This window comes from Petromyzon marinus, assembly GCF_048934315.1.
Source record: "Petromyzon marinus isolate PM22_M1 ecotype Great Lakes invasive population chromosome 78 unlocalized genomic scaffold, UKy_Petmar_22M1.pri1.0 chr78_unloc.3, whole genome shotgun sequence".
Classification (NCBI taxonomy): domain Eukaryota; kingdom Metazoa; phylum Chordata; class Hyperoartia; order Petromyzontiformes; family Petromyzontidae; genus Petromyzon; species Petromyzon marinus.
In genome coordinates, this window is record NW_027422627.1 from 62623 (window position 1) to 206801 (window position 144179).

General features: G+C 54.9%; 1 protein-coding gene and 4 long non-coding RNA genes across 5 annotated transcripts; 2 read left to right on the forward strand and 3 right to left on the reverse strand.

Annotated features, from left to right (window-relative positions):
• Nucleotides 1-13234: 13234 nt before the first annotated feature.
• On the reverse strand, nucleotides 13235-62324 carry LOC142908314 (uncharacterized). The gene is made up of 3 exons (XM_076058838.1): nucleotides 62315-62324; nucleotides 15821-16542; nucleotides 13235-15161 (listed from the first exon to the last, which is right to left on the reverse strand). Exons 1-3 carry the CDS (start codon nucleotides 62322-62324, stop codon nucleotides 14574-14576), a joined length of 1320 nt encoding a protein of 439 aa, XP_075914953.1. The 3' UTR covers nucleotides 13235-14573.
• Nucleotides 62325-68645: 6321 nt separating this feature from the next.
• LOC142908315 (uncharacterized) lies at nucleotides 68646-80775 on the forward strand. Its single transcript, XR_012931679.1, has 3 exons — nucleotides 68646-68719; nucleotides 71645-71707; nucleotides 80697-80775. It is a non-coding gene; the product is annotated as an uncharacterized LOC142908315 (long non-coding RNA).
• LOC142908318 (uncharacterized) lies at nucleotides 75719-85551 on the reverse strand. Its single transcript, XR_012931682.1, has 2 exons — nucleotides 84368-85551; nucleotides 75719-83460 (listed from the first exon to the last, which is right to left on the reverse strand). It is a non-coding gene; the product is annotated as an uncharacterized LOC142908318 (long non-coding RNA).
• Nucleotides 85552-100795: 15244 nt separating this feature from the next.
• Nucleotides 100796-106319, reverse strand: LOC142908316 (uncharacterized). Its single transcript, XR_012931680.1, has 2 exons — nucleotides 102238-106319; nucleotides 100796-101384 (listed from the first exon to the last, which is right to left on the reverse strand). It is a non-coding gene; the product is annotated as an uncharacterized LOC142908316 (long non-coding RNA).
• Nucleotides 106320-124599: 18280 nt separating this feature from the next.
• On the forward strand, nucleotides 124600-134809 carry LOC142908319 (uncharacterized). The gene is made up of 2 exons (XR_012931683.1): nucleotides 124600-125569; nucleotides 133869-134809. It is a non-coding gene; the product is annotated as an uncharacterized LOC142908319 (long non-coding RNA).
• The last annotated feature ends 9370 nt before the right edge of the window (nucleotides 134810-144179 follow it).

The following is a 144179-nucleotide window of genomic DNA, read 5'->3' on the forward strand; positions in this document are numbered from 1 at the left end:
CCTGATCCTCGCTCCCGAATCCACTCCTGATCCTCGCTCCAGACTCCACTCCTGATCCTCGCTCCAGACTCCACTCCTGATCCTCGCTCCAGACTCCACTCCTGATCCTCGCTCCAGATCCTCGCTCCAGACGCCACTCCACTCCTGATCCTCGCTCCAGACTCCACTCCACTCCTGATCCTCACACCAGACTCCACTCCACTCCTGATCCTCGCTCCAGATTCCACTCCTGATCCTCGCTCCAGACTCGCACTCCTGATCCTCGCTCCAGACTCCACTCCTGATCCTCGCTCCAGACTCCACTCCAGATCCTCGCTCCAGACTCCACTCCTGATCCTCGCTCCAGACTCCACTCCTGATCCTCACTCCAGACTCCACTCCAGATCCTCGCTCCAGACTCCACTCCTGATCCTCGCTCCAGACTCCACTCCTGATCCTCGCTCCAGACTCCACTCCAGGTCCTCAATCCAGATCCTCACTCTAGATTCCACTCCGGAACTTCGCTCCAGACTCCACTCCAGATCCTCGCTCCAGACTCCACTCCTGATCCTCGCTCTAGACTCCACTCCTGATCCTCGCTCCAGACGCAACTCCACTCCTGATCCTCGCTCCAGACTCCACTCCACTCCTGATCCTTGCTCCAGACTCCACTCCTGATCCTCGCTCCAGACTCCACTCCTGATCCTCGCTCCAGACTCCACTCCAGGTCCTCAATCCAGATCCTCACTCTAGATTCCACTCCGGAACTTCGCTCCAGACTCCACTCCAGATCCTCGCTCCAGACTCCACTCCTGATCCTCGCTCTAGACTCCACTCCTGATCCTCGCTCCAGACGCAACTCCACTCCTGATCCTCGCTCCAGACTCCACTCCACTCCTGATCCTTGCTCCAGACTCCACTCCTGATCCTCGCTCTAGACTCCACTCCTGATCCTCGCTCCAGACGCCACTCCACTCCTGATCCTCGCTCCAGACTCCACTCCACACCTGATCCTTGCTCCAGACTCCACTCCTGATCCTCGCTCCAGGCTCCACTCCTGATGCTCACTCCAGACTCCACTCCTGATCCTCGCTCCAGACTCCACTCCTCTCCTGATCCTCGCTCCAGACTCCACTCCACTCCTGATCCTCGCTCCAGACTCCACTCCTGATTCTCGCTCCAGACTCCACTCCACATCCTCGCTCCAGACTCCACTCCTGATCCTCGCTCCAGACTCCACTCCTGATCCTCGCTCCAGACTCCACTCCTGATCCTCGCTCCAGACTCCACTCCTGATCCTCGCTCCAGACTCCACTCCTGATCCTCGCTCCAGACTCCACTCCTCTCCTGATCCTCGCTCCAGACTCCACTCCACATCCTCGCTCCAGACTCCACTCCTGATCCTCGCTCCAGACTCCACTCCTGATCCTCGCTCCAGACTCCACTCCTGATGCTCGCTCCAGACTCCACTCCTGATGCTCGCTCCAGACTCCACTCCTGATGCTCGCTCCAGACTCCACTCCTGATGCTCGCTCCAGACTCCACTCCTGATCCTCGCTCCAGACTCCACTCCTGATCTTCGCTCCAGACTCCACTCCTGATCCTCGCTCCAGACTCCACTCCTGATCTTCGCTCCAGACTCCACTCCTGATCCTCGCTCCAGACTCCACTCCTGATCCTCGCTCCAGACTAAACTCCTGATCCTCGCTCCAGACTCCACTCCTGATCCTCGCTCCAGACTCCACTCCTGATCCTCGCTCCAGACTCCACTCCTGATCCTCGCTCCAGACTCCACTCCTGATCCTCGCTCCAGACTCCACTCCTGATCCTCGCTCCAGACTCCACTCCTGATCTTCGCTCCAGACTCCACTCCTGATCCTCGCTCCAGACTCCACTCCTGATCCTCACTCCAGACTCCACTCCACTCCTGATCCTCGCTCCAGACTCCACTCCTGATCCTCACTCCAGACTCCACTCCACTCCTGATCCTCGCTCCAGACTCCACTCCACTTCTGATCCTCGCTCCAGAATCCACTCCTGATCCTCGCTCCAGACTCCACTCCTGATGCTCCCTCCAGACTCCACTCCTGATCCTCGCTCCAGACTCCACTCCACTCCAGATCCTCGCTCCACACTCCACTCCACTCCTGATCCACGATCCAGACTCCACTCCTGATCCTCGCTCCAGACTCCACTCCCTCAATCCAGATTCCACTCCAGATTCCACTCCTGATCCTCACTCCAGACTCCACTCCTGATCCTCGCTCCAGACTCCACTCCCTCAATCCAGATTCCACTCCGGAACCTCGCTCCATACTCCACTCCCTCAATCCAGATTCCACTCCAGATTCCACTCCTGATCCTCACTCCAGACTCCACTCCTGATCCTCGCTTCAGACTCTACTCCCTCAATCCAGATTCCACTCCGGAACCTCGCTCCAGACTCCACTCCTGATCCTCGCTCCAGACTCCACTCCTGATCCTCGCTCCAGACTCCACTCCACTCCTGATCCTCGCTCCAGACTCCACTCCACTCCTGATCCTCGCTCCAGACTCCACTCCACTCCTGATCCTCGCTCCAGACTCCACTCCACTCCTGATCCTCGCTCCAGACTCCACTCCACTCCTGATCCTCGCTCCAGACTCCACTCCTGATCCTCGCTCCAGACTCCACTCCTGATCCTCGCTCCAGACTCCACTCCTGATCCTCGCTCCAGACTCCACTCCTGATCCTCGCTCCAGACTCCACTCCTGATCCTCGCTCCAGATCCTCGCTCCAGACGCCACTCCACTCCTGATCCTCGCTCCAGACTCCACTCCACTCCTGATCCTCACACCAGACTCCACTCCTGATCCTCGCTCCAGATTCCACTCCTGATCCTCGCTCCAGACTCGCACTCCTGATCCTCGCTCCAGACTCCACTCCTGATCCTCGCTCCAGACTCCACTCCAGATCCTCGCTCCAGACTCCACTCCTGATCCTCGCTCCAGACTCCACTCCTGATCCTCACTCCAGACTCCACTCCAGATCCTCGCTCCAGACTCCACTCCTGATCCTCGCTCCAGACTCCACTCCTGATCCTCGCTCCAGACTCCACTCCAGGTCCTCAATCCAGATCCTCACTCTAGATTCCACTCCGGAACTTCGCTCCAGACTCCACTCCAGATCCTCGCTCCAGACTCCACTCCTGATCCTCGCTCTAGACTCCACTCCTGATCCTCGCTCCAGACGCAACTCCACTCCTGATCCTCGCTCCAGACTCCACTCCACTCCTGATCCTTGCTCCAGACTCCACTCCTGATCCTCGCTCCAGACTCCACTCCTGATCCTCGCTCCAGACTCCACTCCAGGTCCTCAATCCAGATCCTCACTCTAGATTCCACTCCGGAACTTCGCTCCAGACTCCACTCCAGATCCTCACTCCAGACTCCACTCCTGATCCTCGCTCTAGACTCCGCTCCTGATCCTCGCTCCAGACGCAACTCCACTCCTGATCCTCGCTCCAGACTCCACTCCACTCCTGATCCTTGCTCCAGACTCCACTCCTGATCCTCGCTCTAGACTCCACTCCTGATCCTCGCTCCAGACGCCACTCCACTCCTGATCCTCGCTCCAGACTCCACTCCACTCCTGATCCTTGCTCCAGACTCCACTCCTGATCCTCGCTCCAGACTCCACTCCTGATGCTCACTCCAGACTCCACTCCTGATCCTCGCTCCAGACTCCACTCCTCTCCTGATCCTCGCTCCAGACTCCACTCCACTCCTGATCCTCGCTCCAGACTCCACTCCTGATCCTCGCTCCAGACTCCACTCCACATCCTCGCTCCAGACTCCACTCCTGATCCTCGCTCCAGACTCCACTCCTGATCCTCGCTCCAGACTCCACTCCTGATCCTCGCTCCAGACTCCACTCCTGATCCTCGCTCCAGACTCCACTCCTGATCCTCGCTCCAGACTCCACTCCTCTCCTGATCCTCGCTCCAGACTCCACTCCACTCCTGATCCTCGCTCCAGACTCCACTCCTGATCCTCGCTCCAGACTCCACTCCACATCCTCGCTCCAGACTCCACTCCTGATCCTCGCTCCAGACTCCACTCCTGATCCTCACTCCAGACTCCACTCCTGATCCTCGCTCCAGACTCCACTCCTGATGCTCGCTCCAGACTCCACTCCTGATGCTCGCTCCAGACTCCACTCCTGATGCTCGCTCCAGACTCCACTCCTGATGCTCGCTCCAGACTCCACTCCTGATCCTCGCTCCAGACTCCACTCCTGATCTTCGCTCCAGACTCCACTCCTGATCTTCGCTCCAGACTCCACTCCTGATCCTCGCTCCAGACTCCACTCCTGATCTTCGCTCCAGACTCCACTCCTGATCCTCGCTCCAGACTCCACTCCTGATCCTCGCTCCAGACTAAACTCCTGATCCTCGCTCCAGACTCCACTCCTGATCCTCGCTCCAGACTCCACTCCTGATCCTCGCTCCAGACTCCACTCCTGATCCTCGCTCCAGACTCCACTCCTGATCCTCGCTCCAGACTCCACTCCTGATCCTCGCTCCAGACTCCACTCCTGATCTTCGCTCCAGACTCCACTCCTGATCCTCGCTCCAGACTCCACTCCTGATCCTCACTCCAGACTCCACTCCACTCCTGATCCTCGCTCCAGACTCCACTCCTGATCCTCACTCCAGACTCCACTCCACTCCTGATCCTCGCTCCAGACTCCACTCCACTCCTGATCCTCGCTCCAGAATCCACTCCTGATCCTCGCTCCAGACTCCACTCCTGATGCTCCCTCCAGACTCCACTCCTGATCCTCGCTCCAGACTCCACTCCACTCCAGATCCTCGCTCCACACTCCACTCCACTCCTGATCCACGCTCCAGACTCCACTCCTGATCCTCGCTCCAGACTCCACTCCCTCAATCCAGATTCCACTCCAGATTCCACTCCTGATCCTCACTCCAGACTCCACTCCTGATCCTCGCTCCAGACTCCACTCCCTCAATCCAGATTCCACTCCGGAACCTCGCTCCATACTCCACTCCCTCAATCCAGATTCCACTCCAGATTCCACTCCTGATCCTCACTCCAGACTCCACTCCTGATCCTCGCTTCAGACTCCACTCCCTCAATCCAGATTCCACTCCGGAACCTCGCTCCAGACTCCACTCCTGATCCTCGCTCCAGACTCCACTCCTGATCCTCGCTCCAGACTCCACTCCACTCCTGATCCTCGCTCCAGACTCCACTCCACTCCTGATCCTCGCTCCAGACTCCACTCCACTCCTGATCCTCGCTCCAGACTCCACTCCACTCCTGATCCTCGCTCCAGACTCCACTCCACTCCTGATCCTCGCTCCAGACTCCACTCCACTCCTGATCCTCGCTCCAGACTCCACTCCTGATCCTCGCTCCAGACTCCACTCCTGATCCTCGCTCCAGACTCCACTCCTGATCCTCGCTCCAGACTCCACTCCTGATCCTCGCTCCAGATCCTCGCTCCAGACGCCACTCCACTCCTGATCCTCGCTCCAGACTCCACTCCACTCCTGATCCTCACACCAGACTCCACTCCTGATCCTCGCTCCAGATTCCACTCCTGATCCTCGCTCCAGACTCGCACTCCTGATCCTCGCTCCAGACTCCACTCCTGATCCTCGCTCCAGACTCCACTCCAGATCCTCGCTCCAGACTCCACTCCTGATCCTCGCTCCAGACTCCACTCCTGATCCTCACTCCAGACTCCACTCCAGATCCTCGCTCCAGACTCCACTCCTGATCCTCGCTCCAGACTCCACTCCTGATCCTCGCTCCAGACTCCACTCCAGGTCCTCAATCCAGATCCTCACTCTAGATTCCACTCCGGAACTTCGCTCCAGACTCCACTCCAGATCCTCGCTCCAGACTCCACTCCTGATCCTCGCTCTAGACTCCACTCCTGATCCTCGCTCCAGACGCAACTCCACTCCTGATCCTCGCTCCAGACTCCACTCCACTCCTGATCCTTGCTCCAGACTCCACTCCTGATCCTCGCTCCAGACTCCACTCCTGATCCTCGCTCCAGACTCCACTCCAGGTCCTCAATCCAGATCCTCACTCTAGATTCCACTCCGGAACGTCGCTCCAGACTCCACTCCAGATCCTCGCTCCAGACTCCACTCCTGATCCTCGCTCTAGACTCCACTCCTGATCCTCGCTCCAGACGCCACTCCACTCCTGATCCTCGCTCCAGACTCCACTCCACTCCTGATCCTTGCTCCAGACTCCACTCCTGATCCTCGCTCCAGACTCCACTCCTGATGCTCACTCCAGACTCCACCCCTGATCCTCGCTCCAGACTCCACTCCTCTCCTGATCCTCGCTCCAGACTTCACTCCACTCCTGATCCTCGCTCCAGACTCCACTCCTGATCCTCGCTCCAGACTCCACTCCACATCCTCGCTCCAGACTCCACTCCTGATCCTCGCTCCAGACTCCACTCCTGATCCTCGCTCCAGACTCCACTCCTGATGCTCGCTCCAGACTCCACTCCTGATGCTCGCTCCAGACTCCACTCCTGATGCTCGCTCCAGACTCCACTCCTGATGCTCGCTCCAGACTCCACTCCTGATGCTCGCTCCAGACTCCACTCCTGATCCTCGCTCCAGACTCCACTCCTGATCTTTGCTCCAGACTCCACTCCTGATCTTTGCTCCAGACTCCACTCCTGATCCTCGCTCCAGACTCCACTCCTGATCTTCGCTCCAGACTCCACTCCTGATCCTCGCTCCAGACTCCACTCCTGATCCTCGCTCCAGACTAAACTCCTGATCCTCGCTCCAGACTCCACTCCTGATCCTCGCTCCAGACTCCACTCCTGATCCTCGCTCCAGACTCCACTCCTGATCCTCGCTCCAGACTCCACTCCTGATCCTCGCTCTAGACTCCACTCCTGATCCTCGCTCCAGACTCCACTCCTGATCTTCGCTCCAGACTCCACTCCTGATCCTCACTCCAGACTCCACTCCTGATCCTCACTCCAGACTCCACTCCACTCCTGATCCTCGCTCCAGACTCCACTCCTGATCCTCACTCCAGACTCCACTCCACTCCTGATCCTCGCTCCAGACTCCACTCCACTCCTGATCCTCGCTCCAGAATCCACTCCTGATCCTCGCTCCAGACTCCACTCCTGATGCTCCCTCCAGACTCCACTCCTGATCCTCGCTCCAGACTCCACTCCACTCCTGATCCTCACTCCAGACTCCACTCCTGATCCTCACTCCAGACTCCACTCCACTCCTGATCCTCGCTCCAGACTCCACTCCTGATCCTCACTCCAGACTCCACTCCACTCCTGATCCTCGCTCCAGACTCCACTCCACTCCTGATCCTCGCTCCAGAATCCACTCCTGATCCTCGCTCCAGACTCCACTCTTGATGCTCCCTCCAGACTCCACTCCTGATCCTCGCTCCAGACTCCACTCCACTCCAGATCCTCGCTCCACACTCCACTCCACTCCTGATCCACGCTCCAGACTCCACTCCTGATCCTCGCTCCAGACTCCACTCCCTCAATCCAAATTCCACTCCAGATTCCACTCCTGATCCTCACTCCAGACTCCACTCCTGATCCTCGCTCCAGACTCCACTCCCTCAATCCAGATTCCACTCCGGAACCTCGCTCCATACTCCACTCCCTCAATCCAGATTCCACTCCAGATTCCACTCCTGATCCTCACTCCAGACTCCACTCCTGATCCTCGCTTCAGACTCCACTCCCTCAATCCAGATTCCACTCCGGAACCTCGCTCCAGACTCCACTCCTGATCCTCGCTCCAGACTCCACTCCTGATCCTCGCTCCAGACTCCACTCCACTCCTGATCCTCGCTCCAGACTCCACTCCACTCCTGATCCTCGCTCCAGACTCCACTCCACTCCTGATACTCGCTCCAGACTCCACTCCACTCCTGATCCTCGCTCCAGACTCCACTCCACTCCTGATCCTCGCTCCAGACTCCACTCCACTCCTGATCCTCGCTCCAGACTCCACTCCTGATCCTCGCTCCAGACTCCACTCCTGATCCTCGCTCCAGACTCCACTCCTGATCCTCGCTCCAGACTCCACTCCTGATCCTCGCTCCAGATCCTCGCTCCAGACGCCACTCCACTCCTGATCCTCGCTCCAGACTCCACTCCACTCCTGATCCTCACACCAGACTCCACTCCACTCCTGATCCTCGCTCCAGATTCCACTCCTGATCCTCGCTCCAGACTCCACTCCTGATGCTCCCTCCAGACTCCACTCCTGATCCTCGCTCCAGACTCCACTCCACTCCTGATCCTCACTCCAGACTCCACTCCTGATCCTCACTCCAGACTCCACTCCACTCCTGATCCTCGCTCCAGACTCCACTCCTGATCCTCACTCCAGACTCCACTCCACTCCTGATCCTCGCTCCAGACTCCACTCCACTCCTGATCCTCGCTCCAGAATCCACTCCTGATCCTCGCTCCAGACTCCACTCCTGATGCTCCCTCCAGACTCCACTCCTGATCCTCGCTCCAGACTCCACTCCACTCCAGATCCTCGCTCCACACTCCACTCCACTCCTGATCCACGCTCCAGACTCCACTCCTGATCCTCGCTCCAGACTCCACTCCCTCAATCCAGATTCCACTCCAGATTCCACTCCTGATCCTCACTCCAGACTCCACTCCTGATCCTCGCTCCAGACTCCACTCCCTCAATCCAGATTCCACTCCGGAACCTCGCTCCATACTCCACTCCCTCAATCCAGATTCCACTCCAGATTCCACTACTGATCCTCACTCCAGACTCCACTCCTGATCCTCGCTTCAGACTCCACTCCCTCAATCCAGATTCCACTCCGGAACCTCGCTCCAGACTCCACTCCTGATCCTCGCTCCAGACTCCACTCCTGATCCTCGCTCCAGACTCCACTCCACTCCTGATCCTCGCTCCAGACTCCACTCCACTCCTGATCCTCGCTCCAGACTCCACTCCACTCCTGATCCTCGCTCCAGACTCCACTCCACTCCTGATCCTCGCTCCAGACTCCACTCCACTCCTGATCCTCGCTCCAGACTCCACTCCTGATCCTCGCTCCAGACTCCACTCCTGATCCTCGCTCCAGACTCCACTCCTGATCCTCGCTCCAGACTCCACTCCTGATCCTCGCTCCAGATCCTCGCTCCAGACGCCACTCCACTCCTGATCCTCGCTCCAGACTCCACTCCACTCCTGATCCTCACACCAGACTCCACTCCACTCCTGATCCTCGCTCCAGATTCCACTCCTGATCCTCGCTCCAGACTCGCACTCCTGATCCTCGCTCCAGACTCCACTCCTGATCCTCGCTCCAGACTCCACTCCAGATCCTCGCTCCAGACTCCACTCCAGATCCTCGCTCCAGACTCCACTCCTGATCCTCGCTCCAGACTCCACTCCTGATCCTCACTCCAGACTCCACTCCAGATCCTCGCTCCAGACTCCACTCCTGATCCTCGCTCCAGACTCCACTCCTGATCCTCGCTCCAGACTCCACTCCAGGTCCTCAATCCAGATCCTCACTCTAGATTCCACTCCGGAACTTCGCTCCAGACTCCACTCCAGATCCTCGCTCCAGACTCCACTCCTGATCCTCGCTCTAGACTCCACTCCTGATCCTCGCTCTAGACTCCACTCCTGATCCTCGCTCCAGACGCAACTCCACTCCTGATCCTCGCTCCAGACTCCACTCCACTCCTGATCCTTGCTCCAGACTCCACTCCTGATCCTCGCTCCAGACTCCACTCCTGATCCTCGCTCCAGACTCCACTCCAGGTCCTCAATCCAGATCCTCACTCTAGATTCCACTCCGGAACTTCGCTCCAGACTCCACTCCAGATCCTCGCTCCAGACTCCACTCCTGATCCTCGCTCTAGACTCCACTCCTGATCCTCGCTCCAGACGCCACTCCACTCCTGATCCTCGCTCCAGACTCCACTCCTGATCCTTGCTCCAGACTCCACTCCTGATCCTCGCTCCAGACTCCACTCCTGATGCTCACTCCAGACTCCACTCCTGATCCTCGCTCCAGACTCCACTCCTCTCCTGATCCTCGCTCCAGACTCCACTCCACTCCTGATCCTCGCTCCAGACTCCACTCCTGATCCTCGCTCCAGACTCCACTCCACATCCTCGCTCCAGACTCCACTCCTGATCCTCGCTCCAGACGCCACTCCTGATCCTCGCTCCAGACTCCACTCCTGATGCTCGCTCCAGACTCCACTCCTGATGCTCGCTCCAGACTCCACTCCTGATGCTCGCTCCAGACTCCACTCCTGATGCTCGCTCCAGACTCCACTCCTGATCCTCGCTCCAGACTCCACTCCTGATCTTCGCTCCAGACTCCACTCCTGATCCTCGCTCCAGACTCCACTCCTGATCTTCGCTCCAGACTCCACTCCTGATCCTCGCTCCAGACTCCACTCCTGATCCTCGCTCCAGACTAAACTCCTGATCCTCGCTCCAGACTCCACTCCTGATCCTCGCTCCAGACTCCACTCCTGATCCTCGCTCCAGACTCCACTCCTGATCCTCGCTCCAGACTCCACTCCTGATCCTCGCTCCAGACTCCACTCCTGATCCTCGCTCCAGACTCCACTCCTGATCTTCGCTCCAGACTCCACTCCTGATCCTCGCTCCAGACTCCACTCCTGATCCTCACTCCAGACTCCACTCCACTCCTGATCCTCGCTCCAGACTCCACTCCTGATCCTCACTCCAGACTCCACTCCACTCCTGATCCTCGCTCCAGACTCCACTCCACTCCTGATCCTCGCTCCAGAATCCACTCCTGATCCTCGCTCCAGACTCCACTCCTGATGCTCCCTCCAGACTCCACTCCTGATCCTCGCTCCAGACTCCACTCCACTCCTGATCCTCACTCCAGACTCCACTCCTGATCCTCACTCCAGACTCCACTCCACTCCTGATCCTCGCTCCAGACTCCACTCCTGATCCTCACTCCAGACTCCACTCCACTCCTGATCCTCGCTCCAGACTCCACTCCACTCCTGATCCTCGCTCCAGAATCCACTCCTGATCCTCGCTCCAGACTCCACTCCTGATGCTCCCTCCAGACTCCACTCCTGATCCTCGCTCCAGACTCCACTCCACTCCAGATCCTCGCTCCACACTCCACTCCACTCCTGATCCACGCTCCAGACTCCACTCCTGATCCTCGCTCCAGACTCCACTCCCTCAATCCAGATTCCACTCCAGATTCCACTCCTGATCCTCACTCCAGACTCCACTCCTGATCCTCGCTCCAGACTCCACTCCCTCAATCCAGATTCCACTCCGGAACCTCGCTCCATACTCCACTCCCTCAATCCAGATTCCACTCCAGATTCCACTCCTGATCCTCACTCCAGACTCCACTCCTGATCCTCGCTTCAGACTCCACTCCCTCAATCCAGATTCCACTCCGGAACCTCGCTCCAGACTCCACTCCTGATCCTCGCTCCAGACTCCACTCCTGATCCTCGCTCCAGACTCCACTCCATTCCTGATCCTCGCTCCAGACTCCACTCCACTCCTGATCCTCGCTCCAGACTCCACTCCACTCCTGATCCTCGCTCCAGACTCCACTCCACTCCTGATCCTCGCTCCAGACTCCACTCCACTCCTGATCCTCGCTCCAGACTCCACTCCACTCCTGATCCTCGCTCCAGACTCCACTCCTGATCCTCGCTCCAGACTCCACTCCTGATCCTCGCTCCAGACTCCACTCCTGATCCTCGCTCCAGACTCCACTCCTGATCCTTGCTCCAGATCCTCGCTCCAGACGCCACTCCACTCCTGATCCTCGCTCCAGACTCCACTCCACTCCTGATCCTCGCTCCAGACTCCACTCCACTCCAGATCCTCGCTCCACACTCCACTCCACTCCTGATCCACGCTCCAGACTCCACTCCTGATCCTCGCTCCAGACTCCACTCCCTCAATCCAGATTCCACTCCAGATTCCACTCCTGATCCTCACTCCAGACTCCACTCCTGATCCTCGCTCCAGACTCCACTCCCTCAATCCAGATTCCACTCCGGAACCTCGCTCCATACTCCACTCCCTCAATCCAGATTCCACTCCAGATTCCACTCCTGATCCTCACTCCAGACTCCACTCCTGATCCTCGCTTCAGACTCCACTCCCTCAATCCAGATTCCACTCCGGAACCTCGCTCCAGACTCCACTCCTGATCCTCGCTCCAGACTCCACTCCTGATCCTTGCTCCAGACTCCACTCCATTCCTGATCCTCGCTCCAGACTCCACTCCACTCCTGATCCTCGCTCCAGACTCCACTCCACTCCTGATCCTCGCTCCAGACTCCACTCCACTCCTGATCCTCGCTCAGACTCCACTCCACTCCTGATCCTCGCTCCAGACTCCACTCCACTCCTGATCCTCGCTCCAGACTCCACTCCTGATCCTCGCTCCAGACTCCACTCCTGATCCTCGCTCCAGACTCCACTCCTGATCCTCGCTCCAGACTCCACTCCTGATCCTTGCTCCAGATCCTCACTCCAGACGCCACTCCACTCCTGATCCTCGCTCCAGACTCCACTCCACTCCTGATCCTCACACCAGACTCCACTCCACTCCTGATCCTCGCTCCAGATTCCACTCCTGATCCTCGCTCCAGACTCGCACTCCTGATCCTCGCTCCAGACTCCACTCCTGATCCTCGCTCCAGACTCCACTCCAGATCCTCGCTCCAGACTCCACTCCTGATCCTCGCTCCAGACTCCACTCCTGATCCTCACTCCAGACTCCACTCCAGATCCTCGCTCCAGACTCCAATCCTGATCCTCGCTCCAGACTCCACTCCTGATCCTCGCTCCAGACTCCACTCCACTCCTGATCCTCGCTCCAGACTCCACTCCACTCCTGATCCTCGCTCCAGACTCCACTCCACTCCTGATACTCGCTCCAGACTCCACTCCACTCCTGATCCTCGCTCCAGACTCCACTCCACTCCTGATCCTCGCTCCAGACTCCACTCCACTCCTGATCCTCGCTCCAGACTCCACTCCACTCCTGATCCTCGCTCCAGACTCCACTCCTGATCCTCGCTCCAGACTCCACTCCTGATCCTCGCTCCAGACTCCACTCCTGATCCTCGCTCCAGATCCTCGCTCCAGACGCCACTCCACTCCTGATCCTCGCTCCAGATTCCACTCCTGATCCTCGCTCCAGACTCACACTCCTGATCCTCGCTCCAGACTCCACTCCTGATCCTCGCTCCAGACTCCACTCCAGATCCTCGCTCCAGACTCCACTCCTGATCCTCGCTCCAGACTCCACTCCTGATCCTCACTCCAGACTCCACTCCAGATCCTCGCTCCAGACTCCACTCCTGATCCTCGCTCCAGACTCCACTCCTGATCCTCGCTCCAGACTCCACTCCAGATCCTCGCTCCAGACTACACTCCTGATCCTCGCTCTAGACTCCACTCCTGATCCTCGCTCCAGACGCAACTCCACTCCTGATCCTCGCTCCAGACTCCACTCCACTCCTGATCCTTGCTCCAGACTCCACTCCTGATCCTCGCTCCAGACTCCACTCCTGATCCTCGCTCCAGACTCCACTCCAGGTCCTCAATCCAGATCCTCACTCTAGATTCCACTCCGGAACTTCGCTCCAGACTCCACTCCAGATCCTCGCTCCAGACTCCACTCCTGATCCTCGCTCTAGACTCCACTCCTGATCCTCGCTCCAGACGCCACTCCACTCCTGATCCTCGCTCCAGACTCCACTCCACTCCTGATCCTTGCTCCAGACTCCACTCCTGATCCTCGCTCCAGACTCCACTCCTGATGCTCACTCCAGACTCCACTCCTGATCCTCGCTCCAGACTCCACTCCTCTCCTGATCCTCGCTCCAGACTCCACTCCACTCCTGATCCTCGCTCCAGACTCCACTCCTGATCCTCGCTCCAGACTCCACTCCACATCCTCGCTCCAGACTCCACTCCTGATCCTCGCTCCAGACTCCACTCCTGATCCTCGCTCCAGACTCCACTCCTGATGCTCGCTCCAGACTCCACTCCTGATGCTCGCTCCAGACTCCACTCCTGATGCTCGCTCCAGACTCCACTCCTGATGCTCGCTCCAGACTCCACTCCTGATCCTCGCTCCAGACTCCACTCCTGATCTTCGCTCCAGACTCCACTCCTGATCCTCGCTCCAGACTCCACTCCTGATCTTCGCTCCAGACTCCACTCCTGATCCTCGCTCCAGACTCCACTCCTGATCCTCGCTCCAGACTAAACTCCTGATCCTCGCTCCAGACTCCACTCCTGATCCTCGCTCCAGACTCCACTCCTGATCCTCGCTCCAGACTCCACTCCTGATCCTCGCTCCAGACTCCACTCCTGATCCTCGCTCCAGACTCCACTCCTGATCCTCGCTCCAGACTCCACTCCTGATCCTCGCTCCAGAATCCACTCCTGATCCTCGCTCCAGACTCCACTCCTGATGCTCCCTCCAGACTCCACTCCTGATCCTCGCTCCAGACTCCACTCCACTCCTGATCCTCACTCCAGACTCCACTCCTGATCCTCACTCCAGACTCCACTCCACTCCTGATCCTCGCTCCAGACTCCACTCCACTCCTGATCCTCGCTCCAGACTCCACTCCTGATCCTCGCTCCAGACACCACTCCTGATCCTCCCTCCAGACTCCACTCCTGATCCTCGCTCCAGACTCCACTCCACTCCAGATCCTCGCTCCACACTCCACTCCACTCCTGATCCACGCTCCAGACTCCACTCCTGATCCTCGCTCCAGACTCCACTCCCTCAATCCAGATTCCACTCCAGATTCCACTCCTGATCCTCACTCCAGACTCCACTCCTGATCCTCGCTCCAGACTCCACTCCCTCAATCCAGATTCCACTCCGGAACCTCGCTCCAGACTCCACTCCTGATCCTCGCTCCAGACTCCACTCCTGATCCTCGCTCCAGACTCCACTCCACTCCTGATCCTCGCTCCAGACTCCACTCCACTCCTGATCCTCGCTCCAGACTCCACTCCCTCAATCCAGATTCCACTCCAGATTCCACTCCTGATCCTCACTCCAGACTCCACTCCTGATCCTCGCTCCAGACTCCACTCCTGATCCTCGCTCCAGAATCCACTCCTGATCCTCGCTCCAGACTCCACTCCTGATGCTCCCTCCAGACTCCACTCCTGATCCTCGCTCCAGACTCCACTCCACTCCTGATCCTCACTCCAGACTCCACTCCTGATCCTCACTCCAGACTCCACTCCACTCCTGATCCTCGCTCCAGACTCCACTCCTGATCCTCACTCCAGACTCCACTCCACTCCTGATCCTCGCTCCAGACTCCACTCCACTCCTGATCCTCGCTCCAGAATCCACTCCTGATCCTCGCTCCAGACTCCACTCCTGATGCTCCCTCCAGACTCCACTCCTGATCCTCGCTCCAGTCTCCACTCCACTCCAGATCCTCGCTCCACACTCCACTCCACTCCTGATCCACGCTCCAGACTCCACTCCTGATCCTCGCTCCAGACTCCACTCCCTCAATCCAGATTCCACTCCAGATTCCACTCCTAATCCTCACTCCAGACTCCACTCCTGATCCTCGCTCCAGACTCCACTCCCTCAATCCAGATTCCACTCCGGAACCTCGCTCCATACTCCACTCCCTCAATCCAGATTCCACTCCAGATTCCACTCCTGATCCTCACTCCAGACTCCACTCCTGATCCTCGCTTCAGACTCCACTCCCTCAATCCAGATTCCACTCCGGAACCTCGCTCCAGACTCCACTCCTGATCCTCGCTCCAGACTCCACTCCTGATCCTCGCTCCAGACTCCACTCCACTCCTGATCCTCGCTCCAGACTCCACTCCACTCCTGATCCTCGCTCCAGACTCCACTCCACTCCTGATCCTCGCTCCAGACTCCACTCCACTCCTGATCCTCGCTCCAGACTCCACTCCACTCCTGATCCTCGCTCCAGACTCCACTCCACTCCTGATCCTCGCTCCAGACTCCACTCCTGATCCTCGCTCCAGACTCCACTCCTGATCCTCGCTCCAGACTCCACTCCTGATCCTCGCTCCAGACTCCACTCCTGATCCTCGCTCCAGATCCTCGCTCCAGACGCCACTCCACTCCTGATCCTCGCTCCAGACTCCACTCCACTCCTGATCCTCACACCAGACTCCACTCCACTCCTGATCCTCGCTCCAGATTCCACTCCTGATCCTCGCTCCAGACTCGCACTCCTGATCCTCGCTCCAGACTCCACTCCTGATCCTCGCTCCAGACTCCACTCCAGATCCTCGCTCCAGACTCCACTCCAGATCCTCGCTCCAGACTCCACTCCTGATCCTCGCTCCAGACTCCACTCCTGATCCTCACTCCAGACTCCACTCCAGATCCTCGCTCCAGACTCCACTCCTGATCCTGGCTCCAGACTCCACTCCTGATCCTCGCTCCAGACTCCACTCCAGGTCCTCAATCCAGATCCTCACTCTAGATTCCACTCCGGAACTTCGCTCCAGACTCCACTCCAGATCCTCGCTCCAGACTCCACTCCTGATCCTCGCTCTAGACTCCACTCCTGATCCTCGCTCCAGACGCAACTCCACTCCTGATCCTCGCTCCAGACTCCACTCCACTCCTGATCCTTGCTCCAGACTCCACTCCTGATCCTCGCTCCAGACTCCACTCCTGATGCTCACTCCAGACTCCACTCCTGATCCTCGCTCCAGACTCCACTCCTCTCCTGATCCTCGCTCCAGACTCCACTCCACTCCTGATCCTCGCTCCAGACTCCACTCCTGATCTTCGCTCCAGACTCCACTCCACATCCTCGCTCCAGACTCCACTCCACATCCTCGCTCCAGACTCCACTCCTGATCCTCGCTCCAGACTCCACTCCTGATCCTCGCTCCAGACTCCACTCCTGATGCTCGCTCCAGACTCCACTCCTGATGCTCGCTCCAGACTCCACTCCTGATGCTCGCTCCAGACTCCACTCCTTATGCTCGCTCCAGACTCCACTCCTGATCCTCGCTCCAGACTCCACTCCTGATCTTTGCTATAGACTCCACTCCTGATCCTCGCTCCAGAATCCACTCCTGATCTTCGCTCCAGACTCCACTCCTGATCCTCGCTCCAGACTCCACTCCTGATCCTCGCTCCAGACTAAACTCCTGATCCTCGCTCCAGACTCCACTCCTGATCCTCGCTCCAGACTCCACTCCTGATCCTCGCTCCAGACTCCACTCCTGATCCTCGCTCCAGACTCCACTCCTGATCCTCGCTCCAGACTCCACTCCTGATCCTCGCTCCAGACTCCACTCCTGATCTTCGCTCCAGACTCCACTCCTGATCCTCGCTCCAGACTCCACTCCTGATCCTCACTCCAGACTCCACTCCACTCCTGATCCTCGCTCCAGACTCCACTCCTGATCCTCACTCCAGACTCCACTCCACTCCTGATCCTCACTCCAGACTCCACTCCACTCCTGATCCTCGCTCCAGAATCCACTCCTGATCCTCGCTCCAGACTCCACTCCTGATGCTCCCTCCAGACTCCACTCCTGATCCTCGCTCCAGACTCCACTCCACTCCTGATCCTTGCTCCAGACTCCACTCCTGATCCTCACTCCAGACTCCACTCCACTCCTGATCCTCGCTCCAGACTCCACTCCTGATCCTCACTCCAGACTCCACTCCACTCCTGATCCTCGCTCCAGACTCCACTCCACTCCTGATCCTCGCTCCAGAATCCACTCCTGATCCTCGCTCCAGACTCCACTCCTGATGCTCCCTCCAGACTCCACTCCTGATCCTCGCTCCAGACTCCACTCCACTCCAGATCCTCGCTCCACACTCCACTCCACTCCTGATCCACGCTCCAGACTCCACTCCTGATCCTCGCTCCAGACTCCACTCCCTCAATCCAGATTCCACTCCAGATTCCACTCCTGATCCTCACTCCAGACTCCACTCCTGATCCTCGCTCCAGACTCCACTCCCTCAATCCAGATTCCACTCCGGAACCTCGCTCCAGACTCCACTCCTGATCCTCGCTCCAGACTCCACTCCTGATCCTCGCTCCAGACTCCACTCCACTCCTGATCCTCGCTCCAGACTCCACTCCACTCCTGATCCTCGCTCCAGACTCCACTCCACTCCTGATCCTCGCTCCAGACTCCACTCCGCTCCTGATCCTCGCTCCAGACTCCACTCCACTCCTGATCCTCGCTCCAGACTCCACTCCACTCCTGATCCTCGCTCCAGACTCCACTCCACTCCTGATCCTCGCTCCAGACTCCACTCCTGATCCTCGCTCCAGACTCCACTCCTGATCCTCGCTCCAGACTCCACTCCTGATCCTCGCTCCAGACTCCACTCCTGATCCTCGCTCCAGACTCCACTCCTGATCCTCGCTCCAGATCCTCGCTCCAGACGCCACTCCACTCCTGATCCTCGCTCCAGACTCCACTCCACTCCTGATCCTCACACCAGACTCCACTCCACTCCTGATCCTCGCTCCAGACTCCACTCCACTCCTGATCCTCGCACCAGACTCCACTCCTGATCCTCGCTCCAGACTCCACTCCTGATCCTCGCTCCAGACTCCACTCCACTCCTGATCCTCGCTCCAGACTCCACTCCACTCCTGATCCTCGCTCCAGACTCCACTCCACTCCTGATCCTCGCTCCAGACTCCACTCCACTCCTGATCCTCGCTCCAGACTCCACTCCACTCCTGATCCTCGCTCCAGACTCCACTCCTGATCCTCGCTCCAGACTCCACTCCTGATCCTCGCTCCAGACTCCACTCCTGATCCTCGCTCCAGACTCCACTCCTGATCCTCGCTCCAGATCCTCGCTCCAGACGCCACTCCACTCCTGATCCTCGCTCCAGACTCCACTCCACTCCTGATCCTCGCTCCAGACTCCACTCCACTCCTGATCCTCGCTCCAGACTCCACTCCACTCCTGATCCTCGCTCCAGACTCCACTCCGCTCCTGATCCTCGCTCCAGACTCCACTCCACTCCTGATCCTCGCTCCAGACTCCACTCCACTCCTGATCCTCGCTCCAGACTCCACTCCACTCCTGATCCTCGCTCCAGACTCCACTCCTGATCCTCGCTCCAGACTCCACTCCTGATCCTCGCTCCAGACTCCACTCCTGATCCTCGCTCCAGACTCCACTCCTGATCCTCGCTCCAGACTCCACTCCTGATCCTCGCTCCAGATCCTCGCTCCAGACGCCACTCCACTCCTGATCCTCGCTCAGACTCCACTCCACTCCTGATCCTCACACCAGACTCCACTCCACTCCTGATCCTCGCTCCAGACTCCACTCCACTCCTGATCCTCGCACCAGACTCCACTCCTGATCCTCGCTCCAGACTCCACTCCTGATCCTCGCTCCAGACTCCACTCCACTCCTGATCCTCGCTCCAGACTCCACTCCACTCCTGATCCTCGCTCCAGACTCCACTCCACTCCTGATCCTCGCTCCAGACTCCACTCCACTCCTGATCCTCGCTCCAGACTCCACTCCACTCCTGATCCTCGCTCCAGACTCCACTCCTGATCCTCGCTCCAGACTCCACTCCTGATCCTCGCTCCAGACTCCACTCCTGATCCTCGCTCCAGACTCCACTCCTGATCCTCGCTCCAGATCCTCGCTCCAGACGCCACTCCACTCCTGATCCTCGCTCCAGACTCCACTCCACTCCTGATCCTCACACCAGACTCCACTCCACTCCTGATCCTCGCTCCAGATTCCACTCCTGATCCTCGCTCCAGACTCGCACTCCTGATCCTCGCTCCAGACTCCACTCCTGATCCTCGCTCCAGACTCCACTCCAGATCCTCGCTCCAGACTCCACTCCAGATCCTCGCTCCAGACTCCACTCCTGATCCTCGCTCCAGACTCCACTCCTGATCCTCACTCCAGACTCCACTCCAGATCCTCGCTCCAGACTCCACTCCTGATCCTGGCTCCAGACTCCACTCCTGATCCTCGCTCCAGACTCCACTCCAGGTCCTCAATCCAGATCCTCACTCTAGATTCCACTCCGGAACTTCGCTCCAGACTCCACTCCAGATCCTCGCTCCAGACTCCACTCCTGATCCTCGCTCTAGACTCCACTCCTGATCCTCGCTCCAGACGCAACTCGACTCCTGATCCTCGCTCCAGACTCCACTCCACTCCTGATCCTTGCTCCAGACTCCACTCCTGATCCTCGCTCCAGACTCCACTCCTGATGCTCACTCCAGACTCCACTCCTGATCCTCGCTCCAGACTCCACTCCTCTCCTGATCCTCGCTCCAGACTCCACTCCACTCCTGATCCTCGCTCCAGACTCCACTCCTGATCTTCGCTCCAGACTCCACTCCACATCCTCGCTCCAGACTCCACTCCACATCCTCGCTCCAGACTCCACTCCTGATCCTCGCTCCAGACTCCACTCCTGATCCTCGCTCCAGACTCCACTCCTGATGCTCGCTCCAGACTCCACTCCTGATGCTCGCTCCAGACTCCACTCCTGATGCTCGCTCCAGACTCCACTCCTTATGCTCGCTCCAGACTCCACTCCTGATCCTCGCTCCAGACTCCACTCCTGATCTTTGCTATAGACTCCACTCCTGATCCTCGCTCCAGAATCCACTCCTGATCTTCGCTCCAGACTCCACTCCTGATCCTCGCTCCAGACTCCACTCCTGATCCTCGCTCCAGACTAAACTCCTGATCCTCGCTCCAGACTCCACTCCTGATCCTCGCTCCAGACTCCACTCCTGATCCTCGCTCCAGACTCCACTCCTGATCCTCGCTCCAGACTCCACTCCTGATCCTCGCTCCAGACTCCACTCCTGATCCTCGCTCCAGACTCCACTCCTGATCTTCGCTCCAGACTCCACTCCTGATCCTCGCTCCAGACTCCACTCCTGATCCTCACTCCAGACTCCACTCCACTCCTGATCCTCGCTCCAGACTCCACTCCTGATCCTCACTCCAGACTCCACTCCACTCCTGATCCTCGCTCCAGACTCCACTCCACTCCTGATCCTCGCTCCAGAATCCACTCCTGATCCTCGCTCCAGACTCCACTCCTGATGCTCCCTCCAGACTCCACTCCTGATCCTCGCTCCAGACTCCACTCCACTCCTGATCCTTGCTCCAGACTCCACTCCTGATCCTCACTCCAGACTCCACTCCACTCCTGATCCTCGCTCCAGACTCCACTCCTGATCCTCACTCCAGACTCCACTCCACTCCTGATCCTCGCTCCAGACTCCACTCCACTCCTGATCCTCGCTCCAGAATCCACTCCTGATCCTCGCTCCAGACTCCACTCCTGATCCTCCCTCCAGACTCCACTCCTGATCCTCGCTCCAGACTCCACTCCACTCCAGATCCTCGCTCCACACTCCACTCCACTCCTGATCCACGCTCCAGACTCCACTCCTGATCCTCGCTCCAGACTCCACTCCCTCAATCCAGATTCCACTCCAGATTCCACTCCTGATCCTCACTCCAGACTCCACTCCTGATCCTCGCTCCAGACTCCACTCCCTCAATCCAGATTCCACTCCGGAACCTCGCTCCAGACTCCACTCCTGATCCTCGCTCCAGACTCCACTCCTGATCCTCGCTCCAGACTCCACTCCACTCCTGATCCTCGCTCCAGACTCCACTCCACTCCTGATCCTCGCTCCAGACTCCACTCCACTCCTGATCCTCGCTCCAGACTCCACTCCGCTCCTGATCCTCGCTCCAGACTCCACTCCACTCCTGATCCTCGCTCCAGACTCCACTCCACTCCTGATCCTCGCTCCAGACTCCACTCCACTCCTGATCCTCGCTCCAGACTCCACTCCTGATCCTCGCTCCAGACTCCACTCCTGATCCTCGCTCCAGACTCCACTCCTGATCCTCGCTCCAGACTCCACTCCTGATCCTCGCTCCAGACTCCACTCCTGATCCTCGCTCCAGATCCTCGCTCCAGACGCCACTCCACTCCTGATCCTCGCTCCAGACTCCACTCCACTCCTGATCCTCACACCAGACTCCACTCCACTCCTGATCCTCGCTCCAGACTCCACTCCACTCCTGATCCTCGCACCAGACTCCACTCCTGATCCTCGCTCCAGACTCCACTCCTGATCCTCGCTCCAGACTCCACTCCACTCCTGATCCTCGCTCCAGACTCCACTCCACTCCTGATCCTCGCTCCAGACTCCACTCCACTCCTGATCCTCGCTCCAGACTCCACTCCACTCCTGATCCTCGCTCCAGACTCCACTCCACTCCTGATCCTCGCTCCAGACTCCACTCCTGATCCTCGCTCCAGACTCCACTCCTGATCCTCGCTCCAGACTCCACTCCTGATCCTCGCTCCAGACTCCACTCCTGATCCTCGCTCCAGATCCTCGCTCCAGACGCCACTCCACTCCTGATCCTCGCTCCAGACTCCACTCCACTCCTGATCCTCGCTCCAGACTCCACTCCACTCCTGATCCTCGCTCCAGACTCCACTCCACTCCTGATCCTCGCTCCAGACTCCACTCCGCTCCTGATCCTCGCTCCAGACTCCACTCCACTCCTGATCCTCGCTCCAGACTCCACTCCACTCCTGATCCTCGCTCCAGACTCCACTCCACTCCTGATCCTCGCTCCAGACTCCACTCCTGATCCTCGCTCCAGACTCCACTCCTGATCCTCGCTCCAGACTCCACTCCTGATCCTCGCTCCAGACTCCACTCCTGATCCTCGCTCCAGACTCCACTCCTGATCCTCGCTCCAGATCCTCGCTCCAGACGCCACTCCACTCCTGATCCTCGCTCAGACTCCACTCCACTCCTGATCCTCACACCAGACTCCACTCCACTCCTGATCCTCGCTCCAGACTCCACTCCACTCCTGATCCTCGCACCAGACTCCACTCCTGATCCTCGCTCCAGACTCCACTCCTGATCCTCGCTCCAGACTCCACTCCACTCCTGATCCTCGCTCCAGACTCCACTCCACTCCTGATCCTCGCTCCAGACTCCACTCCACTCCTGATCCTCGCTCCAGACTCCACTCCACTCCTGATCCTCGCTCCAGACTCCACTCCACTCCTGATCCTCGCTCCAGACTCCACTCCTGATCCTCGCTCCAGACTCCACTCCTGATCCTCGCTCCAGACTCCACTCCTGATCCTCGCTCCAGACTCCACTCCTGATCCTCGCTCCAGATCCTCGCTCCAGACGCCACTCCACTCCTGATCCTCGCTCCAGACTCCACTCCACTCCTGATCCTCACACCAGACTCCACTCCACTCCTGATCCTCGCTCCAGATTCCACTCCTGATCCTCGCTCCAGACTCGCACTCCTGATCCTCGCTCCAGACTCCACTCCTGATCCTCGCTCCAGACTCCACTCCAGATCCTCGCTCCAGACTCCACTCCAGATCCTCGCTCCAGACTCCACTCCTGATCCTCGCTCCAGACTCCACTCCTGATCCTCACTCCAGACTCTACTCCAGATCCTCGCTCCAGACTCCACTCCTGATCCTCGCTCCAGACTCCACTCCTGATCCTCGCTCCAGACTCCACTCCAGGTCCTCAATCCAGATCCTCACTCTAGATTCCACTCCGGAACTTCGCTCCAGACTCCACTCCAGATCCTCGCTCCAGACTCCACTCCTGATCCTCGCTCTAGACTCCACTCCTGATCCTCGCTCCAGACGCAACTCCACTCCTGATCCTCGCTCCAGACTCCACTCCACTCCTGATCCTTGCTCCAGACTCCACTCCTGATCCTCGCTCCAGACTCCACTCCTGATGCTCACTCCAGACTCCACTCCTGATCCTCGCTCCAGACTCCACTCCTCTCCTGATCCTCGCTCCAGACTCCACTCCACTCCTGTTCCTCGCTCCAGACTCCACTCCTGATCTTCGCTCCAGACTCCACTCCACATCCTCGCTCCAGACTCCACTCCACATCCTCGCTCCAGACTCCACTCCTGATCCTCGCTCCAGACTCCACTCCTGATCCTCGCTCCAGACTCCACTCCTGATGCTCGCTCCAGACTCCACTCCTGATGCTCGCTCCAGACTCCACTCCTGATGCTCGCTCCAGACTCCACTCCTTATGCTCGCTCCAGACTCCACTCCTGATCCTCGCTCCAGACTCCACTCCTGATCTTCGCTATAGACTCCACTCCTGATCCTCGCTCCAGAATCCACTCCTGATCTTCGCTCCAGACTCCACTCCTGATCCTCGCTCCAGACTCCACTCCTGATCCTCGCTCCAGACTCCACTCCTGATCCTCGCTCCAGACTCCACTCCTGATCCTCGCTCCAGACTCCACTCCTGATCCTCGCTCCAGACTCCACTCCTGATCCTCGCTCCAGACTCCACTCCTGATCCTCGCTCCAGACTCCACTCCTGATCTTCGCTCCAGACTCCACTCCTGATCCTCGCTCCAGACTCCACTCCTGATCCTCACTCCAGACTCCACTCCACTCCTGATCCTCGCTCCAGACTCCTCTCCTGATCCTCACTCCAGACTCCACTCCACTCCTGATCCTCGCTCCAGACTCCACTCCACACCTGATCCTCGCTCCAGAATCCACTCCTGATCCTCGCTCCAGACTCCACTCCTGATGCTCCCTCCAGACTCCACTCCTGATCCTCGCTCCAGACTCCACTCCACTCCTGATCCTTGCTCCAGACTCCACTCCTGATCCTCACTCCAGACTCCACTCCACTCCTGATCCTCGCTCCAGACTCCACTCCTGATCCTCACTCCAGGCTCCACTCCACTCCTGATCCTCGCTCCAGACTCCACTCCACTCCTGATCCTCGCTCCAGAATCCACTCCTGATCCTCGCTCCAGACTCCACTCCTGATGCTCCCTCCAGACTCCACTCCTGATCCTCGCTCCAGACTCCACTCCACTCCAGATCCTCGCTCCACACTCCACTCCACTCCTGATCCACGCTCCAGACTCCACTCCTGATCCTCGCTCCAGACTCCACTCCCTCAATCCAGATTCCACTCCAGATTCCACTCCTGATCCTCACTCCAGACTCCACTCCTGATCCTCGCTCCAGACTCCACTCCCTCAATCCAGATTCTACTCCGGAACCTCGCTCCAGACTCCACTCCTGATCCTCGCTCCAGACTCCACTCCTGATCCTCGCTCCAGACTCCATTCCACTCCTGATCCTCGCTCCAGACTCCACTCCACTCCTGATCCTCGCTCCAGACTCCACTCCACTCCTGATCCTCGCTCCAGACTCCACTCCACTCCTGATCCTCGCTCCAGACTCCACTCCACTCCTGATCCTCGCTCCAGACTCCACTCCACTCCTGATCCTCGCTCCAGACTCCACTCCACTCCTGATCCTCGCTCCAGACTCCACTCCTGATCCTCGCTCCAGACTCCACTCCTGATCCTCGCTCCAGACTCCACTCCTGATCCTCGCTCCAGACTCCACTCCTGATCCTCGCTCCAGACTCCACTCCTGATCCTCGCTCCAGATCCTCGCTCCAGACGCCACTCCACTCCTGATCCTCGCTCCAGACTCCACTCCACTCCTGATCCTCACACCAGACTCCACTCCACTCCTGATCCTCGCTCCAGACTCCACTCCACTCCTGATCCTCGCACCAGACTCCACTCCTGATCCTCGCTCCAGACTCCACTCCTGATCCTCGCTCCAGACTCCACTCCTGATCCTCGCTCCAGACTCCACTCCTGATCCTCGCTCCAGACTCCACTCCTGATCCTCGCTCCAGACTCCACTCCTGATCCTCGCTCCAGACTCCACTCCTGATCCTCGCTCCAGACTCCACTCCTGATCCTCGCTCCAGACTCCAGACTCCACTCCTGATCCTCGCTCCAGACTCCACTCCTGATCCTCGCTCCAGACTCGCACTCCTGATCCTCGCTCCAGACTCCACTCCTGATCCTCGCTCCAGACTCCACTCCAGATCCTCGCTCCAGACTCCACTCCTGATCCTCGCTCCAGACTCCACTCCTGATCCTCACTCCAGACTCCACTCCAGATCCTCGCTCCAGACTCCACTCCTGATCCTCGCTCCAGACTCCACTCCTGATCCTCGCTCCAGACTCCACTCCAGGTCCTCAATCCAGATCCTCACTCTAGATTCCACTCCGGAACTTCGCTCCAGACTCCACTCCAGATCCTCGCTCCAGACTCCACTCCTGATCCTCGCTCTAGACTCCACTCCTGATCCTCGCTCCAGACGCCACTCCACTCCTGATCCTCGCTCCAGACTCCACTCCACTCCTGATCCTCGCTCCAGACTCCACTCCACTCCTGATCCTCGCTCCAGACTCCACTCCACTCCTGATCCACGCTCCAGACTCCACTCCTGATCCTCGCTCCAGACTCCACTCCCTCAATCCAGATTCCACTCCAGATTCCACTCCTGATCCTCACTCCAGACTCCACTCCTGATCCTCGCTCCAGACTCCACTCCCTCAATCCAGATTCCACTCCGGAACCTCGCTCCAAACTCCACTCCTGATCCTCGCTCCAGACTCCACTCCTGATCCTCGCTCCAGACTCCACTCCACTCCTGATCCTCGCTCCAGACTCCACTCCACTCCTGATCCTCGCTCCAGACTCCACTCCACTCCTGATCCTCGCTCCAGACTCCACTCCACTCCTGATCCTCGCTCCAGACTCCACTCCACTCCTGATCCTCGCTCCAGACTCCACTCCACTCCTGATCCTCGCTCCAGACTCCACTCCACTCCTGATCCTCGCTCCAGACTCCACTCCTGATCCTCGCTCCAGACTCCACTCCTGATCCTCGCTCCAGACTCCACTCCTGATCCTCGCTCCAGACTCCACTCCTGATCCTCGCTCCAGACTCCACTCCTGATCCTCGCTCCAGATCCTCGCTCCAGACGCCACTCCACTCCTGATCCTCGCTCCAGACTCCACTCCACTCCTGATCCTCACACCAGACTCCACTCCACTCCTGATCCTCGCTCCAGACTCCACTCCACTCCTGATCCTCGCACCAGACTCCACTCCTGATCCTCGCTCCAGACTCCACTCCTGATCCTCGCTCCAGACTCCACTCCTGATCCTCGCTCCAGACTCCACTCCTGATCCTCGCTCCAGACTCCACTCCTGATCCTCGCTCCAGACTCCACTCCTGATCCTCGCTCCAGACTCCACTCCTGATCCTCGCTCCAGACTCCACTCCTGATCCTCGCTCCAGACTCCAGACTCCACTCCTGATCCTCGCTCCAGACTCCACTCCTGATCCTCGCTCCAGACTCGCACTCCTGATCCTCGCTCCAGACTCCACTCCTGATCCTCGCTCCAGACTCCACTCCAGATCCTCGCTCCAGACTCCACTCCTGATCCTCGCTCCAGACTCCACTCCTGATCCTCACTCCAGACTCCACTCCAGATCCTCGCTCCAGACTCCACTCCTGATCCTCGCTCCAGACTCCACTCCTGATCCTCGCTCCAGACTCCACTCCAGGTCCTCAATCCAGATCCTCACTCTAGATTCCACTCCGGAACTTCGCTCCAGACTCCACTCCAGATCCTCGCTCCAGACTCCACTCCTGATCCTCGCTCTAGACTCCACTCCTGATCCTCGCTCCAGACGCCACTCCACTCCTGATCCTCGCTCCAGACTCCACTCCACTCCTGATCCTCGCACCAGACTCCACTCCTGATCCTCGCTCCAGACTCCACTCCTGATCCTCGCTCCAGACTCCACTCCTGATCCTCGCTCCAGACTCCACTCCTGATCCTCGCTCCAGACTCCACTCCTGATCCTCGCTCCAGACTCCACTCCTGATCCTCGCTCCAGACTCCACTCCTGATCCTCGCTCCAGACTCCACTCCTGATCCTCGCTCCAGACTCCAGACTCCACTCCTGATCCTCGCTCCAGACTCCACTCCTGATCCTCGCTCCAGACTCGCACTCCTGATCCTCGCTCCAGACTCCACTCCTGATCCTCGCTCCAGACTCCACTCCAGATCCTCGCTCCAGACTCCACTCCTGATCCTCGCTCCAGACTCCACTCCTGATCCTCACTCCAGACTCCACTCCAGATCCTCGCTCCAGACTCCACTCCTGATCCTCGCTCCAGACTCCACTCCTGATCCTCGCTCCAGACTCCACTCCAGGTCCTCAATCCAGATCCTCACTCTAGATTCCACTCCGGAACTTCGCTCCAGACTCCACTCCAGATCCTCGCTCCAGACTCCACTCCTGATCCTCGCTCTAGACTCCACTCCTGATCCTCGCTCCAGACGCCACTCCACTCCTGATCCTCGCTCCAGACTCCACTCCACTCCTGATCCTTGCTCCAGACTCCACTCCTGATCCTCGCTCCAGACTCCACTCCTGATGCTCACTCCAGACTCCACTCCTGATCCTCGCTCCAGACTCCACTCCTCTCCTGATCCTCGCTCCAGACTCCACTCCACTCCTGATCCTCGCTCCAGACTCCACTCCTGATCTTCGCTCCAGACTCCACTCCACATCCTCGCTCCAGACTCCACTCCACATCCTCGCTCCAGACTCCACTCCTGATCCTCGCTCCAGACTCCACTCCTGATCCTCGCTCCAGACTCCACTCCTGATGCTCGCTCCAGACTCCACTCCTGATGCTCGCTCCAGACTCCACTCCTGATGCTCGCTCCAGACTCCACTCCTTATGCTCGCTCCAGACTCCACTCCTGATCCTCGCTCCAGACTCCACTCCTGATCTTCGCTATAGACTCCACTCCTGATCCTCGCTCCAGACTCCACTCCTGATCCTCGCTCCAGACTCCACTCCTGATCTTCGCTCCAGACTCCACTCCTGATCCTCGCTCCAGACTCCACTCCTGATCCTCACTCCAGACTCCACTCCACTCCTGATCCTCGCTCCAGACTCCACTCCTGATCCTCACTCCAGACTCCACTCCACTCCTGATCCTCGCTCCAGACTCCACTCCACTCCTGATCCTCGCTCCAGAATCCACTCCTGATCCTCGCTCCAGACTCCACTCCTGATGCTCCCTCCAGACTCCACTCCTGATCCTCGCTCCAGACTCCACTCCACTCCTGATCCTTGCTCCAGACTCCACTCCTGATCCTCACTCCAGACTCCACTCCACTCCTGATCCTCGCTCCAGACTCCACTCCTGATCCTCACTCCAGACTCCACTCCACTCCTGATCCTCGCTCCAGACTCCACTCCACTCCTGATCCTCGCTCCAGAATCCACTCCTGATCCTCGCTCCAGACTCCACTCCTGATGCTCCCTCCAGACTCCACTCCTGATCCTCGCTCCAGACTCCACTCCACTCCAGATCCTCGCTCCACACTCCACTCCACTCCTGATCCACGCTCCAGACTCCACTCCTGATCCTCGCTCCAGACTCCACTCCCTCAATCCAGATTCCACTCCAGATTCCACTCCTGATCCTCACTCCAGACTCCACTCCTGATCCTCGCTCCAGATTCCACTCCCTCAATCCAGATTCCACTCCGGAACCTCGCTCCAGACTCCACTCCTGATCCTCGCTCCAGACTCCACTCCTGATCCTCGCTCCAGACTCCACTCCACTCCTGATCCTCGCTCCAGACTCCACTCCACTCCTGATCCTCGCTCCAGACTCCACTCCACTCCTGATCCTCGCTCCAGACTCCACTCCACTCCTGATCCTCGCTCCAGACTCCACTCCACTCCTGATCCTCCCTCCAGACTCCACTCCACTCCTGATCCTCGCTCCAGACTCCACTCCTGATCCTCGCTCCAGACTCCACTCCTGATCCTCGCTCCAGACTCCACTCCTGATCCTCGCTCCAGACTCCACTCCTGATCCTCGCTCCAGACTCCACTCCTGATCCTCGCTCCAGATCCTCGCTCCAGACGCCACTCCACTCCTGATCCTCGCTCCAGACTCCACTCCACTCCTGATCCTCACACCAGACTCCACTCCACTCCTGATCCTCGCTCCAGACTCCACTCCACTCCTGATCCTCGCACCAGACTCCACTCCTGATCCTCGCTCCAGACTCCACTCCTGATCCTCGCTCCAGACTCCACTCCTGATCCTCGCTCCAGACTCCACTCCTGATCCTCGCTCCAGACTCCATTCCTGATCCTCGCTCCAGACTCCACTCCTGATCTTCGCTCCAGACTCCACTCCTGATCCTCGCTCCAGACTCCACTCCTGATCCTCGCTCCAGACTCCAGACTCCACTCCTGATCCTCGCTCCAGACTCCACTCCTGATCCTCGCTCCAGACTCGCACTCCTGATCCTCGCTCCAGACTCCACTCCTGATCCTCGCTCCAGACTCCACTCCAGATCCTCGCTCCAGACTCCACTCCTGATCTTCGCTCCAGACTCCACTCCTGATCCTCACTCCAGACTCCACTCCAGATCCTCGCTCCAGACTCCACTCCTGATCCTCGCTCCAGACTCCACTCCTGATCCTCGCTCCAGACTCCACTCCAGGTCCTCAATCCAGATCCTCACTCTAGACTCCACTCCTGATCTTCGCTATAGACTCCACTCCTGATCCTCGCTCCAGAATCCACTCCTGATCTTCGCTCCAGACTCCACTCCTGATCCTCGCTCCAGACTCCACTCCTGATCCTCGCTCCAGACTAAACTCCTGATCCTCGCTCCAGACTCCACTCCTGATCCTCGCTCCAGACTCAACTCCTGATCCTCGCTCCAGACTCCACTCCTGATCCTCGCTCCAGACTCCACTCCTGATCCTCGCTCCAGACTCCACTCCTGATCCTCGCTCCAGACTCCACTCCTGATCTTCGCTCCAGACTCCACTCCTGATCCTCGCTCCAGACTCCACTCCTGATCCTCACTCCAGACTCCACTCCACTCCTGATCCTCGCTCCAGACTCCACTCCTGATCCTCACTCCAGACTCCACTCCACTCCTGATCCTCGCTCCAGACTCCACTCCACTCCTGATCCTCGCTCCAGAATCCACTCCTGATCCTCGCTCCAGACTCCACTCCTGATGCTCCCTCCAGACTCCACTCCTGATCCTCGCTCCAGACTCCACTCCACTCCTGATCCTTGCTCCAGACTCCACTCCTGATCCTCACTCCAGACTCCACTCCACTCCTGATCCTCGCTCCAGACTCCACTCCTGATCCTCACTCCAGACTCCACTCCACTCCTGATCCTCGCTCCAGACTCCACTCCACTCCTGATCCTCGCTCCAGAATCCACTCCTGATCCTCGCTCCAGACTCCACTCCTGATGCTCCCTCCAGACTCCACTCCTGATCCTCGCTCCAGACTCCACTCCACTCCAGATCCTCGCTCCACACTCCACTCCACTCCTGATCCACGCTCCAGACTCCACTCCTGATCCTCGCTCCAGACTCCACTCCCTCAATCCAGATTCCACTCCAGATTCCACTCCTGATCCTCACTCCAGACTCCACTCCTGATCCTCGCTCCAGACTCCACTCCCTCAATCCAGATTCCACTCCGGAACCTCGCTCCAGACTCCACTCCTGATCCTCGCTCCAGACTCCACTCCTGATCCTCGCTCCAGACTCCACTCCACTCCTGATCCTCGCTCCAGACTCCACTCCACTCCTGATCCTCGCTCCAGACTCCACTCCTGATCCTCGCTCCAGACTCCACTCCACTCCTGATCCTCGCTCCAGACTCCACTCCACTCCTGATCCTCGCTCCAGACTCCACTCCACTCCTGATCCTCGCTCCAGACTCCACTCCTGATCCTCGCTCCAGACTCCACTCCTGATCCTCGCTCCAGACTCCACTCCTGATCCTCGCTCCAGACTCCACTCCTGATCCTCGCTCCAGACTCCACTCCTGATCCTCGCTCCAGATCCTCGCTCCAGACGCCACTCCACTCCTGATCCTCGCTCCAGACTCCACTCCACTCCTGATCCTCACACCAGACTCCACTCCACTCCTGATCCTCGCTCCAGACTCCACTCCACTCCTGATCCTCGCACCAGACTCCACTCCTGATCCTCGCTCCAGACTCCACTCCTGATCCTCGCTCCAGACTCCACTCCTGATCCTCGCTCCAGACTCCACTCCTGATCCTCGCTCCAGACTCCACTCCTGATCCTCGCTCCAGACTCCACTCCTGATCCTCGCTCCAGACTCCACTCCTGATCCTCGCTCCAGACTCCACTCCACTCCTGATCCTCGCTCCAGACTCCACTCCTGATCCTCGCTCCAGACTCCAGACTCCACTCCTGATCCTCGCTCCAGACTCCACTCCTGATCCTCACTCCAGACTCGCACTCCTGATCCTCGCTCCAGACTCCACTCCTGATCCTCGCTCCAGACTCCACTCCAGATCCTCGCTCCAGACTCCACTCCTGATCCTCGCTCCAGACTCCACTCCTGATCCTCACTCCAGACTCCACTCCAGATCCTCGCTCCAGACTCCACTCCTGATCCTCGCTCCAGACTCCACTCCAGGTCCTCAATCCAGATCCTCACTCTAGATTCCACTCCGGAACTTCGCTCCAGACTCCACTCCAGATCCTCGCTCCAGACTCCACTCCTGATCCTCGCTCTAGACTCCACTCCTGATCCTCGCTCCAGACGCCACTCCACTCCTGATCCTCGCTCCAGACTCCACTCCACTCCTGATCCTTGCTCCAGACTCCACTCCTGATCCTCGCTCCAGACTCCACTCCTGATGCTCACTCCAGACTCCACTCCTGATCCTCGCTCCAGACTCCACTCCTCTCCTGATCCTCGCTCCAGACTCCACTCCACTCCTGATCCTCGCTCCAGACTCCACTCCTGATCTTCGCTCCAGACTCCACTCCACATCCTCGCTCCAGACTCCACTCCACATCCTCGCTCCAGACTCCACTCCTGATCCTCGCTCCAGACTCCACTCCTGATCCTCGCTCCAGACTCCACTCCTGATGCTCGCTCCAGACTCCACTCCTGATGCTCGCTCCAGACTCCACTCCTGATGCTCGCTCCAGACTCCACTCCTTATGCTCGCTCCAGACTCCACTCCTGATCCTCGCTCCAGACTCCACTCCTGATCTTCGCTATAGACTCCACTCCTGATCCTCGCTCCAGACTCCACTCCTGATCTCCGCTCCAGACTCCACTCCTGATCCTCGCTCCAGACTCCACTCCTGATCCTCGCTCCAGACTAAACTCCTGATCCTCGCTCCAGACTCCATTCCTGATCCTCGCTCCAGACTCCACTCCTGATCCTCGCTCCAGACTCCACTCCTGATCCTCGCTCCAGACTCCACTCCTGATCCTCGCTCCAGACTCCACTCCTGATCCTCGCTCCAGACTCCACTCCTGATCTTCGCTCCAGACTCCACTCCTGATCCTCGCTCCAGACTCCACTCCTGATCCTCACTCCAGACTCCACTCCACTCCTGATCCTCGCTCCAGACTCCACTCCTGATCCTCACTCCAGACTCCACTCCACTCCTGATCCTCGCTCCAGACTCCACTCCACTCCTGATCCTCGCTCCAGAATCCACTCCTGATCCTCGCTCCAGACTCCACTCCTGATGCTCCCTCCAGACTCCACTCCTGATCCTCGCTCCAGACTCCACTCCACTCCTGATCCTTGCTCCAGACTCCACTCCTGATCCTCACTCCAGACTCCACTCCACTCCTGATCCTCGCTCCAGACTCCACTCCTGATCCTCACTCCAGACTCCACTCCACTCCTGATCCTCGCTCCAGACTCCACTCCACTCCTGATCCTCGCTCCAGAATCCACTCCTGATCCTCGCTCCAGACTCCACTCCTGATGCTCCCTCCAGACTCCACTCCTGATCCTCGCTCCAGACTCCACTCCACTCCAGATCCTCGCTCCACACTCCACTCCACTCCTGATCCACGCTCCAGACTCCACTCCTGATCCTCGCTACAGACTCCACTCCCTCAATCCAGATTCCACTCCAGATTCCACTCCTGATCCTCACTCCAGACTCCACTCCTGATCCTCGCTCCAGACTCCACTCCCTCAATCCAGATTCCACTCCGGAACCTCGCTCCAGACTCCACTCCTGATCCTCGCTCCAGACTCCACTCCTGATCCTCGCTCCAGACTCCACTCCACTCCTGATCCTCGCTCCAGACTCCACTCCACTCCTGATCCTCGCTCCAGACTCCACTCCACTCCTGATCCTCGCTCCAGACTCCACTCCACTCCTGATCCTCGCTCCAGACTCCACTCCACTCCTGATCCTCGCTCCAGACTCCACTCCACTCCTGATCCTCGCTCCAGACTCCACTCCTGATCCTCGCTCCAGACTCCACTCCTGATCCTCGCTCCAGACTCCACTCCTGATCCTCGCTCCAGACTCCACTCCTGATCCTCGCTCCAGACTCCACTCCTGATCCTCGCTCCAGATCCTCGCTCCAGACGCCACTCCACTCCTGATCCTCGCTCCAGACTCCACTCCACTCCTGATCCTCGCTCCAGACTCCACTCCTGATCCTCACTCCAGACTCCACTCCACTCCTGATCCTCGCTCCAGACTCCACTCCACTCCTGATCCTCGCTCCAGAATCCACTCCTGATCCTCGCTCCAGACTCCACTCCTGATGCTCCCTCCAGACTCCACTCCTGATCCTCGCTCCAGACTCCACTCCACTCCTGATCCTTGCTCCAGACTCCACTCCTGATCCTCACTCCAGACTCCACTCCACTCCTGATCCTCGCTCCAGACTCCACTCCTGATCCTCACTCCAGACTCCACTCCACTCCTGATCCTCGCTCCAGACTCCACTCCACTCCTGATCCTCGCTCCAGAATCCACTCCTGATCCTCGCTCCAGACTCCACTCCTGATGCTCCCTCCAGACTCCACTCCTGATCCTCGCTCCAGACTCCACTCCACTCCAGATCCTCGCTCCACACTCCACTCCACTCCTGATCCACGCTCCAGACTCCACTCCTGATCCTCGCTCCAGACTCCACTCCCTCAATCCAGATTCCACTCCAGATTCCACTCCTGATCCTCACTCCAGACTCCACTCCTGATCCTCGCTCCAGACTCCACTCCCTCAATCCAGATTCCACTCCGGAACCTCGCTCCAGACTCCACTCCTGATCCTCGCTCCAGACTCCACTCCTGATCCTCGCTCCAGACTCCACTCCACTCCTGATCCTCGCTCCAGACTCCACTCCACTCCTGATCCTCGCTCCAGACTCCACTCCTGATCCTCGCTCCAGACTCCACTCCACTCCTGATCCTCGCTCCAGACTCCACTCCACTCCTGATCCTCGCTCCAGACTCCACTCCACTCCTGATCCTCGCTCCAGACTCCACTCCTGATCCTCGCTCCAGACTCCACTCCTGATCCTCGCTCCAGACTCCACTCCTGATCCTCGCTCCAGACTCCACTCCTGATCCTCGCTCCAGACTCCACTCCTGATCCTCGCTCCAGATCCTCGCTCCAGACGCCACTCCACTCCTGATCCTCGCTCCAGACTCCACTCCACTCCTGATCCTCACACCAGACTCCACTCCACTCCTGATCCTCGCTCCAGACTCCACTCCACTCCTGATCCTCGCACCAGACTCCACTCCTGATCCTCGCTCCAGACTCCACTCCTGATCCTCGCTCCAGACTCCACTCCTGATCCTCGCTCCAGACTCCACTCCTGATCCTCGCTCCAGACTCCACTCCTGATCCTCGCTCCAGACTCCACTCCTGATCCTCGCTCCAGACTCCACTCCTGATCCTCGCTCCAGACTCCAGACTCCACTCCTGATCCTCGCTCCAGACTCCACTCCTGATCCTCGCTCCAGACTCGCACTCCTGATCCTCGCTCCAGACTCCACTCCTGATCCTCGCTCCAGACTCCACTCCAGATCCTCGCTCCAGACTCCACTCCTGATCCTCGCTCCAGACTCCACTCCTGATCCTCACTCCAGACTCCACTCCAGATCCTCGCTCCAGACTCCACTCCTGATCCTCGCTCCAGACTCCACTCCAGGTCCTCAATCCAGATCCTCACTCTAGATTCCACTCCGGAACTTCGCTCCAGACTCCACTCCAGATCCTCGCTCCAGACTCCACTCCTGATCCTCGCTCTAGACTCCACTCCTGATCCTCGCTCCAGACGCCACTCCACTCCTGATCCTCGCTCCAGACTCCACTCCACTCCTGATCCTTGCTCCAGACTCCACTCCTGATCCTCGCTCCAGACTCCACTCCTGATGCTCACTCCAGACTCCACTCCTGATCCTCGCTCCAGACTCCACTCCTCTCCTGATCCTCGCTCCAGACTCCACTCCACTCCTGATCCTCGCTCCAGACTCCACTCCTGATCTTCGCTCCAGACTCCACTCCACATCCTCGCTCCAGACTCCACTCCACATCCTCGCTCCAGACTCCACTCCTGATCCTCGCTCCAGACTCCACTCCTGATCCTCGCTCCAGACTCCACTCCTGATGCTCGCTCCAGACTCCACTCCTGATGCTCGCTCCAGACTCCACTCCTGATGCTCGCTCCAGACTCCACTCCTTATGCTCGCTCCAGACTCCACTCCTGATCCTCGCTCCAGACTCCACTCCTGATCTTCGCTATAGACTCCACTCCTGATCCTCGCTCCAGACTCCACTCCTGATCTCCGCTCCAGACTCCACTCCTGATCCTCGCTCCAGACTCCACTCCTGATCCTCGCTCCAGACTAAACTCCTGATCCTCGCTCCAGACTCCATTCCTGATCCTCGCTCCAGACTCCACTCCTGATCCTCGCTCCAGACTCCACTCCTGATCCTCGCTCCAGACTCCACTCCTGATCCTCGCTCCAGACTCCACTCCTGATCCTCGCTCCAGACTCCACTCCTGATCTTCGCTCCAGACTCCACTCCTGATCCTCGCTCCAGACTCCACTCCTGATCCTCACTCCAGACTCCACTCCACTCCTGATCCTCGCTCCAGACTCCACTCCTGATCCTCACTCCAGACTCCACTCCACTCCTGATCCTCGCTCCAGACTCCACTCCACTCCTGATCCTCGCTCCAGAATCCACTCCTGATCCTCGCTCCAGACTCCACTCCTGATGCTCCCTCCAGACTCCACTCCTGATCCTCGCTCCAGACTCCACTCCACTCCTGATCCTTGCTCCAGACTCCACTCCTGATCCTCACTCCAGACTCCACTCCACTCCTGATCCTCGCTCCAGACTCCACTCCTGATCCTCACTCCAGACTCCACTCCACTCCTGATCCTCGCTCCAGACTCCACTCCACTCCTGATCCTCGCTCCAGAATCCACTCCTGATCCTCGCTCCAGACTCCACTCCTGATGCTCCCTCCAGACTCCACTCCTGATCCTCGCTCCAGACTCCACTCCACTCCAGATCCTCGCTCCACACTCCACTCCACTCCTGATCCACGCTCCAGACTCCACTCCTGATCCTCGCTCCAGACTCCACTCCTGATCCTCGCTCCAGACTCCACTCCTGATCCTCGCTCCAGACTCCACTCCTGATCTTCGCTCCAGACTCCACTCCTGATCCTCGCTCCAGACTCCACTCCTGATCCTCACTCCAGACTCCACTCCACTCCTGATCCTCGCTCCAGACTCCACTCCTGATCCTCACTCCAGACTCCACTCCACTCCTGATCCTCGCTCCAGACTCCACTCCACTCCTGATCCTCGCTCCAGAATCCACTCCTGATCCTCGCTCCAGACTCCACTCCTGATGCTCCCTCCAGACTCCACTCCTGATCCTCGCTCCAGACTCCACTCCACTCCTGATCCTTGCTCCAGACTCCACTCCTGATCCTCACTCCAGACTCCACTCCACTCCTGATCCTCGCTCCAGACTCCACTCCTGATCCTCACTCCAGACTCCACTCCACTCCTGATCCTCGCTCCAGACTCCACTCCACTCCTGATCCTCGCTCCAGAATCCACTCCTGATCCTCGCTCCAGACTCCACTCCTGATGCTCCCTCCAGACTCCACTCCTGATCCTCGCTCCAGACTCCACTCCACTCCAGATCCTCGCTCCACACTCCACTCCACTCCTGATCCACGCTCCAGACTCCACTCCTGATCCTCGCTCCAGACTCCACTCCCTCAATCCAGATTCCACTCCAGATTCCACTCCTGATCCTCACTCCAGACTCCACTCCTGATCCTCGCTCCAGACTCCACTCCCTCAATCCAGATTCCACTCCGGAACCTCGCTCCAGACTCCACTCCTGATCCTCGCTCCAGACTCCACTCCTGATCCTCGCTCCAGACTCCACTCCACTCCTGATCCTCGCTCCAGACTCCACTCCACTCCTGATCCTCGCTCCAGACTCCACTCCACTCCTGATCCTCGCTCCAGACTCCACTCCACTCCTGATCCTCGCTCCAGACTCCACTCCACTCCTGATCCTCGCTCCAGACTCCACTCCACTCCTGATCCTCGCTCCAGACTCCACTCCTGATCCTCGCTCCAGACTCCACTCCTGATCCTCGCTCCAGACTCCACTCCTGATCCTCGCTCCAGACTCCACTCCTGATCCTCGCTCCAGACTCCACTCCTGATCCTCGCTCCAGATCCTCGCTCCAGACGCCACTCCACTCCTGATCCTCGCTCCAGACTCCACTCCACTCCTGATCCTCACACCAGACTCCACTCCACTCCTGATTCTCGCTCCAGACTCCACTCCACTCCTGATCCTCGCACCAGACTCCACTCCTGATCCTCGCTCCAGACTCCACTCCTGATCCTCGCTCCAGACTCCACTCCTGATCCTCGCTCCAGACTCCACTCCTGATCCTCGCTCCAGACTCCACTCCTGATCCTCGCTCCAGACTCCACTCCTGATCTTCGCTCCAGACTCCACTCCTGATCCTCGCTCCAGACTCCACTCCTGATCCTCGCTCCAGACTCCAGACTCCACTCCTGATCCTCGCTCCAGACTCCACTCCTGATCCTCGCTCCAGACTCGCACTCCTGATCCTCGCTCCAGACTCCACTCCTGATCCTCGCTCCAGACTCCACTCCAGATCCTCGCTCCAGACTCCACTCCTGATCTTCGCTCCAGACTCCACTCCTGATCCTCACTCCAGACTCCACTCCAGATCCTCGCTCCAGACTCCACTCCTGATCCTCGCTCCAGACTCCACTCCTGATCCTCGCTCCAGACTCCACTCCAGGTCCTCAATCCAGATCCTCACTCTAGATTCCACTCCGGAACTTCGCTCCAGACTCCACTCCAGATCCTCGCTCCAGACTCCACTCCTGATCCTCGCTCTAGACTCCACTCCTGATCCTCGCTCCAGACGCCACTCCACTCCTGATCCTCGCTCCAGACTCCACTCCACTCCTGATCCTTGCTCCAGACTCCACTCCTGATCCTCGCTCCAGACTCCACTCCTGATGCTCACTCCAGACTCCACTCCTGATCCTCGCTCCAGACTCCACTCCTCTCCTGATCCTCGCTCCAGACTCCACTCCACTCCTGATCCTCGCTCCAGACTCCACTCCTGATCCTCGCTCCAGACTCCACTCCACATCCTCGCTCCAGACTCCACTCCACATCCTCGCTCCAGACTCCACTCCTGATCCTCGCTCCAGACTCCACTCCTGATCCTCGCTCCAGACTCCACTCCTGATGCTCGCTCCAGACTCCACTCCTGATGCTCGCTCCAGACTCCACTCCTGATGCTCGCTCCAGACTCCACTCCTGATGCTCGCTCCAGACTCCACTCCTGATCCTCGCTCCAGACTCCACTCCTGATCTTCGCTCCAGACTCCACTCCTGATCCTCGCTCCAGACTCCACTCCTGATCTTCGCTCCAGACTCCACTCCTGATCCTCGCTCCAGACTCCACTCCTGATCCTCGCTCCAGACTAAACTCCTGATCCTCGCTCCAGACTCCACTCCTGATCCTCGCTCCAGACTCCACTCCTGATCCTCGCTCCAGACTCCACTCCTGATCCTCGCTCCAGACTCCACTCCTGATCTTCGCTCCAGACTCCACTCCTGATCCTCGCTCCAGACTCCACTCCTGATCCTCACTCCAGACTCCACTCCACTCCTGATCCTCGCTCCAGACTCCACTCCTGATCCTCACTCCAGACTCCACTCCACTCCTGATCCTCGCTCCAGACTCCACTCCACTCCTGATCCTCGCTCCAGACTCCACTCCTGATCCTCACTCCAGACTCCACTCCACTCCTGATCCTCGCTCCAGACTCCACTCCACTCCTGATCCTCGCTCCAGAATCCACTCCTGATCCTCGCTCCAGACTCCACTCCTGATGCTCCCTCCAGACTCCACTCCTGAGCCTCGCTCCAGACTCCACTCAACTCCTGATCCTCGCTCCAGACTCCACTCCACGCCTGATCCTCGCTCCAGACTCCACTCCTGATCCTCGCTCCAGACTCCACTCCTGATCCTCACACCAGACTCCACTCCACTCCACTCCTGATCCTCGCTCCAGACTCCACTCCACTCCTGATCCTCGCTCCAGACTCCACTCCACTCCTGATCCTCGCTCTAGACTCCACTCCTGATCCTCGCTCCAGACTCCACTCCACTCCTGATCCTCGCACCAGACTCCACTCCTGATCCTCGCTCCAGACTCCACTCCTGATCCTCGCTCCAGACTCCACTCCTCTCCTGATCCTCGCTCCAGACTCCACTCCACTCCTGATCCTCGCTCCAGACTCCACTCCTGATCCTCGCTCCAGACTCCACTCCACATCCTCGCTCCAGACTCCACTCCACATCCTCGCTCCAGACTCCACTCCTGATCCTCGCTCCAGACTCCACTCCTGATCCTCGCTCCAGACTCCACTCCTGATGCTCGCTCCAGACTCCACTCCTGATGCTCGCTCCAGACTCCACTCCTGATGCTCGCTCCAGACTCCACTCCTGATGCTCGCTCCAGACTCCACTCCTGATCCTCGCTCCAGACTCCACTCCTGATCTTCGCTCCAGACTCCACTCCTGATCCTCGCTCCAGACTCCACTCCTGATCTTCGCTCCAGACTCCACTCCTGATCCTCGCTCCAGACTCCACTCCTGATCCTCGCTCCAGACTAAACTCCTGATCCTCACTCCAGACTCCACTCCTGATCCTCGCTCCAGACTCCACTCCTGATCCTCGCTCCAGACTCCACTCCTGATCCTCGCTCCAGACTCCACTCCTGATCTTCGCTCCAGACTCCACTCCTGATCCTCGCTCCAGACTCCACTCCTGATCCTCACTCCAGACTCCACTCCACTCCTGATCCTCGCTCCAGACTCCACTCCTGATCCTCACTCCAGACTCCACTCCACTCCTGATCCTCGCTCCAGACTCCACTCCACTCCTGATCCTCGCTCCAGACTCCACTCCTGATCCTCGCTCCAGACTCCACTCCTGATCTTCGCTCCAGACTCCACTCCTGATCCTCGCTCCAGACTCCACTCCTGATCTTCGCTCCAGACTCCACTCCTGATCCTCGCTCCAGACTCCACTCCTGATCCTCGCTCCAGACTAAACTCCTGATCCTCGCTCCAGACTCCACTCCTGATCCTCGCTCCAGACTCCACTCCTGATCCTCGCTCCAGACTCCACTCCTGATCCTCGCTCCAGACTCCACTCCTGATCTTCGCTCCAGACTCCACTCCTGATCCTCGCTCCAGACTCCACTCCTGATCCTCACTCCAGACTCCACTCCACTCCTGATCCTCGCTCCAGACTCCACTCCTGATCCTCGCTCCAGACTCGCACTCCTGATCCTCGCTCCAGACTCCACTCCTGATCCTCGCTCCAGACTCCACTCCTGATCCTCGCTCCAGACTCCACTCCTGATCCTCACTCCAGACTCCACTCCAGATCCTCGCTCCAGACTCCACTCCTGATCCTCGCTCCAGACTCCACTCCAGGTCCTCAATCCAGATCCTCACTCTAGATTCCACTCCGGAACTTCGCTCCAGACTCCACTCCAGATCCTCGCTCCAGACTCCACTCCTGATCCTCGCTCTAGACTCCACTCCTGATCCTCGCTCCAGACGCCACTCCACTCCTGATCCTCGCTCCAGACTCCACTCCACTCCTGATCCTTGCTCCAGACTCCACTCCTGATCCTCGCTCCAGACTCCACTCCTGATGCTCACTCCAGACTCCACTCCTGATCCTCGCTCCAGACTCCACTCCTCTCCTGATCCTCGCTCCAGACTCCACTCCACTCCTGATCCTCGCTCCAGACTCCACTCCTGATCTTCGCTCCAGACTCCACTCCACATCCTCGCTCCAGACTCCACTCCACATCCTCGCTCCAGACTCCACTCCTGATCCTCGCTCCAGACTCCACTCCTGATCCTCGCTCCAGACTCCACTCCTGATGCTCGCTCCAGACTCCACTCCTGATGCTCGCTCCAGACTCCACTCCTGATGCTCGCTCCAGACTCCACTCCTTATGCTCGCTCCAGACTCCACTCCTGATCCTCGCTCCAGACTCCACTCCTGATCTTCGCTATAGACTCCACTCCTGATCCTCGCTCCAGACTCCACTCCTGATCTTCGCTCCAGACTCCACTCCTGATCCTCGCTCCAGACTCCACTCCTGATCCTCGCTCCAGACTAAACTCCTGATCCTCGCTCCAGACTCCATTCCTGATCCTCGCTCCAGACTCCACTCCTGATCCTCGCTCCAGACTCCACTCCTGATCCTCGCTCCAGACTCCACTCCTGATCCTCGCTCCAGACTCCACTCCTGATCCTCGCTCCAGACTCCACTCCTGATCTTCGCTCCAGACTCCACTCCTGATCCTCGCTCCAGACTCCACTCCTGATCCTCACTCCAGACTCCACTCCACTCCTGATCCTCGCTCCAGACTCCACTCCTGATCCTCACTCCAGACTCCACTCCACTCCTGATCCTCGCTCCAGACTCCACTCCACTCCTGATCCTCGCTCCAGAATCCACTCCTGATCCTCGCTCCAGACTCCACTCCTGATGCTCCCTCCAGACTCCACTCCTGATCCTCGCTCCAGACTCCACTCCACTCCTGATCCTTGCTCCAGACTCCACTCCTGATCCTCACTCCAGACTCCACTCCACTCCTGATCCTCGCTCCAGACTCCACTCCTGATCCTCACTCCAGACTCCACTCCACTCCTGATCCTCGCTCCAGACTCCACTCCACTCCTGATCCTCGCTCCAGAATCCACTCCTGATCCTCGCTCCAGACTCCACTCCTGATGCTCCCTCCAGACTCCACTCCTGATCCTCGCTCCAGACTCCACTCCACTCCAGATCCTCGCTCCACACTCCACTCCACTCCTGATCCACGCTCCAGACTCCACTCCTGATCCTCGCTCCAGACTCCACTCCCTCAATCCAGATTCCACTCCAGATTCCACTCCTGATCCTCACTCCAGACTCCACTCCTGATCCTCGCTCCAGACTCCACTCCCTCAATCCAGATTCCACTCCGGAACCTCGCTCCAGACTCCACTCCTGATCCTCGCTCCAGACTCCACTCCTGATCCTCGCTCCAGACTCCACTCCACTCCTGATCCTCGCTCCAGACTCCACTCCACTCCTGATCCTCGCTCCAGACTCCACTCCACTCCTGATCCTCGCTCCAGACTCCACTCCACTCCTGATCCTCGCTCCAGACTCCACTCCACTCCTGATCCTCGCTACAGACTCCACTCCTGATCCTCGCTCCAGACTCCACTCCTGATCCTCGCTCCAGACTCCACTCCTGATCCTCGCTCCAGACTCCACTCCTGATCCTCGCTCCAGACTCCACTCCTGATCCTCGCTCCAGATCCTCGCTCCAGACGCCACTCCACTCCTGATCCTCGCTCCAGACTCCACTCCACTCCTGATCCTCACACCAGACTCCACTCCACTCCTGATTCTCGCTCCAGACTCCACTCCACTCCTGATCCTCGCACCAGACTCCACTCCTGATCCTCGCTCCAGACTCCACTCCTGATCCTCGCTCCAGACTCCACTCCTGATCCTCGCTCCAGACTCCACTCCTGATCCTCGCTCCAGACTCCACTCCTGATCCTCGCTCCAGACTCCACTCCTGATCTTCGCTCCAGACTCCACTCCTGATCCTCGCTCCAGACTCCACTCCTGATCCTCGCTCCAGACTCCAGACTCCACTCCTGATCCTCGCTCCAGACTCCACTCCTGATCCTCGCTCCAGACTCGCACTCCTGATCCTCGCTCCAGACTCCACTCCTGATCCTCGCTCCAGACTCCACTCCAGATCCTCGCTCCAGACTCCACTCCTGATCTTCGCTCCAGACTCCACTCCTGATCCTCACTCCAGACTCCACTCCAGATCCTCGCTCCAGACTCCACTCCTGATCCTCGCTCCAGACTCCACTCCTGATCCTCGCTCCAGACTCCACTCCAGGTCCTCAATCCAGATCCTCACTCTAGATTCCACTCCGGAACTTCGCTCCAGACTCCACTCCAGATCCTCGCTCCAGACTCCACTCCTGATCCTCGCTCTAGACTCCACTCCTGATCCTCGCTCCAGACGCCACTCCACTCCTGATCCTCGCTCCAGACTCCACTCCACTCCTGATCCTTGCTCCAGACTCCACTCCTGATCCTCGCTCCAGACTCCACTCCTGATGCTCACTCCAGACTCCACTCCTGATCCTCGCTCCAGACTCCACTCCTCTCCTGATCCTCGCTCCAGACTCCACTCCACTCCTGATCCTCGCTCCAGACTCCACTCCTGATCCTCGCTCCAGACTCCACTCCACATCCTCGCTCCAGACTCCACTCCACATCCTCGCTCCAGACTCCACTCCTGATCCTCGCTCCAGACTCCACTCCTGATCCTCGCTCCAGACTCCACTCCTGATCCTCGCTCCAGACTCCACTCCTGATCCTCGCTCCAGACTCCACTCCTGATCTTCGCTCCAGACTCCACTCCTGATCCTCGCTCCAGACTCCACTCCTGATCCTCACTCCAGACTCCACTCCACTCCTGATCCTCGCTCCAGACTCCACTCCTGATCCTCACTCCAGACTATACTCCACTCCTGATCCTCGCTCCAGACTCCACTCCACTCCTGATCCTCGCTCCAGACTCCACTCCTGATCCTCACTCCAGACTCCACTCCACTCCTGATCCTCGCTCCAGACTCCACTCCACTCCTGATCCTCGCTCCAGAATCCACTCCTGATCCTCGCTCCAGACTCCACTCCTGATGCTCCCTCCAGACTCCACTCCTGAGCCTCGCTCCAGACTCCACTCCACTCCTGATCCTCGCTCCAGACTCCACTCCACGCCTGATCCTCGCTCCAGACTCCACTCCTGATCCTCGCTCCAGACTCCACTCCTGATCCTCACACCAGACTCCACTCCACTCCACTCCTGATCCTCGCTCCAGACTCCACTCCACTCCTGATCCTCGCTCCAGACTCCACTCCACTCCTGATCCTCGCTCTAGACTCCACTCCTGATCCTCGCTCCAGACTCCACTCCACTCCTGATCCTCGCACCAGACTCCACTCCTGATCCTCGCTCCAGACTCCACTCCTGATCCTCGCTCCAGACTCCACTCCTCTCCTGATCCTCGCTCCAGACTCCACTCCACTCCTGATCCTCGCTCCAGACTCCACTCCTGATCCTCGCTCCAGACTCCACTCCACATCCTCGCTCCAGACTCCACTCCACATCCTCGCTCCAGACTCCACTCCTGATCCTCGCTCCAGACTCCACTCCTGATCCTCGCTCCAGACTCCACTCCTGATGCTCGCTCCAGACTCCACTCCTGATGCTCGCTCCAGACTCCACTCCTGATGCTCGCTCCAGACTCCACTCCTGATGCTCGCTCCAGACTCCACTCCTGATCCTCGCTCCAGACTCCACTCCTGATCTTCGCTCCAGACTCCACTCCTGATCCTCGCTCCAGACTCCACTCCTGATCTTCGCTCCAGACTCCACTCCTGATCCTCGCTCCAGACTCCACTCCTGATCCTCGCTCCAGACTAAACTCCTGATCCTCACTCCAGACTCCACTCCTGATCCTCGCTCCAGACTCCACTCCTGATCCTCGCTCCAGACTCCACTCCTGATCCTCGCTCCAGACTCCACTCCTGATCTTCGCTCCAGACTCCACTCCTGATCCTCGCTCCAGACTCCACTCCTGATCCTCACTCCAGACTCCACTCCACTCCTGATCCTCGCTCCAGACTCCACTCCTGATCCTCACTCCAGACTCCACTCCACTCCTGATCCTCGGTCCAGACTCCACTCCACTCCTGATCCTCGCTCCAGACTCCACTCCTGATCCTCGCTCCAGACTCCACTCCTGATCCTCGCTCCAGACTCCACTCCTGATCCTCGCTCCAGACTAAACTCCTGATCCTCGCTCCAGACTCCACTCCTGATCCTCGCTCCAGACTCCACTCCTGATCCTCGCTCCAGACTCCACTCCTGATCCTCGCTCCAGACTCCACTCCTGATCTTCGCTCCAGACTCCACTCCTGATCCTCGCTCCAGACTCCACTCCTGATCCTCACTCCAGACTCCACTCCACTCCTGATCCTCGCTCCAGACTCCACTCCTGATCCTCGCTCCAGACTCGCACTCCTGATCCTCGCTCCAGACTCCACTCCTGATCCTCGCTCCAGACTCCACTCCTGATCCTCGCTCCAGACTCCACTCCTGATCCTCACTCCAGACTCCACTCCAGATCCTCGCTCCAGACTCCACTCCTGATCCTCGCTCCAGACTCCACTCCAGGTCCTCAATCCAGATCCTCACTCTAGATTCCACTCCGGAACTTCGCTCCAGACTCCACTCCAGATCCTCGCTCCAGACTCCACTCCTGATCCTCGCTCTAGACTCCACTCCTGATCCTCGCTCCAGACGCCACTCCACTCCTGATCCTCGCTCCAGACTCCACTCCACTCCTGATCCTTGCTCCAGACTCCACTCCTGATCCTCGCTCCAGACTCCACTCCTGATGCTCACTCCAGACTCCACTCCTGATCCTCGCTCCAGACTCCACTCCTCTCCTGATCCTCGCTCCAGACTCCACTCCACTCCTGATCCTCGCTCCAGACTCCACTCCTGATCTTCGCTCCAGACTCCACTCCACATCCTCGCTCCAGACTCCACTCCACATCCTCGCTCCAGACTCCACTCCTGATCCTCGCTCCAGACTCCACTCCTGATCCTCGCTCCAGACTCCACTCCTGATGCTCGCTCCAGACTCCACTCCTGATGCTCGCTCCAGACTCCACTCCTGATGCTCGCTCCAGACTCCACTCCTTATGCTCGCTCCAGACTCCACTCCTGATCCTCGCTCCAGACTCCACTCCTGATCTTCGCTATAGACTCCACTCCTGATCCTCGCTCCAGACTCCACTCCTGATCTTCGCTCCAGACTCCACTCCTGATCCTCGCTCCAGACTCCACTCCTGATCCTCGCTCCAGACTAAACTCCTGATCCTCGCTCCAGACTCCATTCCTGATCCTCGCTCCAGACTCCACTCCTGATCCTCGCTCCAGACTCCACTCCTGATCCTCGCTCCAGACTCCACTCCTGATCCTCGCTCCAGACTCCACTCCTGATCCTCGCTCCAGACTCCACTCCTGATCTTCGCTCCAGACTCCACTCCTGATCCTCGCTCCAGACTCCACTCCTGATCCTCACTCCAGACTCCACTCCACTCCTGATCCTCGCTCCAGACTCCACTCCTGATCCTCACTCCAGACTCCACTCCACTCCTGATCCTCGCTCCAGACTCCACTCCACTCCTGATCCTCGCTCCAGAATCCACTCCTGATCCTCGCTCCAGACTCCACTCCTGATGCTCCCTCCAGACTCCACTCCTGATCCTCGCTCCAGACTCCACTCCACTCCTGATCCTTGCTCCAGACTCCACTCCTGATCCTCACTCCAGACTCCACTCCACTCCTGATCCTCGCTCCAGACTCCACTCCTGATCCTCACTCCAGACTCCACTCCACTCCTGATCCTCGCTCCAGACTCCACTCCACTCCTGATCCTCGCTCCAGAATCCACTCCTGATCCTCGCTCCAGACTCCACTCCTGATGCTCCCTCCAGACTCCACTCCTGATCCTCGCTCCAGACTCCACTCCACTCCAGATCCTCGCTCCACACTCCACTCCACTCCTGATCCACGCTCCAGACTCCACTCCTGATCCTCGCTCCAGACTCCACTCCCTCAATCCAGATTCCACTCCAGATTCCACTCCTGATCCTCACTCCAGACTCCACTCCTGATCCTCGCTCCAGACTCCACTCCCTCAATCCAGATTCCACTCCGGAACCTCGCTCCAGACTCCACTCCTGATCCTCGCTCCAGACTCCACTCCTGATCCTCGCTCCAGACTCCACTCCACTCCTGATCCTCGCTCCAGACTCCACTCCACTCCTGATCCTCGCTCCAGACTCCACTCCACTCCTGATCCTCGCTCCAGACTCCACTCCACTCCTGATCCTCGCTCCAGACTCCACTCCACTCCTGATCCTCGCTACAGACTCCACTCCTGATCCTCGCTCCAGACTCCACTCCTGATCCTCGCTCCAGACTCCACTCCTGATCCTCGCTCCAGACTCCACTCCTGATCCTCGCTCCAGACTCCACTCCTGATCCTCGCTCCAGATCCTCGCTCCAGACGCCACTCCACTCCTGATCCTCGCTCCAGACTCCACTCCACTCCTGATCCTCACACCAGACTCCACTCCACTCCTGATTCTCGCTCCAGACTCCACTCCACTCCTGATCCTCGCACCAGACTCCACTCCTGATCCTCGCTCCAGACTCCACTCCTGATCCTCGCTCCAGACTCCACTCCTGATCCTCGCTCCAGACTCCACTCCTGATCCTCGCTCCAGACTCCACTCCTGATCCTCGCTCCAGACTCCACTCCTGATCTTCGCTCCAGACTCCACTCCTGATCCTCGCTCCAGACTCCACTCCTGATCCTCGCTCCAGACTCCAGACTCCACTCCTGATCCTCGCTCCAGACTCCACTCCTGATCCTCGCTCCAGACTCGCACTCCTGATCCTCGCTCCAGACTCCACTCCTGATCCTCGCTCCAGACTCCACTCCAGATCCTCGCTCCAGACTCCACTCCTGATCTTCGCTCCAGACTCCACTCCTGATCCTCACTCCAGACTCCACTCCAGATCCTCGCTCCAGACTCCACTCCTGATCCTCGCTCCAGACTCCACTCCTGATCCTCGCTCCAGACTCCACTCCAGGTCCTCAATCCAGATCCTCACTCTAGATTCCACTCCGGAACTTCGCTCCAGACTCCACTCCAGATCCTCGCTCCAGACTCCACTCCTGATCCTCGCTCTAGACTCCACTCCTGATCCTCGCTCCAGACGCCACTCCACTCCTGATCCTCGCTCCAGACTCCACTCCACTCCTGATCCTTGCTCCAGACTCCACTCCTGATCCTCGCTCCAGACTCCACTCCTGATGCTCACTCCAGACTCCACTCCTGATCCTCGCTCCAGACTCCACTCCTCTCCTGATCCTCGCTCCAGACTCCACTCCACTCCTGATCCTCGCTCCAGACTCCACTCCTGATCCTCGCTCCAGACTCCACTCCACATCCTCGCTCCAGACTCCACTCCACATCCTCGCTCCAGACTCCACTCCTGATCCTCGCTCCAGACTCCACTCCTGATCCTCGCTCCAGACTCCACTCCTGCTGCTCGCTCCAGACTCCACTCCTGATGCTCGCTCCAGACTCCACTCCTGATGCTCGCTCCAGACTCCACTCCTGATGCTCGCTCCAGACTCCACTCCTGATCCTCGCTCCAGACTCCACTCCTGATCTTCGCTCCAGACTCCACTCCTGATCCTCGCTCCAGACTCCACTCCTGATCTTCGCTCCAGACTCCACTCCTGATCCTCGCTCCAGACTCCACTCCTGATCCTCGCTCCAGACTAAACTCCTGATCCTCGCTCCAGACTCCACTCCTGATCCTCGCTCCAGACTCCACTCCTGATCCTCGCTCCAGACTCCACTCCTGATCCTCGCTCCAGACTCCACTCCTGATCTTCGCTCCAGACTCCACTCCTGATCCTCGCTCCAGACTCCACTCCTGATCCTCACTCCAGACTCCACTCCACTCCTGATCCTCGCTCCAGACTCCACTCCTGATCCTCACTCCAGACTCCACTCCACTCCTGATCCTCGCTCCAGACTCCACTCCACTCCTGATCCTCGCTCCAGACTCCACTCCTGATCCTCACTCCAGACTCCACTCCACTCCTGATCCTCGCTCCAGACTCCACTCCACTCCTGATCCTCGCTCCAGAATCCACTCCTGATCCTCGCTCCAGACTCCACTCCTGATGCTCCCTCCAGACTCCACTCCTGAGCCTCGCTCCAGACTCCACTCCACTCCTGATCCTCGCTCCAGACTCCACTCCACGCCTGATCCTCGCTCCAGACTCCACTCCTGATCCTCGCTCCAGACTCCACTCCTGATCCTCACACCAGACTCCACTCCACTCCACTCCTGATCCTCGCTCCAGACTCCACTCCACTCCTGATCCTCGCTCCAGACTCCACTCCACTCCTGATCCTCGCTCTAGACTCCACTCCTGATCCTCGCTCCAGACTCCACTCCACTCCTGATCCTCGCACCAGACTCCACTCCTGATCCTCGCTCCAGACTCCACTCCTGATCCTCGCTCCAGACTCCACTCCTCTCCTGATCCTCGCTCCAGACTCCACTCCACTCCTGATCCTCGCTCCAGACTCCACTCCTGATCCTCGCTCCAGACTCCACTCCACATCCTCGCTCCAGACTCCACTCCTGATCCTCGCTCCAGACTCCACTCCTGATCCTCGCTCCAGACTCCACTCCTGATGCTCGCTCCAGACTCCACTCCTGATGCTCGCTCCAGACTCCACTCCTGATGCTCGCTCCAGACTCCACTCCTGATGCTCGCTCCAGACTCCACTCCTGATCCTCGCTCCAGACTCCACTCCTGATCTTCGCTCCAGACTCCACTCCTGATCCTCGCTCCAGACTCCACTCCTGATCTTCGCTCCAGACTCCACTCCTGATCCTCGCTCCAGACTCCACTCCTGATCCTCGCTCCAGACTAAACTCCTGATCCTCGCTCCAGACTCCACTCCTGATCCTCGCTCCAGACTCCACTCCTGATCCTCGCTCCAGACTCCACTCCTGATCCTCGCTCCAGACTCCACTCCTGATCTTCGCTCCAGACTCCACTCCTGATCCTCGCTCCAGACTCCACTCCTGATCCTCACTCCAGACTCCACTCCACTCCTGATCCTCGCTCCAGACTCCACTCCTGATCCTCACTCCAGACTCCACTCCACTCCTGATCCTCGCTCCAGACTCCACTCCACTCCTGATCCTCGCTCCAGACTCCACTCCTGATCCTCGCTCCAGACTCCACTCCTGATCTTCGCTCCAGACTCCACTCCTGATCCTCGCTCCAGACTCCACTCCTGATCTTCGCTCCAGACTCCACTCCTGATCCTCGCTCCAGACTCCACTCCTGATCCTCGCTCCAGACTAAACTCCTGATCCTCGCTCCAGACTCCACTCCTGATCCTCGCTCCAGACTCCACTCCTGATCCTCGCTCCAGACTCCACTCCTGATCCTCGCTCCAGACTCCACTCCTGATCTTCGCTCCAGACTCCACTCCTGATCCTCGCTCCAGACTCCACTCCTGATCCTCACTCCAGACTCCACTCCACTCCTGATCCTCGCTCCAGACTCCACTCCTGATCCTCACTCCAGACACCACTCCACTCCTGATCCTCGCTCCAGACTCCACTCCACTCCTGATCCTCGCTCCAGAATCCACTCCTGATCCTCGCTCCATACTCCACTCCACTCCTGATCCTCGCTCCAGACTCCACTCCTGATCCTCACTCCAGACTCCACTCCACTCCTGATCCTTGCTCCAGACTCCACTCCTGATCCTCGCTCCAGACTCCACTCCTGATGCTCACTCCAGACTCCACTCCTGATCCTCGCTCCAGACTCCACTCCTCTCCTGATCCTCGCTCCAGACTCCACTCCACTCCTGATCCTCGCTCCAGACTCCACTCCTGATCCTCGCTCCAGACTCCACTCCACATCCTCGCTCCAGACTCCACTCCACATCCTCGCTCCAGACTCCACTCCTGATCCTCGCTCCAGACTCCACTCCTGATCCTCGCTCCAGACTCCACTCCTGATGCTCGCTCCAGACTCCACTCCTGATGCTCGCTCCAGACTCCACTCCTGATGCTCGCTCCAGACTCCACTCCTGATGCTCGCTCCAGACTCCACTCCTGATCCTCGCTCCAGACTCCACTCCTGATCTTCGCTCCAGACTCCACTCCTGATCCTCGCTCCAGACTCCACTCCTGATCTTCGCTCCAGACTCCACTCCTGATCCTCGCTCCAGACTCCACTCCTGATCCTCGCTCCAGACTAAACTCCTGATCCTCGCTCCAGACTCCACTCCTGATCCTCGCTCCAGACTCCACTCCTGATCCTCGCTCCAGACTCCACTCCTGATCCTCGCTCCAGACTCCACTCCTGATCTTCGCTCCAGACTCCACTCCTGATCCTCGCTCCAGACTCCACTCCTGATCCTCACTCCAGACTCCACTCCACTCCTGATCCTCGCTCCAGACTCCACTCCTGATCCTCACTCCAGACTCCACTCCTGATCCTCGCTCCAGACTCCACTCCACTCCTGATCCTCGTTCCAGACTCCACTCCTGATCTTCGCTCCAGACTCCACTCCTGATCCTCGCTCCAGACTCCACTGCTGATCCTCGCTCCAGACTCCACTCCTGATCTTCGCTCCAGACTCCACTCCTGATCCTCGCTCCAGACTCCACTCCTGATCCTCACTCCAGACTCCACTCCACTCCTGATCCTCGCTCCAGACTCCACTCCTGATCCTCACTCCAGACTCCACTCCACTCCTGATCCTCGCTCCAGACTCCACTCCACTCCTGATCCTCGCTCCAGAATCCACTCCTGATCCTCGCTCCAGACTCCACTCCACTCCTGATCCTCGCTCCAGACTCCACTCCACTCCTGATCCTCGCTCCAGACTCCACTCCTGATCCTCACTCCAGACTCCACTCCACTCCTGATCCTCGCTCCAGACTCCACTCCACTCCTGATCCTCGCTCCAGAATCCACTCCTGATCCTCGCTCCAGACTCCACTCCTGATGCTCCCTCCAGACTCCACTCCTGAGCCTCGCTCCAGACTCCACTCCACTCCTGATCCTCGCTCCAGACTCCACTCCACGCCTGATCCTCGCTCCAGACTCCACTCCTGATCCTCGCTCCAGACTCCACTCCTGATCCTCACACCAGACTCCACTCCACTCCACTCCTGATCCTCGCTCCAGACTCCACTCCACTCCTGATCCTCGCTCCAGACTCCACTCCACTCCTGATCCTCGCTCTAGACTCCACTCCTGATCCTCGCTCCAGACTCCACTGCACTCCTGATCCTCGCACCAGACTCCACTCCTGATCCTCGCTCCAGACTCCACTCCTGATCCTCGCTCCAGACTCCACTCCTCTCCTGATCCTCGCTCCAGACTCCACTCCACTCCTGATCCTCGCTCCAGACTCCACTCCTGATCCTCGCTCCAGACTCCACTCCACATCCTCGCTCCAGACTCCACTCCACATCCTCGCTCCAGACTCCACTCCTGATCCTCGCTCCAGACTCCACTCCTGATCCTCGCTCCAGACTCCACTCCTGATGCTCGCTCCAGACTCCACTCCTGATGCTCGCTCCAGACTCCACTCCTGATGCTCGCTCCAGACTCCACTCCTGATGCTCGCTCCAGACTCCACTCCTGATCCTCGCTCCAGACTCCACTCCTGATCTTCGCTCCAGACTCCACTCCTGATCCTCGCTCCAGACTCCACTCCTGATCTTCGCTCCAGACTCCACTCCTGATCCTCGCTCCAGACTCCACTCCTGATCCTCGCTCCAGACTAAACTCCTGATCCTCGCTCCAGACTCCACTCCTGATCCTCGCTCCAGACTCCACTCCTGATCCTCGCTCCAGACTCCACTCCTGATCCTCGCTCCAGACTCCACTCCTGATCTTCGCTCCAGACTCCACTCCTGATCCTCGCTCCAGACTCCACTCCTGATCCTCACTCCAGACTCCACTCCACTCCTGATCCTCGCTCCAGACTCCACTCCTGATCCTCACTCCAGACTCCACTCCACTCCTGATCCTCGCTCCAGACTCCACTCCACTCCTGATCCTCGCTCCAGACTCCACTCCTGATCCTCGCTCCAGACTCCACTCCTGATCTTCGCTCCAGACTCCACTCCTGATCCTCGCTCCAGACTCCACTCCTGATCTTCGCTCCAGACTCCACTCCTGATCCTCGCTCCAGACTCCACTCCTGATCCTCGCTCCAGACTAAACTCCTGATCCTCGCTCCAGACTCCACTCCTGATCCTCGCTCCAGACTCCACTCCTGATCCTCGCTCCAGACTCCACACCTGATCCTCGCTCCAGACTCCACTCCTGATCTTCGCTCCAGACTCCACTCCTGATCCTCGCTCCAGACTCCACTCCTGATCCTCACTCCAGACTCCACTCCACTCCTGATCCTCGCTCCAGACTCCACTCCTGATCCTCACTCCAGACTCCACTCCACTCCTGATCCTCGCTCCAGACTCCACTCCACTCCTGATCCTCGCTCCAGAATCCACTCCTGATCCTCGCTCCAGACTCCACTCCACTCCTGATCCTCGCTCCAGACTCCACTCCTGATCCTCACTCCAGACTCCACTCCACTCCTGATCCTCGCTCCAGACTCCACTCCTGATCCTCACTCCAGACTCCACTCCACTCCTGATCCTCGCTCCAGACTCCACTCCACTCCTGATCCTCGCTCCAGAATCCACTCCTGATCCTCGCTCCAGACTCCACTCCTGATGCTCCCTCCAGACTCCACTCCTGAGCCTCGCTCCAGACTCCACTCCACTCCTGATCCTCGCTCCAGACTCCACTCCTCGCCTGATCCTCGCTCCAGACTCCACTCCTGATCCTCGCTCCAGACTCCACTCCTGATCCTCACACCAGACTCCACTCCACTCCACTCCTGATCCTCGCTCCAGACTCCACTCCACTCCTGATCCTCGCTCCAGACTCCACTCCACTCCTGATCCTCGCTCTAGACTCCACTCCTGATCCTCGCTCCAGACTCCACTCCACTCCTGATCCTCGCACCAGACTCCACTCCTGATCCTCGCTCCAGACTCCACTCCTGATCCTCGCTCCAGACTCCACTCCTGAACCTCGCTCCAGACTCCACTCCTGATCCTCGCTCCAGACTCCATTCCTGATCCTCGCTCCAGACTCCACTCCAGGTCCTCAATCCAGATCCTCGCTCCAGAATCCACTCCGGAACTTCGCTCCAGACTCCACTCCAGATCCTCGCTCCAGACTCCACTCATGATCCTCGCTCCAGACTCCACTCCTGATCCTCGCTCCAGACTCCACTCCTGATCCTCGCTCCAGACTCCACTCCACTCCTGATCCTCGTTCCAGACTCCACTCCTGATCTTCGCTCCAGACTCCACTCCTGATCCTCGCTCCAGACTCCACTGCTGATCCTCGCTCCAGACTCCACTCCTGATCTTCGCTCCAGACTCCACTCCTGATCCTCGCTCCAGACTCCACTCCTGATCCTCACTCCAGACTCCACTCCACTCCTGATCCTCGCTCCAGACTCCACTCCTGATCCTCACTCCAGACTCCACTCCACTCCTGATCCTCGCTCCAGACTCCACTCCACTCCTGATCCTCGCTCCAGAATCCACTCCTGATCCTCGCTCCAGACTCCACTCCACTCCTGATCCTCGCTCCAGACTCCACTCCTGATCCTCACTCCAGACTCCACTCCACTCCTGATCCTCGCTCCAGACTCCACTCCTGATCCTCACTCCAGACTCCACTCCACTCCTGATCCTCGCTCCAGACTCCACTCCACTCCTGATCCTCGCTCCAGAATCCACTCCTGATCCTCGCTCCAGACTCCACTCCTGATGCTCCCTCCAGACTCCACTCCTGATCCTCGCTCCAGACTCCACTCCACTCCTGATCCTCGCTCCAGACTCCACTCCACGCCTGATCCTCGCTCCAGACTCCACTCCTGATCCTCGCTCCAGACTCCACTCCTGATCCTCACACCAGACTCCACTCCACTCCACTCCTGATCCTCGCTCCAGACTCCACTCCACTCCTGATCCTCGCTCCAGACTCCACTCCACTCCTGATCCTCGCTCTAGACTCCACTCCTGATCCTCGCTCCAGACTCCACTCCACTCCTGATCCTCGCTCCAGACTCCACTCCAGATCCTCGCTCCAGACTCCACTCATGATCCTCGCTCCAGACTCCACTCCTGATCCTCGCTCCAGACTCCACTCCTGATCCTCGCTCCAGACTCCACTCCACTCCTGATCCTCGTTCCAGACTCCACTCCTGATCTTCGCTCCAGACTCCACTCCTGATCCTCGCTCCAGACTCCACTGCTGATCCTCGCTCCAGACTCCACTCCTGATCTTCGCTCCAGACTCCACTCCTGATCCTCGCTCCAGACTCCACTCCTGATCCTCACTCCAGACTCCACTCCACTCCTGATCCTCGCTCCAGACTCCACTCCTGATCCTCACTCCAGACTCCACTCCACTCCTGATCCTCGCTCCAGACTCCACTCCACTCCTGATCCTCGCTCCAGAATCCACTCCTGATCCTCGCTCCAGACTCCACTCCACTCCTGATCCTCGCTCCAGACTCCACTCCTGATCCTCACTCCAGACTCCACTCCACTCCTGATCCTCGCTCCAGACTCCACTCCTGATCCTCACTCCAGACTCCACTCCACTCCTGATCCTCGCTCCAGACTCCACTCCACTCCTGATCCTCGCTCCAGAATCCACTCCTGATCCTCGCTCCAGACTCCACTCCTGATGCTCCCTCCAGACTCCACTCCTGATCCTCGCTCCAGACTCCACTCCACTCCTGATCCTCGCTCCAGACTCCACTCCACGCCTGATCCTCGCTCCAGACTCCACTCCTGATCCTCGCTCCAGACTCCACTCCTGATCCTCACACCAGACTCCACTCCACTCCACTCCTGATCCTCGCTCCAGACTCCACTCCACTCCTGATCCTCGCTCCAGACTCCACTCCACTCCTGATCCTCGCTCTAGACTCCACTCCTGATCCTCGCTCCAGACTCCACTCCACTCCTGATCCTCGCACCAGACTCCACTCCTGATCCTCGCTCCAGACTCCACTCCTGATCCTCGCTCCAGACTCCACTCCTGATCCTCGCTCCAGACTCCACTCCAGGTCCTCAATCCAGATCCTCGCTCCAGAATCCACTCCGGAACTTCGCTCCAGACTCCACTCCAGATCCTCGCTCCAGACTCCACTCCTGATCCTCGCTCCAGACTCCACTCCTGATCCTCGCTCCAGACTCCACTCCTGATCCTCGTTCCAGACTCCACTCCACTCCTGATCCTCGTTCCAGACTCCACTCCTGATCCCCGCTCCAGACGCCACTCCACTCCTGATCCTCGCTCCAGACTCCACTCCACTCCTGATCCTCGCTCCAGACTCCACTCCACTCCTGATCCTCGCTCCAGACTCCACTCCTGATCCTCGCTCCAGACGCCACTCTACTCTTGATCCTCGCTCCAGACTCCACTCCACTCCTGATCCTTGCTCCAGACTCCACTCCTGATCCTCACTCCAGACTCCACTCCAGATCCTCGCTCCAGACTCCACTCCTGATCCTCGCTCCAGACTCCACTCCTGATCCTCGCTCCAGACTCCACTCCTGATCTTCGCTCCAGACTCCACTCCTGATCCTCGCTCCAGACTCCCCTCCTGATCTTCGCTCCAGACTCCACTCCTGATCCTCGCTCCAGACTCCACTCCTGATCCTCGCTCCAGACTAAACTCCTGATCCTCGCTCCAGACTCCACTCCTGATCCTCGCTCCAGACTCCACTCCTGATCCTCGCTCCAGACTCCACTCCTGATCCTCGCTCCAGACTCCACTCCTGATCCTCGCTCCAGACTCCACTCCTGATCCTCGCTCCAGACTCCACTCCTGATCTTCGCTCCAGACTCCACTCCTGATCCTCACTCCAGACTCCACTCCTGATCCTCACTCCAGACTCCACTCCACTCCTGATCCTCGCTCCAGACTCCACTCCTGATCCTCACTCCAGACTCCACTCCACTCCTGATCCTCGCTCCAGACTCCACTCCACTCCTGATCCTCGCTCCAGAATCCACTCCTGATCCTCGCTCCAGACTCCACTCCACTCCTGATCCTCGCTCCAGACTCCACTCCTGATCCTCACTCCAGACTCCACTCCACTCCTGATCCTCGCTCCAGACTCCACTCCTGATCCTCACTCCAGACTCCACTCCACTCCTGATCCTCGCTCCAGACTCCACTCCACTCCTGATCCTCGCTCCAGAATCCACTCCTGATCCTCGCTCCAGACTCCACTCCTGATGCTCCCTCCAGACTCCACTCCTGATCCTCGCTCCAGACTCCACTCCACTCCTGATCCTCGCTCCAGACTCCACTCCACGCCTGATCCTCGCTCCAGACTCCACTCCTGATCCTCGCTCCAGACTCCACTCCTGATCCTCACACCAGACTCCACTCCACTCCACTCCTGATCCTCGCTCCAGACTCCACTCCACTCCTGATCCTCGCTCCAGACTCCACTCCACTCCTGATCCTCGCTCTAGACTCCACTCCTGATCCTCGCTCCAGACTCCACTCCACTCCTGATCCTCGCACCAGACTCCACTCCTGATCCTCGCTCCAGACTCCACTCCTGATCCTCGCTCCAGACTCCACTCCTGATCCTCGCTCCAGACTCCACTCCTGATCCTCGCTCCAGACTCCACTCCTGATCCTCGCTCCAGACTCCACTCCAGGTCCTCAATCCAGATCCTCGCTCCAGAATCCACTCCGGAACTTCGCTCCAGACTCCACTTCAGATCCTCGCTCCAGACTCCACTCCTGATCCTCGCTCCAGACTCCACTCCTGATCCTCGCTCCAGACTCCACTCCTGATCCTCGCTCCAGACTCCACTCCACTCCTGATCCTCGTTCCAGACTCCACTCCTGATCCCCGCTCCAGACGCCACTCCACTCCTGATCCTCGCTCCAGACTCCACTCCACTCCTGATCCTCGCTCCAGACTCCACTCCACTCCTGATCCTCGCTCCAGACTCCACTCCTGATCCTCACTCCAGACGCCACTCCACTCTTGATCCTCGCTCCAGACTCCACTCCACTCCTGATCCTTGCTCCAGACTCCACTCCTGATCCTCACTCCAGACTCCACTCCAGATCCTCGCTCCAGACTCCACTCCTGATCCTCGCTCCAGACTCCACTCCTGATCCTCGCTCCAGACTCCACTCCTGATCTTCGCTCCAGACTCCACTCCTGATCCTCGCTCCAGACTCCACTCCTGATCTTCGCTCCAGACTCCACTCCTGATCCTCGCTCCAGACTCCACTCCTGATCCTCGCTCCAGACTAAACTCCTGATCCTCGCTCCAGACTCCACTCCTGATCCTCGCTCCAGACTCCACTCCTGATCCTCGCTCCAGACTCCACTCCTGATCCTCGCTCCAGACTCCACTCCTGATCCTCGCTCCAGACTCCACTCCTGATCCTCGCTCCAGACTCCACTCCTGATCTTCGCTCCAGACTCCACTCCTGATCCTCGCTCCAGACTCCACTCCTGATCCTCACTCCAGACTCCACTCCACTCCTGATCCTCGCTCCAGACTCCACTCCTGATCCTCACTCCAAACTCCACTCCACTCCTGATCCTCGCTCCAGACTCTACTCCACTCCTGATCCTCGCTCCAGAATCCACTCCTGATCCTCGCTCCAGACTCCACTCCACTCCTGATCCTCGCTCCAGACTCCACTCCTGATCCTCACTCCAGACTCCACTCCACTCCTGATCCTCGCTCCAGACTCCACTCCTGATCCTCACTCCAGACTCCACTCCACTCCTGATCCTCGCTCCAGACTCCACTCCTGATCCTCGCTCCAGAATCCACTCCTGATCCTCGCTCCAGACTCCACTCCTGATGCTCCCTCCAGACTCCACTCCTGATCCTCGCTCCAGACTCCACTCCACTCCTGATCCTCGCTCCAGACTCCACTCCACGCCTGATCCTCGCTCCAGACTCCACTCCTGATCCTCGCTCCAGACTCCACTCCTGATCCTCACACCAGACTCCACTCCACTCCACTCCTGATCCTCGCTCCAGACTCCACTCCACTCCTGATCCTCGCTCCAGACTCCACTCCACTCCTGATCCTCGCTCTAGACTCCACTCCTGATCCTCGCTCCAGACTCCACTCCACTCCTGATCCTCGCACTAGACTCCACTCCTGATCCTCGCTCCAGACTCCACTCCTGATCCTCGCTCCAGACTCCACTCCTGAACCTAGCTCCAGACTCCACTCCTGATCCTCGCTCCAGACTCCACTCCTGATCCTCGCTCCAGACTCCACTCCAGGTCCTCAATCCAGATCCTCGCTCCAGAATCCACTCCGGAACTTCGCTCCAGACTCCACTCCAGATCCTCGCTCCAGACTCCACTCCTGATCCTCGCTCCAGACTCCACTCCTGATCCTCGCTCCAGACTCCACTCCTGATCCTCGCTCCAGACTCCACTCCACTCCTGATCCTCGTTCCAGACTCCACTCCTGATCCCCGCTCCAGACGCCACTCCACTCCTGATCCTCGCTCCAGACTCCACTCCACTCCTGATCCTCGCTCCAGACTCCACTCCACTCCTGATCCTCGCTCCAGACTCCACTCCTGATCCTCGCTCCAGACGCCACTCCACTCCTGATCCTCGCTCCAGACTCCACTCCACTCCTGATCCTCGCTCCAGACTCCACTCCTGATCCTCGCTCCAGACTCCACTCCTGATCCTCGCTCCAGACTCCACTCCACTCCTGATCCTCGTTCCAGACTCCACTCCTGATCCCCGCTCCAGACGCCACTCCACTCCTGATCCTCGCTCCAGACTCCACTCCACTCCTGATCCTCGCTCCAGACTCCACTCCACTCCTGATCCTCGCTCCAGACTCCACTCCTGATCCTCGCTCCAGACGCCACTCCACTCCTGATCCTCGCTCCAGACTCCACTCCACTCCTGATCCTCGCTCCAGACTCCACTCCTGATCCTCACTCCAGACTCCACTCCAGATCCTCGCTCCAGACTCCACTCCTGATCCTCGCTCCAGACTCCACTCCTGATCCTTGCTCCAGACTCCACTCCAGATTCTCGCTCCAGACTCCACTCCAGATCCTCGCTCCAGATCCTCACTCCATACTCCACTCCTGATCCTCCCTCCAGACTCCACTTCTGATCCTCGCTCCAGACTCCACTCCACTCCTGATCCTCGCTCCAGACTCCACTCCTGATCCTCGCTCCAGACTCCACTCCTGATCCTCGCTCCAGACTCCACTCCTGATCCTCACTCCAGACTCCACTCCTGATCCTCACTCCAGACTCCACTCCACTCCTGATCCTCGCTTCAGACTCCACTCCACTCCTGATCCTCGCTCCAGACTCCACACCTGGCTTAGGTAAATATGCAGGATAGTCGTAAGAAAACATTGATTTCAATCTTCAGGTCACATGATCTAAACTTCATGCTGTGGTTATTCTCTAACTAGGCTTCAAGTCTTGACTCGATAAAAACTTTCAAAGTCCTCCTGACAACTTTTCCCCGCGTTTCCAATTACGATAACTAATCGCTCATTTGGTGAGCAAGGCCGAGGATCGGGCCGGAGACTCGGACGGTTACCTGGGTTGAGAACTCGCCCAGACATCTTTCTCAAAGTTGGGGGTGGCAGGAACGGATGCCAGCGTGTCCGATTCCCCATCACCACCACCACCACCCGCTCAGCCTTGACAATAATAAAACACAACCTCCATGATGCTCACGCGTGGCTACAGAGCACGGCTCATTGCCATTGATAATAAAGAATGCTGCTGCTGTGGGTAGCGAGAGACATTGACACTCCCTGATGGACGCTGTTGGTCGTCTCTGGCCTCTCCTGTCCAGGACTGGGTTGTAACAGCGGTAGGGGGTTGCGTGTCTCCCATTCCGCCCATCGCCACCATCGTCCGCTCAGCCTTGACAACAATAAACACAACCTCCGTATGTCCACGTGTGGGCATCACAGCCAAGGCTCACTGCCATTGATAAATAATGTTGCCGTGTGGGAAGTACAAGAGTCATTGACACTCCCTGATGGACGGTGTTGACGTTGCATCAAAGTTGCGTTGAGTAGCACCGAGGCTCTGTGGAGTTCCCGTAAGGAATTGCGTGGAGTTGAACAGAGACGTCTGCGCTAGGCACAACTGCTGGGGTCCTGTAACACAGAACGTTAGGAGCCCCTCCCCCCTCCCCGATACGAACAAATCCTGTAGTAGTAGCAGCGGGGCAAATTCAAAGGAGTTGCGGTGTTACCAGGAGGTCCGCTAACTGCCCGTATCCACCGCTGATTCGACCGTTTGCACTTCCTTCCTCTGCACTTGAACCGAGACATCGAGACGCAGACCTGGCTCCCTGTCCCGTCACTGCCTGGGATCTCTGCCCCGCTGAGACTTCCTTGGTTTGGAGCTGTACCGAGGTATTTCAGAGTAGACAAGGGAGAGGATTCTGGAAGACAGAACGTTAGAGACCCCCCCCCCCACTCCCTCCGATACAAACACAAGGCCTGTAGTAGTAGCAGCAAGGCAAATGTGAACGTCAAAGTATTTATGGTGTTACCGGGTCCCGTTAAATGCCTGGAATGGCCGATGATAGAGGAGCAATTTGCGCTTCCTTCCCTCTTGCTGTCCCCTTGTACGATGTCGCGAGGTTGCTTGGGAGTTGCACAGAGAACGCGTGGAGTTGCACTGAAGTTGTGAGGAGTTGGAGCAAGGTTGAATGAAATTGTTCCGAGGTTACGTAATGTTGCACCGAGGTAACGTGGAGTTGCACCGAGGTTGTGTGGAAGAGTTGCAGCGAGGTTGTGTGGAGGAGTTGCAACTGAGGAAGTTGCGTAGAGTTGAACAGAGACGTCTGCGCTAGGCACAACTGCTGGGGTCCTGTAACATAGAACGTTAGGAGCCCCTCCCCCACCCACCACCCCAGAGCCACAATGGCCAACACTGCACACCGCTTGCTAGCAATGTCACCATCAACGCCCTTTCCTGGCTTAGAGAAATATTCAGGACAGCCATAAGAAAACATTGATTTCAATCTTGAGGTCACATTACGTAAACTTCACGCTGTGGTCATTTGCTAATTAAGTTTCAAGTTTTGCCTCGAATAAAACTTTCACAAAGTACTGCCGACAACTTTTCCCCGCGTGGCCAATCACGAAAACCAAAACGTCAAACTTCAAATAGGCATCCACATCGCTCGTTTGGTGAGCAAGGCTGAGGATCGGGCCGGAGACTCGCACGGTTACCTGGGTTGAGAACTCGCCCAGACATCTTTCTCAAAGTTTGGGGTGGCAGGAACGGATGCCAGCGTGTCCGATTCCCCATCATCATCACCACCACCACCACCTGCTGAGCCTTGACAATGATGAACACAACCTCCGTGTTCACACTCGTGGCTACCTAGCAGCACTGCTCATGACCATTGCATAGTAATAATGTTGCTGTGGGTAGCAAGAGACATTGACACTCCCTGATGGACAGTGTTGACGTTCTCTGGCCCCTCTTGTCCAGGACTGGGTTGTAACAGTAGTAGGAGGCTGCAGACCTGGCTCCCTGTCCCGTCACTGCCTGGGATCTCTGCCCCGTTGGGGCTTCCTTGGTTTGGAGCTGTACCGAGATGTTTGATGTTTGAGCGAGAGTAGACCAGGGAGAGGATTCTGGAAGACAGAACGTTAGAGACCCCCCCCCCCCACTCCACCTGATACAAACACAAGGCCTGTAGTAGTAGTAGCAGCAAGGCAAATGTGAATGTCAAAGTATTTACGGTGTTACCGGGTCCCGTTAACTGCCTGGAATGGCCGATGATAGAGGAGCAATTTGCGCTTCCTTCCCTCTTGCTGTCCCCTTGTACGATGTCGCGAGGTTGCTTGGGAGTTGCACAGAGAACGTGGAGTTGCACTAAAGTTGTGAGGAGTTGGAGCAAGGTTGTGTGAAGGTTTTGAGGTTACATCGAGTTGGACCGAGTTTGTGTGGAGTTGAACAGAGACGTCTGCGCTAGGCACAACTGCTGGGGTCCTGTAACACAGAACGTTAGGAGCCCCTCCCCCCACCCACCACCCCAGAGCCACAATGGCCAACACTGCACACCGCTCGCTAGCAATGTCACCATCAACGCCCTTTCCTGGCTTTGGGAAATATTCAGGATAGCCGTAAGAAAACATTGATTTCAATCTTCAGGTCACATTACGGAAACTTCATGCTGTGGTCATTTGCAAATAAAGGTTTCAAGTTTTGCCTCGATTAAAACTTTCACAAAGTCCTGCCGACAACATTTCCGCGTTTCCAATTACGAAAACTAATTGCTGGTTTGGTGAGTAAGGCCGAAGATCGGGCCGGAGACTCAGACGGTTACCTGGGTTGAGAACTCGCCCAGACATCTTTCTCAAAGTTGGGGGGGCAGGAACGGATGCCAGCGTGTCCGATTCCCCATCACCACCACCACCCGCTCAGCCTTGACAATAATAAAACACAACCTCCATGATGCTCACGCGTGGCTACACAGCACGGCTCATTGCCATTGATAATAAAGAATGCTGCTGCTGTGGGTAGCGAGAGACATTGACACTCCCTGATGGACGCTGTTGGTCGTCTCTGGCCTCTCCTGTCCAGGACTGGGTTGTAACAGCGGTAGGGGGTTGCGTTTCTCCCATTCCGCCCATCGCCTCCACCACCTGCTGGGCCTTGACAATGATAAACACGACCTCCGTGTTCACACTCGTGGCTACCTAGCAGCACTGCTCATGACCATTGCATAGTAATAATGTTGCTGTGGGTAGCAAGAGACATTGACACTCCCTGATGGACGGTGTTGACATTGCATCAAGGTTGCGTTGAGTAGCACCGAGGCTGTGTGGAGTTCCAGTAAGGAATTGCAGAGACGTCTGCGCTAGGCACAACTGCTGGGGTCCTGTAACACAGAACGTTAGGAGCCCCCCCCCTCCCGATACAAACAAATCCTGTAGTAGTAGCAGCAGCGAGGCAAATTCAAACGCACAGCCAAAGGAGTTGCGGTGTTACCAGGAGGTCCGCTAACTGCCCGTATCCACCGCCAATTCGAACGTTTGCACTTCCTTCCTCTGCACTTGAACCGAGACATCGAGACGCAGACCTGGCTCCCTGTCCCGTCACTGCCTGGGATCTCTGCCCCGCTGAGACTTCCTTGGTTTGGAGCTGTACCGAGGTATTTCAGAGTAGACAAGGGAGAGGATTCTGGAAGACAGAACGTTAGAGACCCCCCCCCCCAACTCCCCCTTGATACAAACACAAGGCCTGTAGTAGTAGTAGCAGCAAGGCAAATGTGAATGTCAAAGTATTTACGGTGTTACCGGGTCACGTTAACTGCCTGGAATGGCCGATGATAGAGGAGCAATTTGCGATTCCTTCCCTCTTGCTGTCCCCTTGTACGATGTCGCGAGGTTGCTTGGGAGGTGCACAGAGAACGTGTGGAGTTGCACTGAAGTTGTGAGGAGTTGGAGCAAGGTTGAGTGAAATTGTTCTGAGGTTACGTAGAGTTGCACTGAGGCTGTGTGGAGTTGTAACTGAGGCCGTGTGGATTTGCACTGAAGTTGCACTGAAGTTGCGAGGAGTTGGAGCAAGGTTGCTGTGAAGGTGTTCTTAAGTTACGTAAAGTTGCACCGAGGTTGTATGGAAGAGTTGCACTGAGGCCGTGTGAGTTGCAACTGAGGAAGTTGCGTGGAGTTGAACAGAGACGTCTGCGCTAGGCACAACTGCTGGGGTCCTGTAACAGAACGTTAGGAGCCCCTCCCCCCACCCACCACCCCAAAGGCCAACACTGCACACCACTTGCTAGCAATGTCACCATCAACGCCCTTTCCTGGCTTACTCAACTATTTCGGGACAGCCGTAAGAAAACATTAATTTCAATCTTCAGGTCACATTACATAAACTTAACGTTGTGGTTTACTAATGAGGTTTCAGATTATGCCACGTTTAAAATTTTAACAATCTTGCCGACATTTCCCCGCGTGGCCAATTACGAAAACCAAAACGTCAAACAATCCTCAAATAGACATCCACATCGCTCGTTAGGCGAGCAAGGCCGAGGATCGGGGCGGACACTCGCACGGTTACCTGGGTTGAGAACTCGCCCAGAGACATCTTTCTCAAAGTTGGGGGTGGCAGGAACGGATGCCAGCGTGTCTGATTCCCCATCACCACCACCACCCGCTCAGCCTTGACAATAATAAAACACAACCTCCGTGATGCTCACGCGTGGCTACAGATCACGGCTCATTGCCATTGATAATAAAGAATGCTGCTGCTGTGGGTAGCGAGAGACATTGACACTCCCTGATGAACGCCGTTGGTCATCTCTGGCCTCTCCTGTCCAGGACTGGGTTGTAACAGCAGCAGGGGATTGCGTTTCCCCCATTCCGCCCATCACCACCATCGTCCGCTCAGCCTTGACAACGATAAACACAACCTCCGTGTTCACACTCGTGGCTACCTAGCAGCACTGCTCATGACCATTGCATATTAAAAATGTTGCTGCTGTGGTTAGCAAGAGACATTGACACTCCCTGATGGACGGTGTTGACGTTGCATCAAAGTTGCGTTGAGTAGCACCGAGGCTGTGTGGAGTTCCAGTAAGGAATTGCGTGGAGTTGAACAGAGACGTCTGCGCTAGGCACAACTGCTGGGGTCCTGTAACACAGAACGTTAGGAGCCCCTCCCCCCTCCCCGATACAAACAAATCCTGTAGTAGTAGCAGCAGCGAGGCAAATTCAAATGCACGGCCAAAGGAGTTGCGGTGTTACCAGGAGGTCCGCTAACTGCCCGTATCCACCGCCGATTCCACCGTTTGCACTTCCTTCCTCTGCACTTGAACCGAGACATCAAAGACGCAGACCTGGCTCCCTGTCCTGTCACTGCCTGGGATCTCTGCCCCGTTGGGGCTTCCTTGGTTTGGAGCTGTACCGAGATGTTGAGATGATGTTCAAAGCGAAAAGGAGAGTAGACCCAGGGAGGATTCTGGAAGACAGAAGGTTAGAGTACCCCCCCCCCACTCCCCCCTGATACAAACACAAAGCCTGTAGTAGTAGTAGCAGCAAGGCAAATGTGAATGTCAAAGTATTTACGGTGTTACCGGGTCCCGTTAACTGCCTGGAATGGCCGATGATAGAGGAGCAATTTGCGCTTCCTTCCCTCTTGCTGTCCCCTTGTACGATGTCGCGAGGTTGCTTGGGAGGTGCACAGGGAACGCGTGGAGTTGCACTGAAGTTGTGAGGATTTGGAGCAAGGTTGCGTGAAGGTGTTCTGAAGTTACGTAGAGTTGCACCGAGGAAACGTGGAGTTGCACCGAGGTTGTGTGGAGGAGTTGCACTGAGGCCGTGTGAGTTGCAACTGAGGAAGTTGCGTGGAGTTGAACCAAGAAATCTGCGCTAGGCACAACTGCTGGGGTCCTGTAACAGAACGTTAGGAGCCCTTCCCCCCACCCACCACCCCAGAGCCACAATGGCCAACACTGCACACCGCTCGCTAGCAATGTCACCATCAACGCCCTTTCCTGGCTTAGGGAAATATTCAGGATAGCCGTAAGAAAACATTGATTTCAATCTTCAGGTCACATTACATAAACTTCATGCTGTGTTCATTTGCAAATAAAGGTTTCAAGTTTTGCCTCGTTTAAAACTTTCACAAAGTCCTACCGACAACTTTTCCCCGCGTGGCCAATTACGAAAACCAAAACGTCAAACTTCAAATAGACATCCACATCGCTCGTTTGGTAAGGCCGAGGATCGGGCCGGAGACTCTCACGGTTACCTGGTTGAGAACTCGCCCAGACATCTTTCTCAAAGTTGGGGGTGGCAGGAACGGATGCCAGCGTGTCCGATTCCCCATCACCATCACCCGCTCAGCCTTGACAATGATAAACACAACCTCCGTGTTCACACTTGTGGCTACCTAGCAGCACTGCTCATGACCATTTCACAGTAATAATGTTGCTGCTGTGGGTAGCAAGAGACATTGACACTCCCTGACGGTGTTGGTTTTCTCAAGCCTCCCCTGTCCAGGACTTGGCTGTGACCGCGTGAGAGACTGTTGCTTGGAGGAGCTCTGGCGGGAATGTTCTGAGTCAAGAGACGCTGGATGGGAATTCTAGAAGACAGCGAATTAGAGACCCCCCCACCCTCCCCCAAGTCCCAGTCCCAAACTTGAAAGCAACGGATGGCACTGGAGCTGCAAGGGGTTGGAGCAAGGTTGAATGAAATTGTTCTGAGGTTACGTGGAGTTGCACCGAGGTTGTGTGGAGCAGTTGCAGCGAGGTTGTGTGGAGTTGTAACTGAGGCCGTGTGGAGTTGCACTGAAGTTGCACTGAAGTTGCGAGGAGTTGGAGCAAGGTTGCGTGAAGGTGTTGAGGTTACGTTGAGTTGGACCGAGTTTGTGTGCAGTTGCAGCGAGGTTGTGTGGAGTTGCAGAGACCGTGTGGCGTTGCACCGAGGAAGTTGCAGAGTTGAACAGAGACGTCTGCGCTAGGCACAACTGCTGGGGTCCTGTAACATAGAACGTTAGGAGCCCCTGCCCCCACCCACCACCCCAGAGCCACAATGGCCAACACTGAACACCGCTCGCTAGCAATGTCACCATCAAAGGCCTTTCCTGGCTTAGGGAAATATTCAGGATAGCCGTAAGAAAACATTGATTTCAATCTTCAGGTCACATTACGTAAACAACATGCAGTGGTTATTCTATAATTAGGCTTCAAGTATTGACTCGTTCAAAACTTTCAAAGTTCTCCTGACAAACTTTTCCCCGCGTGGCCAATTATGAAAACTAATCGCTCGATTGGCGAGCAAGGCCGAGGATCGGGCCGGAGACTCGCACGGTTACCTGGGTTGAGAAGTCGCCCAGAGACATCTTTCTCAAAGTTGGGGGTGGCAGGAACGGATGCCAGCGTGTCCGATTCCCCATCACCACCACCACCCGCTCAGCCTTGACAATAATAAAACACAATCTCCATGATGCTCACGCGTGGCTACAGAGCACGGCTCATTGCCATTGATAATAAAGAATGCTGCTGCTGTGGGTAGCGAGAGACATTGACACTCCCTGATGGACGCTGTTGGTCGTCTCTGGCCTCTCCTGTCCAGGACTGGGTTGTAACAGCAGTAGGGGGTTGCGTTTCTCCCATTCCGCCCATCGCCATCATCACCCACTCAGCCTTGACAATGATAACCACAACCTCCGTGTTCACACTCGTGGCTACATAGCAGCACTGCTCATGACCATTGCATAGTATAAATGTTGCTGCTGTGGGTAGCAAGAGACATTGACACTCCCTGATGGACGGTGTTGACGTTGCATCAAGGTTGCGTTGAGTAGCACCGAGGCTGCGTGGAGTTCCAGTAGGGAATTGCGCGGAGTTGAACAGAGACGTCTGCGCTAGGCACAACCTCTGGTGTCCTGTAACACAGAACGTTAGGAGCCCCTCCCCCCACCCACCACCCCAGAGCCACAATGGCCAACACTGCACACCGCTCGCTAGCAATGTCACCATCAACGCTCTTTCCTGGCTCAGGGAAATATTCAGGATAGCCGTAAGAAAACATTGATTTCAATCTTCAGGTCACATTACGTAAACTTCATGCTGTGGTTATTCTATAACTAGGCTTCAAGTATTGACTGGTTAAAAAGTTTCAAAGTCCTCCTGACAACTTTTCCACGCGTGGCCAATTACAAAAACTAATCGCTCGTTTGGTGAGCAAGGCCGAGGACCGGGCCGAAGACTCGCACCGTTACCTGGGTTGAGAACTCGCCCAGTCATCTTTCTCAAAGTTGGGGGTGGCAGGAACGGATGCCAGCGTGTCCGATTCCCCATCATCACCACCACCGCTCAGCCTTGACAATAATAAAACACAACCTCCGTGTTTACACTCGTGGCTACCTAGCAGCACTGCTCATGACCATTTCATAGTAATGTTGCCGCTGTGGGTCGCAAGAGACATTGACACTCCCTGATGGACGGTGTTGGCGTTCTCTGGCCCCTCCTGTCCAGGACTGAGTTGTAACAGTGGTAGGAGGCTGGAGACCTGGCTCCCTGTCCCGTCACTGCCTGGGATCTCTGCCCCGTTGGGGCTTCCTTGGTTTGGAGCTGTACCGAGATGTTGAGATGATGTTCAAAGCGAGTAGGAGAGTAGACCCGGGGAGGATTCTGGAAGACAGGTTAGAGTACCCCCCCCCCCCCCCCCCCCCGCCTTCTGCCGATACAAACACAACTCCGGTAGTAGCTAGGCCAATTAAAACAGGCGCCAAAGTATTTGTGGTGTCGCCAGGTACCGGTACAACCGCCTGGAATCGCCGACGGACGAAGACCTTGGGCCTCCTCCTCCTCCGCGAGTGGACGGGTGGAGGAGTCTGCAGGTTGCAGCGTTAAAGGAACCCCCCCCTCCCCCAACTGCCACAGTCAACAAACTTGAAAGCAACGGATGGCCCAGGAGCTGCGGTTTTACCAGGAGGTCCGTTAACTGCCTGGGTTTTCCCGACGACGCCCCAGACATCCGCACTTCCTTTACGGGACGCACGAGAGGGTTTGTGTGGAGCTCGAAGCGTGAGAGACGTCTGTGTAAATCAGACTTGAGCTCTTGCCACTGCCTGGATTCACCGATGATCTCTTCCCCCTCTTTGCTGGCGTCGCGAGGACGCAGGAGACGCGAGGGTTTCTGGAAGACACGGTGTTAAGACGACCCCCCCCCCTCCCCAACTCCGATAGGAACGCAAAGCCTGAAGTAGTCGTTGATAATGCGAATGGCAACGGCGTTTTAACTTTACCAGGTGTCCCGTTAACGGCCTGGATTCTCCCAACAACGCCACAGACATCTGCACGCCCTCCACTCCGCTTGCACAACACGAAGCCGCGTGGAGTTGAACCGAGACATCAAAGACGCAGACCTGGCTCCCTGTCCCGTCACTGCCTGGGATCTCTGCCCCGTTGGGGCTTCCTTGGTTTGGAGCTGTACCGAGATGTTTGATGATTGAGCGAGAGTTGACCAGGGAGAGGATTCTGGAAGACAGAACGTTAGAGACCCCCCCCACTCCCCCTGATACAAACACAAGGCCTGTAGCAGTAGTAGCAACAAGGCAAATGTGAATGTCAAAGTATTTACGGTGTTACCGGGTCCCGTTAACTGCCTGGGATGGCCGATGATAGAGGAGCAATTTGCGCTTCCTTCCCTCTTGCTGTCCCCTTGTACGATGTCGCGAGGTTGCTTGGGAGGTGAACAGAGAACGTGTGGAGTTGCACTGAAGTTGCGAGGAGTAGGAGCAAGGTTGCGTGAAGGTGTTCTGAGGTTACGTAAAGTTGCACCGAGGTAACGTGGAGTTGCACCGAGGTCGTATGGAGTTGCAACTGAGGAAGTTGCGTGGAGTTGAACAGTCGTCTGCACTAGGCACAATTGCTGGCGTCCTGTAACACAGAACGTTAGGAGCCCCTCCCCCCACCCACCACCCCAGAGCCACAATGGCCAACACTGCACACCGCTCGCGAGCAATGTCACCATCAACGCCCTTTCCTGACATAGGGAAATATTCAGGATAGTCGTAAGAAAACATTGATTTCAATCTTCAGCTCACATGACGTAAACTTCATGCTGTGTTCATTTGCAAATAAAGGTTTCAAGTTTTGCCTCGATTAAAACTTTCACAAAGTCCTGCCGACAACTTTTCCCCGCGTGTTCAATTATGAACGCCAAAAGTTCAATTCATCAAACCTCGGTCTAACACGTCGCACGCTTTCGCGACCACGATGATTCACGGTGAAGGCGTTTTTGTGTCAGATCGCGTTATTTATAAATGTGTCGCAACCCTCCACCACCCGACACGGCCAATCAGTAAAAAGATGTGTCACGTTGACAAGAGACAAAATAGTTCACCACTTTAGCCCGCCGGTGTGTTGTAGAGCGGATCCACAACATTGACAATCTGGTTAGCGTGACGTTTCACTGCAAATCACATCCCGCACCTTCGGGCAAATTTGCCAGAATAGTGAAACCATCCACCTGCGTCTGGTCTTAAATAGTGCAGGATGACCGTGCCATTGTTGTTGAACCCCATCAGGATTCTAGATCAGAGGCGGGGGTCTATGCAATCAAGTAATAGATCAGTAAATTAGCCGCTTAGCACGCGACTCACCTGAAAGCAATTGCAAAGTGCGTTGAGTATTACTTAATAATACGCTTCCATATTCTTTGGGTCTTTCAGTAAAGTCACGTGGCTTTACCGAATGACCCAAAGAATATTAATTCCTGCAGTCACGAAAGGTCGAGATTTAAGACGCTTCCAGGCTGCGCCGAGTCTGTTATTCTCGAACTAATCTTGGCCAGTAATAATTAGTTCCGCGTAACACTTCAACGGTATCAAAATCAATTGAATCTCCTTGTTGGCAAGCGAGCTCAGCCACTGCCGACAGCTGCGTTTGAGAGACTTTAATGTTCCTTTGGTGTTCAAGTAGACATCCACATCGCTCGATTGATGAGCAAGGCCGAGGATCGGGCCGGAGACTCGCACAGTTACCTGGGTTGAGAACTCGCCCAGAGACATCTTTCTCAAAGTTGGGGGTGGCAGGAACGGATGCCAGCGTGTCCGATTCCCCATCACCACCACCACCACCACCCGCTCAGCCTTGACAATAATAAAACACAACCTCCATGATGCTCCCGCGTGGCTACACAGCACGGCTCATTGCCATTGATAATAAAGAATGCTGCTGCTGTGGGTACCAAGAGACATTGACACTCCCTGATCGACGGTGTTGACGTTGCATCAAGGTTGCGTTGAGTGGCACCGAGGCTGTGTGGAGTTCCAGTAAGGAATTGCGTGGAGTTGAACAGAGACGTCTGCGCTAGGCACAACTGCTGGGGTCCTGTAACACAGAACGTTAGGAGCCCCTCCCCCCACCCCGATACAAACAAATCCTGTAGTAGCAGCAGCAGCGAGGCAAATTCAAACGCACGGCCAAAGGAGTTGCGGTCTTACCAGGAGGTCTGCTAACTGCCCGTATCCACCGCCGATTCGACCGTTTGCAGTTCCTTCCTCTGCACTTGAACCGAGACATCAAAGACGCAGACCTGGCTCCCTGTCCCGTCACTGCCTGGGATCTCTGCCCCGTTGAGACTTCCTCGGTTTTGAGCTCTATCGAGATGTTTGATGTTTGAGCGAGAGTAGACCAGGGAGAGGATTCTGGAAGACAGAACGTTAGAGACCCCCCCCCTCCCCCTGATACAAACACAAGGCCTGTAGTAGTAGTAGTAGCAGCAAGGCAAATGTGAATGTCAAAGTATTTACGGTGTTACCGGGTTCCGTTAACTGCCTGGAATGGCGATGATAGAGGAGCAATTTGCGCCTCCTTCCCTCATGCTGTCCCCTTGTACGATGTCGCGAGGTTGCTTTGGAGTTGCACTGAAGTTGCGAGGAGTTGGAGCAAGGTTGCGTGAAGGTGTTCTGAAGTTACGTAGAGTTGCACCGAGGTTGTATGTAAGAGATGCACTGAGGAAGTTGCGTAGAGTTGAACAGAGACGTCTGCGCTAGGCACAACTGCTGGGGTCCTGTAACATAGAACGTTAGGAACCCCTCCCCCCCACCCACCACCCCAGAGCCACAATATCCAACACTGCACACCGCTCGCTAGCAATGTAACCATCAACGCCCTTTCCTGGCTTAGGGAAATATTCAGGATAGCCGTAAGAAAACATAGATTTCAATCTTCAGGTCACCATAAGTAAACTTCATGCTGTGGTTATTTGTAAATGAAGGTTTCAAGTTTTGCCTCCATTAAAACTTTCAACTTCCTCCTGACAACTTTTCCCCGTGTTTCCACTTAAGAAAATTAATCGCTCGTTTGGCGAGCAAGGCCGAGGATCGGGCCGGAGACTCGCACGGTTACCTGGGTTGAGAACTCGCCCAGAGACATGGTTCTCAAAGTTGGGGGTGGCAGGAACGGATGCCAGCGAGTCCGATTCCCCATTGCCACCACCACCCGCTCAGCCTTGACAATAATAAAACACAACCTCGTGATGCTCATGCGTGGCTACAGAGCACGGCTCATTGCTATTGATAATAAAGAATGCTGCTGCTGTGGGTAGCAAGAGACATTGACACTCCCTGATGGATGGTGTTGACGTTGCATCAAGGTTGCGTTGAGTAGCACCGAGGCTGTGTGGAGTTCCAGTAAGGAAGTTGCGTGGAGTTGAACAGAGACGTCTGCGCTAGGCACAACTGCTGGGGTCCTGTAACACAGAACGTTAGGAGCCCCTCCCCCCTCCCCGATACAAACAAATCCTGTAGTAGTAGCAGCAGCGAGGCAAATTCAAACGCACGGCCAAAGGAGTTGCGGTGTTACCAGGAGGTCCGCTAACTGCCCGTATCCACCGCCGATTCCACCGTTTGCACTTCCTTCCTCTGCACTTGAACCGAGACATCAAAGACGCAGACCTGGCTCCCTGTCCCGTCACTGCCTGGGATCTCTGCCCCGTTGGGGCTTCCTTGGTTTGGAGCTGTACCGAGATGTTTGATGTTTGAGCGAGAGTAGACGAGGGAGAGGATTCTGGAAGACAGAACGTTATAGTACCCCCCCCCCCCCCACTAGCCCCTGATACAAACACAAGGCCTGTAGTAGTAGTAGCAGCAAGGCAAATGTGAATGTCAAAGTATTTACGGTGTTACCGGGTCCCGTTAACTGCCTGGAATGGCCGATGATAGAGGAGCAATTTGCGCTTCCTTCCCTCTTGCTGTCCCCTTGTACGATGTCGCGAGGTTGCTTGGGAGTTGCACAGAGAATGCGTGAAGTTGCACTGAAGTTGCGAGGAGTTGGAGCAAGGTTGCGTGAAGGTGTTCTGAGGTTACGTAGAGTTGCACCGAGGTTGTATGGAAGAGTTGCACTGAGGTTGTGTGGAGTTGCACTGAGGAAGTTGCGTGGAGTTGAACAGAGAAGTCTGCGCTAGGCACAACTGCTGGGGTCCTGTAACATAGAACGTTAGGAGCCCCTCCCCCCACCCACCACCCCAGAGCCACAATGGCCAACACTGCACACCGCTCGCTAGCAATGTCACCATCAACGCCCTTTCCTGGCTTAGGGAAATATTCAGGATATTCGAAAGAAAACAACGATTTCAATTTCAGGTCACATTGCTTTATCTTCATGCTGTGGTCATTTGCAAATAAAGGTTTCAAGTTTTGCCTCGATTAAAACCTTAACAAAGTCCTGCCGACAGCTTTTCCCCGCGTGTTCAATTATGAATGCCAAAAGTTAAATTCATCAAACCTCGGTCTAACACGTCGCACGCTTTCGCGACCACGATGATTCACGGTGAAGGTGTTTTTGTGTCAGATCGCGTTATTTATAAATGTGTCGCAACCCTCCACCACCCGACACGGCCAATCAGTAAAAAGATGTGTCACGTTGACAAGAGACAAAATAGTTCACCACTTTAGCCCGCCGGTGTGTTGCAGAGCGGATCCACAACATTTACCAAATCTGGGTAGCATGACGTTTCGCTGCAAATCACATCTGGCACCTTCGGGCAAATTTGCCAGAATAGTGAAACCATCCACCTGCGTCTGGTCTTAAATAGTGAAAGGATGACCGTGCCATCGTTGTTGAACCCCATCAGGATTCGAGATCAGAGGCGGGGGTATATGCAATCAAGTAATAGATCAGTAATCAGCAACTTAGCATGTCACCGACCTGTAAGCAATTGCAAAGTGTGTTGAGTGTTACTTAATAATACGCTTCCATATTCTTTGGGTCTTTCGGTAAACTCATGTGGCTTTACCGAATGACCCAAAGAATATTAATTCCTGCAGTCACGAAAGCTTCAAGTCGAGATTTAAGACGCTTCCAGGCTGCGCCGAGCCTGTTGCGATCACAGCGGGTTGAAATTATTTGAATTGTTCTCAATTCAAAATTATTCTCCAACTTATCTCGGCCAGTAATAATTAGTTCCGCGTAACACTTCAACGGTATCAAAATCAATTGAATGTCCTTGTCGGCAAGCGAGCTCAGCCACTACCGACAGCTGTGTTTGGGAGAATTTAATGTTCCTCTGGTGTTCAAGTAGACATCCACATCGCTCGTTTGGCGAGCAAGGCCGAGGATCGGGCCGGAGACTCGCACGGTTACCTGGGTTGAGAACTCGCCCAGACATCTTTCTCAAAGTTGGGGGTGGCAGGAACGGATGCCAGCGTGTCCGATTCCCCATCACCACCACCACCCGCTCAGCCTTGACAATAATAAAACACAACCTCCGTGATGCTCACGCGTGGCAACAGAGCACGGCTCATTGCCATTGATAATAAATAATGCTGCTGCTGTGGGTAGCGAGACACATTGACACTCCCTGATGGACGGTGTTGACGGTGCATCAAGATTGTGTTGAGTAGCACCGAGGCTGTGTGGAGTTCCAGTAAGGAATTGCGTGGAGTTGAACAGAGACGTCTGCGCTAGGCACAACTGCTGGGGTCCTGTAACACAGAACGTTAGGAGCCCCTCCCCCCTCCCCGATACAAACAAATCCTGTAGTAGTAGCAGCAGCGAGGCAAATTCAAACGCACGGCCAAAGGAGTTGCGGTGTTACCGGGAGGTCCGCTAACTGCCCGTATCCACCGCCGATTCCACCATTTGCACTTCCTTCCTCTGCACTTGAACGGAGACATCGAGACGCAGACCTGGCTCCCTGTCCTGTCACTGCCTGGGATCTCTGCCCCGTTGGGGTTCCAACTCAAGAGACATTTGCGTGAGCCAGACTTGGGGCTCCTGTAACCGCCCTGGGTTCACCAATGATCTCTCTCTCCCCCTTTGCTGCTGCTGCTGTTGTTGTTGTTGCGAGCACGCAGGAGACGCGAGGGAGTCTGTAGGAGGCGGCGTGAACACAACAACCCCTCCCCCTTCCTCATACCCAGCCCACAACTCCCGACGTGAGAACACGAATTCTAGTAGCAACGCAACCGTTTGTAAAAGCGGAACAGAGTTGTTGTGTTTGGGGTTTGATCGCGTAAACATATTAAAAGTCTCCTTTGGTTCTTTCAGTCAAGTCACGTAGAATGAGAGTAAAATAATAAAATTAGACGATAAAATTCTCACAACGTTTTGGCCACAACACAAGTAGCCTTCTTCAGGTGAAAGAACAGAACTGTCATCCCAAAACGTAGTGAGAATTGTATCGTCTTATTTTATTCTCATTCTACATGGCGGTGACTTTACCGAAAGAACCAAAGACGATGAATCCTTGCAGTCGCAAAAGCTTTAAATCGAAATTTATATTAAATGTGTCGTTAAAACCCGCCACCACCCGACACGGCCAATTGGGGTAAGGTTTGTCGCGTGAACAAAACGTGCCAATTCGTCACTGGTTCCAGCACACGCACAAAAACCAACTTCTGTTATGTACATCGCTCGTGAAACGTTAGGAACCCCCCCGCCCCAAACTACGATAGGAACGCAAAGCCTGAAGTAGTCGTTGATGATTCGGGGCTGCTGCCACTTTGATCCAGACTCCACTCCTGATCCTCGCTCCAGACTCCACTCCTGATCCTCGCTCCAGACTCCACTCCACATCCTCGCTCCAGACTCCACTCCTGATCCTCGCTTTAGACTCCACTCCTGATCCTCGCTCCAGACTCCACTCCTGATCCTCGCTCCAGACTCCACTCCTGATCCTCGCTCCAGACTCCACTCCACTCCTGATCCTCGCTCCAGACTCCACTCCTGATCCTCACTCCAGACTCCACTCCACTCCTGATCCTCGCTCCAGACTCCACTCCTGATCCTCACTCCAGACTCCACTCCTGATCCTCACTCCAGACTCCACTCCTGATCCTCGCTCCAGACTCCACTCCACTCCTGATCCTCACTCCAGACTCCACTCCTGATCCTCGCTCCAGACTCCACTCGAGATCCTCGCTCCAGACTCCACTCCTGATCCTCGCTTTAGACTCCACTCCTGATCCTCGCTCCAGACTCCACTCCTGATCCTCGCTCCAGACTCCACTCCTGATCCTCGCTCCAGACTCCACTCCACTCCTGATCCTCGCTCCAGACTCCACTCCTGATCCTCACTCCAGACTCCACTCCACTCCTGATCCTCGCTCCAGACTCCACTCCTGATCCTCACTCCAGACTCCACTCCTGATCCTCACTCCAGACTCCACTCCACTCCTGATCCTCGCTCCAGACTCCACTCCTGATCCTCACTCCAGACTCCACTCCTGATCCTCACTCCAGACTCCACTCCTGATCCTCGCTCCAGACTCCACTCCACTCCTGATCCTCACTCCAGACTCCACTCCAGATCCTCGCTCCAGACTCCACTCCTGATCCTCGCTCCAGACTCCACTCCACTGCTGATCCTCGCTCCAGACTCCACTCCTGATCCTCACTCCAGACTCCACTCCACTCATGATCCTCGCTCCAGACTCCACTCCTGATCCTCACTCCAGACTCCACTCCTGATCCTCGCGCCACACTCCACTCCAGGTCCTCGCTCCAGACTCCACTCCACTCCTGATCCTCGCTCCAGACTCCACTCCTGATCCTCGCTCCAGACTCCACTCCTGATCCTCGCGCCACACTCCACTCCAGGTCCTCGCTCCAGACTCCACTCCACTCCTGATCCTCGCTCCAGACTCCACTCCTGATCCTCGCGCCACACTCCACTCAAGGTCCTCGCGCCACACTCCACTCCACTCCTGATCCTCGCTCCAGACTCCACTCCTGATCCTCGCTCCAGACTCCACTCCAGGTCCTCGCTCCAGGCTCCACTCCTGATCCTCGCTCCAGACTCCACTCCTGATCCTCGCTCCAGACTCCACTCCACTCCTGATCCTCGCTCCAGACTCGACTCCTGATCCTCGCTCCAGACTCCACTCCTGATCCTCGTTCCAGACTCCACTCCTGATCCTCGCTCCAGACTCCAGACTCCACTCCTGACCCTAGCTCAAGACTCCACTCCGGATCCCTGCTCCAGACTCCACTCCTGATCCTCGCTCCAGACTCCACTCCGGATCCCTGCTCCAGACTCCACTCCTGATCCTCGCTCCAGACTATACTCCTGATCCTCACTCCAGACTCCACTCCTGATCCTCGCTCCAGATCCTCGCTCCAGACTCCACTCCTGATCCTCGCTCCAGACTCCACTCCTGATCCTCGCTCCAGACTCCACTCCTGATCCTCCCTCCAGACTCCACTTCTGATCCTCGCTCCAGACTCCACTCCTGATCCTCACTTCAGACTCCACTCCTGATCCTCGGTCCAGATCCTCGCTCCAGACTCCACTTCTGATTCTCGCTCCAGACTCCACTCCTGATCCTCGCTCCAGACTCCACTCCTGATCCTCGCTCCAGATCCTCACTCCATACTCCACTCCTGATCCTCCCTCCAGACTCCACTTCTGATCCTCGCTCCAGACTCCAATCCTGATCCTCGCTCCAGACTCCACTCCTGATCCTCGCTCCAGATCCTCACTCCATACTCCACTCCTGATCCTCCCTCCAGACTCCACTTCTGATCCTCGCTCCAGACTCCACTCCACTCCTGATCCTCGCTCCAGACTCCACTCCACTCCTGATCCTCGCTCCAGACTCCACTCCTGGCTTAGGTAAATATGCAGGATAGTCGTAAGAAAACATTGATTTCAATCTTCAGGTCACATGATCTAAACTTCATGCTGTGGTTATTCTCTAACTAGGCTTCAAGTTTTGACTCGTTAAAAACGTTCAAAGTCCTCCTGACAACTTTTCCCCGCGTTTCCAATTACGAAAACTAATCACTCGTTTGGTGAGCAAGGCCGAGGATCGGGCCGGAGACTCGCACGGTTACCTGGGTTGAGAACTCGCCCAGAGACATCTTTCTCAAAGTTGGGGGTGGCAGGAACGGATGCCAGCGTGTCCGATTCCCCATCACCACCACCACCACCCGCTCAGCCTTGACAATGATAAACACAACCTCCGTGTTCACACTCGTGGCTACCTAGCAGCACTGCTCATGACCATTTCACAGTAATAATGTTGCTGCTGTGGGTAGGAAGAGACATTGACACTCCCTGACGGTGTTGGTTTTCTCAAGCCTCCCCTGTCCAGGACTTGGCTGTGACCACGTGAGAGACTGTTGCTTCGAGGAGCTCTGGCGGGAATGTTCTGAGTCAAGAGATGCTGGATGGGAATTCTAGAAGACAGCGAATTAGAGACCCCCCCACCCTCCCCCAAGTCCCAGTCCCAAACTTGAAAGCAACGAATGGCACTGGAGCTGCGAGGGGTTGGAGCAAGGTTGAATGAAATTGTTCCGAGGTTACGTGGAGTTGCACCGAGGTTGTGTGGAGGAGTTGCACCGAGGTTGTGTGGAGGAGTTGCACTGAGGTTGTGTGGAGTTGTAACTGAGGCCGTGTGGAGTTGCACTGAAGTTGCGAGGAGTTGGAGTAAGGTTGCGTGAAGGTGTTCTTAAGTTACGTAAAGATGCACCGAGGTTGTATGGAAGAGTTGCACTGAGGCCGTGTGAGTTGCAACTGAGGAAGTTGGAGTTGAACAGAGACGTCTGCGCTAGGCACAACTGCTGGTGTCCTGTAACATAGAACGTTAGGAGCCCCTCCCCCCACCCACCACCCCAGAGCCACAATGGCCAACACTGCACACCGCTTGCTAGCAATGTCACCATCAACGCCCTTTCCGGGCTTAGGGAAATATTTAGGATAGCCGAAAGAAAACATTGATTTTAATCTTCAGGTCACATTACGTAAACTTCATTCTGTGGTTATTCTCGAATTAGGCTTCAAGTTTTGCCTAGATTAAAACTTTCAAAGTCCTGCCGGACAACTTTTCCCCGCGTTTCCAATTAGGAAAACTAATCGCTCGATTGATGAGCAAGGCCGAGGATCGGGCCGGAGACTCGCACGGTTACCTGGGTTGAGAACTCGCCCAGACATCTTTCTCAAAGTTGGGGGTGGCAGGAACGGATGCCAGCGTGTCTGATTCCCCATCACCACGACCACCACCCGCTCAGCCTTGACAATAATAAAACACAACCTCCGTGATGCTCACGCGTGGCTACAGAGCACGGCTCATTGCCATTGATAATAAAGAATGCTTCTGCTGTGGGTAGCGAGAGACATTGACACTCCCTGGTGGCGTTGAGTAGCACTGAGGCTGTGGAGTTCCAGTAAGGAATTGCGTGGAGGTGAACAGAGACGTCTGTGCTAGGCACAACTGCTGGGGTCCTGTAACACAGAACGTTAGGAGCCCCTCCCCCCTCCCCGATACAAACAAATCCTGTAGTAGTAGCAGCGAGGCAAATTCAAAGGAGTTGCGGTGTTACCAGGAGGTCCGCTAACTGCCCGTATCCACCACCGATTCGACCGTTTGCACTTCCTTCCTCTGCACTTGAACCGAGACATCAAAGACGCAGAACTGGCTCCCTGTCCCGTCACTGCCTGAGATCTCTGCCCCGTTGGGGCTTCCTTGGTTTGGAGCTGTACCGAGATGTTTGATGTTTGAGCGAGAGTAGACCAGGGAGAGGATTCTGGAAAACAGAACGTTAGAGACCCCCCCCCTCCCGCTGATACAAACACAAGGCCTGTAGCAGTAGTAGCAGCAAGGCAAATGTGAATGTCAAAGTATTTACGGTGTTACCGGGTTCCGTTAACTGCCTGAAATGGCCGATGATAGAGGAGCAATTTGCGCTTCCTTCCCTCTTGCTGTCCCCTTGTACGATGTCGCGAGGTTGCTTGGGAGGTGCACAGAGAACGCGTGGAGTTGCACTGAAGTTGCGAGGAGTTGGAGCAAGGTTGAATGAAATTGTTCTGAGGTTACGTAGAGTTGCACCGAGGTAACGTGGAGTTGCACCGAGGTTGTGTGGAGGGGTTGCAGCGAGGTTGTGTGGAGTTGCAACTGAGGAAGTTGCGTGGAGTTGAACAGAGACGTCTGCGCTAGGCACAACTGCTGGGGTCCTGTAACACAGAACGTTAGGAGCACCCCCCCCCACCCACCACCCCAGAGCCACAATGGCCAACACTGCACACCGCTCGCTAGCAATGTCACCATCAACGCCCTTTCCTGGCTTAGGGAAATATTCAGGATAGCCGTAAGAAAACATTGATTTCAATCTTCAGGTCACGTGACGTAAAAATAATGCCGTGTTTATTCGCTAATTAGGTTTCAAGTTTTGCCTCGATTAAAACTCACAAAGTCCTGCCGAAAACTTTTTCCTGCGTGTTCAATTATGAACGCCAAAAGTTCAATTCATCAAACCTCAGTCTAACACGTCGCATGCTTTCGCGACCACGATGATTCACGGTGAAGGCGTTTTTGTGTTAGATCGCGTTATTTATAAATGTGTCGCAACCCTCCACCACCCGACACGGCCAATCAGTAAAAAGATGTGTCACGTTGACAAGAGACAAAATAGTTCACCACTTTAGCCCGCCAGTGTGTTGAAGAGTGGATCCACAACATTGACAATCTGGTTAGCGTGACGTTTCACTGCAAATCACATCCGGCACCTTCGGGCAAATTTGGCAGAATAGTGAAACCGTCCACCTGCGTCTGGTCTTAAATAGTGAAAGGATGACCGTGCCATCGTTGTTGAACCCCATCAGGATTCGAGATCAGAGGTGGGGGTAAATGCAATCAAGTAACAGATCAATAATCAGCAACTTAGCATGTCACTGACCTGTAAGCAATTGCAAAGTGTGTTGAGCGTTACTTAATAATACGCTTCCATATTTTTTGGGTCTTTCGGTAAAGTCACGTGGCTTTACCGAATGACCCGAAGAATATGAATTCCTGCAGTTACGAAAGCTTTAAGTCGAGATTTAAGACGCTTCCAGGCTGCGCCGAGCCTTTTGCGATCACAGTGGGTTGAAATTATTTGAATTCTTCTCAATTCAAAATAATTCTCCAAATTATCTCGGCCAGTAATAATTAGTTCCGCGTAACACTTCAACGGTATCAAAATCAATTGAATGTCCTTGTCGGCAAGCGAGCTCAGCCACTACCGACAGCTGTGTTTGGGAGAATTTAATGTTCCTCTGGTGTTCAAGTAGACATCCACATCGCTTGTTTGGCGAGCAAGGCCGAGGATCGGGCCGGAGACTCGCACGGTTACCTGGGTTGAGAACTCGCCCAGACATCTTTCTCAAAGTTGGGGGTGGCGGGAACGGATGCCAGCGTGTCCAATTCCCCATCACCACCACCACCCGCTCAGCATTGACAATAATAAAACACAACCTCCGTGATGCTCACGCGTGGCTACAGGGCACGGCTCATTGCCATTGATAATAAAGAATGCTGCTGCTGTGGGTAGCGAGAGACATTGACACTCCCTGATGGACGCTGTTGGTCGTCTCTGGCCTCTCCTGTCCAGGACTGGGTTGTAACAGCAGTAGGGGGTTGCGTTTCTCCCATTCCGCCCATCGCCATCATCGCCCGCTCAGCCTTGACAATGATAACCACAACCTCCGTGTTCACACTCGTGGCTACATAGCAGCACTGCTCATGACCATTGCATAGTATAAATGTTGCTGCTGTGGGTAGCAAGAGACATTGACACTCCCTGATGGACGGTGTTGACGTTGCATCAAGGTTGCGTTGAGTAGCACCGAGGCTGTGTGGAGTTCCAGTAGGGAATTGCGTGGAGTTGAACAAAGACGTCTGCGCTAGGCACAACCTCTGGGGTCCTGTAACATAGAACGTTAGGAGCCCCTCCCCCCACCCACCACCCCAGAGCCACAATGGCCAACACTGCACACCGCTCGCTAGCAATGTCACCATCAACGCCCTTTCCTGGCTCAGGGAAATATTCAGGATAGCCGTAAGAAAACATTGATTTCAATCTTCAGGTCACATTACGTAAACTTCATGCTGTGGTTATTCTATAACTAGGCTTCAAGTATTGACTCGTTAAAAAGTTTCAAAGTCCTCCTGACAACTTTTCCACGCGTGGCCAATTACAAAAACTAATCGCTCGTTTGGTGAGCAAGGCCGAGGACCGGGCCGGAGACTCGCAACGTTACCTGGGTTGAGAACTCGCCCAGACATCTTTCTCAAAGTTGGGGGTGGCAGGAACGGATGCCAGCGTGTCCGATTCCCCATCACCACCACCCGCTCAGCCTTGACAATAATAAAACACAACCTCCATGATGCTCACGCGTGGCTACAGAGCACGGCTCATTGCCATTGATAATAAAGTATGCTGCTGCTGTGGGTAGCGAGAGACATTGACACTCCCTGATGGACGCTGTTGGTCGTCTCTGGCCTCTCCTGTCCAGGACTGGGTTGTAACAGCGGTAGGAGGTTGCGTTTCTCCCATTCCGCCCATCGCCACCATCGCCCGCTCGGCCTTGACAATTATAAACACGACCTCCGTGTTCACACTCGTGGCTACCTAGCGGCACTGCTCATGACCATTGCATAGTAATAATGTTGCCGCTGTGGGTCGCAAGAGACATTGACACTCCCTGATGGACGGTGTTGGCGTTCTCTGGCCCATGTCCAGGACTGAGTTGTAACAGCGGTAGGAGGCTGGAGACCTGGCTCCCTGTCCCGTCACTGCCTGGGATCTCTGCCCCGTTGGGGCTTCCTTGGTTTGGAGCTGTACCGAGATGTTGAGATGATGTTCAAAGCGAGTAGGAGAGTAGACCCGGGGAGGATTCTGGAAGACAGAAGGTTAGAGTACCCCCCCCCCCGCCTTCTGCCGATACAAACACAACTCCGGTAGTAGCTAGGCCAATTAAAACAGGCGCCAAAGTATGTGTGGTGTCGCCAGGTACCGGTACAACCGCCTGGAATCGCCGACGGACGCAGACCTTGGGCCTCCTCCTCCTCCGCGAGTAGCCAGGTGGAGGAGTCTGCAGGTTGCAGCGTTAAAGGAACCCCCCCCCCTCCCCCAACTGCCACAGTCAACAAACTTGAAAGCAACGGATGGCCCAGGAGCTGCGGTTTTACCAGGAGGTCCGTTAACTGCCTGGGTTTTCCCGATGACGCCCCAGACATCCGCACTTCCTTCACGGGACGCACAAGAGGGTTTGTGTGGAGCTCGAAGCGTGAGAGCTGTCTGTGTAAATCAGACTTGGGGATCTTGCCACTGCCTGGATTCACCGATGATCTCTCTTCCCCCTCTTTGCTGGCGTCGCGAGGACGCAGGAGACGCGAGGGATTCTGGAAGACACGGTGTTAAGACGACCCCCCCCCCCAATCCGATACGTTCGCAAAGCCTGAAGTAGTCGTTGATAATGCGAATGGCAACGGCGTTTTAACTTTACCAGGTGTCCCGTTAACGGCCTGGATTCTCCCGACGATGCCCCAGACATCTGCACGCCCGCCACTCCGCTTGCAACAACACGAAGCCACGTGGAGTTGAACCGAGACATCAAAGACGCAGACCTGGCTCCCTGTCCCGTCACTGCCTGGGATCTCTGCCCCGTTGGGGCTTCCTCGGTTTGGAGCTGTACCGATATGTTTGATGTACGAGCGAGAGTAGACCAGGGAGAGGATTCTGGAAGACATAACGTTAGAGACCCCCCCCACTCCCCCTGATACAAACACAAGGCCTGTAGTAGTAGTAGCAGCAAGGCAAATGTGAATGTCAAAGTATTTACGGTGTTACCAGGTCCCGTTAACTGCCTGGAATGGCCGATGATAGAGGAGCAATTTGCGATTCCTTCCCTCTTGCTGTCCCCTTGTACGATGTTGCTTGGGAGTTGTAACTGAGGCCGTGTGGAGTTGCACTGAAGTTGCGAGGAGTTGGAGCAAGGTTGCGTTAACGTGTTCTTAAGTTACGTAAAGTTGCACCGAGGTAACGTGGAGTTGCACCGAGGTTGTATGGAGGAGTTGCACTGAGGCCGTGTGAGTTGCAACTGAGGAAGTTGCGTGGAGTTGAACAGAGACGTCTGCGCTAGGCACAACTGCTGGGGTCCTGTAACATAGAACGTTAGGAGCCCCTCCCCCCACCCACCACCCCAGAGCCACAATGGCCAACACTGCACACCGCTCGCTATCAATGTCACCATCAACGCCCTTTCCTGGCTTACTCAACTATTCAGGACAGCCGTAAGAAAACATTAATTTCAATCTTCAGGTCACATATCGTAAACTTCATGCCGTGGTTCTTTACTAATGAGGTTTCAGATTTTGCCAAGTTTAAAACTTTCACAAAGTCTTGCCGACATTTCCCTGCGTGGCCAATTAAGAAAACCAAAACGTCAACAAACCTCAAATAGACATCCACATCGCTCGTTTGGTGAGTAAGGCCGAGGATCGGGCCGGAGACTGGCACGGTTACCTGGGTTGAGAACTCGCCCAGACATCTTTCTCATAGTTGGGGGTGGCAGGAACGGATGCCAGCGTGTCCGATTCCCCATCACCACCACCACCACCCGCTCAGCCTTGACAATAATAAAACAGAACCTCCGTGATGCTCACGCGTGGCTACAGAGCACGGCTCATTGCCATTGATAATAATGAATGCTGCTGCTGTGGGTAGCGAGAGACATTTGTGGCACATTAAGAAGGGACCACTCTTTTAATTATATCCTTGTGCAGCAAGGGAGTAAAAGTGTCGTTCTATGAACGTCCTGATGTGCTGTGCGGTGCATTAGTGCGTGTCTCTACAGCAGCATGTGATGACTGAATTGGGCCTGTAGGTGGCTGGCAGGGTTAATGATTAACCGCGCTTGTAAACCCGCCACATGGTTAATGGCGACTCGGAAGAAATGCTGTATGTGACACACGTGTTGGTGCATTTTACAGGTAAAGGACCCAACGGTTGTTTTTGATCGTTATATAAATGTTCTAGACTTGTTCTAGACGTTAAGCTTGGCTTTGAATTGTTCGTTTGTGATATGCAATTAGAGGGGTTTTAGCACTGTGCATTGTAAAGGGATGATGCACTGTAATTACCTACTGTCATTGTAAATCTTTAACTCTAATACTGTTTAGTCTATAACCATGCCCATGTACCCAGAGTATGACTACTTGCAATGCTATTGAGAATAGAACACATGTAAATAGTAAGATGTACAATGGTGATATACAGTACGTATACTGTACACATACAGTACATATAATGGGTGTAAGACACCGAGATAAGTGGATGGTATAGATAGACATACAGCTTAGGATTAACGTAATATTCGAATAGTGATGTGCAAATGTGATTGTCAAAGACAAAGATGGTTTATCAGTAGTAGAATTGGGTGTAAGAGAAAACTGTGAATGATTAACCGCGCTTGTAAACCCGCCACATGGTTAATGGCGACTCGGAAGAAATGCTGTATGTGACACACGTGTTGGTGCATTTTACAGAGTGACGGTGCTGTTCTTCACAAGATTACAGATTCACCACAATAAATGTGCTTGCCCTCGATTTGGAGCACTTGCCCTCGATTTGGAGCACTTGCCCATGCCCTTCATTTCGAGTGTGCAACACATTGACACCCCCTGATGGACGCTGTTGGTCGTCTCTGGCCTCTCCTGTCCAGGACTGGGTTGTAACAGCAGTAGGGGGTTGTGTTTCTCCCATTCCGCCCAACGCCACCATCATCCGCTCAGCCTTGACAATGATAAACACAACCTCCGTGTTCACACTCGTGGCTACCTAGCGGCACTGCTCATGACCATTTCATAGCAATAATGTTGCCGCTGTGGGTAGCAAGAGACATTGACACTCCCTGATGGACGGTGTTGGCGTTCTCTGGCCCCTCCTGTCCAGGACTGGGTTGTAACAGCGGTAGGAGGCTGCAGACCTGGCTCCCTGTCCCATCACTGCCTGGGATCTCTGCCCCGCTGGGGCATCCTTGGTTTGGAGCTGTACCGAGATGTTGAGATGATGTTCAAAGCGAGTAGGAGAGTAGACCCGGGGAGGATTCTGGAAGACAGAACATTAGAGTACCCCCCCCCCCCCACCTACTCCCGATACAAACACAACTCTGGTAGTAGCTAGGCCAATTAAAACAGACGCCAAAGTATTTGTGGTGTCGTCAGGTACCGGTAAAACCGCCTGGAATCGCCGGACGGATGCAGACCTTGGGCCTCCTCCTCCTCTGCGAGTAGACGGGTGGAGGAATCTGCAGGTTGCAGTGTTAAAGGAACCCCCCCCCCTCCCGCAACTGCCACAGTCAACAAACTTGAAAGCAACGGATGGCCCAGGAGCTGCGGTTTTACCAGGAGGTCCGTTAACTGCCTGGGTTTTCCCGACGACGCCCCAGACATCCGCACTTCCTTCACGGGACGCACGAGAGGCTTTGTGTGGAGCTCGAAGCGAGAGAGACGTCTGTGTAAATCAGACTTGAGCTCTTGCGACTGCCTGGATTCACCGATGATCTCTCTTCCCCTTCTTTGCTGGCATTGCGAGGACGCAGAAGCGAGGGATTCTGGAAGATAAAACGTTAAGACCACCCTCCCCCCTCCCAACTCGATACGAACGCAAAGCCTGAAGTAGTCGTTGATAATGCGAATGGCAACGGCGTTTTAACTTTACCAGGTGTCCCGTTAACGGCCTGGATTCTCCCGACGACGCCCCAGACATCTGCACGCCCTCCACTCCGCTTGCACAACACGAAGCCGCGTGGAGTTGAACCGAGACATCAAAGACACAGACCTGGCTCCCTGTCCCGTCACTGCCTGGGATCTCTGCCCCGTTGGGGCTTCCTTGGTTTGGAGCTGTGCCGAGATGTTTGATGTTTGAGCGAGAGTAGACCAGGGAGAGGATTCTGGAAGACAGAACGTTAGAGACCCCCCCCACTCCCCCTGATACAAACACAAGGCCTGTAGTAGTAGTAGCAGCAAGGCAAATGTGAATGTCAAAGTATTTACGGTGTTACCGGGTCCCGTTAACTGCCTGGAATGGCCGATGATAGAGGAGCAATTTGCGCTTCCTTCCCTCTTGCTGTCCCCTTGTACGATGTCGCGAGGTTGCTTGGGAGGTGCACAGAAAACGTGTGGAGTTGCACTGAAGTTGAGGAGCTGGAGCAAGGTTGCGTGAAGGTGTTCTGAAGTTGAGTTGCACCGAGGTAACGTGGAGTTGCAGCGAGGTTGTGTGGAGGATTTGCAGCGAGGTTGTGTGGAGTTGTAACTGAGGCCGTGTGGAGTTGCACTGAAGTTGCACTGAAGTTGTGAGGAGTTGGAGCAAGGTTGCGTGAAGGTGTTCTTAAGTTACGTAAAGTTGCACCGAGGTTGTATGGAAGAGTTGCACTGAGGCCGTGTGAGTTGCAACTGAGGAAGTTGCGTAGAGTTGAACAGAGACGTCTGCGCTAGGCACAACTGCTGGGGTCCTGTAACATAGAACGTTAGGAGCCCCTCCCCCCACCCACCACCCCAGAGCCACAATGGCCAACACTGCACACCGCTCGTTAGCAATGTCACCATCAACGCCCTTTCCTGGCTAAGGGAAATATTCAGGATAGTCGTAAGAAAACATTGATTTCAATCTTCAGCTCACATGACGTAAACTTCTTGCTGTGTTCATTTGCAAATAAAGGTTTCAAGTTTTGCCTCGATTAAAACTTTAACAAAGTCCTGCCGACAACTTTTCCCCGCGTGTTCAATTATGAACGCCAAAAGTTCAATTCATCAAACCTCGGTCTAACACGTCGCACGCTTTCGCGACCACGATGATTCACGGTGAAGGTGTTTTTGCGTCAGATCGCGTTATTTATAAATGTGTCGCAACCCTCCACCACCCGACACGGCCAATCAGTAAAAAGATGTGTCACGTTGACAAGAGACAAAATAGTTCACCACTTTAGCCCGCCGGTGTATTGCAGAGTGGATCCACAACATTGACAATCTGGTTAGCGCGACGTTTCACTGCAAATCACATCCGGCACCTTCGGGCAAATTTGCCAGAATAGTGAAACCGTCCACCTGCTTCTGGTCTTAAATCGTGCAGGATGACCGTGCCATTGTTGTTGAACCCCATCAGGATTCGAGATCAGAGGCGGGGGTCTTGCAATCAAGTAATAGATCAGTAATCAGCAACTTAGCATGTCACTGACCTGTAAGCAATTGCAAAGTGTGTTGAGTGTTACTTAATAATACGCTTCCATATTCTTTGGGTCTTTCGGTAAAGTCACGTGGCTTTACCGAATGACCCAAAGAATATTAATTCCTGCAGTTAGGAAAGCTTTAAGTCGAGATTTAAGACGCTTCCAGGCTGCGCCGAGTCTTTTGCGATCACAGCGGGTTGAAATTATTTGAATTCTTCTCAATTCAAAATTATTCTCCAACTTATCTCGGCCAGTAATAATTAGTTCCGCGTAACACTTCAACGGTATCAAAATCAATTGAATGTCCTTGTCGGCAAGCGAGCTCAGCCACTACCGACAGCTGTGTTTGGGAGAATTTAATGTTCCTCTGGTGTTCAAGTAGACATCCACATCGCGCGTTTGGCGAGCAAGGCCGAGGATCGGGCCGGAGACTCGCACGGTTACCTGGGTTGAGAACTCGCCCAGAGACATCTTTCTCAAAGTTTGGGGTGGCAGGAACGGATGCCAGCGTGTCCGATTCCCCATCACCACCACCACCCGCTCAGCCTTGACAATAATAACACACAACCTCCGTGATGCTCACGCGTGGCTACAGAGCACGGCTCATTGCCATTGATAATAATGAATGCTGCTGCTGTGGGTAGCGAGAGACATTGACACTCCCTGATGGACGCTGTTGGTCGTCTCTGGCCTCTCCTGTCCAGGACTTGGTTGTAACAGCGGTAGGGGGTTGCGTTTCTCCCATTCCGCCCATCGCCACCATCACCCGCTCAGCCTTGACAATGATAACCACAACCTCCGTGTTCACACTCGTAGCTACCTAGCAGCACTGCTCATGACCATTTGCATAGTAATGTTGCCGCTGTGGGTAGCAAGAGACATTGAAACTCCCTGATGGACGGTGTTGACGTTCTCTGGCCCCTCCTGTCCAGGACTGGGTTGTAACAGCGGTAGGAGGCTGCAGACCTGGCTCCCTGTCCCGTCACTGCCTGGGATCTCTGCCCCGTTGGGGCTTCCTTGGTTTGGAGCTGTACCGAGATGTTTGATGTTTGAGCGAGAGTAGACCAGGGAGAGGATTCTGGAAGACAGAACGTTAGAGACCCCCCCCACTCCCCCTGATACAAACACAAGGCCTGTAGCAGTAGTAGCAGCAAGGCAAATGTGAATGTCAAAGTATTTACGGTGTTACCGGTCCCGTTAACTGCCTGGAATGGCCGATGATAGAGGGGCAATTGGCGCTTCCTTCCCTCTTGCTGTCCCCTTGTACGATGTCGCGAGGTTGCTTGGGAGTTGCACAGAGAACGTGTGGAGTTGCACTGAAGTTGTGAGGAGTTGGAGCAAGGTTGCGTGAAGGTGTTCTGAGGTTACGTCAAGTTGCACCGAGGTTGTGTGGAAGAGTTGCACTGAGGCCGTGTGAGTTGCAACTGAGGAAGTTGCGTGGAGTTGAACAGAGACGTCTGCGCTAGGCACCACTGCTGGGGTCCTGTAACACAGAACATTAGGAGCCCCTCCCCCCCCACCCACCACCCCAGAGTCACAATGGCCAACACTGCACACCGCTCGCTAGCAATGTCACCATCAACGCCCTTTCCTGGCTTAGCGAAATATTCAGGATAACCGTAAGAAAACATTGATTTCAATCTTCAGGTCACATTAAGTAAACTTCATGCTGTGGTCATTTGTAAACGAAGGTTTCAAGTTTTTCCTCGATTAAAACTGTCACAAAGTCCTGCCGACATATCCCCGCGTGGCCAATTACGAAAACAAATTGCTGATTTGGTGAGTAAGGCCGAGGATCGGGCCGGAGACTCACACGGTTACCTGGGTTGAGAACTCGCCCAGACATCTTTCTCAAAGTTGGGGGTCGCAGGAAAGGATGCCAGCGTGTCCGATTCCCCATCACCACCACCACCCGCTCAGCCTTGACAATAATAAAACACAACCTCCATGATGCTCACGCGTGGCTACACAGCACGGCTCATTGCCATTGATAATAAAGAATGCTGCTGCTGTGGGTAGCGAGAGACATTGACACTCCCTGATGGACGCTGTTGGTCGTCTCTGGCCTCCCCTGTCCAGGACTGGGTTGTAACAGCGGTAGGGGGTTGCGTTTCTCCCATTCCGCCCATCGACACCATCGTCCGCTCAGCCTTGACAACGATAAACACGACCTCCGTGTTCACACTCGTGGCTATCTAGCGGCACTGCTCATGACCATTGCATAGTGATAATGTTGCCGCTGTGGGTAGCAAGAGACATTGACACTCCCTGATGGACGGTGTTGACGTTGCATCAAGGTTGCGTTGAGTGGCACCGAGGCTGTGTGGAGTTCCAGTAAGGAATTGCGTGAAGTTGAACAGAGACGTCTGCACTAGGCACAACTGCTGGGGTCCTGTAACACAGAACGTTAGGAGCCCCTCCCCCCACCCCGATACAAATAAATCCTGTAGTAGTAGCAGCGAGGCAAATTCAAACGCACGGCCAAAGGAGTTGCGGTGTTACCGGGAGGTCCGCTAACTGCCCGTATCCACCGCCAATTCGACCGTTTGCACTTCCTTCCTCTGCACTTGAACCGAGACATCGAGACGCAGACCTGGCTCCTTGTCCCGTCACTGCCTGGGATCTCTGCCCCGTTGGGGCTTCCTTGGTTTGGAGCTGTACCGAGATGTTTGATGTTTGAGCGAGAGTAGACCAGGGAGAGGATTCTGGAAGACAGAACGTTAGAGACCCCCCCCCCCCCACTGATACAAACATAAGGCCTGTAGTAGTAGCAGTAGCAGCAAGGCAAATGTGAATGTCAAAGTATTTACGGTGTTACCGGGTCCCGTTAACTGCCTGGAATGGCCGATGATAGAGGAGCAATTTGCGCTTGCTTCCCTCTTGCTGTCCCCTTGTACGATGTCGCGAGGTTGCTTGGGAAGTGCACAGAGAACGTGGAGTTGCACTGAAGTTGCGAGGAGTTGGAGAGCAAGGCTGCGTGAAGATGTTCTGAGGTTATGTAGAGTTGCACCGAGGTTTTGTGGAGGATTGGCAACTGAGGCCGTATGGAGTTGCACTGAGGAAGTTGCGAGGAGTTGGAGCAAGGTTGCGTGAAATTGTTCTGAGGTTACGTAGAGTTGCACCAAGGTAACGTGGAGTTGCACCGAGGTTGTGTGGAGTTCCAGTAAGGAAGTTGCGTGGAGTTGAACAGAGACGTCTGCGCTAGGCACAACTGCTAGGGTCCTGTAACACAGAACGTTAGGAGCCCCTCCCCCCTCCCTGATACAAACAAATCCTGTAGTAGCATCAGCGAGGAAAATTCAAACGCACGGCCAAAGGAGTTGCACTGTTACCAGGAGGTCCGTTAACTGCCTGGGTTTTCCCGACGACGCCCCAGACATCCGCACTTCCTTCACGGGACGCACGAGAGGGTTTGTGTGGAGTTCGAAGCGTGAGAGACGTCTGTGTAAATCAGACTTGAGCTCTTGCAACTGCCTGGATTCACCGATGATCTCACATCCCCCTCTTTGCTGGCGTCGCGAGGACGCAGAAGACGGGATTCTGGAAGACACGGTGTTAAGACGACCCCCCCCCCTCCCCAACTCCGATAGGAACGCAAAGCCTGAAGTAGTCGTTGATAATGCGAATGGCAACGGCGTTTTAACTTTACCAGGTGTCCCGTTAACGGCCTGGATTCTCCCGACGACGCCCCAGACATCTGCACGCCCTCCACTCCGCTTGCAACAACACGAAGCCGCGTGGAGTTGAACCGAGACATCAAAGACGCAGACCTGGCTCCCTGTCCCGTCACTGCCTGGGATCTCTGCCCCGTTGAGACTTCCTTGGTTTGGAGCTGTACCGAGATGTTTGAGCAAGAGTAAACCAGGGAGAGGATTCTGGAAGACAGAACGTTAGAGACCCCCCTCACTCCCCCCTGATACAAACACAAGGCCTGTAGTAGTAGCAGCAAGGCAAATGTGAATGTCAAAGTATTTACGGTGTTACCGGGTCCCGTTAACTGCCTGGAATGGCCGATGATAGAGGAGCAATTTGCGCTTCCTTCCCTCTTGCTGTCCCATTGTACGATGTCGCGAGGTTGCTTGGGAGTTGTAACTGAGGCCGTGTGGAGTTGCACCTGAGGAAGTTGCGTAGAGTTGAACAGAGACGTCTGCGCTAGACACAACTGCTGGGGTCCTGTAACATAGAACGTTAGGAGCCCCTCCCCCCACCCACCACCCCAGAGGCACAATGGCCAACACTGCACACTGCTCGCTAGCAAAGTCACCATCAACGCCCTTTCCTGGCTTAGGGAAATATTCAGGATAGCCGTAAGAAAACATTGATTTCAATCTTCAGGTCACATTACGGAAACTTCATGCTATGGTCATTTGCAAATAAAGGTTTCAAGTTTTGCCTCGATTATAACTTTCACAAAGTCCTGCCGACAACATTTCCCTGCGTTTCCAATTACGAAAACTAATTGCTGGTTTTGTGAGCAAGGCCGAGGATCGGACCGGAGACTCGCACGGTTACCTGGGTTGAGAACTCGCCCAGGCATCTTTCTCAAAGTTGGGGGTGGCAGGAACGGATGCCATCGTGTCCGATTCCCTATCACCACCACCCGCTCAGCCTTGAAAATAATAAAACACAACCTCCGTGATGCTCACGCGTGGCTACAGAGCACGGCTCATTGCCATTGATAATAAAGAATGCTGCTGCTGTGGGTAGCAAGAGACAATGACACTCCCTGGTGGCGTTGAGTAGCACCGAAGCTGTGTGGAGTTCCAGTAAGGAATTGCGTGGAGTTGAACAGAGACGTCTGCGCTAGGCACAACTGCTGGGGTCCTGTAACATAGAACGTTAGGAGCCCCTCCCCCCTCCCCGATACAAACAAATCCTGTAGTCGCAGCAGCGAGGCAAATTCAAAGGAGTTGCGGTGTTACCAGGAGGTCCGCTAACAGCCCGTATCCACCGTCGATTCGACCGTTTGCACTTCCTTCCTCTGCACTTGAACCGAGACATCGAGACGCAGAGCTGGCTCCGTGTCCCGTCACTGCCTGGGATCTCTGCCCCGTTGGGGCTTCCTTGGTTTGGAGCTGTACCGAGATGTTTGATGTTTGAGCGAGAGTACACCAGGGAGAGGATTCTGGAAGACAGAACGTTAGAGACCCCCCCCACTCCCCCCGATACAAACACAAGGCCTGTAGTAGTAGCAGCAAGGCAAATGTGAAAGTCAAAGTATTTACGGTGTTACCGGGTCTCGTTAACTGCCTGGAATGGCCGATGATAGAGGAGCAATTTGCGCTTCCTTCCCTCTTGCTGTCCCCTTGTACGATGTCGCGAGGTTGCTTGGGAGGTGCACAGAGAACGTGTGGAGTTGCACTGAAGTTGTGAGGAGTTGGAGCAAGGCTGCGTGAAGGTGTTCTGAGGTAACGTGGAGTTGCACCGAGTTTGTGTGGAGTTGCAGCGAGGTTGTGTGGAGTTGCAGAGACCGTGTGGCGTTGCAACTGAGGAAGTTGCGTGGAGTTGAACAGAGACGTCTGCGCTAGGCACAACTGCTGGGGTCCTGTAACAGAACGTTAGGAGCCCCACCCCCCACCCACCACCCCAGAGCCACAATGGCCAACACTGCACACCGCTTGCTAAAAATGTCTTGGCTTAGGGAAATATTCAGGACAGTCGTAAGAAAACATTGATTTCAATCTTCAGGTCACATGATGTAAACTTCATGCTGTGGTCATTTGCAAACAAAGGTTTAAAGTTTTGCCTCGATTAAAACTTTCACAAAGTCCTGCCGACAACTTTTCCCCGCGTGGCCAATCACGAAAACCAAAACGTCAACAAACCTCAAATAGACATCCACATCGCGCGTTTGGTGAGCAAGGCCGAGGATCGGGCCGGAGACTCGCACGGTTACCAGGGTTGAGAACTCGCCCAGACATCTTTCTCAAAGTTGGGGGTGGCAGGAACGGATGCCAGCGTGTCCTATTCCCCATCACCACCACCACCTGCTGAGCCTTGACAATGATAAACACGACCTCCGTGTTCACACTCGTGGCTACCTAGCAGCACTGCTCATGAACATTGCATAGTAATAATGTTGCTGCTGTGGGTAGCAAGAGACATTGACACTCCCTGATGGCGTTGAGTAGCACCGAAGCTGTGTGGAGTTCCAGTAAGGAATTGCGTGGAGTTGAACAGAGACGTCTGCGCTAGGCACAACTGCTGGGGTCCTGTAACATAGAACGTTAGGAGCCCCTCCCCCCTCCCCGATACAAACAAATCCTGTAGTCGCAGCAGCGAGGCAAATTCAAAGGAGTTGCGGTGTTACCAGGAGGTCCGCTAACAGCCCGTATCCACCGTCGATTCGACCGTTTGCACTTCCTTCCTCTGCACTTGAACCGAGACATCGAGACGCAGAGCTGGCTCCGTGTCCCGTCACTGCCTGGGATCTCTGCCCCGTTGGGGCTTCCTTGGTTTGGAGCTGTACCGAGATGTTTGATGTTTGAGCGAGAGTACACCAGGGAGAGGATTCTGGAAGACAGAACGTTAGAGACCCCCCCCACTCCCCCCGATACAAACACAAGGCCTGTAGTAGTAGCAGCAAGGCAAATGTGAAAGTCAAAGTATTTACGGTGTTACCGGGTCTCGTTAACTGCCTGGAATGGCCGATGATAGAGGAGCAATTTGCGCTTCCTTCCCTCTTGCTGTCCCCTTGTACGATGTCGCGAGGTTGCTTGGGAGGTGCACAGAGAACGTGTGGAGTTGCACTGAAGTTGTGAGGAGTTGGAGCAAGGCTGCGTGAAGGTGTTCTGAGGTAACGTGGAGTTGCACCGAGTTTGTGTGGAGTTGCAGCGAGGTTGTGTGGAGTTGCAGAGACCGTGTGGCGTTGCAACTGAGGAAGTTGCGTGGAGTTGAACAGAGACGTCTGCGCTAGGCACAACTGCTGGGGTCCTGTAACAGAACGTTAGGAGCCCCACCCCCCACCCACCACCCCAGAGCCACAATGGCCAACACTGCACACCGCTTGCTAAAAATGTCTTGGCTTAGGGAAATATTCAGGACAGTCGTAAGAAAACATTGATTTCAATCTTCAGGTCACATGATGTAAACTTCATGCTGTGGTCATTTGCAAACAAAGGTTTAAAGTTTTGCCTCGATTAAAACTTTCACAAAGTCCTGCCGACAACTTTTCCCCGCGTGGCCAATCACGAAAACCAAAACGTCAACAAACCTCAAATAGACATCCACATCGCGCGTTTGGTGAGCAAGGCCGAGGATCGGGCCGGAGACTCGCACGGTTACCAGGGTTGAGAACTCGCCCAGACATCTTTCTCAAAGTTGGGGGTGGCAGGAACGGATGCCAGCGTGTCCTATTCCCCATCACCACCACCACCTGCTGAGCCTTGACAATGATAAACACGACCTCCGTGTTCACACTCGTGGCTACCTAGCAGCACTGCTCATGAACATTGCATAGTAATAATGTTGCTGCTGTGGGTAGCAAGAGACATTGACACTCCCTGATGGCGTTGAGTAGCACCGAGGCTGTGTGGAGTTCCAGTAAGGAATTGCGTAGAGTTGAACAGAGACGTCTGCGCTAGGCACAACTGCTGGGGTCCTGTAACACAGAACGTGAGGAGCCCCTCCCCCCTCCCCGATACAAACAAATCCTGTAGTCGTAACAGCAGCGAGGCAAATTCAAACGCACGGCCAAAGGAGTTGCGGTGTTACCAGGAGGTCCGCTAACTGCCCGTATCCACCGCCAATTCCACCGTTTGCACTCCCTTCCTCTGCACTTGAACCGAGACATCGAGACGCAGACCTGGCTCCCTGTCCCGTCACTGCCTGGGATCTCTGCCCCGTTGGGGCTTCCTTGGTTTGGAGCTGTACCGAGATGTTGAGATGATGTTCAAAGCGAGTCGGAGAGTAGACCCGGGGAGGATTCTGGAAGACAGAACGTTAGAGTACCCCCCCCCCCGCCTACACAAACACAACTCTTGTAGTAGCTAGGGCAATTAAAACAGACGCCAAAGTATTTGTGATGTCGCCAGGTACCGGTACAACCGCCTGGAATCGCCGACGGACGCAGACCTTGGGCCTCCTCCTCCTCCGCGAGTAGACGGGTGGAGGAGTCTGCAGCGTTAAAGGAACCCCCCCTCCCCCAACTGCCACAGTCAACAAACTTGAAAGCAACGGATGGCCCAGGAGCTGCGGTTTTACCAGGAGGTCCGTTAACTGCCTGGGTTTTCCCGACGACGCCCCAGACATCCGCACTTCCTTCACGGGATGCACGAGAGGCTTTGTGTGGAGCTCGAACCGAGAGAGACGTCTGTGTAAATCAGACTTGAGCTCTTGCCACTGCCTGGATTCACCGATGATCTCTCTTCCCCCTCTTTGCTGGCATTGCAAGGACGCGGGAGACGCGAGGGATTCTGGAAGACACGGTGTCAAGACGACCCCCCCCCCAACTACAATACGAAAGCAAAGCCTGAAGTAGTCGTTGATAATGCGAATGGCAACGGCGTTTTAACTTTACCAGGTGTCCCGTTAACGGCCTGGATTCTCCCGACGACGCCCCAGACATCTGCACGCCCTCCACTCCGCTTGCAACAACACGAAGCCGCTTGGAGTTGAACCGAGACATCAAAGACACAGACCTGGCTCCCTGTCCCGTCACTGCCTGGGATCTCTGCCCCGTTGGCGCTTCCTTGGTTTGGAGCTGTACCGAGATGTTTGAGCGAGAGTAGACCAGGGAGAGGATTCTGGAAGACAGAACGTTAAAGACCCCCCCCACTCCCCCCTGATACAAAAACAAGGCCTGTAGTAGTAGCAGCAGCAGCAGCAAGGCAAATGTGAATGTCAAAGTATTTACGGTGTTACCGGGTCCCGTTAACTGCCTGAAATGGCCGATAGAGGAGCAATTTGCGCTTCCTTCCCTCTTGCTGTCCCCTTGTACGATGTCGCGAGGTTGCTTGGGAGTTGCACAGAGAACGTGTGGAGTTGCACTGAAGTTGTGAGGAGTTGGAGAAAGGTTGCGTGAAGGTGTTCTTAAGTTACGTAGAGTTGCAACGAGGTAACGTGGAGTTGCACTGAAGTTGTGAGTTGGAGCAAGGTTGAATGAAATTGTTCCGAGGCTACGTAAAGTTGCACCGAGGTAACGTGGAGTTGCACCGAGGTTGTATGGAGGAGTTGCACTGAGGAAGTTGCGTAGAGTTGAACAGAGACGTCTGCGCTAGGCACAACTGCTGGGGTCCTGTAACAGAACGTTAGGAGCCCCTCCCCCCACCCACCACCCCAAATGCCAACACTGCACACCACTTGCTAGCAATGTCACCATCAACGCCCTTTCCTGGTTATGCAACTATTCAGGACAGCCGTAAGAAAACATTAATTTCAATCTTCAGGTCACATTACATGAACTTCACGCTGTTGTTTACTAATGAGGTTTCAGATTTATCCACGTTTAAAACTTTCACAAAGTCTTGCCGACATTTCCCTGCGTGGCCAATTAAGAAAACCAAAACGTCAACAAACCTCAAGTAGACATCCACATCGCTCGTTTGGTGAGCAAGGCCGAGGATCGGGCCGGAGACTCGCACGGTTACCTGGGTTGAGAACTCGCCCAGACATCTTTCTCAAAGTTGGGGGTGGCAGGAACGGATGCCAGCGTGTCCGATTCCCCATCACCACCACCACCACCCGCTCAGCCTTGACAATAATAAAACAGAACCTCCGTGATGCTCATGCGTGGCTACAGAGCACGGCTCATTGCCATTGATAATAATGAATGCTGCTGCTGTGGGTAGCGAGAGACATTTGTGGCACATTAAGAAGGGACCACTCTTTTAATTATATCCTTGTGCAGCAAGGGAGTAAAAGTGTCGTTCTATGAACGTCCTGATGTGCTGTGCGGTGCATTAGTGCGTGTCTGTACAGCAGCATGTGATGACTGAGTTGGGCCTGTAGGTGGCTGGCAGGGTTAATGATTAACCGCGCTTGTAAACCCGCCACATGGTTAATGGCGACTCGGAAGAACTGCTGTGTGACACACGTGTTGGTGCATTTTACAGGTAAAGGACCCAAAGTTTGTTTTTGATCGTTATATAAATGTTCTAGACTTGTTCTAGACGTTTAGCTTGGCTTTGAATTGTTCGTTTGTGATATATGCAATTAGAGGGGTTTTAGCACTGTGCATTGTAAAGGGATGATGCACTGTAATTACCTACTGTCATTGTAAATCTTTAACTCTAATACTGTTTAGTCTATAACCATGCCCATGTACCCAGAGTATGACTACTTGCAATGCTATTGAGAATAGAACACATGTAAATAGTAAGATGTACAATGGTGATATACAGTACGTATACTGTACACATACAGTACATATAATGGGTGTAAGACACCGAGATAAGTGGATGGTATAGATAGACATACAGCTTAGGATTAACGTAATATTCGAATAGTGATGTGCAAATGTGATTGTCAAAGACAAAGATGGTTTATCAGTAGTAGAATTGGGTGTAAGAGAAAACTGTGAATGATTAACCGCGCTTGTAAACCCGCCACATGGTTAATGGCGACTCGGAAGAAATGCTGTGTGACACACGTGTTGGTGCATTTTACAGAGTGACGGTGCTGTTCTTCACAAGATTACAGATTCACCACAATAAATGTGCTTGCCCTCGATTTGGAGCACTTGCCCTCGATTTGGAGCACTTGCCCATGCCCTTCATTTCGAGTGTGCAACACATTGACACCCCCTGATGGACGCTGTTGGTCGTCTCTGGCCTCTCCTGTCCAGGACTGGGTTGTAACAGCAGTAGGGGGTTGTGTTTCTCCCATTCCGCCCAACGCCACCATCATCCGCTCAGCCTTGACAATGATAAACACAACCTCCGTGTTCACACTCGTGGCTACCTAGCGGCACTGCTCATGACCATTTCATAGCAATAATGTTGCCGCTGTGGGTAGCAAGAGACATTGACACTCCCTGATGGACGGTGTTGGCGTTCTCTGGCCCCTCCTGTCCAGGACTGGGTTGTAACAGCGGTAGGAGGCTGCAGACCTGGCTCCCTGTCCCATCACTGCCTGGGATCTCTGCCCCGCTGGGGCATCCTTGGTTTGGAGCTGTACCGAGATGTTGAGATGATGTTCAAAGCGAGTAGGAGAGTAGACCCGGGGAGGATTCTGGAAGACAGAACATTAGAGTACCCCCCCCCCCCACCTACTCCCGATACAAACACAACTCTGGTAGTAGCTAGGCCAATTAAAACAGACGCCAAAGTATTTGTGGTGTCGTCAGGTACCGGTAAAACCGCCTGGAATCGCCGGACGGATGCAGACCTTGGGCCTCCTCCTCCTCTGCGAGTAGACGGGTGGAGGAATCTGCAGGTTGCAGTGTTAAAGGAACCCCCCCCCCTCCCGAAACTGCCACAGTCAACAAACTTGAAAGCAACGGATGGCCCAGGAGCTGCGGTTTTACCAGGAGGTCCGTTAACTGCCTGGGTTTTCCCGACGACGCCCCAGACATCCGCACTTCCTTCACGGGACGCACGAGAGGCTTTGTGTGGAGCTCGAAGCGAGAGAGACGTCTGTGTAAATCAGACTTGAGCTCTTGCGACTGCCTGGATTCACCGATGATCTCTCTTCCCCTTCTTTGCTGGCATTGCGAGGACGCAGAAGCGAGGGATTCTGGAAGATAAAACGTTAAGACCACCCTCCCCCCTCCCAACTCGATACGAACGCAAAGCCTGAAGTAGTCGTTGATAATGCGAATGGCAACGGCGTTTTAACTTTACCAGGTGTCCCGTTAACGGCCTGGATTCTCCCGACGACGCCCCAGACATCTGCACGCCCTCCACTCCGCTTGCACAACACGAAGCCGCGTGGAGTTGAACCGAGACATCAAAGACACAGACCTGGCTCCCTGTCCCGTCACTGCCTGGGATCTCTGCCCCGTTGGGGCTTCCTTGGTTTGGAGCTGTGCCGAGATGTTTGATGTTTGAGCGAGAGTAGACCAGGGAGAGGATTCTGGAAGACAGAACGTTAGAGACCCCCCCCACTCCCCCTGATACAAACACAAGGCCTGTAGTAGTAGTAGCAGCAAGGCAAATGTGAATGTCAAAGTATTTACGGTGTTACCGGGTCCCGTTAACTGCCTGGAATGGCCGATGATAGAGGAGCAATTTGCGCTTCCTTCCCTCTTGCTGTCCCCTTGTACGATGTCGCGAGGTTGCTTGGGAGGTGCACAGAAAACGTGTGGAGTTGCACTGAAGTTGAGGAGCTGAAGCAAGGTTGCGTGAAGGTGTTCTGAAGTTGAGTTGCACCGAGGTAACGTGGAGTTGCAGCGAGGTTGTGTGGAGGATTTGCAGCGAGGTTGTGTGGAGTTGTAACTGAGGCCGTGTGGAGTTGCACTGAAGTTGCACTGAAGTTGTGAGGAGTTGGAGCAAGGTTGCGTGAAGGTGTTCTTAAGTTACGTAAAGTTGCACCGAGGTTGTATGGAAGAGTTGCACTGAGGCCGTGTGAGTTGCAACTGAGGAAGTTGCGTAGAGTTGAACAGAGACGTCTGCGCTAGGCACAACTGCTGGGGTCCTGTAACATAGAACGTTAGGAGCCCCTCCCCCCACCCACCACCCCAGAGCCACAATGGCCAACACTGCACACCGCTCGTTAGCAATGTCACCATCAACGCCCTTTCCTGGCTAAGGGAAATATTCAGGATAGTCGTAAGAAAACATTGATTTCAATCTTCAGCTCACATGACGTAAACTTCTTGCTGTGTTCATTTGCAAATAAAGGTTTCAAGTTTTGCCTCGATTAAAACTTTAACAAAGTCCTGCCGACAACTTTTCCCCGCGTGTTCAATTATGAACGCCAAAAGTTCAATTCATCAAACCTCGGTCTAACACGTCGCACGCTTTCGCGACCACGATGATTCACGGTGAAGGTGTTTTTGCGTCAGATCGCGTTATTTATAAATGTGTCGCAACCCTCCACCACCCGACACGGCCAATCAGTAAAAAGATGTGTCACGTTGACAAGAGACAAAATAGTTCACCACTTTAGCCCGCCGGTGTATTGCAGAGTGGATCCACAACATTGACAATCTGGTTAGCGCGACGTTTCACTGCAAATCACATCCGGCACCTTCGGGCAAATTTGCCAGAATAGTGAAACCGTCCACCTGCTTCTGGTCTTAAATCGTGCAGGATGACCGTGCCATTGTTGTTGAACCCCATCAGGATTCGAGATCAGAGGCGGGGGTCTTGCAATCAAGTAATAGATCAGTAATCAGCAACTTAGCATGTCACTGACCTGTAAGCAATTGCAAAGTGTGTTGAGTGTTACTTAATAATACGCTTCCATATTCTTTGGGTCTTTCGGTAAAGTCACGTGGCTTTACCGAATGACCCAAAGAATATTAATTCCTGCAGTTAGGAAAGCTTTAAGTCGAGATTTAAGACGCTTCCAGGCTGCGCCGAGTCTTTTGCGATCACAGCGGGTTGAAATTATTTGAATTCTTCTCAATTCAAAATTATTCTCCAACTTATCTCGGCCAGTAATAATTAGTTCCGCGTAACACTTCAACGGTATCAAAATCAATTGAATGTCCTTGTCGGCAAGCGAGCTCAGCCACTACCGACAGCTGTGTTTGGGAGAATTTAATGTTCCTCTGGTGTTCAAGTAGACATCCACATCGCGCGTTTGGCGAGCAAGGCCGAGGATCGGGCCGGAGACTCGCACGGTTACCTGGGTTGAGAACTCGCCCAGAGACATCTTTCTCAAAGTTTGGGGTGGCAGGAACGGATGCCAGCGTGTCCGATTCCCCATCACCACCACCACCCGCTCAGCCTTGACAATAATAACACACAACCTCCGTGATGCTCACGCGTGGCTACAGAGCACGGCTCATTGCCATTGATAATAATGAATGCTGCTGCTGTGGGTAGCGAGAGACATTGACACTCCCTGATGGACGCTGTTGGTCGTCTCTGGCCTCTCCTGTCCAGGACTTGGTTGTAACAGCGGTAGGGGGTTGCGTTTCTCCCATTCCGCCCATCGCCACCATCACCCGCTCAGCCTTGACAATGATAACCACAACCTCCGTGTTCACACTCGTAGCTACCTAGCAGCACTGCTCATGACCATTTGCATAGTAATGTTGCCGCTGTGGGTAGCAAGAGACATTGAAACTCCCTGATGGACGGTGTTGACGTTCTCTGGCCCCTCCTGTCCAGGACTGGGTTGTAACAGCGGTAGGAGGCTGCAGACCTGGCTCCCTGTCCCGTCACTGCCTGGGATCTCTGCCCCGTTGGGGCTTCCTTGGTTTGGAGCTGTACCGAGATGTTTGATGTTTGAGCGAGAGTAGACCAGGGAGAGGATTCTGGAAGACAGAACATTAGAGACCCCCCCCACTCCCCCTGATACAAACACAAGGCCTGTAGCAGTAGTAGCAGCAAGGCAAATGTGAATGTCAAAGTATTTACGGTGTTACCGGTCCCGTTAACTGCCTGGAATGGCCGATGATAGAGGAGCAATTGGCGCTTCCTTCCCTCTTGCTGTCCCCTTGTACGATGTCGCGAGGTTGCTTGGGAGTTGCACAGAGAACGTGTGGAGTTGCACTGAAGTTGTGAGGAGTTGGAGCAAGGTTGCGTGAAGGTGTTCTGAGGTTACGTCAAGTTGCACCGAGGTTGTGTGGAAGAGTTGCACTGAGGCCGTGTGAGTTGCAACTGAGGAAGTTGCGTGGAGTTGAACAGAGACGTCTGCGCTAGGCACCACTGCTGGGGTCCTGTAACACAGAACATTAGGAGCCCCTCCCCCCCCACCCACCACCCCAGAGTCACAATGGCCAACACTGCACACCGCTCGCTAGCAATGTCACCATCAACGCCCTTTCCTGGCTTAGCGAAATATTCAGGATAACCGTAAGAAAACATTGATTTCAATCTTCAGGTCACATTAAGTAAACTTCATGCTGTGGTCATTTGTAAACGAAGGTTTCAAGTTTTTCCTCGATTAAAACTGTCACAAAGTCCTGCCGACATATCCCCGCGTGGCCAATTACGAAAACAAATTGCTGATTTGGTGAGTAAGGCCGAGGATCGGGCCGGAGACTCGCACGGTTACCTGGGTTGAGAACTCGCCCAGACATCTTTCTCAAAGTTGGGGGTCGCAGGAAAGGATGCCAGCGTGTCCGATTCCCCATCACCACCACCACCCGCTCAGCCTTGACAATAATAAAACACAACCTCCATGATGCTCACGCGTGGCTACACAGCACGGCTCATTGCCATTGATAATAAAGAATGCTGCTGCTGTGGGTAGCGAGAGACATTGACACTCCCTGATGGACGCTGTTGGTCGTCTCTGGCCTCCCCTGTCCAGGACTGGGTTGTAACAGCGGTAGGGGGTTGCGTTTCTCCCATTCCGCCCATCGACACCATCGTCCGCTCAGCCTTGACAACGATAAACACGACCTCCGTGTTCACACTCGTGGCTATCTAGCGGCACTGCTCATGACCATTGCATAGTGATAATGTTGCCGCTGTGGGTAGCAAGAGACATTGACACTCCCTGATGTACGGTGTTGGCGTTCTCTGGCCCCTCCTGTCCAGGACTGGGTTGTAACAGCGGTAGGAGGCTGCAGACCTGGCTCCCTGTCCCGTCACTGCCTGGGATCTCTGCCCCGCTGGGGCATCCTTGGTTTGGAGCTGTACCGAGATGTTGAGATGATGTTCAAAGCGAGTAGGAGAGTAGACCCGGGGAGGATTCTGGAAGACAGAACATTAGAGTACCCCCCCCCCCACCTACTCCCGATACAAACACAACTCTGGTAGTAGCTAGGCCAATTAAAACAGACGCCAAAGTATTTGTGGTGTCGTCAGGTACCGGTAAAACCGCCTGGAATCGCCGGACGGATGCAGACCTTGGGCCTCCTCCTCCTCTGCGAGTAGACGGGTGGAGGAATCTGCAGGTTGCAGTGTTAAAGGAACCCCCCCCCCCTCCCGAAACTGCCACAGTCAACAAACTTGAAAGCAACGGATGGCCCAGGAGCTGCGGTTTTACCAGGAGGTCCGTTAACTGCCTGGGTTTTCCCGACGACGCCCCAGACATCCGCACTTCCTTCACGGGACGCACGAGAGGCTTTGTGTGGAGCTCGAAGCGAGAGAGACGTCTGTGTAAATCAGACTTGAGCTCTTGCGACTGCCTGGATTCACCGATGATCTCTCTTCCCCTTCTTTGCTGGCATTGCGAGGACGCAGAAGCGAGGGATTCTGGAAGATAAAACGTTAAGACCACCCTCCCCCCTCCCAACTCGATACGAACGCAAAGCCTGAAGTAGTCGTTGATAATGCGAATGGCAACGGCGTTTTAACTTTACCAGGTGTCCCGTTAACGGCCTGGATTCTCCCGACGACGCCCCAGACATCTGCACGCCCTCCACTCCGCTTGCACAACACGAAGCCGCGTGGAGTTGAACCGAGACATCAAAGACACAGACCTGGCTCCCTGTCCCGTCACTGCCTGGGATCTCTGCCCCGTTGGGGCTTCCTTGGTTTGGAGCTGTGCCGAGATGTTTGATGTTTGAGCGAGAGTAGACCAGGGAGAGGATTCTGGAAGACAGAACGTTAGAGACCCCCCCCACTCCCCCTGATACAAACACAAGGCCTGTAGTAGTAGTAGCAGCAAGGCAAATGTGAATGTCAAAGTATTTACGGTGTTACCGGGTCCCGTTAACTGCCTGGAATGGCCGATGATAGAGGAGCAATTTGCGCTTCCTTCCCTCTTGCTGTCCCCTTGTACGATGTCGCGAGGTTGCTTGGGAGGTGCACAGAAAACGTGTGGAGTTGCACTGAAGTTGAGGAGCTGAAGCAAGGTTGCGTGAAGGTGTTCTGAAGTTGAGTTGCACCGAGGTAACGTGGAGTTGCAGCGAGGTTGTGTGGAGGATTTGCAGCGAGGTTGTGTGGAGTTGTAACTGAGGCCGTGTGGAGTTGCACTGAAGTTGCACTGAAGTTGTGAGGAGTTGGAGCAAGGTTGCGTGAAGGTGTTCTTAAGTTACGTAAAGTTGCACCGAGGTTGTATGGAAGAGTTGCACTGAGGCCGTGTGAGTTGCAACTGAGGAAGTTGCGTAGAGTTGAACAGAGACGTCTGCGCTAGGCACAACTGCTGGGGTCCTGTAACATAGAACGTTAGGAGCCCCTCCCCCCACCCACCACCCCAGAGCCACAATGGCCAACACTGCACACCGCTCGTTAGCAATGTCACCATCAACGCCCTTTCCTGGCTAAGGGAAATATTCAGGATAGTCGTAAGAAAACATTGATTTCAATCTTCAGCTCACATGACGTAAACTTCTTGCTGTGTTCATTTGCAAATAAAGGTTTCAAGTTTTGCCTCGATTAAAACTTTAACAAAGTCCTGCCGACAACTTTTCCCCGCGTGTTCAATTATGAACGCCAAAAGTTCAATTCATCAAACCTCGGTCTAACACGTCGCACGCTTTCGCGACCACGATGATTCACGGTGAAGGTGTTTTTGCGTCAGATCGCGTTATTTATAAATGTGTCGCAACCCTCCACCACCCGACACGGCCAATCAGTAAAAAGATGTGTCACGTTGACAAGAGACAAAATAGTTCACCACTTTAGCCCGCCGGTGTATTGCAGAGTGGATCCACAACATTGACAATCTGGTTAGCGCGACGTTTCACTGCAAATCACATCCGGCACCTTCGGGCAAATTTGCCAGAATAGTGAAACCGTCCACCTGCTTCTGGTCTTAAATCGTGCAGGATGACCGTGCCATTGTTGTTGAACCCCATCAGGATTCGAGATCAGAGGCGGGGGTCTTGCAATCAAGTAATAGATCAGTAATCAGCAACTTAGCATGTCACTGACCTGTAAGCAATTGCAAAGTGTGTTGAGTGTTACTTAATAATACGCTTCCATATTCTTTGGGTCTTTCGGTAAAGTCACGTGGCTTTACCGAATGACCCAAAGAATATTAATTCCTGCAGTTAGGAAAGCTTTAAGTCGAGATTTAAGACGCTTCCAGGCTGCGCCGAGTCTTTTGCGATCACAGCGGGTTGAAATTATTTGAATTCTTCTCAATTCAAAATTATTCTCCAACTTATCTCGGCCAGTAATAATTAGTTCCGCGTAACACTTCAACGGTATCAAAATCAATTGAATGTCCTTGTCGGCAAGCGAGCTCAGCCACTACCGACAGCTGTGTTTGGGAGAATTTAATGTTCCTCTGGTGTTCAAGTAGACATCCACATCGCGCGTTTGGCGAGCAAGGCCGAGGATCGGGCCGGAGACTCGCACGGTTACCTGGGTTGAGAACTCGCCCAGAGACATCTTTCTCAAAGTTTGGGGTGGCAGGAACGGATGCCAGCGTGTCCGATTCCCCATCACCACCACCACCCGCTCAGCCTTGACAATAATAACACACAACCTCCGTGATGCTCACGCGTGGCTACAGAGCACGGCTCATTGCCATTGATAATAATGAATGCTGCTGCTGTGGGTAGCGAGAGACATTGACACTCCCTGATGGACGCTGTTGGTCGTCTCTGGCCTCTCCTGTCCAGGACTTGGTTGTAACAGCGGTAGGGGGTTGCGTTTCTCCCATTCCGCCCATCGCCACCATCACCCGCTCAGCCTTGACAATGATAACCACAACCTCCGTGTTCACACTCGTAGCTACCTAGCAGCACTGCTCATGACCATTTGCATAGTAATGTTGCCGCTGTGGGTAGCAAGAGACATTGAAACTCCCTGATGGACGGTGTTGACGTTCTCTGGCCCCTCCTGTCCAGGACTGGGTTGTAACAGCGGTAGGAGGCTGCAGACCTGGCTCCCTGTCCCGTCACTGCCTGGGATCTCTGCCCCGTTGGGGCTTCCTTGGTTTGGAGCTGTACCGAGATGTTTGATGTTTGAGCGAGAGTAGACCAGGGAGAGGATTCTGGAAGACAGAACATTAGAGACCCCCCCCACTCCCCCTGATACAAACACAAGGCCTGTAGCAGTAGTAGCAGCAAGGCAAATGTGAATGTCAAAGTATTTACGGTGTTACCGGTCCCGTTAACTGCCTGGAATGGCCGATGATAGAGGAGCAATTGGCGCTTCCTTCCCTCTTGCTGTCCCCTTGTACGATGTCGCGAGGTTGCTTGGGAGTTGCACAGAGAACGTGTGGAGTTGCACTGAAGTTGTGAGGAGTTGGAGCAAGGTTGCGTGAAGGTGTTCTGAGGTTACGTCAAGTTGCACCGAGGTTGTGTGGAAGAGTTGCACTGAGGCCGTGTGAGTTGCAACTGAGGAAGTTGCGTGGAGTTGAACAGAGACGTCTGCGCTAGGCACCACTGCTGGGGTCCTGTAACACAGAACATTAGGAGCCCCTCCCCCCCCACCCACCACCCCAGAGTCACAATGGCCAACACTGCACACCGCTCGCTAGCAATGTCACCATCAACGCCCTTTCCTGGCTTAGCGAAATATTCAGGATAACCGTAAGAAAACATTGATTTCAATCTTCAGGTCACATTAAGTAAACTTCATGCTGTGGTCATTTGTAAACGAAGGTTTCAAGTTTTTCCTCGATTAAAACTGTCACAAAGTCCTGCCGACATATCCCCGCGTGGCCAATTACGAAAACAAATTGCTGATTTGGTGAGTAAGGCCGAGGATCGGGCCGGAGACTCGCACGGTTACCTGGGTTGAGAACTCGCCCAGACATCTTTCTCAAAGTTGGGGGTCGCAGGAAAGGATGCCAGCGTGTCCGATTCCCCATCACCACCACCACCCGCTCAGCCTTGACAATAATAAAACACAACCTCCATGATGCTCACGCGTGGCTACACAGCACGGCTCATTGCCATTGATAATAAAGAATGCTGCTGCTGTGGGTAGCGAGAGACATTGACACTCCCTGATGGACGCTGTTGGTCGTCTCTGGCCTCCCCTGTCCAGGACTGGGTTGTAACAGCGGTAGGGGGTTGCGTTTCTCCCATTCCGCCCATCGACACCATCGTCCGCTCAGCCTTGACAACGATAAACACGACCTCCGTGTTCACACTCGTGGCTATCTAGCGGCACTGCTCATGACCATTGCATAGTGATAATGTTGCCGCTGTGGGTAGCAAGAGACATTGACACTCCCTGATGGACGGTGTTGACGTTGCATCAAGGTTGCGTTGAGTGGCACCGAGGCTGTGTGGAGTTCCAGTAAGGAATTGCGTGAAGTTGAACAGAGACGTCTGCACTAGGCACAACTGCTGGGGTCCTGTAACACAGAACGTTAGGAGCCCCTCCCCCCACCCCGATACAAATAAATCCTGTAGTAGTAGCAGCGAGGCAAATTCAAACGCACGGCCAAAGGAGTTGCGGTGTTACCGGGAGGTCCGCTAACTGCCCGTATCCACCGCCAATTCGACCGTTTGCACTTCCTTCCTCTGCACTTGAACCGAGACATCGAGACGCAGACCTGGCTCCTTGTCCCGTCACTGCCTGGGATCTCTGCCCCGTTGGGGCTTCCTTGGTTTGGAGCTGTACCGAGATGTTTGATGTTTGAGCGAGAGTAGACCAGGGAGAGGATTCTGGAAGACAGAACGTTAGAGACCCCGCCCCCCCCAACTGATACAAACATAAGGCCTGTAGTAGTAGCAGTAGCAGCAAGGCAAATGTGAATGTCAAAGTATTTACGGTGTTACCGGGTCCCGTTAACTGCCTGGAATGGCCGATGATAGAGGAGCAATTTGCGCTTGCTTCCCTCTTGCTGTCCCCTTGTACGATGTCGCGAGGTTGCTTGGGAAGTGCACAGAGAACGTGGAGTTGCACTGAAGTTGCGAGGAGTTGGAGAGCAAGGCTGCGTGAAGATGTTCTGAGGTTATGTAGAGTTGCACCGAGGTTTTGTGGAGGATTGGCAACTGAGGCCGTATGGAGTTGCACTGAGGAAGTTGCGAGGAGTTGGAGCAAGGTTGCGTGAAATTGTTCTGAGGTTACGTAGAGTTGCACCAAGGTAACGTGGAGTTGCACCGAGGTTGTGTGGAGTTCCAGTAAGGAAGTTGCGTGGAGTTGAACAGAGACGTCTGCGCTAGGCACAACTGCTAGGGTCCTGTAACACAGAACGTTAGGAGCCCCTCCCCCCTCCCTGATACAAACAAATCCTGTAGTAGCATCAGCGAGGAAAATTCAAACGCACGGCCAAAGGAGTTGCACTGTTACCAGGAGGTCCGTTAACTGCCTGGGTTTTCCCGACGACGCCCCAGACATCCGCACTTCCTTCACGGGACGCACGAGAGGGTTTGTGTGGAGTTCGAAGCGTGAGAGACGTCTGTGTAAATCAGACTTGAGCTCTTGCAACTGCCTGGATTCACCGATGATCTCACATCCCCCTCTTTGCTGGCGTCGCGAGGACGCAGAAGACGGGATTCTGGAAGACACGGTGTAAAGACGACCCCCCCCCCCTCCCCAACTCCGATAGGAACGCAAAGCCTGAAGTAGTCGTTGATAATGCGAATGGCAACGGCGTTTTAACTTTACCAGGTGTCCCGTTAACGGCCTGGATTCTCCCGACGACGCCCCAGACATCTGCACGCCCTCCACTCCGCTTGCAACAACACGAAGCCGCGTGGAGTTGAACCGAGACATCAAAGACGCAGACCTGGCTCCCTGTCCCGTCACTGCCTGGGATCTCTGCCCCGTTGAGACTTCCTTGGTTTGGAGCTGTACCGAGATGTTTGAGCAAGAGTAAACCAGGGAGAGGATTCTGGAAGACAGAACGTTAGAGACCCCCCTCACTCCCCCCTGATACAAACACAAGGCCTGTAGTAGTAGCAGCAAGGCAAATGTGAATGTCAAAGTATTTACGGTGTTACCGGGTCCCGTTAACTGCCTGGAATGGCCGATGATAGAGGAGCAATTTGCGCTTCCTTCCCTCTTGCTGTCCCATTGTACGATGTCGCGAGGTTGCTTGGGAGTTGTAACTGAGGCCGTGTGGAGTTGCACCTGAGGAAGTTGCGTAGAGTTGAACAGAGACGTCTGCGCTAGACACAACTGCTGGGGTCCTGTAACATAGAACGTTAGGAGCCCCTCCCCCCACCCACCACCCCAGAGGCACAATGGCCAACACTGCACACTGCTCGCTAGCAAAGTCACCATCAACGCCCTTTCCTGGCTTAGGGAAATATTCAGGATAGCCGTAAGAAAACATTGATTTCAATCTTCAGGTCACATTACGGAAACTTCATGCTATGGTCATTTGCAAATAAAGGTTTCAAGTTTTGCCTCGATTATAACTTTCACAAAGCCCTGCCGACAACATTTCCCTGCGTTTCCAATTACGAAAACTAATTGCTGGTTTTGTGAGCAAGGCCGAGGATCGGACCAGAGACTCGCACGGTTACCTGGGTTGAGAACTCGCCCAGGCATCTTTCTCAAAGTTGGGGGTGGCAGGAACGGATGCCATCGTGTCCGATTCCCTATCACCACCACCCGCTCAGCCTTGAAAATAATAAAACACAACCTCCGTGATGCTCACGCGTGGCTACAGAGCACGGCTCATTGCCATTGATAATAAAGAATGCTGCTGCTGTGGGTAGCAAGAGACAATGACACTCCCTGGTGGCGTTGAGTACCACCGAAGCTGTGTGGAGTTCCAGTAAGGAATTGCGTGGAGTTGAACAGAGACGTCTGCGCTAGGCACAACTGCTGGGGTCCTGTAACATAGAACGTTAGGAGCCCCTCCCCCCTCCCCGATACAAACAAATCCTGTAGTCGCAGCAGCGAGGCAAATTCAAAGGAGTTGCGGTGTTACCAGGAGGTCCGCTAACAGCCCGTATCCACCGTCGATTCGACCGTTTGCACTTCCTTCCTCTGCACTTGAACCGAGACATCGAGACGCAGAGCTGGCTCCGTGTCCCGTCACTGCCTGGGATCTCTGCCCCGTTGGGGCTTCCTTGGTTTGGAGCTGTACCGAGATGTTTGATGTTTGAGCGAGAGTACACCAGGGAGAGGATTCTGGAAGACAGAACGTTAGAGACCCCCCCCACTCCCCCTGATACAAACACAAGGCCTGTAGTAGTAGCAGCAAGGCAAATGTGAAAGTCAAAGTATTTACGGTGTTACCGGGTCCCGTTAACTGCCTGGAATGGCCGATGATAGAGGAGCAATTTGCGCTTCCTTCCCTCTTGCTGTCCCCTTGTACGATGTCGCGAGGTTGCTTGGGAGGTGCACAGAGAACGTGTGGAGTTGCACTGAAGTTGTGAGGAGTTGGAGCAAGGCTGCGTGAAGGTGTTCTGAGGTAACGTGGAGTTGCACCGAGTTTGTGTGGAGTTGCAGCGAGGTTGTGTGGAGTTGCAGAGACCGTGTGGCGTTGCAACTGAGGAAGTTGCGTGGAGTTGAACAGAGACGTCTGCGCTAGGCACAACTGCTGGGGTCCTGTAACAGAACGTTAGGAGCCCCACCCCCCACCCACCACCCCAGAGCCACAATGGCCAACACTGCACACCGCTTGCTAAAAATGTCTTGGCTTAGGGAAATATTCAGGACAGTCGTAAGAAAACATTGATTTCAATCTTCAGGTCACATGATGTAAACTTCATGCTGTGGTCATTTGCAAACAAAGGTTTAAAGTTTTGCCTCGATTAAAACTTTCACAAAGTCCTGCCGACAACTTTTCCCCGCGTGGCCAATCACGAAAACCAAAACGTCAACAAACCTCAAATAGACATCCACATCGCGCGTTTGGTGAGCAAGGCCGAGGATCGGGCCGGAGACTCGCACGGTTACCAGGGTTGAGAACTCGCCCAGACATCTTTCTCAAAGTTGGGGGTGGCAGGAACGGATGCCAGCGTGTCCTATTCCCCATCACCACCACCACCTGCTGAGCCTTGACAATGATAAACACGACCTCCGTGTTCACACTCGTGGCTACCTAGCAGCACTGCTCATGAACATTGCATAGTAATAATGTTGCTGCTGTGGGTAGCAAGAGACATTGACACTCCCTGATGGCGTTGAGTAGCACCGAGGCTGTGTGGAGTTCCAGTAAGGAATTGCGTAGAGTTGAACAGAGACGTCTGCGCTAGGCACAACTGCTGGGGTCCTGTAACACAGAACGTGAGGAGCCCCTCCCCCCTCCCCGATACAAACAAATCCTGTAGTCGTAACAGCAGCGAGGCAAATTCAAACGCACGGCCAAAGGAGTTGCGGTGTTACCAGGAGGTCCGCTAACTGCCCGTATCCACCGCCAATTCCACCGTTTGCACTCCCTTCCTCTGCACTTGAACCGAGACATCGAGACGCAGACCTGGCTCCCTGTCCCGTCACTGCCTGGGATCTCTGCCCCGTTGGGGCTTCCTTGGTTTGGAGCTGTACCGAGATGTTGAGATGATGTTCAAAGCGAGTCGGAGAGTAGACCCGGGGAGGATTCTGGAAGACAGAACGTTAGAGTACCCCCCCCCCCCCGCCTACACAAACACAACTCTTGTAGTAGCTAGGGCAATTAAAACAGACGCCAAAGTATTTGTGATGTCGCCAGGTACCGGTACAACCGCCTGGAATCGCCGACGGACGCAGACCTTGGGCCTCCTCCTCCTCCGCGAGTAGACGGGTGGAGGAGTCTGCAGCGTTAAAGGAACCCCCCCTCCCCCAACTGCCACAGTCAACAAACTTGAAAGCAACGGATGGCCCAGGAGCTGCGGTTTTACCAGGAGGTCCGTTAACTGCCTGGGTTTTCCCGACGACGCCCCAGACATCCGCACTTCCTTCACGGGATGCACGAGAGGCTTTGTGTGGAGCTCGAACCGAGAGAGACGTCTGTGTAAATCAGACTTGAGCTCTTGCCACTGCCTGGATTCACCGATGATCTCTCTTCCCCCTCTTTGCTGGCATTGCAAGGACGCGGGAGACGCGAGGGATTCTGGAAGACACGGTGTCAAGACGACCCCCCCCCCCCAACTACAATACGAAAGCAAAGCCTGAAGTAGTCGTTGATAATGCGAATGGCAACGGCGTTTTAACTTTACCAGGTGTCCCGTTAACGGCCTGGATTCTCCCGACGACGCCCCAGACATCTGCACGCCCTCCACTCCGCTTGCAACAACACGAAGCCGCTTGGAGTTGAACCGAGATATCAAAGACACAGACCTGGCTCCCTGTCCCGTCACTGCCTGGGATCTCTGCCCCGTTGGCGCTTCCTTGGTTTGGAGCTGTACCGAGATGTTTGATGTTTGAGCGAGAGTAGACCAGGGAGAGGATTCTGGAAGACAGAACGTTAAAGACCCCCCCACTCCCCCCTGATACAAAAACAAGGCCTGTAGTAGTAGCAGCAGCAGCAGCAAGGCAAATGTGAATGTCAAAGTATTTACGGTGTTACCGGGTCCCGTTAACTGCCTGAAATGGCCGATAGAGGAGCAATTTGCGCTTCCTTCCCTCTTGCTGTCCCCTTGTGCGATGTCGCGAGGTTGCTTGGGAGTTGCACAGAGAACGTGTGGAGTTGCACTGAAGTTGTGAGGAGTTGGAGAAAGGTTGCGTGAAGGTGTTCTTAAGTTACGTAGAGTTGCAACGAGGTAACGTGGAGTTGCACTGAAGTTGTGAGTTGGAGCAAGGTTGAATGAAATTGTTCCGAGGCTACGTAAAGTTGCACCGAGGTAACGTGGAGTTGCACCGAGGTTGTATGGAGGAGTTGCACTGAGGAAGTTGCGTAGAGTTGAACAGAGACGTCTGCGCTAGGCACAACTGCTGGGGTCCTGTAACAGAACGTTAGGAGCCCCTCCCCCCACCCACCACCCCAAATGCCAACACTGCACACCACTTGCTAGCAATGTCACCATCAACGCCCTTTCCTGGTTATGCAACTATTCAGGACAGCCGTAAGAAAACATTAATTTCAATCTTCAGGTCACATTACATGAACTTCACGCTGTTGTTTACTAATGAGGTTTCAGATTTATCCACGTTTAAAACTTTCACAAAGTCTTGCCGACATTTCCCTGCGTGGCCAATTAAGAAAACCAAAACGTCAACAAACCTCAAGTAGACATCCACATCGCTCGTTTGGTGAGCAAGGCCGAGGATCGGGCCGGAGACTCGCACGGTTACCTGGGTTGAGAACTCGCCCAGACATCTTTCTCAAAGTTGGGGGTGGCAGGAACGGATGCCAGCGTGTCCGATTCCCCATCACCACCACCACCACCCGCTCAGCCTTGACAATAATAAAACAGAACCTCCGTGATGCTCATGCGTGGCTACAGAGCACGGCTCATTGCCATTGATAATAATGAATGCTGCTGCTGTGGGTAGCGAGAGACATTTGTGGCACATTAAGAAGGGACCACTCTTTCAATTATATCCTTGTGCAGCAAGTGAGTAAAAGTGTCGTTCTATGAACGTCCTGATGTGCTGCGCGGTGCATTAGTGCGTGTGTGTACAGCAGCATGTGATGACTGAGTTGGGCCTGTAGGTGGCTGGCAGGGTTAATGATTAACCGCGCTTGTAAACCCGCCACATGGTTAATGGCGACTCGGAAGAACTGCTGTGTGACACACGTGTTGGTGCATTTTACAGGTAAAGGACCCAAAGTTTGTTTTTGATCGTTATATAAATGTTCTAGACTTGTTCTAGACGTTTAGCTTGGCTTTGAATTGTTCGTTTGTGATATATGCAATTACAGGGGTTTTAGCACTGTGCATTGTAAAGGGATGATGCACTGTAATTACCTACTGTCATTGTAAATCTTTAACTCTAATACTGTTTAGTCTATAACCATGCCCATGTACCCAGAGTATGACTACTTGCAATGCTATTGAGAATAGAACACATGTAAATAGTAAGATGTACAATGGTGATATACAGTACGTATACTGTACACATACAGTACATATAATGGGTGTAAGACACCGAGATAAGTGGATGGTATAGATAGACATACAGCTTAGGATTAAAGTAATATTCGAAGTGATGTGCAAATGTGATTGTCAAAGACAAAGATGGTTTATCAGTAGTAGAATTGGGTGTAAGAGAAAACTGTGAATGATTAACCGCGCTTGTAAACCCGCCACATGGTTAATGGCGACTCGGAAGAAATGCTGTATGTGACACACGTGTTGGTGCATTTTACAGAGTGACGGTGCTGTTCTTCACAAGATTACAGATTCACCACAATAAATGTGCTTGCCCTCGATTTGGAGCACTTGCCCTCGATTTGGAGCACTTGCCCATGCCCTTCATTTCGAGTGTGCAACACATTGACACCCCCTGATGGACGCTGTTGGTCGTCTCTGGCCTCTCCTGTCCAGGACTGGGTTGTAACAGCAGTAGGGGGTTGTGTTTCTCCCATTCCGCCCAACGCCACCATCATCCGCTCAGCCTTGACAATGATAAACACAACCTCCGTGTTCACACTCGTGGCTACCTAGCGGCACTGCTCATGACCATTTCATAGCAATAATGTTGCCGCTGTGGGTAGCAAGAGACATTGACACTCCCTGATGTACGGTGTTGGCGTTCTCTGGCCCCTCCTGTCCAGGACTGGGTTGTAACAGCGGTAGGAGGCTGCAGACCTGGCTCCCTGTCCCGTCACTGCCTGGGATCTCTGCCCCGCTGGGGCATCCTTGGTTTGGAGCTGTACCGAGATGTTGAGATGATGTTCAAAGCGAGTAGGAGAGTAGACCCGGGGAGGATTCTGGAAGACAGAACATTAGAGTACCCCCCCCCCCACCTACTCCCGATACAAACACAACTCTGGTAGTAGCTAGGCCAATTAAAACAGACGCCAAAGTATTTGTGGTGTCGTCAGGTACCGGTAAAACCGCCTGGAATCGCCGGACGGATGCAGACCTTGGGCCTCCTCCTCCTCTGCGAGTAGACGGGTGGAGGAATCTGCAGGTTGCAGTGTTAAAGGAACCCCCCCCCCTCCCGCAACTGCCACAGTCAACAAACTTGAAAGCAACGGATGGCCCAGGAGCTGCGGTTTTACCAGGAGGTCCGTTAACTGCCTGGGTTTTCCCGACGACGCCCCAGACATCCGCACTTCCTTCACGGGACGCACGAGAGGCTTTGTGTGGAGCTCGAAGCGAGAGAGACGTCTGTGTAAATCAGACTTGAGCTCTTGCGACTGCCTGGATTCACCGATGATCTCTCTTCCCCTTCTTTGCTGGCATTGCGAGGACGCAGAAGCGATGGATTCTGGAAGATAAAACGTTAAGACCACCCTCCCCCCTCCCAACTCGATACGAACGCAAAGCCTGAAGTAGTCGTTGATAATGCGAATGGCAATGGCGTTTTAACTTTACCAGGTGTCCCGTTAACGGCCTGGATTCTCCCGACGACGCCCCAGACATCTGCACGCCCTCCACTCCGCTTGCACAACACGAAGCCGCGTGGAGTTGAACCGAGACATCAAAGACGCAGCCCTGGCTCCCTGTCCCGTCACTGCCTGGGATCTCTGCCCCGTTGGGGCTTCCTTGGTTTGGAGCTGTGCCGAGATGTTTGATGTTTGAGCGAGAGTAGACCAGGGAGAGGATTCTGGAAGACAGAACGTTAGAGACCCCCCCCACTCCCCCTGATACAAACACAAGGCCTGTAGTAGTAGTAGCAGCAAGGCAAATGTGAATGTCAAAGTATTTACGGTGTTACCGGGTCCCGTTAACTGCCTGGAATGGCCGATGATAGAGGAGCAATTTGCGCTTCCTTCCCTCTTGCTGTCCCCTTGTACGATGTCGCGAGGTTGCTTGGGAGGTGCACAGAAAACGTGTGGAGTTGCACTGAAGTTGAGGAGCTGGAGCAAGGTTGCGTGAAGGTGTTCTGAAGTTGAGTTGCACCGAGGTAACGTGGAGTTGCAGCGAGGTTGTGTGGAGGATTTGCAGCGAGGTTGTGTGGAGTTGTAACTGAGGCCGTGTGGAGTTGCACTGAAGTTGCACTGAAGTTGTGAGGAGTTGGAGCAAGGTTGCGTGAAGGTGTTCTTAAGTTACGTAAAGTTGCACCGAGGTTGTATGGAAGAGTTGCACTGAGGCCGTGTGAGTTGCAACTGAGGAAGTTGCGTAGAGTTGAACAGAGACGTCTGCGCTAGGCACAACTGCTGGGGTCCTGTAACATAGAACGTTAGGAGCCCCTCCCCCCACCCACCACCCCAGAGCCACAATGGCCAACACTGCACACCGCTCGTTAGCAATGTCACCATCAACGCCCTTTCCTGGCTAAGGGAAATATTCAGGATAGTCGTAAGAAAACATTGATTTCAATCTTCAGCTCACATGACGTAAACTTCTTGCTGTGTTCATTTGCAAATAAAGGTTTCAAGTTTTGCCTCGATTAAAACTTTAACAAAGTCCTGCCGACAACTTTTCCCCGCGTGTTCAATTATGAACGCCAAAAGTTCAATTCATCAAACCTCGGTCTAACACGTCGCACGCTTTCGCGACCACGATGATTCACGGTGAAGGTGTTTTTGCGTCAGATCGCGTTATTTATAAATGTGTCGCAACCCTCCACCACCCGACACGGCCAATCAGTAAAAAGATGTGTCACGTTGACAAGAGACAAAATAGTTCACCACTTTAGCCCGCCGGTGTATTGCAGAGTGGATCCACAACATTGACAATCTGGTTAGCGCGACGTTTCACTGCAAATCACATCCGGCACCTTCGGGCAAATTTGCCAGAATAGTGAAACCGTCCACCTGCTTCTGGTCTTAAATCGTGCAGGATGACCGTGCCATTGTTGTTGAACCCCATCAGGATTCGAGATCAGAGGCGGGGGTCTTGCAATCAAGTAATAGATCAGTAATCAGCAACTTAGCATGTCACTGACCTGTAAGCAATTGCAAAGTGTGTTGAGTGTTACTTAATAATACGCTTCCATATTCTTTGGGTCTTTCGGTAAAGTCACGTGGCTTTACCGAATGACCCAAAGAATATTAATTCCTGCAGTTAGGAAAGCTTTAAGTCGAGATTTAAGACGCTTCCAGGCTGCGCCGAGTCTTTTGCGATCACAGCGGGTTGAAATTATTTGAATTCTTCTCAATTCAAAATTATTCTCCAACTTATCTCGGCCAGTAATAATTAGTTCCGCGTAACACTTCAACGGTATCAAAATCAATTGAATGTCCTTGTCGGCAAGCGAGCTCAGCCACTACCGACAGCTGTGTTTGGGAGAATTTAATGTTCCTCTGGTGTTCAAGTAGACATCCACATCGCGCGTTTGGCGAGCAAGGCCGAGGATCGGGCCGGAGACTCGCACGGTTACCTGGGTTGAGAACTCGCCCAGAGACATCTTTCTCAAAGTTTGGGGTGGCAGGAACGGATGCCAGCGTGTCCGATTCCCCATCACCACCACCACCCGCTCAGCCTTGACAATAATAACACACAACCTCCGTGATGCTCACGCGTGGCTACAGAGCACGGCTCATTGCCATTGATAATAATGAATGCTGCTGCTGTGGGTAGCGAGAGACATTGACACTCCCTGATGGACGCTGTTGGTCGCCTCTGGCCTCTCCTGTCCAGGACTTGGTTGTAACAGCGGTAGGGGGTTGCGTTTCTCCCATTCCGCCCATCGCCACCATCACCCGCTCAGCCTTGACAATGATAACCACAACCTCCGTGTTCACACTCGTAGCTACCTAGCAGCACTGCTCATGACCATTTGCATAGTAATGTTGCCGCTGTGGGTAGCAAGAGACATTGAAACTCCCTGATGGACGGTGTTGACGTTCTCTGGCCCCTCCTGTCCAGGACTGGGTTGTAACAGCGGTAGGAGGCTGCAGACCTGGCTCCCTGTCCCGTCACTGCCTGGGATCTCTGCCCCGTTGGGGCTTCCTTGGTTTGGAGCTGTACCGAGATGTTTGATGTTTGAGCGAGAGTAGACCAGGGAGAGGATTCTGGAAGACAGAACGTTAGAGACCCCCCCCACTCCCCCTGATACAAACACAAGGCCTGTAGCAGTAGTAGCAGCAAGGCAAATGTGAATGTCAAAGTATTTACGGTGTTACCGGTCCCGTTAACTGCCTGGAATGGCCGATGATAGAGGAGCAATTGGCGCTTCCTTCCCTCTTGCTGTCCCCTTGTACGATGTCGCGAGGTTGCTTGGGAGTTGCACAGAGAACGTGTGGAGTTGCACTGAAGTTGTGAGGAGTTGGAGCAAGGTTGCGTGAAGGTGTTCTGAGGTTACGTCAAGTTGCACCGAGGTTGTGTGGAAGAGTTGCACTGAGGCCGTGTGAGTTGCAACTGAGGAAGTTGCGTGGAGTTGAACAGAGACGTCTGCGCTAGGCACCACTGCTGGGGTCCTGTAACACAGAACATTAGGAGCCCCTCCCCCCCCACCCACCACCCCAGAGTCACAATGGCCAACACTGCACACCGCTCGCTAGCAATGTCACCATCAACGCCCTTTCCTGGCTTAGCGAAATATTCAGGATAACCGTAAGAAAACATTGATTTCAATCTTCAGGTCACATTAAGTAAACTTCATGCTGTGGTCATTTGTAAACGAAGGTTTCAAGTTTTTCCTCGATTAAAACTGTCACAAAGTCCTGCCGACATATCCCCGCGTGGCCAATTACGAAAACAAATTGCTGATTTGGTGAGTAAGGCCGAGGATCGGGCCGGAGACTCGCACGGTTACCTGGGTTGAGAACTCGCCCAGACATCTTTCTCAAAGTTGGGGGTCGCAGGAAAGGATGCCAGCGTGTCCGATTCCCCATCACCACCACCACCCGCTCAGCCTTGACAATAATAAAACACAACCTCCATGATGCTCACGCGTGGCTACACAGCACGGCTCATTGCCATTGATAATAAAGAATGCTGCTGCTGTGGGTAGCGAGAGACATTGACACTCCCTGATGGACGCTGTTGGTCGTCTCTGGCCTCCCCTGTCCAGGACTGGGTTGTAACAGCGGTAGGGGGTTGCGTTTCTCCCATTCCGCCCATCGACACCATCGTCCGCTCAGCCTTGACAACGATAAACACGACCTCCGTGTTCACACTCGTGGCTATCTAGCGGCACTGCTCATGACCATTGCATAGTGATAATGTTGCCGCTGTGGGTAGCAAGAGACATTGACACTCCCTGATGGACGGTGTTGACGTTGCATCAAGGTTGCGTTGAGTGGCACCGAGGCTGTGTGGAGTTCCAGTAAGGAATTGCGTGAAGTTGAACAGAGACGTCTGCACTAGGCACAACTGCTGGGGTCCTGTAACACAGAACGTTAGGAGCCCCTCCCCCCACCCCGATACAAATAAATCCTGTAGTAGTAGCAGCGAGGCAAATTCAAACGCACGGCCAAAGGAGTTGCGGTGTTACCGGGAGGTCCGCTAACTGCCCGTATCCACCGCCAATTCGACCGTTTGCACTTCCTTCCTCTGCACTTGAACCGAGACATCGAGACGCAGACCTGGCTCCTTGTCCCGTCACTGCCTGGGATCTCTGCCCCGTTGGGGCTTCCTTGGTTTGGAGCTGTACCGAGATGTTTGATGTTTGAGCGAGAGTAGACCAGGGAGAGGATTCTGGAAGACAGAACGTTAGAGACCCCCCCCCCCCCCCACTGATACAAACACAAGGCCTGTAGTAGTAGCAGTAGCAGCAAGGCAAATGTGAATGTCAAAGTATTTACGGTGTTACCGGGTCCCGTTAACTGCCTGGAATGGCCGATGATAGAGGAGCAATTTGCGCTTCCTTCCCTCTTGCTGTCCCCTTGTACGATGTCGCGAGGTTGCTTGGGAAGTGCACAGAGAACGTGGAGTTGCACTGAAGTTGCGAGGAGTTGGAGAGCAAGGCTGCGTGAAGATGTTCTGAGGTTATGTAGAGTTGCACCGAGGTTTTGTGGAGGATTGGCAACTGAGGCCGTATGGAGTTGCACTGAGGAAGTTGCGAGGAGTTGGAGCAAGGTTGCGTGAAATTGTTCTGAGGTTACGTAGAGTTGCACCAAGGTAACGTGGAGTTGCACCGAGGTTGTGTGGAGTTCCAGTAAGGAAGTTGCGTGGAGTTGAACAGAGACGTCTGCGCTAGGCACAACTGCTAGGGTCCTGTAACACAGAACGTTAGGAGCCCCTCCCCCCTCCCTGATACAAACAAATCCTGTAGTAGCATCAGCGAGGAAAATTCAAACGCACGGCCAAAGGAGTTGCACTGTTACCAGGAGGTCCGTTAACTGCCTGGGTTTTCCCGACGACGCCCCAGACATCCGCACTTCCTTCACGGGACGCACGAGAGGGTTTGTGTGGAGTTCGAAGCGTGAGAGACGTCTGTGTAAATCAGACTTGAGCTCTTGCAACTGCCTGGATTCACCGATGATCTCTCTTCCCCCTCTTAGCTGGCGTCGCGAGGACGCAGGAGACGGGATTCTGGAAGACACGGTGTTAAGACGACCCCCCCCCCTCCCCAACTCCGATAGGAACGCAAAGCCTGAAGTAGTCGTTGATAATGCGAATGGCAACGGCGTTTTAACTTTACCAGGTGTCCCGTTAACGGCCTGGATTCTCCCGACGACGCCCCAGACATCTGCACGCCCTCCACTCCGCTTGCAACAACACGAAGCCGCGTGGAGTTGAACCGAGACATCAAAGACGCAGACCTGGCTCCCTGTCCCGTCACTGCCTGGGATCTCTGCCCCGTTGAGACTTCCTTGGTTTGGAGCTGTACCGAGATGTTTGAGCAAGAGTAAACCAGGGAGAGGATTCTGGAAGACAGAACGTTAGAGACCCCCCTCACTCCCCCCTGATACAAACACAAGGCCTGTAGTAGTAGCAGCAAGGCAAATGTGAATGTCAAAGTATTTACGGTGTTACCGGGTCCCGTTAACTGCCTAGAATGGCCGATGATAGAGGAGCAATTTGCGCTTCCTTCCCTCTTGCTGTCCCATTGTACGATGTCGCGAGGTTGCTTGGGAGTTGTAACTGAGGCCGTGTGGAGTTGCACCTGAGGAAGTTGCGTAGAGTTGAACAGAGACGTCTGCGCTAGACACAACTGCTGGGGTCCTGTAACATAGAACGTTAGGAGCCCCTCCCCCCACCCACCACCCCAGAGGCACAATGGCCAACACTGCACACTGCTCGCTAGCAAAGTCACCATCAACGCCCTTTCCTGGCTTAGGGAAATATTCAGGATAGCCGTAAGAAAACATTGATTTCAATCTTCAGGTCACATTACGGAAACTTCATGCTGTGGTCATTTGCAAATAAAGGTTTCAAGTTTTGCCTCGATTATAACTTTCACAAAGTCCTGCCGACAACATTTCCCTGCGTTTCCAATTACGAAAACTAATTGCTGGTTTTGTGAGCAAGGCCGAGGATCGGACCGGAGACTCGCACGGTTACCTGGGTTGAGAACTCGCCCAGGCATCTTTCTCAAAGTTGGGGGTGGCAGGAACGGATGCCATCGTGTCCGATTCCCTATCACCACCACCCGCTCAGCCTTGAAAATAATAAAACACAACCTCCGTGATGCTCACGCGTGGCTACAGAGCACGGCTCATTGCCATTGATAATAAAGAATGCTGCTGCTGTGGGTAGCAAGAGACAATGACACTCCCTGGTGGCGTTGAGTAGCACCGAAGCTGTGTGGAGTTCCAGTAAGGAATTGCGTGGAGTTGAACAGAGACGTCTGCGCTAGGCACAACTGCTGGGGTCCTGTAACATAGAACGTTAGGAGCCCCTCCCCCCTCCCCGATACAAACAAATCCTGTAGTCGCAGCAGCGAGGCAAATTCAAAGGAGTTGCGGTGTTACCAGGAGGTCCGCTAACAGCCCGTATCCACCGTCGATTCGACCGTTTGCACTTCCTTCCTCTGCACTTGAACCGAGACATCGAGACGCAGAGCTGGCTCCGTGTCCCGTCACTGCCTGGGATCTCTGCCCCGTTGGGGCTTCCTTGGTTTGGAGCTGTACCGAGATGTTTGATGTTTGAGCGAGAGTACACCAGGGAGAGGATTCTGGAAGACAGAACGTTAGAGACCCCCCCCACTCCCCCCGATACAAACACAAGGCCTGTAGTAGTAGCAGCAAGGCAAATGTGAAAGTCAAAGTATTTACGGTGTTACCGGGTCCCGTTAACTGCCTGGAATGGCCGATGATAGAGGAGCAATTTGCGCTTCCTTCCCTCTTGCTGTCCCCTTGTACGATGTCGCGAGGTTGCTTGGGAGGTGCACAGAGAACGTGTGGAGTTGCACTGAAGTTGTGAGGAGTTGGAGCAAGGCTGCGTGAAGGTGTTCTGAGGTAACGTGGAGTTGCACCGAGTTTGTGTGGAGTTGCAGCGAGGTTGTGTGGAGTTGCAGAGACCGTGTGGCGTTGCAACTGAGGAAGTTGCGTGGAGTTGAACAGAGACGTCTGCGCTAGGCACAACTGCTGGGGTCCTGTAACAGAACGTTAGGAGCCCCACCCCCCACCCACCACCCCAGAGCCACAATGGCCAACACTGCACACCGCTTGCTAAAAATGTCTTGGCTTAGGGAAATATTCAGGACAGTCGGAAGAAAACATTGATTTCAATCTTCAGGTCACATGATGTAAACTTCATGCTGTGGTCATTTGCAAACAAAGGTTTAAAGTTTTGCCTCGATTAAAACTTTCACAAAGTCCTGCCGACAACTTTTCCCCGCGTGGCCAATCACGAAAACCAAAACGTCAACAAACCTCAAATAGACATCCACATCGCGCGTTTGGTGAGCAAGGCCGAGGATCGGGCCGGAGACTCGCACGGTTACCAGGGTTGAGAACTCGCCCAGACATCTTTCTCAAAGTTGGGGGTGGCAGGAACGGATGCCAGCGTGTCCTATTCCCCATCACCACCACCACCTGCTGAGCCTTGACAATGATAAACACGACCTCCGTGTTCACACTCGTGGCTACCTAGCAGCACTGCTCATGAACATTGCATAGTAATAATGTTGCTGCTGTGGGTAGCAAGAGACATTGACACTCCCTGATGGCGTTGAGTAGCACCGAGGCTGTGTGGAGTTCCAGTAAGGAATTGCGTAGAGTTGAACAGAGACGTCTGCGCTAGGCACAACTGCTGGGGTCCTGTAACACAGAACGTGAGGAGCCCCTCCCCCCTCCCCGATACAAACAAATCCTGTAGTCGTAACAGCAGCGAGGCAAATTCAAACGCACGGCCAAAGGAGTTGCGGTGTTACCAGGAGGTCCGCTAACTGCCCGTATCCACCGCCAATTCCACCGTTTGCACTCCCTTCCTCTGCACTTGAACCGAGACATCGAGACGCAGACCTGGCTCCCTGTCCCGTCACTGCCTGGGATCTCTGCCCCGTTGGGGCTTCCTTGGTTTGGAGCTGTACCGAGATGTTGAGATGATGTTCAAAGCGAGTCGGAGAGTAGACCCGGGGAGGATTCTGGAAGACAGAACGTTAGAGTACCCCCCCCCCGCCTACACAAACACAACTCTTGTAGTAGCTAGGGCAATTAAAACAGACGCCAAAGTATTTGTGATGTCGCCAGGTACCGGTACAACCGCCTGGAATCGCCGACGGACAAAGACCTTGGGCCTCCTCCTCCTCCGCGAGTAGACGGGTGGAGGAGTCTGCAGGTTGCAGCGTTAAAGGAACCCCCCCTCCCCCAACTGCCACAGTCAACAAACTTGAAAGCAACGGATGGCCCAGGAGCTGCGGTGTTACCAGGAGGTCCGTTAACTGCCTGGGTTTTCCCGACGACGCCCCAGACATCCGCACTTCCTTCACGGGACGCACGAGAGGGTTTGTGTGGAGCTCGAAGCGTGAGAGACGTCTGTGTAAATCAGACTTGAGCTCTTGCCACTGCCTGGATTCACCGATGATCTCTCTTCCCCCTCTTTGCTGGCATTGCAAGGACGCGGGAGACGCGAGGGATTCTGGAAGACACGGTGTCAAGACGACCCCCCCCCCCAACTACAATACGAAAGCAAAGCCTGAAGTAGTCGTTGATAATGCGAATGGCAACGGCGTTTTAACTTTACCAGGTGTCCCGTTAACGGCCTGGATTCTCCCGACGACGCCCCAGACATCTGCACGCCCTCCACTCCGCTTGCAACAACACGAAGCCGCTTGGAGTTGAACCGAGACATCAAAGACACAGACCTGGCTCCCTGTCCCGTCACTGCCTGGGATCTCTGCCCCGTTGGTGCTTCCTTGGTTTGGAGCTGTACCGAGATGTTTGATGTTTGAGCGAGAGTAGACCAGGGAGAGGATTCTGGAAGACAGAACGTTAAAGACCCCCCCCACTCGCCCCTGATACAAAAACAAGGCCTGTAGTAGTAGCAGCAGCAGCAGCAAGGCAAATGTGAATGTCAAAGTATTTACGGTGTTACCGGGTCCCGTTAACTGCCTGAAATGGCCGATAGAGGAGCAATTTGCGCTTCCTTCCCTCTTGCTGTCCCCTTGTACGATGTCGCGAGGTTGCTTGGGAGTTGCACAGAGAACGTGTGGAGTTGCACTGAAGTTGTGAGGAGTTGGAGAAAGGTTGCGTGAAGGTGTTCTTAAGTTACGTAGAGTTGCAACGAGGTAACGTGGAGTTGCACTGAAGTTGTGAGTTGGAGCAAGGTTGAATGAAATTGTTCCGAGGCTACGTAAAGTTGCACCGAGGTAACGTGGAGTTGCACCGAGGTTGTATGGAGGAGTTGCACTGAGGAAGTTGCGTAGAGTTGAACAGAGACGTCTGCGCTAGGCACAACTGCTGGGGTCCTGTAACAGAACGTTAGGAGCCCCTCCCCCCACCCACCACCCCAAATGCCAACACTGCACACCACTTGCTAGCAATGTCACCATCAACGCCCTTTCCTGGTTATGCAACTATTCAGGACAGCCGTAAGAAAACATTAATTTCAATCTTCAGGTCACATTACATGAACTTCACGCTGTTGTTTACTAATGAGGTTTCAGATTTATCCACGTTTAAAACTTTCACAAAGTCTTGCCGACATTTCCCTGCGTGGCCAATTAAGAAAACCAAAACGTCAACAAACCTCAAATAGACATCCACATCGCTCGTTTGGTGAGCAAGGCCGAGGAGCGGGCCGGAGACTCGCACAGTTACCTGGGTTGAGAACTCGCCCAGAGACATCTTTCTCAAAGTTGGGGGTGGCAGGAACGGATGCCAGCGTGTCCGATTCCCCATCACCACCACCACCACCCGCTCAGCCTTGACAATAATAAAACAGAACCTCCGTGATGCTCATGCGTGGCTACAGAGCACGGCTCATTGCCATTGATAATAATGAATGCTGCTGCTGTGGGTAGCGAGAGACATTTGTGGCACATTAAGAAGGGACCACTCTTTCAATTATATCCTTGTGCAGCAAGGGAGTAAAAGTGTCGTTCTATGAACGTCCTGATGTGCTGTGCGGTGCATTAGTGCGTGTCTGTACAGCAGCATGTGATGACTGAGTTGGGCCTGTAGGTGGCTGGCAGGGTTAATGATTAACCGCGCTTGTAAACCCGCCACATGGTTAATGGCGACTCGGAAGAACTGCTGTGTGACACACGTGTTGGTGCATTTTACAGGTAAAGGACCCAAAGTTTGTTTTTGATCGTTATATAAATGTTCTAGACTTGTTCTAGACGTTTAGCTTGGCTTTGAATTGTTCGTTTGTGATATATGCAATTAGAGGGGTTTTAGCACTGTGCATTGTAAAGGGATGATGCACTGTAATTACCTACTGTCATTGTAAATCTTTAACTCTAATACTGTTTAGTCTATAACCATGCCCATGTACCCAGAGTATGACTACTTGCAATGCTATTGAGAATAGAACACATGTAAATAGTAAGATGTACAATGGTGATATACAGTACGTATACTGTACACATACAGTACATATAATGGGTGTAAGACACCGAGATAAGTGGATGGTATAGATAGACATACAGCTTAGGATTAAAGTAATATTCGAAGTGATGTGCAAATGTGATTGTCAAAGACAAAGATGGTTTATCAGTAGTAGAATTGGGTGTAAGAGAAAACTGTGAATGATTAACCGCGCTTGTAAACCCGCCACATGGTTAATGGCGACTCGGAAGAAATGATGTATGTGACACACGTGTTGGTGCATTTTACAGAGTGACGGTGCTGTTCTTCACAAGATTACAGATTCACCACAATAAATGTGCTTGCCCTCGATTTGGAGCACTTGCCCTCGATTTGGAGCACTTGCCCATGCCCTTCATTTCGAGTGTGCAACACATTGACACCCCCTGATGGACGCTGTTGGTCGTCTCTGGCCTCTCCTGTCCAGGACTGGGTTGTAACAGCAGTAGGGGGTTGTGTTTCTCCCATTCCGCCCAACGCCACCATCATCCGCTCAGCCTTGACAATGATAAACACAACCTCCGTGTTCACACTCGTGGCTACCTAGCGGCACTGCTCATGACCATTTCATAGCAATAATGTTGCCGCTGTGGGTAGCAAGAGACATTGACACTCCCTGATGGACGGTGTTGGCGTTCTCTGGCCCCTCCTGTCCAGGACTGGGTTGTAACAGCGGTAGGAGGCTGCAGACCTGGCTCCCTGTCCCATCACTGCCTGGGATCTCTGCCCCGCTGGGGCATCCTTGGTTTGGAGCTGTACCGAGATGTTGAGATGATGTTCAAAGCGAGTAGGAGAGTAGACCCGGGGAGGATTCTGGAAGACAGAACATTAGAGTACCCCCCCCCGCCTACTCCCGATACAAACACAACTCTGGTAGTAGCTAGGCCAATTAAAACAGACGCCAAAGTATTTGTGGTGTCGCCAGGTACTGGCACAACCGCCTGGAATCGCCGGACAGACGAAGACCTTGGGCCTCCTCCTCCTCGAGTAGACGGGTGGAGGAGTCTGCAGGTTGCAGTGTTAAAGGAACCCCCCCTCCCCCAACTGCCACAGTCAACAAACTTGAAAGCAACGGATGGCCCAGGAGCTGCGGTTTTACCAGGAGGTCCGTTAACTGCCTGGGTTTTCCCGACGACGCCCCAGACATCCGCACTTCCTTTACGGGACGCACGAGAGGGTTTGTGTGGAGCTCGAAGCGAGAGAGACGTCTGTGTAAATCAGACTTGAGCTCTTGCCACTGCCTGGATTCACCGATGATCTCTCTTCCCCCTCTTTGCTGGCATGGCGAGGACGCAGAAGCGGGGATTCTGGAAAATAAAACGTTAAGACCCCCCCCCCCGCAACTCCGAAACGAAAGCAAAGCCTGAAGCAGTCGTCGTTGATAATGCGAATGGCAACGGCGTTTTAACTTTACCAGGTGTCCCGTTAACGGCCTGGATTCTCCCGACGACGCCCCAGACATCTGCACGCCCTCCACTCCGCTTGCAACAACACGAAGCCGCGTGGAGCTGAACCGACACATCGAGACGCAGACCTGGCTTCCTGTCCCGTCACTGCCTGGGATCTCTGCCCCGCTGGTGTTTGAACCCAAGAGACATCTGCGTGAGGCAGACTTGGGGCTCCTGTAACCGCCCTGGGTTCACCGATGATCTCTCTCTCCCCCTTTGCTGCTGCTGCGTGCACGCAGGAGACGCGAGGAAGTCTGCAAGACACGGCGTTAACACTCCCCCCCCCACCGTCCAGCACCTCCGACTCACGACAAACGAACACAAATCACGGATAAAAACGCGACGTTTGTAAAAGAAGCGTTGGATTCGTGCCAGAGGATTTATTCGGTTTTTACCGGGTGCCCCAGACACCGGCCCCGGATTCTCCGACGACGACGCCCGGACACCGGCGCACGACGGACACACACACACACACAGTGACACACACACACAGTGACACACACACACACAGTGACACACACACACACAGTGACACACACACACACAGTGACACACACACACAGTGACACACACACACAGTGACACACACACACTGACACACACACACAGTGACACACACACACAGTGACACACACACACAGTGACACACACACACACGCCGCACACACGGAGGGTTTGCGCGCAGTTCGAACCGAGAGCGACCGTCTGTGTAAATCATCAAACTCGGTGCTCCTGCTGGGAACGCCTGGGTTTCGCCCACGACCCCTCTCTTTGCTGCTGCTGCTGTTGTTGTTGCGAGCACGCAGGAGACGCGAGGGAGTCTGTAGGAGGCGGCGTGAACACAACAACCCCTCCCCCTTCCTCATACCCAGACCCCAGCTCCCGACGTGAGAACACGAATTCTAGTAGCAACGCAACCGTTTGTAAAAGCGTAACAGAGTTGTTGTTGTGTTTGGGTTTGATCGCGTAAACATTTTAAAAGTCTTCTTTGGTTCTTTCGGTCAAGTCGCGGAGAATGAGAGTAAAATAATGAAATAAAATTAGACGATTAAATTCTCACGACGTTTCGGCCACAACACAAGTAGCCTTCTTCAGGTGAAACTACAGAACTGTCATCCCGAAACATCGCGAGAATTTTATCGTCTTATTTTATTCTCATTCTACGTGGTGACTTTACCGAAAGAACCAAAGAAGATGAATCCTTACAGTCACGAAAGCTTTACATCGAAATTTATATTAAATGTGTCGTTAAAACCCGCCACCACCCGACACGGCCAATTGGGGTAAGGTTTGTCGCGTGAACAAAACGTGCCAATTCGTCACTGGTTCTAGCACACGCACAAAAACCAACTTCTGTTATGTACATCGCTCGTGAAACGTTAGGAACCCCCCCGCCCCAAACTACGATACGAACGCAAAGCCTGAAGTAGTCGTTGATGATTCGGGGCTGCTGCCACTTTGATCCAGATTCCACTCCTGATCCTCGCTCCAGACTCCACTCCTGATCCTCACTCCAGACTCCACTCCTGATCCTCGCCCCAGACTCCACTCCTGATCCTCGCTCCAGACTCAACTCCACTCCTGATCCTCGCTCCAGACTCCACTCCACTCCTGATCCTCGCTCCAGACTCCACTCCTGATCCTCACTCCAGACTCCACTCCTGATCCTCGCCCCAGACTCCACTCCTGATCCTCGCTCCAGACTCAACTCCACTCCTGATCCTAGCTCCAGACTCCACGCCACTCCTGAACCTCACTCCAGACTCCACGCCTGATCCTCGCTCCAGACTCCACTCCTGATCCTCGCTCCAGACTCCACTCCTGATCCTTGCTCCAGACTCAACTCCACTCCTGATCCTTGCTCCAGACTCCACTCCACTCCTGAACCTCGCTCCAGACTCCACTCCTGATCCTCGCTCCAGACTCCACTCCACTGCTGATCCTCACTCCAGAATCCACTCCTGATCCTCGCTCCAGACTCCACTCCACTCCTGATCCTCGCTCCAGACTCCACTCCAGATCCTCGCTCCAGACTCCAGACTCCACTCCTGATCCTCGCTCCAGACTCCACTCCTGATCCTCGCTCCAGACTCCACTCCACTCCTGATCCTCGCTCTAGACTCCACTCCTGATCCTCGCTCCAGACTCCACTCCCGATCCTCGCTCCAGACTCCGGACTCCACTCCTGATCCTCGCTCCAGACTCCAGACTCCACTCCAGATCCTCGCTCCAGACTCCAGACTCCACTCCTGATCCTCGATCCACACTCCACTCCACTCCTGATCCTCGCTCCGGACTCCACTCCACTCCTGATCCTCGCTCCAGACTCCACTCCTGATCCTCGCTCCAGACTCCACTCCTGATCCTCGCTCCAGACACCACTCCTGATCCTCGCTCCAGACTCCACTCCTGATCCTCGCTCCAGACTCCACTCCACTCCTGATCCTCACTCCAGACTCCACTCCTGATCCTCGCTCCAGACTCCACTCCGAATCCTCGCTCCAGACTCCACTCCTGATCCTCGCTCCAGACTCCACTCCTGATCCTCGCCCATCAACTTTGTCAACTCTCTCGCTGTCCCCCCACCCCCCCCCACCCCCCCCGTTGCACTTCTTGTTTGGGAGCACGCAGGAGACGCGAGTCTGGAAGACACGGCTTTAGGGGACAACACCAACCCCCACCCCCCACCCGATTCCCCGTCAACTCCCGACATACGAACACAAATAAAATAACAACTCACGTTTGAAAAAGCGAAACGTTTCAGCAGAGATTTGTGGTTGTTACCAGGTGCCACGGAAACCTGCCCGGATTCTCCCGACGACGCCCCAGACATCTGCACGCCCTCCACTCCGCTTGCAACAACACGAAGCCGCGTGGAGTTGAACCGAGACATCAAAGACGCAGACCTGGCTCCCTGTCCCGTCACTGCCTGGGATCTCTGCCCCGTTGGGGCTTCCTTGGTTTGGAGCTGTACCGAGATGTTTGATGTACGAGCGAGAGTAGACCAGGGAGAGGATTCTGGAAGACAGAAGGTTAGAGACCCCCCCCACTCCCCCTGATACAAACACAATTCCTGTAGTAGTAGCAGCAAGGCAAATGTGAATGTCAAAGTATTTACGGTGTTACCGGGTCCCGTTAACTGCCTGGAATGGCCGATAGAGGAGCAATTTGCGCTTCCTTCCCTCTTGCTGTCCCCTTGTACAATGTCGCGAGGTTGCTTGGGAGTTGCACAGAGAACGTGGAGTTGCACTGAAGTTGCAAGGAGTTGCAACAAGGTTGCGTGAAGGTGTTCTGAGGTTACGTTGAGTTGCAGCGAGGTTGTGTGGAGTTGCGGAGACCGTGTGGCGTTGCACCGAGGAAGTTGCGGAGTTGAACCAAAACGTCTGCGCTAGGCACAACTGCTGGGGTCCTGTAACACAGAACGTTAGGAGCCCCTCCCCCCTCCCCCACCCCAAAGGCCAACACTGCACACCACTTGCTAGCAATGTCACCATCAACGCCCTTTCCTGGATTACTTAACTATTCGGGACAGCAATCAGAAAACATTAATTTCAATCTTCAGGTCACATGATGTAAACTTCATGCTGTGGTTATTTGCTAATTAGGTTTCAAGTTTTGCCTCGATTAAAACTATCACAAAGTCCTGCCGACAACATTTCCCTGCGTGGCCAATCACGAAAAACCTCAAATAGACATCCACATCGCTCGTTTGCTGAGCAAGGCCGAGGATCGGGCCGGAGACTCGCACGGTTACCTGGGTTGAGAACTCGCCCAGCCATCTTTCTCAAAGTTGGGGGTGGCAGGAACGGATGCCAGCGTGTCCGATTCCCCATCACCACCACCACCACCCGCTCAGCCTTGACAATAATAAAGCACAACCTCCGTGATGCTCACGCGTGGCTACAGAGCACGGCTCATTGCCATTGATAATAAAGAATGCTGCTGCTGTGGGTAGCGAGAGACATTGACACTCCCTGATGGACGCTGTTGGTCGTCTCTGGCCTCTCCTGTCCAGGACTGGGTTGTAACAGCGGTAGGGGGTTGCGTGTCTCCCATTCCGCCCATCGCCACCATCGCCCGCTCGGCCTTGACAACGATAAACACGACCTCCGTATGTCCACGTGTGGGCTGCACAGCCAAGGCTCACTGCCATTGATAAATAATGTTGCCGTGTGGGAAGTACAAGAGTCATTGACACTCCCTGGTGGATGGTAAAGGCCGTACGGCTTCTCCCGCCTTCCACCCAGGGCTGGGTTGGTGTCGTACAGCAGTGCGGCTGCTTGCTCTGTGCATCAGCTTGCGTTTCCGATTCACCACCACCATCACCACCTGCTGAGCCTTGACAGTGATAAACACAACCTCCGTGTTCACACTCGTGGCTACCTAGCAGCACTGCTCATGACCATTGCATAGTAATGTTGCCGCTGTGGGTTGCAAGAGACATTGGACACTCCCTGATGGACGGTGTTGGAGTTGCATCAAGGTTGCGTTGAGTAGCACCGAGGCTGTGTGGAGTTCCAGTAAAGAATTGCGTGGAATTGAACAGAAACGTCTGCGCTAGGCACAACTGCTGGAGTCCTGTAACACAGAACGTTAGGAGCCCCTCCCCCCCCACCCACCACCCCAGAGCCACAATGGCCAACACTGCACACCACTCGCTAGCAATGTCACCTTCAACGCCCTTTCCTGGCTTAGCGAAATATTCAGGATAACCGTAAGAAAACATTGATTTCAATCTTCAGGTCACATTACGTAAACTTCATGCTGTGGTTATTCTATAACTAGGCTTCAAGTATTGACTCGTTAAAAACTCTCAAAGTCCTCCTGACAACTTTTCCACGCGTGGGCAATTACGAAAACTAATCGCTCGTTTGGTGAGCAAGGCCTAGGATCGGGCCGGAGACTCGCACGGTTACCTGGGTTGAGAACTTGCCCAGGCATCTTTCTCAAAGTTGGGGGTGGCAGAAACGGATGCCAGCGTGTCCGATTCCCCATCACCACCACCACCACCCGCTCAGCCTTGACAATAATAAAACACAACCTCCATGATGCTCACGCGTGGCTACAGAGCACGGCTCATTGCCATTGATAATAAAGAATGCTGCTGCTGTGGGTAGCGAGAGACATTGACACTCCCTGGTGGACGCTGTTGGTCGTCTCTTGCCTCTCCTGTCCATTACTGGGTTGTAACAGCGGTAGGGGGTTGCGTTTCTCCCATTCCGCCCATCGCCACCATCACCCGCTCAGCCTTGACAACGATAAACACGACCTCCGTATGTCCACGTGTGGGTTACACAGCCAAGGCTCACTGCCATTGATAAATAATGTTGCCGTGTGGGAAGTACAAGAGTCATTGACACTCGCTGATGGATGGTAAAGGCCGTACACGGCTTCTCCCGCCTTCCACCCAGGGCTGGGTTGGTGTTGTACAGCAGTGCGGCTGCTTGCTCTGTGTATCAGCTTGCGTTTCCGATTCACCACCACCACCTGCTGAGCCTTGACAATGATAAACACAACCTCCGTGTTCACACTCGTGGCTACCTAGCAGCACTGCTCATGACCATTGCATAGTAATAATGTTGCCGCTGTGGGTAGCAAGAGACATTGACACTCCCTGATGGACGGTGTTGACGTTCTCTGGCCCCTCCTGTCCAGGACTGGGTTGTAACAGCGGTAGGAGCCTGCAGACCTGGCTCCCTGTCCCGTCACTGCCTGGGATCTCTGCCCCGTTGGGGCTTCCTTGGTTTGGAGCTGTACCGAGATGTTTGATGTTTGAGCGAGAGTAGACCAGGGAGAGGATTCTGGAAGACAGAACGTTAGAGACCCCCCCACTCCCCCTGATACAAACACAAGGCCTGTAGTAGTAGTAGCAGCAAGGCAAATGTGAATGTCAAAGTATTTACGGTGTTACCGTGTCCCGTTAACTGTCTGGAATGGCCGATGATAGAGGAGCAATTTGCGCTTCCTTCCCTCTTGCTGTCCCCTTGTACGATGTCGCGAGGTTGCTTGGGAGGTGCACAGAGAACGCGTGGAGTTGCACTGAAGTTGTGAGGAGTTGGAGCAAGGTTGCGTGAAGGTGTTCTGAGATTACGTAGAGTTGCACCCAGGTAAAGTGGAGTTGCACCGAGGTTGTATGGAAGAGTTGCACTGAGGCCGTGTGAGTTGCAACTGAGGAAGTTGCGTGGAGTTGAACAGAGACGTCTGCGCTAGGCACAACTGCTGGGGTCCTGTAACATAGAACGTTAGGAGCCCCTCCCCCCACCCACCACCCCAGAGCCACAATGGCCAACACTGCACACCGCTCGCTAGCAATGTCACCATCAACGCCCTTTCCTGGCTTAGGGAAATATTCAGGATAACCCTAAGAAAACATTGATTTCAATCTTCAGGTCACATTACGTAAACTTCATGCTGTTGTCATTTGCAAATAAAGGCTTCAAGATTTGATTCGTTAAAAACTTTCAAAGTCCTGCCGGACAACTTTGCCCCGCGTTTCCAATTACGATAACTAATCGCTCGATTGATGAGCAAGGCCGAGGATCGGGCCGGAGACTCGCGCGGTTACCTGGGTTGAGAACTCGCCCAGACATCTTTCTCAAAGTTGGGGGTGGCAGGAACGGATGCCAGCGTGTCCGATTCCCCATCACCACCACCACCACCCGCCCAGCCTTGACAATAATAAAACACTACCTCCGTGATGCTCACGCGTGGCTACAGAGCACGGCTCATTGCCATTGATAATAAAGAATGCTGCTGCTGTGGGTGGCGAGAGACATTGACACTCCCTGATGGACGCTGTTGGTCGTCTCTGGCCTCTCCTGTCCAGGACTGGGTTGTAACAGCAGCAGGACTGGGTTGTAACAGCAGCAGTAGGGGGTTGCGTTTCTCCCATTCCGCCCAGCGCCACCATCACCCGCTCAGCCTTGACAACCATAAACACGACCTCCGTGTGTCCACGTGTGGGCTACCCAGCCAAGGCTCACTGCCATTGATAAATAATGTTGCCGTGTGGGAAGTACAAGAGTCATTGACACTCCCTGGTGGATGGTAAAGGCCGTACAGCTTCTCCCGCCTTCCACCCAGGTCTGGGTTGGTGTTGTACAGCAGTGCGGCTGCTTGCTCTGTGCATCAGCTTGCGTTTCCGATTCACCACCACCACCTGCTGAGCCTTGACAACGATAAACACAACCTTCGTGTTCACACTCGTGGCTACCTAGCAGCACTGCTGATGACCATTGCATAGTAATAATGTTGCTATGGGTAGCAAGAGACATTGACACTCCCTGATAGACGGTGTTGACGTTGCATCAAGGTTGCGTTGAGTAGCACCGAGGCTGTGTGGAGTTCCAGTAAGGAATTGCGTGGAGTTGAACAGAGACGTCTGCGCTAGGCACAACTGCTGGGGTCCTGTAACACAGAACGTTAGGAGCCCCTCCCCCCTCCCCGATACAAACAAATCCTGTAGTAGTAGCAGCAGCGAGGCAAATTCAAACGCACGGCCAAAGGAGTTGCGGTGTTACCAGGAGGTCCGCTAACTGCCCGTATCCACCACCGATTCGACCGTTTGCACTTCCTTCCTCTGCACTTGAACCGAGACATCAAAGACGCAGACCTGGCTCCCTGTCCCGTCACTGCCTGGGATCTCTGCCCCGTTGGGGCTTCCTCGGTTTGGAGCTGTACCGAGATGTTTGATGTTTGAGCGAGAGTAGACCAGGGAGAGGATTCTGGAAGACAGAACGTTAGAGACCCCCCCCACTCCCCCTGATACAAACACAAGGCCTGTAGTAGTAGCAGCAAGGCAAATGTGAATGTCAAAGTATTTACGGTGTTACCGGGTCCCGTTAACTGCCTGGAATGGCCGATGATAGAGGAGCAATTTGCGCTTCCTTCCCTCTTGCTGTCCCCTTGTACGATGTCGCGAGGTTGCTTGGGAGGTGCACAGAGAACGTGTGGAGTTGCACTGAAGTTGCGAGGAGTTGGAGCAAGTTTGCGTGAAGGTGTTCTGAGGTTACGTAAAGTTGCACGGAGGGTGTAGAGGAGTTGCAGCGAGGTTGTGTGGAGGAGTTGCAACTGAGGAAGTTGAGTTGAGTTGAACAGAGACGTCTGCGCTAGGCACAACTGCTGGGGTCCTGTAACACAGAACGTTAGGAGCCCCTCCCCCCACCCACCACCCCAGAGCCACAATGGCCAACACTGCACACCGCTCGCTAGCAATGTCACCATCAACGCCCTTTCCTGGCTTACACAACTATTCGGGACAGCCGTAAGAAAACATTAATTTCAATCTTCAGGTCACATTACGGAAACTTCATGCTGTGGTTATTCTATAACTAGGCTTCAAGTATTGACTCGTTAAAAACTTTCAAAGTCCTCCTGACAACTTTTCCACGCGTGGCCAATTACGATAACTAATCGCTCGTTTGGTGAGCAAGGCCGAGGATCCGGCCGGAGACTCGCACGGTTACCTGGGTTGAGAACTCGCCAAGAAACATCTTTCTCAAAGTTGGGGGTGGCAGGAACGGATGCCAGCGTGTCCGATTCCCCATCACCCGCTCAGCCTTGACAATAATAAAACACAACCTCCGTGATGCTCACGCGTGGCTACACAGCACGGCTCATTGCCATTGATAATAAAGAATGCTGCTGCTGTGGGTAGCGAGAGACATTGACACTCCCTGATGGACGCTGTTGGTCGTCTCTGGCCTCTCCTGTCCAGGACTGGGTTGTAACAGCAGTAGGGGGTTGTGTTTCTCCCATTCCGCCCAGCGCCACCATCACCCGCTCGGCCTTGACAATGATAAACACGACCTCCGTATGTCCACGTGTGGGCTACACAGCCAAGGCTCACTGCCATTGATAAATAATGTTGCCATGTGAGAAGTACAAGAGTCATTGACACTCCCTGGTGGATGGTAAAGGCCGTACGGCTTCTCCCGCCTTCCACCCAGGGCTGGGTTGGTGTCGTACAGCAGTGCGGCTGCTTGCTCTGTGTATCAGCTTGCGTTTCCGATTTCACCACCACCACCACCACCTGCTGAGCCTTGACAATGATAAACACAACCTCCGTGTTCACACTCGTGGCTACCTAGCAGCACTGCTCATGACCATTGCATAGTAATAATGTTGCTGTGGGTAGCAAGAGACATTGACACTCCCTGATAGATGGTGTTGACGTTGCATCAAGGTTGCGTTGAGTAGCACCGAGGCTGTGTGGAGTTCCAGTAAGGAATTGCGTGGAGTTGAACAGAGACGTCTGCGCTAGGCACAACTGCTGGGGTCCTGTAACACAGAACGTTAGGAGCCCCTCCCCGCTCCACGATACAAACAAATCCTGTAGTAGTAGTAGCAGCGAGGCAAATTCAAACGCACGGCCAAAGGAGTTGCGGTGTTACCAGGAGGTCTGTTAACTGCCCGTATCCACCGCCGATTCGACCGTTTGCACTTCCTTCCTCTGCACTTGAACCGAGACATCAAAGACGCAGACCTGGCTCCCTGTCCTGTCACTGTCTGGGATCTTTGCCCCATTGGGACTTCCTTGGTTTGGAGCTGTACCGAGATGTTGAGATGATGTTCAAAGCGAGTAGGAGAGTAGACCCGGGGAGGATTCTGGAAGGCAGAACGTTAGAGTACCCCCCCCCCCCCAACTGCCGATACAAACACAACTCTGGTATTAGCTAGGCCAATTAAAACAGACGCCAAAGTATTTCTGGTGTCGCCAGGTACCGGTACAACCGCCTGGAATCGCCGACGAAGACTTTGGGCCTCCTCCTCCGCGAGTAGACGGGTGGAGGAGTCTGCAGGTTGCAGCGTTAAAGGAACCCCCCCTCCCCCAACTGCCACAGTCAACAAACTTGAAAGCAACGGATGGCCCAGGAGCTGCGGTTTTACCAGGAGGTCCGTTAACTGCCTGGGTTTTCCCGACGACGCCCCAGACATCCGCACTTCCTTCACGGGACGCACGAGAGGGTTTGCGTGGAGCTGGAAGCGAGAGAGACGTCTGTGTAAGTTAGACTTGAGCTCTTGCCACTGCCTGGATTCACCGATGATCTCTCTTCCCCCTCTTTGCTGGCGTGGTGAGGACGCAGGAGACGCGAGGGATTCTGGAAGACACGGTGTTAAGACGACCCCCCCCCCCCCCAACTCCGATACGAACGCAAAGCCTGAAGTAGTCGTTGATAATGCGAATGGCAACGGCGTTTTAACTTTACCAGGTGTCCCGTTAACGGCCTGGATTCTCCCGACGACGCCCCAGACATCTGCACGCCCTCCACTCCGCTTGCAACAACACGAAGCCGCGTGGAGTTGAACCGAGACAAAGACGCAGACCTGGCTCCCTGTCCCGTCACTGCCTGGGATCTCTGCCCCGTTGGGGCTTCCTCGGTTTGGAGCTGTACCGAGATGTTTGATGTTTGAGCGAGAGTAGACCAGGGAGAGGATTCTGGAAGACAGAACGTTAGAGACCCCCCCCCACTCCCCCCTGATACAAACACAAGGCCTGTAGTAGTAGTAGCTAGGCAAATGTGAATGTCAAAGTATTTACGGTGTTACCAGGTCCCGTTAACTGCCTGGAATGGCCGATGATAGAGGAGCAATTTGCGCTTCCTTCCCTCTTGTTGTCCCCTTGTACGATGTCGCGAGGTTGCTTGGGAGTTGCACAGAGAACGTGGAGTTGCACTGAAGTTGCGAGGAGTTGGAGCAAGGTTGAATGAAGGTGTTCTGAGGTTACGTAAAGTTGCACCGAGGTTATGTGGAGGAATTGCATTGAGGCCGTGTGGAATTGCACCGAGGAAGTTGTGTGGAGTTGAACAGAGACGTCTGCGCTAGGCACAACTGCTGGGGTCCTGTAACATAGAACGTTAGGAGCCCCACCCACCACCCCAGAGCCACAATGGCCAACACTGCACACCGCTTGCTAACAATGTCCTGGCTTAGGGAAATATTCAGGATAGTCGTAAGAAAACATTGATTTCAATCTTCAGGTCACATGATGTAAACTTCATGCTGTGGTCATTTGAAAATAAAGGTTTCAAGTTTTGCCTCGATTAAAACTTTCACAAAGTCCTGCCGACAACTTTTTCCCGCGTGGCCAATCACGAAAACCAAAACGTCAACAAACCTCAAATAGACATCCACATCGCTCGTTTGGTGAGCAAGGCCGAGGATCGGGCCGGAGACTCGCATGGTTACCTGGGTTGAGAACTCGCCCAGACATCTTTCTCCAAGTTGGGGGTGGCAGGAACGGATGCCAGCGTGTCCGATTCCCCATCACCACCACCACCCGCTCAGCCTTGACAATAATAAAACACAACCTCCGTGATGCTCACGCGTGGCGAAAGAGCACGGCTCATTGCCATTGATAATAAAGAATGCTGCTGCTGTGGGTAGCGAGAGACATTGACACTCCCTGATGGACGCTGTTGGAGTTGCATCAAGGTTGCGTTGAGTAGCACCGAGGCTGTGTGGAGTTCCAGTAAGGAATTGCCTGCATTGGAACAGAGACGTCTGTGCTATGCACAACTGCTGGGGTCCTGTAACACAGAACGTTAGGAGCCCCTCCCCCCTCCCCGATACAAACAAATCCTGTAGTAGCAGCAGCAGCGAGGCAAATTCAAACGCACGGCCAAAGGAGTTGCGGTGTTACCAGGAGGTCCGTTAACTGCCCGTATCCACCGCCGATTCCACCGTTTGCACTTCCTTCCTCTGCACTTGAACCGAGACATCAAAGACGCAGACCTGGCTCCCTGTCCCGTCACTGCCTGGGATCTCTGCCCCGTTGGGGCTTCCTTGGTTTGGAGCTGTACCGAGATGTTTGATGTTTGAGCGAGAGTAGACCAGGGAGAGGATTCTGGAAGATAAACCGTTAGGACACCCCCCCCCCCCCTCACTAACCCACCCCCCAGCAGCGATGCGAACACAGTAGCAACGTTAACAAACTTGAACGGGTGACAAAGGAGTCGCTGTGTTACCAGGTTCCATGGAAACTGCCTGGGTTCGACCGACGACGCCCCAGACGTCCTCACGCCCTTCACTCCTCCGCTGTTCCGTGCACGACCGACACCAAAGGGTTTCCCCCGAGTTGAAACCGAGACAGACGTCATAACGCAGGACTGGTGGGGCTCCCCTTCCTGTAACTGCCTGGAATCTCTGCCCTGTTGGGAGCTTCCTTTGTTTGGAGCTGTGCAGAGATGGTTCAGAGTAGACCAGGGAGAGGATTCTGGAAGACAGAACGTTAGAGATCCCCCCCCCACTCCCCCTGATACAAACACAAGGCCTGTAGTAGTAGCAGCAGCAAGGCAAATGTGAATGTCAAAGTATTTACGGTGTTACCGGGTCCCGTTAACTGCGTGGAATGGCCGATGATAGAGGAGCAATTGGCGCTTCCTTCCCTCTTGCTGTCCCCTTGTACGATGTCGCGAGGTTGCTTGGGAGTTGCACAGAGAACGCGTGGAGTTGCACTGAAGTTACAAGGAGTTGTAGCAAGGTTGAATTAAATTGTTCTGAGGTTACGTCAAGTTGCACTGAGGCCGTGTGGAGTTGCACTGAGGAAGTTGCGTGGAGTTGAACAGAGACGTCTGCGCTAGGCACAACTGCTGGGGTCCTGTAACATAGAACGTTAGGAGCCCCTCCCCCCACTCACCACCCCAGAGCCACAATGGTCAACACTGCACACCGCTCGCTAGAAATGTCACCACCAACGCCCTTTCCTGCCGTAGGGAAATATTCAGAATAGCAGTAAAAAAACATTGATTTCAATCTTCAGGTCACGTTACGTAAACTTCACGCTGTGGTCATTTGCAAATAAAGGTTTCAAGTTTTGCGTCGATTAAAACTTTCAACGTCCTCCTGGCAACTTTTCCCCGCGTTTCCAATTACGAAAACTAATCGCTCGTTTGGTGAGCAAGGCCGAGGATCGGGCCAGAGACTCGCACGGTTACCTGGGTTGAGAACTCGCCCAGACATCTTTCTCAAAGTTGGGGGTGGCAGGAACGGATGCCAGCGTGTCCGATTCCCCATCACCACCACCACCACCCGCTCAGCCTTGACAATAATAAAACACAACCTCCATGATGCTCACGCGTGGCTACAGAGCACGGCTCATTGCCATTGATAATAAAGAATGCTGCTGTGGGTAGCGAGAGACATTGACACTCCCTGATGGCGTTGAGTAGCACCGAGGCTGTGTGGAGTTCCAGTAAGGAAGTTGCGTGGAGTTGAACAGAGACGTCTGCGCTAGGCACAACTGCTGGGGTCCTGTAACACAGAACGTTAGGAGCCCCTCCCCCCTCCCCGATACAAACAAATCCTGTAGTAGTAGTAGCAGCAGCGAGGCAAATTCAAACGCACGGCCAAAGGAGTTGCGGTGTTACCAGGAGGTCCGCTAACTGCCCGTATCCAGCGCCGATTCCACCGTTTGCACTTCCTTCCTCTGCACTTGAACCGAGACATCGAGACGCAGACCTGGCTCCCTGTCCTGTCACTGCCTGGGATCTCTGCCCCGTTGGGGTTCCAATCCAAGAGACATCTGCGTGAGGCAGACTTGGGGCTCCTGTAACCGCCCTGGGTTCACCGATGATCTCTCTCTCCCCCTTTGCTGCTGCTGCTGCTGTTGTTGCGAGCACGCAGGAGAC

What these genes read in the sequence shown, in the direction of transcription:
- LOC142908314 (XM_076058838.1), bottom strand. An exon ending in GGAGTGGAGTCTGGAGCGAG is followed by an intron (nt 15,162 to 15,820) that starts GTTCCGGAGTGG and finishes TTCTGGAGCGAG; the next exon opens with GATCAGGAGTGGAGTCTGGA.